We start from the raw sequence: 144,179 nt of genomic DNA, 5'->3' as shown, positions 1-144,179 counted from the left end.
TTTTGTTTATCTTTCTCTCATCTTACTGCTTTGTTCATTCTCCATAACTATATTAAAACTTCTCCATTCTCCTCAAAAGTCTAGTGCCTCCTTTTCCACTCCACTCTGCCTTCACCTTAAAATACGACCTGAACTATCCCCTGAAAAGTGTCTCTCAGTATCTGCACTTTTTTGGCACCAAATATACTCACAACTATTTACTGAACACACTTTTCCCGTTAAAAAAAATTTCCAAGTGCTTACCACAGCTTCTGAAATGGAGCAGATGTTTAATAAGCATATGGTAAGTGGATGAACAGTAAGTTTCAAAAGATAATGAGCTTGGTGAATTGAAACAACAGGACCTTTTTAAATTTGGATTGAGAATAGCACCTCCTCTATAGTCTTAATATTCTTATATAGAATATCAGGTATTTTATTTCTATCATAATTCTCAACTACTCTGTGATGTAGGCAGGTCAAAGATTATGATCTTAGGTGAATGACCGTTCAGAGACTATAGATAGCTTTTCAGAGAGAATTTATCAGCTGGGATTAAAACATAGGTCTTCCTTTTCCTGTTCAATTTTTTTCTGTATACTACATGGCATTATATATGCTTATCATGAAGAACAATGCCTATACTCAGCAAACCCAGAACTGTGTAAAACTGAACATTTATTTAATATTTATAGGTAGCAAATATCTGATTAATGTATATTGTATCCTGGGTTTGTTCAATCTAACAGGTAAGCAAGTAGTGCTCACCTTTAATTGTCAAGGTTCAGTGACTTGGAAATTACTTGTACTGAAGTAGATATCATCCTACTGTCATGGATATCCTATCATGTTCGGTACACTGCTTTTAGTCCCATAATCAGTAGACTTTAAAAGTCTAGGACTAAAGGACTATTCAAGTAGACCTTGAATAATATTTCCTAGTTAGTAACTGTTACCTTGTTTCCTTCTCCATGGTCGTCTCTTTGTTAATAGTCATGGGTTTTCCAAAGTTGGAGATGCATTCCCTGAAAAGAGTGCTTTTTTTTTTCCCCAGTGATTTTAATGTGAACCGTATTCCTCTTCAATACTTGTGTTGTCATAACATCAGGAAAATTAAAATATGATCTTTTACACAAGAAAATATTGTTGTATTTGGCAGCAGCAATATTATAAGAAAAGATGAGATTCAGAGATGCAGAGAACCTGCAGCTTTTTTTACTTTCAAACTTAAGATGTCTCTATCTGTGAAGTAGGGCTAGTAATTACCTATCTAACCTAATTATTGTGCATGTGTAAAAAGGCAATGCATATGAAAGTGATGAAGATACTTAGTTATATGATGCTCATTACTATCTTAAATTTACTAATTCCTGAGGAGTATATTTCTTTATTCTATCTCCAAATAGTTATTTGTATGCATAAACTAATGTTTTATTTCTAAGAATGAAAAGATCTTAAAGTCTAGAAGTTGAGCCAGAAATCATTCAAGAAATGTCTCTTTAATCAGCATCTTTAATTTTTAGAACACACATATAGACACACACACACACATGCACTATTTCAATTTTGTCACATTCTTCTCCTTAACTTGGTCTGTATTCCTAAGTTTGCAGTGTGAAATTTGTTTGATCATTCTAACTGCAGAATTGTGCAAACATAATGCCATTCAGATGAAAGAAAGGAGATGGAGAGGAGAAATGACATTATTTAATCTGTTCTGTGCCATTTAAAATAACCCAAAGAAAATAAGGAAACCAAAAACAAACTAAGAAAAATAAATCTTTACCATAGTCATTTCCCTGTGACTTTACAAGTAGAAAATGTGGACGCTCATCAAGCTTAAGTAAGCAAAGGGCAAGCAGCTATTAAATGGTGGTTTCAGAATTCAGACTAACTCACATCAGACTGAATTCCAGCCCTTTCCTTTGCATGATACATGATAAGTCCTCCAAATCTCCTCTAATTTACTTGGCTTTTACTCACATGCTGAAACATCATCGAGTATTGAATTCCAAATGTGCACAGTAACCCTTCTCCAGCTACTCCCCATTCTTTCTTGTCCTCCACAGGTCTGCAATTTCCTGCCTCCCTTACTTTGAAATCCCATTTATCTTGACTTTCTTGATTAAAAACCATGAACTTTTCTCTTGGTGATAATCTGAGCTGCAGTTTGATGGCATTTCCACTCCCACCTGTGACTCATAGGCTCTCCACGTTCCTACTGGCTATTCTGATCACTTACTAACGATCGAGCCTCAGTAAAGAAAATCAGCCTGATTTCACCATGTAGCTATCTTTTGATTGTTTGAAATCAGTAAACATATCAGATTTCTGTCCAGAACAAAGAATTATCGAGGCAACTAAGTTCTTTATACTGAGCTGTACATAGTTCTTCCTTGAGGGTTAATACCTGCTTTTTGAAAAAGGCCTTTAAATACTTGTCTTGGACATTGGGTTATCTGTACAACCATTTTATTCTATTACATTTCTATTTTTAGTTTAGATGGACTGGATATTTGTTATGGATTCTTATCATTTGCATGCTAGAGAGGCCTTATAAGTGATAAGCATTTCCCACTCCACTTTAGCCTGCAGGAGGCTCGACTGACTTTTTTACATCTCCACTTCACATGGAAGGAGCAAAGGCAATGAAAGGAAAAGGAAAAGAAGATAAGCTGATTAGTGGTGTATTTGCCTGCAGAGAAGCACAGGAAGAACCAGTTACGGGGCCAGATTTTCATGACCTGCCCACATTTAGGCAATAAAGATGCACCCGGACTACCTGTCATGAGACAAATAAAACTACAGAAGCTCAAATGCCTTTATAAATCACATAACATTGATGGAAGGGGAAATATTAGACTCTGGAAGTTATGGTTTACAGATAGGGATCTTACTGTCTAGACACACTCACCAATGTCCTGTGGGCCTTAATTAAAGCCCTTGTTCTGCATTTTTTCTAGTAATTAGATGTTCAGGCTGTTGGATGCTCTTTATTTTCCTGGACCTCTTAAGAGTATTGCAATCCAAGGGTAGGACTACAAATTAATACTAAGAGGTTTAATTAGTAGAACATATTATGTGATACATATTTACACATAGATAAGTTAAATGATAGACTAATCATAACAAAAATTTTAAAAGTAGCATTATTATATGCCAGCCACCTTCCTTAGTTTACTGTCTGCTTTAATCCTCACAAAATTAGATTTAGCAGTACTGCTACAACTGTTACCCAGAGCCAGATCCTGTGTAGAACTTATGATGTGCCACCTGTTGTTCTAAGTACACGCGCGTGTGTGCGCACACACACACACACACACACACACACACGAATGTATGGGCTTGTTTAATTCTCACAGTCCCTCAATGAAACAGGCATTATTATTTTTATCCTCATTACACAGATGAGGAAATAAAGGATCAGAGGCACTAAATAATGTTTATTCCATAGATATGACTTAATTAAATGTCCTCTTGTTGGACATTATGTAAGCACAGGTTATATAAGGATTCATATGAAGGAAGTAGATCTGGAGCATTCAGTCTAATGAGAAATGCAGATTTTTTAACTGATAGCACCAAGAGTTACTACTCATTAGCACGGACTTGCTATAATGAAGAAATATATAAGGGAGTATAATGATATGGTGGTAAAAATCTGACTTCTAGAAAAGGGAGGCTTTTTTCCTGAGCCATTACAGCAGTTAGAACAGCTTCCCAGGCAAAGGCAAAGGGAGGAGAGTGAAGACAGTAAGGGTTCTACCCTGTTGTCCATTGCAGGACATGAAAAGGAGCTCAGTAAATTCAGGTGCTCCAAGTCCAGTATACACAAAAACTTCTAAATGGTTTTACAACAAAATAAAAAGAATGCAAAATATCTTTTTCATACCTCCATTTTTATATAGACAACATGTCAAATGTTAATGGCTTTGGCTCTATTGGGTTAAATAAAAATAGTATTAAAATTAACTTCACCTGTTTATTTTTTCAGTATGGCTACTAGAAAATTTATAATTACACATGGGACTTGCTTTGTGGCTCATACTGTGTACCTAATGAGCAGGATGACATAAGGTTTCAGACCAAAACAAATGCCGGTGGTTGGGAGGACTCATTAGGTGGGAAGCAGTCCAGTGAGGCTGCAGTGGGTTAACTGTGGGGATGTGTCAAGACATGAGGCTGGGAAGAGAGGCAGGTTAAGGGAAGACACCTAGGACTCGGCGTCAGACACTAGGGTATTCTTGCTTCCTCATTCAACCAACAGCCAGGGTTCTCATCACTCCAAAAGCTCTAGGACACAGATGCATGTTACTAGGGTTTGCATTCTCCAAATGAGCTGCTCAGAAAGAATGTGCCAAAAACTGAAAATGGGGGAAATCATTCATCTCTTCCAGTTCTCTGAATGAGCAACTGTTTTTGGCCAAGAATGGAGCACTAAGAAATTAATAAAATTTACTTTCTTACTGATTACTCTACCTTCTCTCCTTTTTCTTTGTTCTTTTTCACCCCTCCTCCATAGTTTACCACCTTTTCTTTTTTCCTGTTTTTCTTATTTTTTTCCTTAGTGGTAATCCTCAGACAAGATCCATTAAGAAGATCTCTGGGGGTCCACTTTCATATCTCTTATACTGAATCCTGTCACTTTCTGAAGGAGCTTATCCTTCCTCAGTGCAATGCATATATTATTCTAGAGCTTACTACATCCTTTGAGTTTAGTCATATTATTATGTTTTTTTCCTGTGATAAACCAGGGAAATTTACTGAAGCAGAAATGACACTAAATGAATGTTACAGTAATTTAGTAATTTACCACAACTAATAAATAAATAAAAAGAGAAAAGGAAACACCAGGGAAATATAAGAAATAAAATCTAAATCTATTGTAACATGTAGGATATTGATCATCTTGTATTTATATAAGCAGCATAGTCTACTTTAAAAGAGAGTGTGTGCACATGGCAGGTGCATGCATTTGTGCTTGTGTGTGTGTGTGTGTGTGTGTGTGTGTCTGTGACCTTCGTATAGGCTGGAGTTGACATGTCAATGTGGAAGCTGTACTTTTCTCTCTCCTTCACAGTAAATAAAGTGGATCTGAAAGTAAACTTCTATTGGAAATCCCCTCTCTGAGTACATGGTAGCGAAAGTGACCTGTGTCGTTTTTATTGATCTGTCTACCGTTTTAATGGAAGCCTAGTTAAAGATCAACTTCCTTCAAAAAAAACTTAACTAGCTAATTTTTATAATAATAGGATTTATTTGCTTTGAATTTCCATAAGATTTATTGTGGGCCTTCTTGTTACTCTCCTGCAAGAGGTATTTTGATGGTCCTTTCACTCACCCTCTCTCTCCTGTTCTCCATTGTTTTGCTTATTAAAAGCAGATTTAATGGCCTTTATTCTACCACACACCCTGAACCTGGCCCTGAGACTGTAAAATTCAGTCTACCCAGAAAGAAAACATGTAGGCATAAGCTTTAATTATCATAGCTACATTGCAGAAGCATGGATGTGTTTTAAGAATGATTAAAAGAAAAGCAGAATCCATGAAAGAGGTAATGTTTAAAATGATTCTTGATAAATAAGTACTTGCCTTTAAACATGATAGAAAGAAATCCCAGGTAGAGAAATTAGAACAACAAAATTTTAGGACAGTGAAAAAAGTCATGTTTTGGAAAACAAAAGTGCTTTGTTATAGCTGGAACATAGGACATAATGATATTAGCATTTTGGAGATGAAGTTGGAGAAATGGGCAGGGGTTCAATTCATGTCACATTAAATAATTTAGGCTTTATCCTGTAGATGGAGATACACTAAAGACATTTCTCAACAAAATGGCATGTAATTAGTTTTGTGTTTGAGAAAGAGAATCCTTGCAGTAATAAAGAGGTTGACTCCTATGTGTGCTATCTTGTGTATTTATATTTAAAATCTCTGAAAGAATGAGACCTTCTGTCTTCGGTTGTTTTCTTCCTGAGGAACCTAGCGTAGTCCTCAGCATATGACAGGAATTTATTCATCTTTATCAGAAAGAAGTGAATATTATTGGAGCATGTTTCTTTGAGTAGAATATGTGCTTTGACACAACACAAACCTAAGTTAATAGCCTGGTTCTACTTCTTACTAGTTATATATCATTATTGAGCCTCAGTTTCCTCATCAATCAGAATGGGAATGAAAATATCAAGCTTAAATATTACTGTGAAATTTGCTTGGTGCGCTGACATTACTCAGTCAGATTTTGTGTTTATACAGTGTTGTGTATGACTACTGTCAGGATTCTTAAATTATTCCTCTCCCAGAGTGTATCTTCAAAACAAACTGAATGAAATGCTGTTAGATTTAGATCACCATAAAAACAAAATAACCAACTACCACTGAAAAGAATTCAATTTAAACTTTATTAATACAATATGTCAGATACAGAAAAGAAAGAAGAGATTTTAGTGCAACCACTTTAAATTTCCAAACAATGCATACTAAGAGTTTAGAGCAAGAATCAAAGCCTAGGTTTGATTACACACTGGGTTTTAAGCACATTCTAACTGACCCTGAACAAAAATCCAAATTCTGTTCTGCTCAGATGGCAGAAAGCAGTATTTCTGTGCTGCCAAAAATATGTGCAGGATGAGAGAAGCACTAAATGACTTATTAAAATTGTTCTTTTAGCATCACCTTTGATGAGGTCTTCAAGATATTTCAAACTAAATGAAAAACTTTCAATGACTTATCATAGTATGCAAAATGAACATAGGATGCTGCAGCTTTGATGGGATGTATTCCCAGTGTGGAATATAAGATTGCAAATTGGATTACTGTGTAGAGACACAAAAGACCAAAAACTGAAACTGCTAACAAACTTTATAATCTGAGCTGGGGAGATAAAAGATTGGGAAGTCTTCCAAATAGTTGAATTTAGCATTGGGCACAGCCCAGTTTCCATCCCATCCTAAGTTCTTCCTTGGGAAAGTACAGTTACTCTTGGGGAAGTCTCCATCAAAATTTTCTCAACACACAGCTCGGGCTAAATCCAGATTTACTGACCCCTGGGGCTGAGTTCTTCTGGTTTGCCAATCCAAATGATGCTTTCTCAAAACGTGTATTGGCTGAATTATTTTAAAAAGGTTTAAATGATATTTTGAAGTTTCTTCTTCTTCTTTTTTTTTAATTAGTTCCCTGTGCCTGGGGGCCAGATGGCAGTGAATGCTGCTGCTGTTAATTTAAATAAATAAAAATAAGAGGTCAGGAAGATTTCCAAATGCTCTGTGTGAAGCAAAGCACAACATGCATCCCTGCTTTTTTTGCTTTCTTCTCTTTTTCTTTAAAAGGTTTAACTTCAATGGAAAATTCTATCATCATACCTCTGATTCATTTACACTTAACCCATCAGAATGTTTTTTAAGTGCTAGTTGATGTCAAAGATGCATTATGAAGATTTGTGCAGGTAGTTTCCAGCCTTTGGTTTTAGAAAGTAAAAAGTTGCACTTACTGTTAAATGGGTCTGAAAAGGTTGATTTTGATGCTACACTTGAACTCCACAAATGATAAGTACATCCAATCTCAGGAAAATATATTTCTCCATGGACATTGTTATAATATGCAGTTTTATGAGGCATAATATCCTCATGAAGACTCTGTCATAAAAGTAAGCGGGTAACAAGTGGGTATTTGAAAAGGGTAAAACTATTGAAACAGTAGAACTGATTCTGGGCATAAAGATAATTGTTGAAAAAATAAGTTGAAAAGATAAGTGTTTAACTTGGATGGTTTCATCATTTGTGGCAGTTAATGCTTATGTATGTCCATGAATTAAGAATCTGCACACATTAGGGTTAGTATGGACAGGAACAGACAGAGACAAGAAAGCTTTGTTTGAAAGGCATGTATTAGGTAGGGTTAATTAATCTACCTATATCAGTCAATACATATTCAGGAATGCCCAAGTAATAAAGAACCCCAAAATCTCATTTATTAGCATTAGTTATGTGGATTAGAAAAGGTTTCTTTTCATTGTGACAATTCAGGGATCCAGGCTGAAAGACATTTTATCTGATGTATCCACCACAGTGGTACAAAGGCAATGATGAATTGTGGCCTCCCTGATATAACACTTCCTCTCTCATTTCCTGGACAAAAAAAAAGCCACATGCCCACATCCCATTTCAAAGAGAAGGGAAAACTCAATCCACCATTAGCCTAGACTGCTAAGAGCCTGGAATGTTTGGTCAGTTCCACTTAGATCTACTGAACTAACCAGAGCATCTGCAATACAAGACCCAAAGAGTGTATGGCACCAAAAATTCTTAGAGGCCACCAAAAATCAAAATCTAGGAAGCTATTTCACATCAAAAAGAGCAGAGCCGAAGTCATTATCATGAGGGTAAAATATGAAACAACTGAAACCAAATTGAGAGGACATTGGTGAATATTGGTGGCTGTCTTGCATGGAAAGGGATCTTCTTTTATCTCTAAAATATTCCTTACTCATTGTATAAAGGTTAATCTGCATGTCTTAAAGATACAAGGTCAAATCTGAGAGACTGCATTACCAATGAACTCCTCTCAGTATTTGTGTCACTCAGTTAATGAACTGAATTTAATTCAGTATATGATTGTGTTTTAATCACTTTAGAAACAACCACAACAGCAGCAACACAACCTTTTCCTTTCTGATCTATATGGGATGGGGCACAGTTGCTAAAACATGACAACAGAAGTCAAGTCCTTTTCTCCTTATATTGAGGTGTTCCCATAAGAACCCCCAGCTTTCCAGATGTAAATTTTCTAAGACTTTCCCTCTTTGAAGAATCTTCTATATCTGGATCCTTCATTCTTCTTTCACACCCATTGAAACCCATTTGTGTTCATCAATAAGTAGAAAGATCCTGGAGCTCAATGTCAAACAACAGGACTTTGAATACCAACTATTCCAGTTTTAACTATGGGTTATCCTAGCACTGTCTTAGTTTTATCATCTACACGATGATGATAATGTTATTTATTTTGCATTGATTTTTAAAGATAAAATACTATCTTAAAAAACATAGCTTACAGTCCAAAAGATAGTAGACATGCATTAAATATTTATTTCCTGGCCAAACTTTAATGGCAATATTATTTTAAAGGAGAAAGAATACCATAGTATTCAAGTAGAATTAGACTACCCTTGTTCAAAATTTGTACAGAAACACAGAAAACCCAAAATAGCCAAAACCATCTTGAGAAAGAACAGAGCTGGAGGAATCATGCTCCCTGGCTTCAGACTATACTACAAAGCTACAGTAATCAAAGCAGTGTGGTACTGGCACAAAAACAGACACATTAGTCAGTGGAACAGAATAGAGAGCACAGAAATAAACTCTCATACTTATGGTCAATTAATCTACAACTAGAAGGCAAGAATGTACAGTGGAGAAGACAGTCTCTTCAATAAGTAATGCAGGGAAAACTGGACAGCTACATGTAAAAGAATAAAATTAGAGCATTCTCTAACACTGTAGCAGAAAATAAACTCAAAATTGACTAAAGACCTAAATCTAAGACCAGATACCATAAAGCTCCTAGAGGAAAACATAGGCAGAACACTTTTGATGTAAACTGTAGCAATTTTTTTTTTTTGGATTTGTCTCCTAAAACAAAGGAAATAAAAGCAAAAATAAACAAATAGGATCTAATTAAACTTAAAAGTTTTTGCACAGCAAAGGAAGCCATCGACAAAAGGAAAAGCCAACCTACTGAATAGGAGAAAATATTTGCAAATGATATGACCGATATGGGGTTAATATTCAACATACACAAGCAGCTCATACATCTTAACCAAAGCAAACAACCCAATTAAAAATGGGCAAGAAGAACTGAATAAACATTTTTCCAAAGAGGAAATGCACATAACCAATAGGCACATGAAAAGATGCTCAACATGACTAGTCATCAGTGAAATGCAAATCCAAACCATAATGAGATATTGCCTCACACATGTCAGAATGGCTATCATCAAAAAGAACACAATTAACAAATGTTGATGAGGGTGTGGAGAAAAGGGAACCCTTGCGCACTGTTGATAGGAATGTAAGTTGATGTAGCCACTGTGGAAAACAATATGGAGATTTCTCAAAAAACTAAAAGTAGAACTACCATATGACCCAGCAATTCCACCCCTGAGTATATACCAAAAAAAAAAAAAGCACTAATTGAAAAATATACATGTACTCCAATGTTGATAGCAACATTATTTATAATTGCCAAGTATGGAAGCAACCTAAGTGTCTATCAACAGATGAATGGCTAAAGAAAATGTGGTGGGATAGTACTCAGCTTAAAAAAGAGTGAAATTTTGCCATTTGCAGCAACATGGATGGCTTGGAGGGCATTATGCTAAGCAAAATAGGTCAGACACAGAAAGACAGATAATGTATGATATCACTTATATGTGGAATCTAAAAAAATGTAGAACAAACTAGTGAATATAACAAAAAAGAAACAAACTCACAGATATAGAGAACTAGTGGTTACCAGTCGGGAGGAGGGAAGGGGAGGGACTATACAGGGACAGGGTACTAAGAGATACAAATTATTAGGTATAAGATAAACTACAAGGATATATTGTGCATCATGGGGAATATAGAAAATATTTTATAATCATAAATGGAGTATAGTCTTTGAAAATTGTGAATCAGTATATTGTACACCTGGAGCTTATATATTACATGTCAACTATACACTGATAAAGAAATAAAATAAAAACCAAATCCTACTGTAGCCACTGGTTAACTTTTGGCAAATCAACATTTTGAGATACATCTTTCCCATCAGTTAAATTGGAATAAAAATAGAAATACCAACCTTATGGTATTGATAAAAAATTAAAAGCGATAATCTATCAAAAATTAGTTTTATGCCTGGCAGACAGTAAGTAAGCAAAACATGTTAGGTATTATTACTGAGTTCAGTGTGTGGAAGTGGTTTATAAGCTATGATATGATGCAAATATTAGTTACAACATCATTATTACTGTCACATTTCTCTTCATGGGAAGAAATCACATTTGCTCTACCAGGCTCCATAGATTATTGATAGTTACTCAGATTAATGTGCCCAAATGATAGTAACTTTGTCATTGATACACTAATTGTTAGAGAATGAAGGAAGCTGTCAGTGGTTTTTGGAAGTGGAAATATTTTTGTTTCTCCGCAAATGAACCAAATAGAACTCAATCTTAAGGAAAAAATTCTGAAGTTGTATGTGGTGGGTTGATTTGGAATATTGTCTTAGTCATTTCTGTTTTGAACAGATTATTACTTAAACCCTCTATATATTTATATATACATATTCTTATCTTTGTTTTCCTGAATTACTCATATGCTTTATTAATATAAATCATGTTTTAACTCAAATGAGTTAATACATCTCCAAAATTATACAATATACCTAATTTAATATCAAATTAAAGAAATAATCTTAAAACAGAAATCTTGAAGACATGCAGAGACAGTTCTCTTTCTCTGTCTCTTGGTCTGCCTGTTCCTCTGTGTCACTTCCTCACACCCAAATATAGACACGTTTTCCCTCTTCACAAAACAGCTGGTCCTATCAGCAATAATCTTAAAAAGCTTAAATATTCCATACATTTTTCTCAAATACAAATAATCTATTATGTTTAAAGAAATTACATTTTAATTTTAAATAATACACATCAATTAAATAAAAAACACTTAAGATAATATACTCAAATATAATATAGGGAGATGCTTGCAGATAAGGATTCTAGCTTAGAAAAGCTTAACACTTCAGTAGGAGAGACAGGCAAGCATACAACTAAGTTTAAAAGAAGTCAGTGCACTCTGCATTCCAGATGGGGTTGGAAGCAAAGTGCCATGTGTGCAGGGTGGGAAGAGTGATTAATTCAGGATGAGGGCACCCGGAAAGGTTCACAAATGCATTCCATCATCATTTGTGTGGTGTGGGTGGAGGAGCACAGAATCATTTAGGTTCTTTATTTTTGACTTCGAACCAGACTCTAAGTAATTTCCAAGGGACTCTCCCCTTGGATCAGTGCTTCCCTCCAAAGAACAACCCCATCCCTACTTCCAACCTTTTAATTGTTTGTGCATCGATTTGCTAAGAAAACATTTGACCAAATGATGAGTGGTTACTCATTTCCTGGCATTTCCTGGGCATTAGGACATTTTCTGTACATCAGGGATTTAAATCAAGGCACAAACCATATTCTTCAAAAGTGGCTGTCTTTTGTTTCTTTGTTTTCCAATCAGACCACTTCTCAGGGCAGTATTTGTTCCATTGTTTCATTAATGTGGACAGAAGTTTTAATGATATAATTAAATACGTCATTCATCAGGAAAAAAGGAAAACAAAATTGTGTGTGTATGTGTATAAACATGTTTTGTACTGTCAGGTTTGTAGGGGAGGTAGATATGCAAATGACTAGACAGATAACCTGCAGCAGAACAAAATAGTAATTGGGCTCAGATAAAAAAGTGACTATCTTTTACTATCTAGGGTGAGATTTTTTTTCCTCTCTTCTTGCCCCTCCTACCCTAGACATGGAGAACACTTTAAGGCTTACTGACCATAGTTTGCAAACAAGCAATGTTCATTCAGAGCCTGTTGTTTAAATAAAACTTGTCATGTCTGTGCTCTTATATTTTTCAACTGCTGGAAAGGCATTTTAATTCAGTTAATCTTCAGAGAATATAAATTTACATGATTATACGGGAGTCCATTGGATGGTATAGTTCCCTTTATTCTTCCTAGTCAGCTGTCTCTTCTGATGTCTTCTTCCCCTGGATCCCCAGAAGTACCTAGGTTCCTTTCCCTCTTCTTCCTCCTGTGTTTCCCCCTTTCTCCCTTTGGGGCCTAGCTTTCTCATCCTACTGCGCATAAGAGGTGGTAAGTTTCATTTCATGACATCGGTGCTTTGATTGGAGTTAGTGGGGCCTTCACCAAGGAGTCTATGACAACCTACTTCACTCCATACTCAGCTTAAGTTCAGCTAATTACTGTACTTAGATGTTATCTTTCCAACCAAGAGTGAAAGTGGAGTGATTCCAAGGGCTGGAGATAGGGAACTTCTGTCCATTTTACCACATTTGCAAGCATTCTGCAAGATATTGGAAAGCCTTGAAAATTACATTTTCAGGAACTGTAATACCCGAGAAAAAGCTTATAATACTAAATTTAAGTAGCAGGACACAAAAATTAGGTACAAAGTAGGACATGAAAAGTCTAGAAATACTGGTCAAAGACCAAATAAAGAAAATAAAAGAAGTGGGAAAAAAAAAGAAGCAATACAAAATACAGATGCTGTCAATAGATGTTTGATGTTATGGTATATGGCAAAAACTATGGGTGCCTTTCTTTTCTACCTTTTCTTTCTTGTCTTACGGTTTGTCTCCTCCCATCTCTCTCTTAGTCATTCGTTAATCACAATGCCTATGTAAGTATAGCATTATTGAAGAAACACAAGTGGTTAGCATTCTTAATTTTATAGGCAAATGCATACACTAATTAATGTTGCATTAAGTATATTCACACTTTCTGGTTTCATCAGATTGATGTGATAACACTACTTGTTTAAAATGTTTCTTAGGTTTTTTTTTTTGGTAACACACACAAAACATACACACTACAACTTAATTTTAAGTGATAAATGTAGAAGAAAGTCAACTTGAATTGTATAAAAATTGCTGAGGTCAAAACATTAGCCAGGTGTTATCAATATAGTGATGACTAATTATTTCTACTTTTGGGAGTAAAAGCAATATGTCAACCTGGAAAGAAAGGAGAATGATGATTTGAGGAGTGATTTAAAATATGATTCAGGTGGTAGAATGCACGAATTCCTTCTGTTTTCTTTCTTAAATTCGTCTCCCTCCAGTGGCACAAAACTCCTGCCTAGAAAGGCTTAAAATCTTTTCTGTAAAGGTAAAAAGGGGAAAAAAGATCCTTCTACAGAACTGTAGTTTCCAAGTTTTCATTTGCACAATGCTTTCCTTCCCCTAGATATTATGTGTTTAGAACAACTGAATTATGATTCTGGCTTCCAGTCAGATCCTGTTGAGTCATAGAAGATAAATTGATGAACAGTGCTAGAGTTAAGGCTCATAATTCAGTTGTCCGAAGTACATTCTGCAAAAGCAGTTTGTATAAGCAATAAAAAATGGGGAAAACTGCCAGGAATGCTCCTTCTTCCATTTTGTTTTGGTTCTTGGAGAGAGTTTTGCCTAGTAAATGTGTTTCACATTCTTAGAATTTATTGCTTTTTGAGTTAAATGTAGAAACTGTCTGGGTTTCCAAATTTGATGGTTTATTATCTACAGAAAATTCAGGTTCCTTAAAAAAAAGAAAAAATGATTCATTCAGTAACATAGCATATCAGACTCAGAATTTGTGCAGGGAACTCTCTCCTGTATATGTCATTCACGCATAACATCTTACATTTATGCAACTCCATACATTGAATATATCTTATATGCAGGATTAAATGAAATGTTTAATGTATGTTTTACTGGATAAACTATAAACTTCAGTATCTGTAGTGTTCACTTTTGTGTCTCACGTGAAGCAGAGGGCCTAGCACATAGTCTAAACACATAATCAATACTCAATTAACATTTGAGTATTAGCCACAATACTTAATAAATAGTATTTATAGAGTTTCTACTATGTACTAGGCACCATGATTGACATAAAGGAATAACAATAGCAGCAAAACAATTAGGTTTTATTGAATTGTTAATATGTCCTGAGATGATGTCAGGTAACTCATGTTCATTTAATTTCCAAAAGAAGTTTAAAAGATTGAGGTCTCACTTTTTACATTTTACAGATAAAGACATTGAAGTTAAGGTAGGTTAAATAATTTTTCTAAATTGCAGAGCTCAGAGGTGGGAGAATTAGAATCTTACACAATGCTGGCTTTGCATGCATCACCTTGTCCAGTCCTCACAGTAGGCACACAGGTATTACTACATACTAATTTCTCAGAAGATAAAAACTGAAACTAACAAAATCAAAGGATAATGCATAGTTGTTTTTTTTTTAATGAAAGAAGTGAAGAAAAAATTGAACCCAATTCTGAATGCCTCCAAGTTTAATGTTCTTCCCCTGAAAGGTAGGTTCTTTGGAGGTTTCAAGAAGAATTTAGAGATTGAATCCTCACTCAAGGAGCTAAGAAGAGGTTAAGATATACTCAAAAATGATACAAAACAGGAAGTGACAAATGCTATGGAAGTAATGTGGACAGATAACAACATCTTAGGGGAGTTTTAAGAAAGGAGATGGAATCATGAAAAGCTTTGCAGAAGAAGTAGCTTTCAGATTTTTTTGAAGCACAGGTGGATCTAGGCATGAAAGGATGTACATAGCAGTAAGCCATGGATGCGAAAGGTTGGGTTGGAGCGTATACTTTGTAAAGGAGAGAGAGGAGAGGTACATTATGTAGTGCCTACGATTTCAGTCATAAATACAGTCTCTCAGAAAGGGTGTTTGTTGAAGAAGCAGTTTATACAGATCTTAGTACATGATGTATAACAAACCAAATGTCTTCAGGTTCCTTCCGTAAATAATTTTAAAAAGATAAGAGAAACTGACAAGGTAATTAAACAACTACTCTGTAGGGGGCTCTGAAATAGGAACAGGGGTGGGGGGCCAGGGGGAGGTTCAGCTTAAAACACTGGAAGAGTAGCTAACCTAGAGGGAACTAATGAGACTGTGATCATTTGGAGACCGAACCTTTGGCCAGAACAAAACAGAAAGCTAAGTGGCCCGTACAAAAATTGAATTTACAACTGGCCTCATTAGTGCTGTGTTCTGGCTAATTGGGCCGTATGTTAATGCACTGGGCAAGCAACAGTGTTGAAAGATAAATGAAAAAGTGTTTCATCTTCCAACTTCACCATCGTGGCTATGCAGAGTACCAGATGGTGGCACGTTATAAATGGAATGAGTCATTCCAGAGGCACATCTGAAATATCAGTAAATATGGGATTCACATAAACAGAAGTTTGTCTACAAATGCCTTCTCTAAACAGAGGTGGAAAAAGGAGTAGCAGTGATTTTGGACAGAACACTGGATTGAGAATCTGGAGATTGAAGGTTTAATACCATTTACCATCTTTGCACCTACTCCTCCGTATCTTTAGAATTCACTTCCCCAGAATTTTGTAAGCCTGACGCCTTCTCAACTTTTGTGTATCATCTCAGGTATAAACCAGATTTCCCCTACAGCTTAAAGTAAATCTTCCTTCATATTCTCAGTCTCATTACTGTGTTGGTTTCCTCCAAATATGTGAACATTTAATTAATATTTATTTACTTGCTTATTATGTCTCACCTACAGTAGAATCTAAGCTCCATGAAGGCAGGGATTTTTTTCTATCTTGTTCACTAGTGTATCCTGGTATGTGGAGATGCTCAATAAATATTTTTGAATAGTGAAATTGTACCTTTGTTACCCTCTCTCTTAAGACAACAGTTTGGTCTGTTATGTTGTTATTTTAATGAGGATAAAAATAGCAACACCGTATGCTATGATAAAGATCCAAATTGTCAAGTTATCTGAAAGCCCTTTAAAATTTGTATAGGATAACAGAACATGAGTTTGTCATTTGTAGCAAAAGAGAACAGTCATGGGAAGAGAAAGCTTAGTGGCCAAAAGGAGATACCAACTGTCTTTTTTGAATAAGTTTGTAAGAGATTGTGTGTCCTTGGCCAATTTGTTTCCAATTCTGTTTCAATTTCTCTCATCTGTGAGGTGCCTCTTAATTGTAGGACACTATGAATTGCTGATGATACAGCAGATTTTAACAACCATTGGTGACTGTATTTAACAGATTGACATTTCCCTATATTCTATTTCTCAGGCCATAATTAAGATGCTAACACAAAAAATGTGTATGTGCGTGCGTGCGTGTGTGTCTTCCTGTGTATTTTTTCACTCATTCAGAACTGCTACAGTAGTCAATATTCAAAAATAAAATGTTAAAAATTTACTGTAGGTCCAGCACAGGGCAGACCTTATGGGTTGATGAAGAGATTTTGTCATTCCAGGGGCATATACGCTAGATAAGAATATAAGTTAAATGTTTGAAATAAAAGTGCATATTGCTCTCCTGCAATAGCTTTATTCTGAAATAATAAGGATTAAATTGTCTAGCATAGGAAAGGAAGGAAAGAGCATATGAGCAAAAAAGTTACTATATTATCTTTTATGTAGTAAACTTGTGAATGAGCCTAGAAAGAGAGAGGCCAAAGCCAGAGAGCAGGAACACATCCCAGTCAAAATACAGGGAAATTGGCCAAAGGTCGCCTTTCTAAATAATATATGAGAGTTACCAAATTCCAAGCATGGAAAATGTGAGAAGCATCATTTATGGGAAAAGCAGGGGTATAAAATGCCAAGAATAAATGGAGGAAAGAAGTAAACTCCCTTTCCTTGGGAGCATATACTCTGCAATAAAAATTTATGTTATGTTTTGTTTATCTTCTGGAAGTCTTCCACTAGAGTTAACATTTGTAGGAGTTTACAGAAGAGCAAACTGTGGCTTGCATAGTTTCACTGGCTTGTCCAAAGTAATCCACACTATTATCATATGAAACAGCTACTTTTGAATCTTAAGGAGATACAGGGAGTTTAGAATATTTGTTTGAAAAGACAGGGTTTATTTACATTCGTAACACTTTTGTAGACTTACAGCATAATGTTTTTGTGTAAACCCTTGCCTGTCTAGAAAGCACACTGCACTGAGTCTGAGGTCTGAAATTTTTAGGGTGCTGAAGTAAATTTGAAAAGAGTCAATTCTGAAAGGAGATTGTAAAACCTTTACCATGGCTAGCCCATGTGGCAGCTTGTTTCACAGGAAAGGCACAGGAAAAACACACTAAAAACCCGACCTTATGCCGTGGGTTCCCAGAGATAAACTGCTATGATTGTGGGGCAAGTTTCTTTCTATTTATCTGGGTCTATATCTCAAAAATCAAAAAGATTTTTGAAAGAAAAACGTGTAATTAGGTACATTTATTTTGCTTTTTCAGCAATAGCAGTTTAACTTTGAAAAATTATAGAACTGATAATAATGATAAAAATTTTTGGTAAAAGGAGTAAAAAGTAAGCTTATAATAAGATTTGTATGCCTTATGATTGATACTGTCTTAGTTTGTTTTATAGACATTCATGCAGCATTGTGTGCTGGAGTTTGTTTGATAAATATGTGTATATCTACTGTAGCAGGCATTGTGCTAAATAGTAAGGATTTAAAGATGCATATGACATCTCTGTCCTCATGGAGTTCATAGTCCAGTGAGTAAGACAGAAGTAAATAATAATTCCAATTTAGTATATTAAACACCACAGTGATTTTGGACAAAGGATGAACCCTTTGGTTGGTGGCTTCACAGAAGATAAACTGTTACTGAACCAAACTTGGGTCTCCTTACCTGTGTGCAGTAAAGCCAATCTGCTGACACCAGGCTGTGGTTAAGGAAAGTGCAGCACTTATTGCAGGGTGCCAAGCAAGGAGTCCTGGTAGCTAGTGCTTAAAAGACCCGAACTCCTGAAGGCTTTCAGGGAACGGTTTTTAAAAATGAGCCAGGGGTAGGGGCAGGGGTTGTGGGGTGTGTGATCAGGTCTGTCTGGGGTCTCTATGCTTGTGGGCAGCATACAGTAAACTTCAACCTGGTGGGAGTTCCAGCATCTGCAGAAGAGCTCAAAGGATATGGTCAGAATAATATCTGCAGCCCTTGAGGAGGGGCCACTGGTCCTTGACTGTTTAATGGCTAAACTACGATTATTTTGTCTTGCTTGGCTGTTTCCTGTTTTCTTTCTGCATTTTCTCGCTTCTCTGATTAAATGCACTCTTTGGAACTCAGGGAAGGCTAGGAGAGTAACGTTCTTCTATAGACAAGAGGCTGGCTGGTGGATGACATTGTGGGGATGGGGTCTGTTCCAGGAAGGCCCCCATAGGGTCCTGCTGGGTTACAATACCATAAAAAGTTTTTCCTGGGTTGAAGTGAACAAAGAGGTAATGAGATGTCATAGCCTTTGCCAAAGCAAAGTGAGGTGGACCACTCATGGAAAGAAAGCAGTTCCATGTGCTTGAAGCTTTTCCCATCTGCTGTAGAGTAAGGAAACCTGATTGAGAAGACATTCAGCTACCAATACTGAAGGGCCACAGATGCCACACCACTGAATTTGAACCATCATCTCATCTGTAATTGGAACCCACAGAGTCACTTCCTTTTAGAGTTAGCCTGGATAATCTAAAGCCCTGTCAAGGATCCAGGGAAAATGTGCTGAAGTAAATGTAATACAGGATTGAATATTTCAGTCAGGAGAAAATAACATGACAGAGTTAAGCAATGTGTGGTTGAACAGAAAGCATTAGCAATGGTTACATATCAGTCTGAATTTTGGGCTTATAAGACAGCAGATATAGATAAATCTGATTTTTATCGCCTATGACATTTTCAAACAATGAAATATGCCTTTTTGAAATTTTTAACATCTGTTCGTACTTGCACTCATGGTGTCAATGGTTTGAAGGAAACTCTTGCATGCCAATGCTCTAGATTTCAGGGAGTCATTCATTGCCTACAGCCTTGAGAAATCTTAGGATTCTAGGATTTTCCCCTTGATGACTGTATGTATACATTTGTATTAATTGTGCCAAAGATGAGACAGATAAATTAGCATTTACTCAACCCTCCAAATCTTCTTTCTTTCTGCTGTTCTTCCTTCATTCCTCTTTCCCTCCCTTCTTTCCTTCCTTCAGTAAACATTTTTTGAGAACCTACCAAGTGACTAATACGGCTGTCACAATCTCTGTCCTCAATGAATTTATATCCTAGGGAAGGTGTGATGGAGTACACATGCTAAACAATATTATAAAATTCATCAAATGATGATAAATAAGTATTATGCATTAATAATATGTACTTTATGGCCATTTCCAATATACAGTGATCAGCTTGTTCTGGGTGCCCCAGACTTTCCTACTTTTAGCCCTGAAAAGTTTCAGGAAAATTGAGTCAGTTGGTCACTACAAGTTCCATGAGCACGTTGCCTTATGAATATTGAGGACCACCTGTGAATAAAGTGGGAGACTTTAAAATGTTCGCAGTTTAAGCCTAAACAGCATTTACTCAGGATACTGTTCTGTCTAAGCTAGCAGTAAGGAAGGTTTGTCAGGTGTGTATCATGTGAGATATCAAAAAGCCTGCTGAGAAATAACTTTCCAGAGGTCAAAAATAATTCAGTCACAACATTATGTTCATGGATAGTAGGATAGGTGTAGATACAAGAGATGAGAGTGTCTGCTGAGACTGATCTGTAGTTTTAACTCTGTACTTCTGGGAAGGAACACCTCCATTACACCTTAGGGAAGCATAGGTGAGGACACTCTGGAGACAGAGGTATTCAGTAAAGTGGCACAGAGGAGGGACAAGGTAAACTTAAGATACATAGAGCAAAAGGACAAACGGTCAGGAAAAAAACAGATCTTGTGATACTATTTTACTGCTATGCTGATATATTCAAGAATGAACTGATTAGAATAATGCAGTCAGTATTTGCTCAGAATTTACTTATCCAGCAATTTTAATGACCAATAAATTAAATTAATTAAATTATTAAAAAAAACAGCATTAAAAGAATTAATTTAGGATACAGAGGATAAGGATGCCCAAATGTGCTAAGCCCTTACTAAATGCTAGGTCTTATGCCACATAATTTGCATAACTTATCTTCTAAATTCTCAACAGGTATAATAAAAGCTGTTTTCCCCATTTTGCAGATCAGGAGACTGAGTGTTAAGAACATGGGTTGACTTGGTCAAAGATCACACAACTAATGAATACCTCTACAGATTTCAGTAGGAAAATTTGGATAGCAGTGGTGCTATGAAAATTGTGCTAATGGATATGAATCAAATACTCTGAAAACATTGAGAAAAGGGTGGTTAATTTTGCATGTGGTCCTCCAGAAAGACTTCATATCTTTAGGCTAGAAAGGCTGCATTTCATCTTTAGAATCCATGGGTCATACTGCCTTCAGGCAACACTTTATTATAGCTCAGGGTAATCATTAATGAAAATAGTAATGATCCTGAGTCAACAAAAATTAATAAGCACTTTTTTATGAATGCAAAAGCTTTAGGATAATTTTATGTAAAATTCTTATGAAAAACCTGAAAAGTGTTCAGCTCATCATGGGCACTAGAGACACACACCAGTTTGAAAGTTTTCCTTTCACCTGCTGAATTTTGACTAAATCATTTTTGCATTCCTGGAATAAATCTTATTTGGTCATGGCAATTTTTTTCCCCTTTGGGGGGTAATTAGGCTTATTTACTTAAGTGGAGGTACTGGGGATTGAACCCAGGACCTTGTGCATGCTAAGCACATGCTCTACCACTGAGCCATACCCTCCTATTCACCTGCTGAATTTTGGAAAGTTTTCAAGGGCAAGCAACCAAAAAAGGAAGAAAGGAGAAATCAGAAGGGAAAAGAAGTACTTACACTCAATAATTCTTAGGAAAGTCTCCATCTAGATGATGAAACAAGTCTTGAACTAGGTGAAAGGAGATCTGGGGTCTGGTTCTGACTTTTTCACCAATGAACTTTGGTCTTTAGTTTATTCCTTTAACCCCTATAGATTTCAGGATACATATATTAATACCTGTTCTCACTTTATAATTCAGGATTTCTTTTTAAGATTCAATGAGAAGACATGTATGTTTGAAAATTAAAAGATTTTATCAGGTGACAAAGTTTGTTATTCAAATAATGAAAATATTAATGTCTAAAAAATAAATGATTAATTGTTTAATTTTTATATTTTAGAACACCATTAGAATTCAGTAAAATATCTTGATTCATTATAATTTAATATTGCTAGCATTCTTTTGGTAGCATTAGAAACTAATAGAGTCCATGGTCTGTCTGCCTGGAATTAAAATTTTAAAACAAACAAAAACTAAACATTATTGTCCCCCTAAAAGATTCCTACTAATTACATATAGTAATTATAACTTAATTATGTATAAAATTATGTACATTTAAAGCATGTTCTGTATGCCAGACACAGGGCTTTGTGCTTTCCAAAAATCATCTCATCTGATTTTGCATTAGCAATATGACTGGTTTAGTATTGGTTCCATTTTATACAAGTGGAAACTAAGACTCAGAGACATACCTGAGATTATATTAAATATATAGGCATCCCTCAGAGACATTGTAGGTTTGGTTCCAGAATGCTGTAACAAAGTGAGTATCTCAATAAAGCAAGTCACACATTTTTTTTTTTTTGGCTTCCCAGTGCATATAAAAGTCGTTTACACTGTACTGTAATTCAGTAAATGTATGATGGCATTATGTCTAAAAATGTACATACCTTCATTAAAAAATACTTTATTACTAAAAATATTAACCATCATCTGAGCCCTCTATTGGTCCATGCTCTAAGATCTATGATTTTTGCATAATAACAAAGATCACTGATCACAGATCACCGTAACAAATATAATAATAATGAAAAAGAGAATTACCAAAATGTGACACAAAGATCCGAAGTGAGCAAATACTGTTGGAAGAAAATGGCACTGACTATTCAATGCCAGGTTGTCATAAAAATTTGTTAAAAAAAAGTGATATCTGTGAAGTGAAATAAAGCAAAGCACAATAAAACAAAATATACTTGTATTGAATGGAACCGAGGTTAAAGTAAGTACATCAGAGGTCCCACAGTACCACTTTTCCTTCACACAAAAATACCTTACCAGTTTATTGCTCAGAGTAGAAGTGAGAAGTGAATGAGGAAACATGGCCCATTTTATAGTCTCTAAGGCAGTGCCAGGTCCTGTGTAGATCAGGCTGGTTATAAGGCCATGTGCAGAAGAAGAATGTGAGATTCCCCAGAGAGCCCACTGCTGTCCATAGGTGAGTCTGGTTTTGTTTTTGTCTTTGGTTTGTTTTGATGTGATTTGTTGTCATCTTAATCTTATAGACATGCTTATTTAGTCTGGAGCTGGAATAAGCTGGGGCTTTCTGGTCGCCTTTTTGTGAATTCTGCTTAAAAGCATTATAGTCTGGACTGTCTTTCATTTTATTATTTCCAATTTGATTGAAATGTTTTGCACCCAGGAATTTGACTTTATATTGCTCTGTCCCACCCCCTAACACCTATTATATAGTTCTATGTAGAACTATGCTATAATGTCTGTTGGTTATTTTTATGACTGTGCAATACTAAAAATAAATGATAAAAAGAAAAAGAAAAAAAATGTGTCAAATTCCTTCCCCTTGAAAATGTTCTTGCCTTGAGGATGATTTGAGGAATCAAGAAGCTACCACATGCCCACTGTCACCCCAAATAGAAGTCAAATCTTCAAAGCCTGCCCAATATTTAAACTCTGGCAGAAATAGTAAACTAATTTTCTTTGGAAGCAGGATTGTGCATGTTTATTTTGTGATTTAATAAAAAGCTGACATAGCGGTCATTAGCTTCCCAGAGTGTGCTCTGTTTAATATGCAAAACACACAGAAATTAACATAGTAATTATGTTAGAACTAACAGGATACAAACATTTTAAATGGATTTAACACATTAAATAATTTCATGTCTTATGTGGCCCTGGTGTCTTTCACAGATGGTCACAACATTTGCTAATTTGTTCAACAGGTAGTGCAAATTAATGTGATTTTCTTTGACTCTTATTCTTTTTTAATGTGGACAGATAGCATTATTTTTACTTGAAATCATAGCTACCCTGCTTAATGGGTTTTTGATTCCTTTAGCAAAGAAGATCTATGTCCTTTTCAAAATGGTGGCTTTCTCTGCATCCGAGTTTGTATGCTGAGGAAAAAGAAAGGAAGTTAGTGAAAATATGTCCATTTGATATCTCAGATAGCACAGATGTTAATGTCAATAATATTGCTCAGCTAGAAATCATTTATTCCTTTGAATAGCAGCCATTTATAAGACACAAACTATTCACAATGTACTCTACTAACTGCTAACAGTACAAGGATGAATATGCATTATGCCTTCAGTCTTTACAGTCTATAGGAATTGCTGAAGTAAGCCTTTACAAAATGATCATTTTTTTCATCTTCTTAATATTCTACCAAAGCAGTGTAAAAATACTCTGCAGGAGTTCAAAGAAATAAAATATAATTATTAACAGTTAAGTAGTAATAGATTTAAGTAAAAGGAATAAGTGCTTCTTGGAGAAATACCTGATTCTACACCTAGGCAGGCAGTATAAAGGATGAGCCGGCAACATCACTATAGACAAAAATCCAGGTTGTCATCAAAGTGTACAGAGTCATACCAAAACTAAAGGACCTAGGACAGACTGAAGAGGTCTTATTGGTCAGAGATAATCTGATCATTGATAGAGATAATAACTATAATGGGTTAAAGTTCATAAACTATAATTTAATCAAAGAGTCATTATTATGGAAGCAAAGCAAAAACCATGTTACTTCTGATCACCATTGGAGAATGCTAAAATTTAGTCTTTCATAAGCTGGTAACAGGAAAAAATCTAGCATTATCTTGACTTTATTCAACATACCCCCTACCCTACATCCCCCTGCATCTCAGACTAACCAAGTAATCAATGAAGGAAACTTTCCCCTAATGAGAGTAGTCCAGCTTTAAAAAAAAAAAAAAAGAAACAAAAACAAGAACAGAAGGATTGGTAGAACTGGAAAGTCACCATTTTGCAACCCTTAATGATTTTGCGGCCATGGACAGTGTTCATGGATGGTTGCCACGATTACTGAAAGAGAGAACTCACAAAAGAACACATATATCCTATGAATTAAAAAAATAATAATAATAATGGCAAATAAAACAAGAAAAATGAAACAACAACAAAAACCCTGATACAAATCCATGATTCTCAACCAAGTACAATTCTGTTGCCAGGAGACATTTGGCAAAGTCTGGAGGCTTTTTTTTTTTTTTTATTGTTACAGTTGGGGAGATCCTAGACAGAGGCCAGGGTTGCTGCCAAACATCCTATGATGCACGAGAAGGCTCCCACAACCAAGAATTACTCAAATGATGTAATAAAAAATGTCAACAGTGCTGAGGTTGAAAAACCCAGACCTAGACCTATTGGTTTACAGAAAACACAGAATACAGAGTATCATGTTCATTGTAAAATGTGAGTGCATTCAGTAAAATCTGGACTGAGAACTCTGTAGGGCAAAAGACCTGGCTCTTCCAAAAAAAAATTGCAAAAAGATAAAGGAAAGAGAAAGAAAAGAGATACACGTACAGAGAGAAAGACAGACAGAGAGAACAGATGATCTATAGATTAGTAAGAAGTAAGATTTAAGAGTCTTATCACCCAATCATAACATATAGCCATAAAACCACACTTAAGAGAATACAGTGTTAGTGGGATAAATTTAGAATCTGTACCACTACTAGATATTTTAAATGCTAAGAAATTATTATTCAATATATGATAATGATCTTAGGAAAGTTTAAACTATATAAATCATTTTATTGTAGAGATGGTGCTGAAATTTTTAAAGATAAAATAATATGCCTGGAATTTGCCTCAAAATAATCCAGAAATGGGAGAAATAAATTGAATGGAAACATACAAGAAACAAGATGATCCATGACTTCATAATTGGTGCTGGATAATGGTTACCTAGGGGGAGCTTTAAACTATGTAGTGTTTGAAATTTCTCTGAGAGTATTTTTTAAGAGTTATCAAAGTTAAAGAGCTTATCCTGCCATTTCTAAAGTAGTACATATGTCAAAAATAACTTACCTATTAATTTATTAACTTATTTATTCATATATTATTTTGATCTGACTTACTAGATGTAAATGCTTTTGATTCAGATTACCCTTGGATTTGAATTCCAGTTCTGCCAGTTAATAGCTGTGCAACATTGGTGATGCTATTTCATTCCTGTCATCATCACTGTACTCATTTCCAAAATGTGACACCAAATTATCTAATGTTAATTATTGTTATATATGGAGATTGTAAGTGAAGAGTGCCTACCACTGTGCTTGGTATAGAATAGGTGTGCAATGAATAGTTGCTGCTGTTGTCACTACAGTTTTTTGGAGAAGGAAACAAGTCAGTGTACTAACTTTAAAGCAATGTTTTGTTAAAACAATTTATCTTCAATGTACCTTTCACTAAGGAGGTAGATTCTGGATTAGTAAAATTGCCCTGTGAATGAACAATGAAAATTAGAAATATATTTTACTTCCATACAGCTACACTTCCTGAATTTCCTTTTAATTTATTCAGTAATTTGGTTTGAGTTGGTGTAGCTGACTATTTATGACTTATGCTGACCTTAAAATCCCTCAACTGTCTTCAGAGTGACTAATTATTGATTTTGTGTAAGGACTGTTTAATTAAATAGATACCAGGAAGAGATAGCATTTCTGTATAGGGAGAAAAATGGCTGAAGGTGATTATTAAATGTTTTCCTTGTGGAATCTTGATAAAGTCGTTGTTAATTTATATTTTCTTCTTTAGGACATGCCTGTCTCCTCATTTGCCTCCTTTTCTGACATTGTCACACCATTGGGATGGTGCCTGTTTATTTGAGATGTCTGACATTTCTCAAAAAGTTGGCTTGGCCCATGTGTACTAATAAAGCTCAATTACTGAAGGATTACTAGTGCATTGGGAAAGGTCATGTATGAGAGAATGACTTGTGTTTTGATATTTTAAACTTATCTAGGTGGTAAAATAAATTAACCTGATCCTTATCTACTGGTATATACTCCCATGGTAAACTCAGACAGTAATCAAAAGTGCAAATTCTTTAATACATATATACTTCAATTATGAGCATTAATGTTTTTATTTCATTGGCAAATTTTTATTGAATGTTTACTAAGTTCCAAACACTGTGCTAGGCTCTAGGAATGTTCTGGTCAATAAAATATGGTCAGTGGCTTCTCTCTTAGATTTCACAGCCAAGTGGAATGTTTGGCAAGCATACACTTGGAGAGCAGGATATATAGGCAATAAGAAGGAAGCAATCTTAGGCACAGTAGTGAAGCAGAGAAAGAGCATACTGAGATTGGTGGTGAAAGGACAGAAGTGCCATAAGAAATAACCCTCAGCTGGTATCTAAGGATTGACACTTGTTAGCCAGGTTAAGGGAAATGAATAGGGATGGGTATGATTCCAGGCATTAGAATTCATATACTCAATGGGAGAGTGTCAAGAGGAAAAATTACACTAGTTCTGATGTACTACTCTTGCCCCTTCAATTTATTACTTGATGAGGCTAAATGGACCTATGTTTTTCACAGTCATACATGATAATGTAAATTAAAAAGAAGACCCAAGTGCTTCCAGGTTGTTCAAATTGTTTTCTATGGATTCATGGGTGTAATAGTCCATTGTAGAGGTATGTGATGGTCTTAAAATTAAAAGATGGGTGTTTAAGACATGACTTTACACTCATGACTTTTTAAAAAAATTGTATCTCTAGGAATCATATAACAGTGAACCTACTAAATTATCTTCTACTTCATAAGATCTTCATTAAAAATTCATTAGGTCAAATGTGATATTGATTAGCACATTTTTTAGAGGTAGATTGGGTGTTTTGAGGGTATTTCTGTGGCAGCTTTATTGAGATATAATTCATGCACCATGAAATTTACTCATTCAAAGTATATGATTCAGTGGATTTTAGTATGTTCACAGAGCTGTACAGTCATGACCACTGGCTGATTCTGGAACATTTCATCACCCAGAAAATTAACCCCACGCATGCCCATTAGTAGTTACCCCCATACTCCTTCCCTCTTTCCCCTAGCAATCACACATAGTTTTGTCTATATGGGTTTGTATATTCTTAATATTTCATAAAATTAAATCATAAATATGTGGTCTTTTATGTCCAGCTTCTTTCACTTAGCAAAATGTTTTTAAGATTCATCCATGTTACATAATGAATCAGTAGTTTATTCCTTTGTATGGCTGAATATTATTTTGTTGTATAGATATACCACATTTTGTTCATCCATTTATCAGTTTATGGACATTCAGATTATTTCCAGTTTTGGTTATTGTACATAATGCTGCCATGAATATTTATGTACAAATGTGCAGATGTGTATTAGTGTATATAACTGGAGGTGAAAGGATAACCCTAGGAGTGGCACTAGACGCATATAACTAGCTAGGTCACATAGTAGCCCTCTCTTTAACCATTTGAGGAGCTGCCTGAGTGTTTTCCAGACTGTCTGAACTGTTTTACAATCCCACCATCAAGGGTGTTCCAATTATTCCACATTCTTGCAACAATTGCGATTGTCTTTTTATTTTAGCCATCCTGTCAGTGTGTGGTAGCACCTCATTTTGGTCTTGGTATGCATTTCCCTAATGACTAATGATGTTTAACAGCTTTTTATATTCTTACTGGCCAATCGTCTACCCTCTTTGGGAACTGTGGTTGTAAAAACAATTATGAATTTAAGTACTGGTTGCAAATTTTGGTCAGCTTACATCTTCACATATTGAATTGGATTGTCATGATAATATTTTTTGTATAAAACGTCAGTTAATGAATATTCTCCATTATCTACCTGAAATTTATGTAAGAATAACAACATAAGTGACAATGTTAAGATAATGATGAGTAAGAACAAAAAATTACTCAGCCAAAATAACAACAGTGAGACATCCTGCTTGTTGAGCACCTACTGTGTATCAAGCATTCTAAGTACCATATCCTGCACATCTTCCAGTCTTCTGGAACCATGTGTTTTAATATTTTTAAACATTTATATGCTATGGGCAATGTTTCAAACACAATGTAAAGAGAAATTATGCTTTAATTATGCTTTATTAAGTTTGGCTGGGATGGCAGTACTGTGTAGTATGGGGAAGGGAAAAAAAAAGTTCTTGGCCCTTAAAATTCTTCTAGCAAAATATGCCCTTAGAAATGTGGGAATTTTAGAAAATAATTAGATAAATATTGGTTCACATTAATCCATGTTCTTGCTAATATGCTTAAGAATGCATTTTACTAAATAAACCGTGGAAAATTCTAACAATGGAATAACAAAGGGTATTAATTACTTTATTCACGTTTTGTACCTAATATGTGCCAAGTATCTATCTGTATTGAGTGCTTGGGCTGTATCAGGGAAAAATTAAAATAATAATATAGACATGTACATATCTACATGATAAGATGCATAAAATAGGTTGTGAATGTAAAGAAAAAATATATAAATATGTATATAATTTTTGATATATAGTTAGATATAAAGTTTATATTGAATGAAGCAAGGTATAGATAACAATGACCTCTCAATGGTAAATCATGGCTGAATTTTTTTCTTTTCTATATTTTCTATTTTTTTAATTACTGAAAATAAATTGTATAAAATATAAGTATAAAAATAGGTTCTAATTTAGATAGATTTAAGTTGGAAGATATCAGTTGCTTCCTTATCTAATAAAATAAAGACCCTATTATTTAGATGACAGTAATAATGTAAACATAAAATATCATATAAAGTAAGTAAAAATTATCTAATACACTTTGTGATAGGCAATGTATTTAAATGTGCACTCACATATGATTATCATTATAACTCTGTAAGGAAAGTTTATTGTCCCAAAGGTACAAAAATTTACTGTAGGGAGTTCTTAACCAAAGTCCCCAAGTTAGATCTTAATGCAAATCCTAGCTTTTCTCCTTCAAAATCTTTTATTAAAACTTTCATTAAACCACATCAGGAATAAACTCTGGGGTCTAGAGTCCATAATCCTTAGAGCACAAACTGTGAAGCACATTTACTGTTGGTTGACCGAAAGTTTTGTAACTTGTGTTCTCCATAATTTAGTAACACGTAGTGTTACAAGGTGAATAGAAGGTCTTGCTAATCAAAACCAGAGGCTTTTCACCTGAGGCCTTTCTTGCCCCTACCTGGGTTCTTCTGAGAATAAAGGCTGTCAAGTACCTGAACTCAGATGAGGTATTTTGCCAGTGTCAAGCCACTGACATACTTTAGACATTGTTTTTCCGAAACCTATGATAAGGTTTGAAAGAAGAGTCTCCATCTGCCCTCGGTTAAATAGAAGGTAAAAAGCAAGAGAGGATTCTACTCTCTACGATGATAAAATCTTAGTGAGACAGTCATGTCTCAAGTCTGAAATACTGTTTTTTATTTGTTTGATTTTTTTGTTGTCACAAAACAGAGTGAGGCATTTATTCAGAGGTCCTCAATTGCCAACTTCTGTGAAATTTCTATTGCCTTCTTCATCCTTGTATTTCTGCACTCAGTTTAGAAATAAAATGGCCTGCTTGGTTTTTCAATGCATTGAAATGGCTGGAAATTGATGAACGCTATACTTTTATTTTCTATCATTCACATGTTTAAAACCCTACCAAAAAAAAAAAAAACCCACCAGTGCTCTGATGTAACTTGTTCCATATGTATATTTCATCATGTGATACACATAATCTGTTTTTCACAACTAATTTATTCCCTTTTTAGATTCAGTATTTTCTCCCCGTTTGTGAATGATAAAAGTATTTACTTTGATCGCATTGCTACAGTTGGAAGAGTTTCCATAAGGAACATCTCCAGGAGGCTCATTATTAATAACTTATGAATGTTTCAGCCTGAGTCTCAGGCTCTCCAATTCCAATGCCATTGTTTTTTTGGTTTTTGGTTTTTGGTTTTTCCTGATTTGGTGGTGAAAGTCAATTACTTCTTAATCTGGATCATTTTTACTTCTTAACGTGGACTCCCTACTTCAATCAAAACATAACCATTCTTTTACACAAGACTCATTCATTCCCCCTTTCATACTACTCAGACTTTCTTTCCTACCATAGCCTTCCCTAGTCCTCTTGGGCCCATCCATACCCTATGCAATTTTCAAAGTTTATTTGAATTCCTTCTCTACAAAGTTACCTTTGATCATAGAGATACCGTCCCTTATGTGATTTCTTAGTTTCATGTTTCTTATATCTTTAATCAGACACAATATTTTCACCATATGATAACCAGAGTGATCTTTTAAAACTGTGAATCATATCAGTTGGCCATTCTTACTTATATCCTTCGACGGCTGCCTACTGCATTGAGGATAAAAGCTGAGCCTCTCATGACAGCCTGAAGGGGACTTTCAAGTCTGCCTTTCCATCTTCAAGGCATTTCATTTCTGCAGCTCTCAGTATATTCCAGCCTCAATTACTCTATCAGTTATCTCTTCCTGCATAAAATTAGCAGCTTAAAATAACAGTCATTATGTCAAAGATTCCAAGGGTTGGGATTCAAGGCAAAGCTTAGCTAAGTGCTCTGCTTCAGGATCTCTCATGAGCCTGCAATCAAGGTTGGCTAAAGCTGGGGTCTCATCTGAAAGTTTGGCCAAGGAAAGATCTGCTTCCAAGATTCCATGGCTGTTGGCAGGATTCAGTTCCTTACAGTCTGTTGGACTAAAGGCCTTAGTTCCTTGCTGGGTGTTGGCCTGTGACCATCCTCAGTTTCTATCTGTTTATTGCCCTCAGTTGATTGCCATGTGGGTGTCCCCATTATGGCCCCTTGTTTCATTAAAGTTAGTGAGGATGAGAGTCAGTAGTGAGAATTGCCAGCAATACAGAAGTTACAATTTGATAGAATATAATCACTGAAGATATATCTCATCCCACTGTCCATATTCTGTACATAAGTAGCAAACCACAGCTCCCACCCATACGCAAAAGGAGAGGCTTACACAAGGGCATAACTACCACAGGGTGGCATCTTTGGGGGCTCTTTGTCCACCGCAATAATCTTGAAAACTCATATGATTTAAGAGTATTCACAAGACTTCTGTTTCAAATGTCCTTTTACTGACTCTGCATAACTGGCTCCTTGTTACTTCTTAGTTCAAATGCCATCTCTTTAGATAGGTTTTGGGGCTTACCATTCCTAAGCATTATTACTGGTGATTATTACTTCTTTCTGAATGAATACATGAAAGGCTACATCCACTTGGTGAAGTACTGCGTTCAGTGGGAAATAGGGTTTGGATATCCATTTTTGTGTAGCCCCGGACAAGTTAATTTCCCACACACTTTGTATTTGTTCTCAGATGATAGTGAAAAGTCCCAAGCAGGCAGCAGCAGTTGCCTTAATTTGTATTTAGAATGGGAAGAAGTCAGGTTAACTCTAACAAGATATAATGGATAGTGCAGGTCATTTGAATTCCCACAAGTTGAAGTATTTAAAATCCAGATTCCTCTGTTGCTAGACTAACATTTGTCTCCAGGACTTAATAATGGTATGACAATGTTGTTCAAGGAATATATACTGTACACAAAGGCAGAAAGAAGGAAGGAAGAAAAGAAGGGAGTAAGGGACAGAGGGAGAGAGGAAAGAAAGAAGAAAGAGAAAGTAGAAGTATGTTTTCTGAGTCTGTTTACTCATTTAATAAATGGATTTATCCACACACACTCTCAGTATATAGAAACAGCGAGCCTAGTAAAGGGAGATATAATAATGATTATATTCTACTAGTTTATAAAGGGTAAAGGTAATATCAGTCCTTCAGAGTGGTAGTCCAATATCCTATATTCATATTCAGAGTGTATCATATTTGTGGAACACAATGTTAAACAAATTAAAACTGTTTTCCTTACTGGGGAAAACCTTTGACATGAACATCATTGATTTCCCAGTGAGGTGGGAGTCACTCTGGGTATTGAAGCTGCATTTTACAAACATTTTTTTATTTGTAAGCCTCCTCCCTCAATGAGAATCTCACAAGGCATTGAGAAACCCCCATTAAAGCACAACACAATAATTGATCTCTATTACAATAAACTTGATCATTAACGCACTCTTTAATATTTTCTATACTTATCGTGTCTCTAAGATTCTGGCCATTTGAAAGCCAAGTATTTTCTATTAGGACTAAACATCAGACTCTCTACTCTGCCCACTGCTACATCAGCAGCAATAAGAAATCTCTTTTCTAATGCTGGTGTCAGATAAGACTCTCCATTTAGGCCAATGTATCTTTCAACAAAGAGAGCTCTAGTTCAAATTGCATGATTTAACTTTTGCTGTACTGGATGTTCTAAAATATGAACTGTGTTATAATGGGATTCTTTTGTATTAGAGTGTTTATTTTTTTGTTTAAATACCACAAATTATTCTCTATCCCTCAGCCCCACTTATTTCAGTGTTTCATGTTTGAATATTTTGCTTATTTGTTACTTCAAGTTCACTTCTTCAATTGTTCTGGTCAAATAACTCACCTCTTTTCATATTCCTCTGGGTTTCCTGCATCTCTCACAATGGCACTTCATCCCAGATACCCTCAAGTAATTGCTTATCTTCAAACAGTATATATTTCTTCAGGCTTCTAATGCATGGGTGGGGCAGGGGAAGATTTCACTCACTTTTAACATGGATGAGAACATTCTTTATTTTGTTTCCTCTTTTTATATATCCATATAAATATCTAGGACGAGGACTAGTCTGGAAAATAGTTATTTAATATGGAATCAGGGTTTATCATTATTTAATCTAACCTCACAATATTTGCATTTATAATAATATTCCTGATATTAAAGAGTTTACTGTATATTATTATTAATCTGATTTCCATCTATTTATTTGAAAGATTTACTAAATAATAGTGCAAATATGATTATTTAAAATGTGCCTTCTCCTGAATGCAGGTTGGTTTCTGCTCTTCCTTCTATTTGGATCGACTATTGTACTTTCTTTTTCTCACATCTGAGCATAATCTCTATTCGTACAGTTTTCAACTTGGTTGTTATTTCTTAAGGAAATCTCTTCATGATCCTGAAGGCTGCATTAAGTGAATGTATTAATTTTCTGCTGCTACACTAACAAATTACCATGAATTTAGTGGCTTAAAATGATACAAAGGATTATCTTTGAGTTCCATAGGTCAAAAGTCTGGCATGGGTCTCATTTGGATAAAAATTGAGGTGTTGGTAGGACTGAGCTTCTTCTGTAGACTCTAAAGGAGGATCCATACCCTTGCCTTTTCCTCCTTCAAGAAACCACCCATATTGTCTCATGACCTCTTACCACTACCTTCAAAGCCATCAATTGAATCCATTTTATGTTGCATCTATCTGACATTTGTCTTTCCCTTCTTCCACTTTTAAGGGTTCATTCCATCAGATTGGGACAACTTGCAAAATCCAGGTTACTCTCCCCATTTTAAGGTCAGCTGTTTAGTAATCTTAATTGCATGTGCAACCTTAATCCCACTTTGCCATGTAATGTGACATATTAACAGGTGGTGAGAATTAGAATATACACCTTATTGGGAGGCGTTTATTCTGCCAGATGTGCTGCCCCTACAGTGAGTTCCCTTTCCAATCTGTGTGCAATGCCATGACAGGATTTATTACAGTCTATTTGAATTATCTGTTTCCTTGTTTATATTCCACACTCTACATATCTAATCTTCACCCCCTGTAGACTGCAAACTTTTAATAGAATAGATGTTAGGCTTTCTGTTTCCCTAGAGAATAGCATAATCCCAGGGAATAGTAGTTCTTGAAAGTAGTTGCTTTTTAATAAGTATTGGTTGCACTTTGACAAATGTCTGCATGTGTGTGTACGTGTGCGTGTGTGCGCGCCTTTGCACGTATTTGAATTTATCCTGAAAGTAATTAAGTTTTAGGTAACTGGAGATTAACAAGTAGAATACCTCTGATTTTATTGGAAGTGACAATGACTTCCAAATATATATCTTCGCTGAATTACTGACCATGCATCCAACTTCTTTATATCTCTATTTGGATTTCAAAATTAGCATGTTAGAAAAAGAACTACCGATTCCTTTCACTCCATAATGTGCTCTTTTTCCATCTGTCTCTGAATCAGGCACTAGTACTGCCATATACCTATAGATCTATTATTGCCATTTCTCTTTTTCTTAACACTATACTTAATTCATTAGAGATACAAAGCCCTACCTTTAAAATAGGTCTTAAATCTGTCAACTTCTCTCCTTTTCTATTTTAATCAACATAAACTACCTTTATTACTTACCAAGTTTACTCAATAACCTTTAATCTGCTCAGGCTGCAATAGTAGAATATGATAGATGGGGTGACTCGGGTGGGGAGAGTATAGCTCAGTGATAGAGTGCATGCTTAGCATGCACGAGGTCCTGGGTTTAATCCCCAATACACTACCTCCATATAAATAAATAAATACGTAATAAATAAATAAATAAATAAATAAATAAATAAATAAACTTAATTGCCTCCCCCTTAAAAACAAACAAACAAAAAACAATAGACTGGGTGGTTAAAACAATAGAAATTAATTTTCTTGCAACTCTGGAGCATGAAAGTCCAGATCAGGATGCTAGTGAGGTTGCTTTCTGATGCACTCTATTCTTGGCTTGCAGATGACTGCCTTCTCACCATGTCCTCACACAGCCTTTCCTATGTGTACAGGCTCCTACTTTCTCTTTCTCTTCTTAAAAGGCCACCTGTCCTATTGAATTAGGGCCCTACCTTTGTGATTCCATTTACATTAATTACCTTCTTAAAGACTCTATCTTAAAATAGAGACAAACTGGAAGTTATGGCTTCAACATATGAGTTTGGGAGGTACAATTCAGTCCATAACAACTTTACACTCCTACAACCCATTTTGCACTAAGTAGATAGTCAATTTTCTTAAGACTTAACTTGCATGATAGCATTCCTCTGATTAAACCCTCTAGGCTTTTTACTAACACTTAAATAAAATAAATTCCCAGTAACTTGTCCTAGTCTGAAAAGTCCGTTTCATCTGACTCCTCTCTAACTCTCTAAACTTATCTTGTACTGCTTTCTCCTTTAAGTACATCCCTAGCTCATTGTTGTCTCAGTGCTTTTGCATTCACTGTTCCCCTTCTCAGAGAGCTCTTTACCTAGATCTTTGGGTTTTTAAGTCTCAGCTCAGATATTACTGCTACAGCCTTTTTCACCAGTTTATATAAAGTAGATACCCTGCAACTAAATAAAGCCATTGGAGCTATGTTTCAGGTGGTGCATAGTCAAATTTGTCTACAAGCTGAAGACTGGGTGATATGATCCCAAGAGTCACTTTGCAACTTTAGAATCAAATGTTTTCATATTGCTACCAAGAAAACAACTATTTATGAATAGATGTTTCTATTCTGCTGAAATACATTCAATCTAAGTAACAGAAGGTAATTAGCAAAGAATCTAATCAGCAGCATTGCTTTAGTGCCCGTCATTAAAACACTTAACTGTTGAACCATTTTTCTTTTCTGCTTTATGAAGATCTCATTTATGTACCATTTCAATGCTATTGTAATTGTGAGTGAGTTTTATGGGGGGATTAAGTTACTGGCCTCAATTTTACAGCACAAACATTACCTGCAGTCTTCTATAACCCAGCCACAGGAGAAAATAGAAAAAAAAAAAGAAGAAGAAAAAATTATCATAAAAATACTGATGCTGAAACTGAACTTTGATGTTCATTGGTTTGATTGATCTGAGGCACTGCATTAAGATTTCAAGCCATGTGTTATAAAATCTACTTTTTATTTCACGGCTCTTCTGTTTTTTTTTCCTTTTTTGAAATTCATTCTTAATAGTTACACACTAGGGAAGATAGGTGCACCTAGAAAGACCGAGTATTTAAAAGACACAAAATGTCAATTTGTAAATATTTGACATTTGGTTGACATCTCATTTCAAGAATAGAGTTGCCCAAACTGCTCTCACTAATTAAAAAAAAAAAGTTAAAAAAAAACCCGAAATGATTCACGTAGCTGGAGGCAATTGCAGTTATCTTTGTAGAGAAAGGTCAGTGTCTTAAGATGAATGAAATTCACTCAATAAGTTATTTATTATCCATTTTTCTTCTAACTATCTTAAATATATGTGCAAATCATGTATTTTAGGAATTGTTCTAGAATGAGTAGGTATACTTTTCTTTCAAAGACTACTGATTTAAATCTACCAAAAAAAGACATTTCTTACGTTTTTAATCATCAAGTAGCATTTAATTTACAAGTTTAACTATTGGTGTTTTTATTTGTCTCTCTATAGTAATAGAATTTTTGTTCTTTCAATATTTTTCCTTTCCATTTCTTTTTTCTCTGTCTCTCTTAGATTAAATGTTGAAGATAAGATATTTCATCAAATATAGGAAATTGTTTATAATTCACATTCTATTTTAGATTTCATCCTCAAATCAGCCCTCATATTAACCTCTTTGATTAGAAATCACTGTTCCTATCTCTTAGTTGAGGAAATCAGAGCTCAGGAGGTTAAGTGACTTATACACAGCACGCAACTATTAAGTTGTAAAACCAGTACAGAAAAGACTTCCTTCCATAGGAACATCCCAAACAACTTGGGGTGAACATAAAATGCTCAGGTGGGATACAGAGCCATGAAAAACAAAATATCTGCCAATGACTGCAGCCCCACATAAAATACATAGCTGCAAGATAACTACACCGTGGAAGGAGAGTGGAGCAAGAGGACAGCTGAGCCAGGGAGGAAAGTCTTGAAGGTGAGAAAAGGCCAGAGTGTGGGTGGCAGGAAAAGCAGCTCCTGAGAGTCAGCAGGTATATTTGGATGAACCAGTATATTCTTTCACTGCTTTGTGTGAACTTAGCTTCTAAGGCTTCAAGATCTTCCCTTGCAAAATCTAAGGGCCAGAGGAGACAAGGGAATTTTACTTGTTTCTTGAGACTTCTCAGAATTCATGAAGTATCATCAATTGAACAGCCCTAACTGGACTTATATATATATATATATATATATACTCAATTAATATATCTACCATCCTCTATCCATAGTCTTACTGTAATGGAAAACACAGGCTGGACTGTTAAAAATTCAGATAGTCAAATGAGATACTGCCTATTGATCAGGAATTTTAATATATTTGTATACACCTTCAAATTTAATTAATTAGTTCACTTATTTATTCATTTAAACACAGATTGTGAGTGCCAGACATGGAAGACATAATAGTTTGAGAAGACAGAAATGACTTTTGCCTTGTAAGCTTTCAGTCTCACTGAGTGAAACATATACTGGTTAAATAGTTAACTCTTTCATGAATAGAAATCTATCATAAATTTTTATGGAAGGGTATGTCATATAGGTACCTGATCAAAAGGATATGCATGCCTAGGTAAACCACTACAGATACCTAGACCCTGGAAATGGTGAATAGGGACAGATGGACTGAGAAGGAAAGCTGAACTCAAGTTTGTGAAGAGATTGGGAAGCCATGCTTAAGAGTTCTGTAAATTCTGCCTCCCAGAGGTGCTGTTTTAGTAGGTAACAGAGATCCAAAATTGTGCACAATACTTCAAAAGTTTTACAACGGGGTGAGGCATTTCTCATTATGGAGGAGAGGAAGATTAAAGCAATTCCATAACACAGAGAGTTACATTACTGAAATGCTAATGAACTTAGCTGGTGAGTAATTCAGTATATAGTCTGAAACATAAGATGGCTAATGTTTGTCCCTCCTAAAAAGATACAGCTTTTTTTTTTATCAGTGAGTCTCTGCATCCACATCCACACACATGTACATACACAGAAATACACAAAAGTGCATGCACCTATTTAATGCACCCTGCCTATTACAATGATTTTATAATTACATATAAAATCAGTAAATGTGTCAAATAAGTAGATAGAAGTTAAGTACTGTATCAAAAGGGATGAGTAAATAGCTTAATCTAAAGTTAATATTAAATATGAAAATCAGAAGAAAAACAAATGAAGATTTAGCTTGTTGATCTGCAAGTAAATACATGTTTAACTTTTAACAGGAGAAAAATATGTTCTCTCATAACGTTCATAATGTGAAAGAAAGTCTAATCTATGAGACTAGGATATCATTCCAAACCCCACTGCTGCCTTCCTTTTGCTTCCCATTCACAAACCTGTCAAGTACTGAATGGAAGAGGAGAATGAATCATAAACACAAAGGTGGTACCTGTTGGAACCAATACCTGATGAGTGCACTGATAATTTCCTTCTTTGCCAATGTTTATAGGGCTGGCAGGGAATGGGCGAGGGAGCCAGGGGTGATGGGGTAGGATGAGACTGTCATTTAAGCTGTGTGTTCAAGGCTTACATGGAATTCTGATAGCTTTTGGATTAGACTAGAGCTTAAAATCAATAATAAATTCCTTATGTTCCAAAAAAAGTATGGCTAAGGTTAACCTGTGAATGTATCCTCACACACCTGAGTATCTACTTCATTTTTGAGTTGTCCCAATTCATTTATTCATCCATCCATCATCCATTCCATAAACATCCATATGATACCTGTTGTATTTTGGAAAACCTGCCAGATACTTTTCTTTAGACATGGAAGTAATTCAGGAAAACAGGTAGTATGATCCTCATCTCGATGATGAAGAAACTAAAGTTCAAATGCTTAATCCTTAAGTGGGTAGCTGGTCAATGCCAGACCCAAAGTTTACTCCCACTCATGTTTGCTCATTTCTTTGTTAATTTGTTCAGCATACACATTGTTGTGGTAACAATCTGATAGATGTTTGGATTCAGTGGAGGTTGGGGAAGTTGTGATCCTTAACCTTGTGGAGATAATCTGGTGCCAAAATCTGTCACCCTTCTCTATTATGTGTTCTCAATAGAGAAAAAAGGCACATACGAAGCATCCGTCGATGGGTGGTACCAATCATATTTCAGTTCATATAACAATCACAATATTCCCTTCAGTATTATCTGCTTAACAATATACTCTGTCTTATAAATAAGAAAGCAAAGATTTGTTTGCAAACAATACTGTCATATGCAGTATAGCAAATATGTAAGTATGTGTAGGACCAAAGTATCTTAAGATTTAGAGCTTGCACAAAGGTCATATAGAAGTCTATGCTTCTTTGCCTTTTTCTGCTGAGTGGAAGTGGGGGTGGTGATGGGAGCTTTACTTCCATGAGAAGTTTATGCCACATAAAGCATAAGGCTCCAGGATTCCTTCTTGATATTAAATTTAGTTGGGGTAGAGTGAAGAGAAAAGATGAGTACTGAAGCAGCCAGAAAAGATAAACATTGTTAAGCCCATACTGACGTTTTTCTTATTCAGAGAGCTTTGAACCACATATATACCTCAGAGAATGAGGTTATATATGAACTTATACCCAACCTCATAATTGGGAAGGGATAAAAGGAAGAAAAAAAGGAACTCAGTATAAATTGTTCTTATAGAAAAAATCCTTCAGGTTAACCTAGATGTCATTTCCTATAACCCATGTCTAGAGAGTTCCTAAAGGAATCATGGTAGCCCCAGGGCTCACAATAACCTGCAATTAATTATTATGAAAATAACAATTTCAGTTGAATAATAATGATGATGATAGTAAGTCATGGTTAAGCCTAAAACACAAGTAAAACACTTAAATATTTTATATTCTTGGACGTTTTAGAGTGTTTTTTTCCCACTTTCAAAAACGTTTATAGAGTGCAGTTCAGATATTGTGAACTGTCCAAAAACTGTACAAAGTATGTAAATGTACAAAAAGATGGAATATTAAAATAGCAAAAAAAAGAAGGAAAAGAAGTTGAAATGGAAACAAAAGTAGGTATGAAAGTGAAAAATATGCAAGTGGTTCCCTCTAAGCTGTCTTTCCTTGATTAATCTTGTGACTGTGATACACTAATCCCATCCCTGAGGACAACCAGCTAGTCATCTTAATAAACTGGGGATAGAAGATTTTAAATGATCAAGGTACCCTTATTTAGGTCTTGTTTAATCTAATAATTCCCCAGGAAATGTCTAAGAACAAGGATCATCAAACACTGGACCTCTTACAATGAGCAAGGCAATGTGTCCATGTGATTTGGGAGAAGGTGAGAGAGATGATTTTTTTTTTCCAGGAACCCACAACCCAGTAAGATAAATGCAAGATACGAAGCAGAATGTTCTAAGTGTATCAATTCAGACATACAAGTGGCAACTTTCAATGAGAGATCAAGAAGGAAACAGGAAATTTTAATTTGAACTAGATAGATCTGAGAATCCTGGTAGAGTAGGCTTTGAAAGATGGAAATGTGGGTGAAGAGAATTCCAGGTTGTGGGGGAAAAAAGCAAACTTAAGGAGCAATGTTAAATTATTGACAAAAGTGCATGGGAACCACAGAACTTGTGGGGTATCCAATAAAATAGGGAAAATGGCATTAGTTTGGAAAAATGTATCTTGGGGTGATAATCATTTAAGAGCTAAAAAAAAAACACTGAAGAATGATAGAACTTTCTTAAAACCTCATGAAGATGACTTGACAAAAATAGGCAGAGTATTTGGAAACAAGAGTGTAGAAGCCAAGAAGTCAATTTAAGAAACTATAGAGAGACTTAGGTAAGACATAGCAAAGGTATTTTCTAAACAGCCAATAAACTAACACACATTCTTTTAAATATACGAAGATTGGTTACAGTGTGTGCTCAGTCATTAGGATGCCATGATGGAAACCCCTAACGTCCTGATTTGGGATCTGTAGTGTGTTAAGTGTGTAGAAATATAGTTCATGTATCACTTGGCACATAACTAGCAGAAACAAAAGCAGACTGACAGGAGTTTAGTTTCCAGAATATACAAACAGCTCCTACAACTTAATAACAAAACAAAACAAAAAAACCACCCCACTGAAAAAATGGACAGAAGACCAAAACAAACATCTCTCCAGTGAAGACATACAAATGGTCAATAAGCACATGAAAAAATGTTCATATAACTAATTATCAGAGAAATGCAAATCAAAGCTACAGTGAGGTATCACCTCACACCAGTCAGAAAGGCCATCATTAAACCACAAAAGATAAATGCTGGAGATGTGGAGAAAAGGGAACCCTCCTAGATTGTTGGTGGGAATGTAGTTTGGTGCAGCCATTATGGAAAACAGTATGGAGATTCCTCTAAAAACTAAAAATAGACTTACTGTGTGATCCAGCAATCCCACTCCTGGGCATATATCTGAAGGAAACTCCCATTCAGAATGATTCATTCAGTCCAATGTTCATAGCAGCACTAAATACAATAGCCAAGACATGGAAACAACCTAAATGTCCATACAGATGACTGGATAAAGTTGTGGGATATTTATACAATGGAATACTACTTAACTATAAAAAAGAATGAAATAATGCCATTTGCGGCAACATGAATGGACCTGGAGATTGTCATTCTAAGTGAAGTAAGCCAGAAAGAGAAAGAAAAATGCCATATGATATCACTCATATGTGGAACGCCCCCCAAAAAAAGGACACAAATGAACTTATTCACAAAACAGAAACAGACTCACAGACATTGAAAATAAACTATGGTTACCAGAGGGGGAAGAGGGTGAGAAGGGATAAATTGGGAGTTCAAGATTTGTAGATACTAACTACTATATATAAAATAGATAAACAAGTTTCTTCTCTATAACATGGGGAACTATAGTCAATATCTTGTAGTAACCTATAGTGGAAAAAAATATGACAATGAATATACGTATGCATATGTATGACTGAAACATTATACTGTACATCAGAAATTGACACAACATTGTAAACCGATTATACTTCAAGAAAAAAAGAAAATGTGGCATCAAAAATACAGTTCAAACTTGGCCATTTTTCTTAATCTCTGCTTTCTACCTCTAAAAGTCTCTCCTGTTAAGTGAACATTTATTTTTCTGTGTAATTGAAGGAAATGTCTTTCATTTCCTGTAGTATGGAATGGTACATACTTATTCATTAATATGACAACAGATGGGAAACACTTATTGAGAGAACTACTCAAGGCAATTTTATCCAGCCCAGAGAAGGGCAGTACCTCTGCTCGCCAGTATTAATTTTCCAGAAAGTAAACGCTGATCATTCCAAAGGGAAGTCAGACCTAGCTATAGGTTGTATGTTTCAATGCTGAGCTTGATTTGTGACTTGAGGAAATGAGTACTCAGTTCCATACTCCAGCTCAGTGTGCACTTACTGCATTCCCTAGCTCACATTGCTGGACCTCAGAAGGTGAGGGATTTTTATACTTCAGAAATAGGGTTAAAAAACATGCTTTAGTGGGTCCTTTCTAATGGAAAAGTCCCATGCATCTATTAAATAGATTTTGGTTTAAAATATTTTGTCACTGCTCATAAGGTATCCCACATTCAGGTATGCTCAATTACTTGTAAATCCTCAAGTGTCCTGTGTGCAGTGCACTCTCATTTTCATAACTGTAGATCATGCTGATCCCAGAGTAGAATGTCCTTTTCCTTCTCCGCTTCCCTTCTTTTAGCCACTTCCCTGGCTAACTTATTTTTCAGTTGACCCTCTTTTCAGTTGTCACTTCTTCTAGAAAAGCTCCTCAAATTTCCAGAATTATGCTATCTCTTAGACTACCAGAATCACTTGATTTTTAAATCAATTTTAGCCCTACATTGTTGTTTTCCTACAAGAATTTGCATACTGGAGGGTATGATGCTGTCATATGCACATGAGGGATTGCTTAAAGAATAGTCAGATAGATGTTAAGTTAATGCTAACAGTATTAGTGAAGAATTGGATGGTTGGGTGGGGAAGGGATGGGAGCAAGCGCGATTCATAGATTTCTGGCGTAAATGATTTGTCTTGGTGATTTAAACCCAGTCCTATCATGTTTCCAAAAGCCGTTTTCCCCCAGTAGAGTCACTGTCTCTCCAAAATCATATATTTATTCAGTTTGCTCCAAATTGAAACCAAATTCATTGTCTAAATTTTGTTAACTTTGTCATTCACTTCTTGTTTTTGGTTTCTAGATTGAAAACACATAAGCATAATTACTTTGCAATTTTGTAGAAGGAATTTAGAGTAGTGTTACTCAATTGTGGCTCCTTCAGAAACACCTGAGAGGTTTTTTGTTTTTGTTTTTGTTTTTGTTTTTAATCCAAATGTCAGGGCTGTACTCCAATCTAGTGGTAGGACCCAGGTATCAATGTTCATTGAACTCATCAGATAATTCTAAAGTGCAGACAAGGTTAAGAACAAGTGCCTCAGAAATACACAAGCAATAGTTTTGATGCTACCTATTAACACAACCCTCCTAGTCATAGGGAATTTACTTATATAAGCCTTGGTTTTCTCATCTGTAAATGAGAATAAAATAACCACTTCACAGAATTGTAGAAATGATTAAATATCATAGTATGTCTGAAAGAGTTTAGCTCACACATAATAGATACAGATCCAGATAGTAAAAATCCATGTACACTCCTTTATTATTTTTTAGGAGTTATGATAACGTCCGCTGCAAAAGTCCAGGAATAAAAAGATATGGGAGTTTCATTGCCTGAATATATCTCTTTTTAAAAATTCTGTGACTGCCTCTTTCTTGAGAAAACATATTTAGGGGTGAGGATAGCAAAAAATGGTAAACCCAGCATCATAGCAGGACAAGAATATTTCAGAAACCTTATCAGAGCAAGGACTGAGCTTTAACTACTTGGTAATTCTATTGGAAAAATGATAATTATGTGTCAAGTTGCACTAATGTTATTGAATTCTCTCCAAAGTATTGGATAATTAAGTTGTCACTATTCAGTCTATAGTGAAAATCATTTGTATTGAAGACTTTTACTAGGAAAAGAATCCCATCTGGAGTTCTAATTGGTCCTCCTTAGGAATTTCAGATATGTCATGGCTGGACTTCCATTTCTTTAGCATTCAGACATACGTCCTGCAGGAAGCAAGGAACCCTTTAAACTGGGCACAGGTATATTCCCAGATTCTTTTTCAACAGAGTCCCCTGGGAGACACTGTCAGTCTTGTACAGATAGCATTTTGGATTGTTCTTCTTTCTCCATAATTGGCTTAATTCCTTTAAAGAGAACATGGAGGTGAGCATACAACCTCTCTGGAGAATGAGTTAGTGACTATGAGAGCATTTACTTCAAGGAAAAAGCAGGAGCAGATGGTACATATTATGTGACCTCAAATGAGCTGTGTGTAAACTAATAGCAGGGCAGCCAAAGATAAAACATTTGCAAATCCATTTTTTCATGTTTCCTTAGGGGATTTCATCTCAATCAATCCAAGGTTTTGTTGTCTTGGGATTTCCTAAAAACTGACAGATTGTATTGTATATATGAACAGAGAAGAAAATACATAAATAAATTATTCTTTAGGATAGAAATAAATGATATTGAAAAGATATGTATGTAGAGATTTTTTTTCCCATAAAGAAGTTTTCAGGGCTTTTTAGAAACGTTAATCTCTTAAAGCTGATTGTGATTCTCCAAACGTGGGCTAAAGATAAATAACATCACTGAAATGTATTTTATTAGTGTATTGTTTTGTCAGTGATTATGTTGTGTGACCACTGCTCCACTGAATTCACCTTGACAAATGCAGGTATAAAAAAATTCTTATTGAACAATCTTACCAATTTTTTTAATTAAAAAAGGTAACTGGGAGACAGTTAGAGATTATAGACAGATAGACAGACAGATAGATAGGTGGGTAGATAGACAGACATATAAAGTCAGAAAGAAACAGAACCAGCATCAGCAGATAAGTCTGAGACAAAGAAATGAATAAAATGATGATTAGCAGGTGAAAAATTTAGAGAATGATATCATCCATGCTGAGATTTTAAGCTCCTTCTTTTATGCTTCTGTAGTTGAAGGTGAGGCTGGGGTTTGGGGATATGGATGTTCTTAAAGGAGACCCACTAGGGCAGACAGCTGTTAAGTTATTAAACAGAAAATAATTCACTACTGCTCTCTAGGTATGAAGATAAGACTTCCTTCCTTCCTTTGAGTGTCTGTGTTTTTGTTACCTTATCTGTGAATTGGAAAGATAGAATCCCTAGTCATACAGGGCGATTGTGACAAAAATGTGATGTTCGAAACTACAATCCCTGCACATAATAAGGATTTAATTTATATTAATTGTAGTTATAGCAACAACCTGCTAAACCTGTCTGTTCCTCAGCCAGTCTCCTGGTGTAAAACCTATAAGCAAGTCTTGGACCTGAAAATATTTGATACAAAGAGCTTTGGTTTTGGACTTGGAACATCTGATCAGAGATTCTATTTCTGGATCACCAAAGCAAAATGTCTTTGAGCAGAGACTTATTTCTAATCATCAATGCCTACAATTCTGATTCCCAGTTCCAATGGGTGTTTAGGGGTGGGGATTTCCCCACCAAGCAAGCAATTCTCTGATACCAACTTGGTGTCCTATAATTCAGTTCTGACACTCTCCCTGGAGATAGTGTCAGATACCACAGGTTAAGGGTTCAGCCCTACAAGACTGACCACTCCCCCACCACGCCCCCCCCTCCACGCACATATACTTCAGATGCCAAACTCAAGCGCAGGTTGTCACCTGTGCTTCTGACCAACTAGCTATAGATCAAGGGTTCTAATACCCAGTTCTGAAGTTGAATTTATTTGCCAGAGCTGCTTGCAGAACTCAGAGAAACATTTTAATTATTAGAATCCAGTTTATTATGAAAAGATATGACTCAGGAACATCTAGATGGAAAAATACATAGGGCAAAGTATGGGGAAAGGGTATGGAGCTTCCGTGCTCTCTGAGCACACCACTCTCCCCCAGTCCCTACCTGTTCACCTACCTTGAACCTCTCTGAACCCCATCCTTTTGGGTTTTTATGGAGGCTCCATTACACAGGTATAATTGGTTAAATGACAAACCATTGGTGATTGAACTCAACCTCCAGCCCCTCTCCCCTTCTCAAAGGTGGGAGGTGGGGAATAGGAATTGGAGGGATGGAGCTGAAAGTTTCAACCCTCTAATCACAGAGTTGATTCTCCTGGCCACCAACCCCCATCTTTAGGTGTATCCCAAAGTCGCCTAACTAGCCTAACAAAAGATAACCTTTATCACTCTCACTGCTTAGGAAATTACAAGGATTTAGGAGCTGTGAGCCAAGAACCATGGAAGAAGACCAAATATTTATCTTTTAGAAATCACAATATCACAATGCCCTTCATGTAACATGGTGTTTAACTCTTTTCCCGATAACTCCCAAGGTTGCCGCCTTGGCATAAGGGGTTGAAAGTCATCCATGATAGAATAAGGAGTCATGTTCCCAGTGATTGAGACACACATGGATCGATCATGTCATATTGCATATGAAAATGCACTGATATGTGCCAAGCACCAAGTGAAAATAGAGCTTACTCTCATTAGATGCAATTTGATAAGGGAAAATTAAGTATAGTAGTTTATCCATTATGCATAAGTTCACAAAATTTCATTAAGAAGTCTGTATGTAGGAAATAAATAATATTTAATAGATGTTTATATATGCATTTAACTTTAGGCTAAGATAAACTCATCAACAAATTCATTCAAGCAGTGCTATTTAGAAACAGGAGGAAGTTTATAGAAAGTGTAGAAATATGAGCATTTCTCACTCTCTGGGAATACTAGCACACCATGGGATGTGTGAGGTTCCTTTATTTTCTGTGCTTGACTCAGAAATACAGTCTTGGCTCAGTAATCTGTAAAATTTTCTCTTTATTTAGTTACTTGGTTCAGTGGGACAGTGCCATTAAATTGCACTTGTTTGCATCCATCAGTACAGGGGGAACAATGTTTGCTCAAGAATCCCAAACTGCCTCTATGAAAGAAAGGAAATCTCCCCATTTCTGCTTCTCTTTTCTTCTCTTGCCTCAGGCATTCAGGACACATCGTACCTTCTTCCTCCTCTAAAAGTTGCCACCACCTACCCTCTCCAGTGGGTTTCTTCCCCCAGAGCCCAGCTTCACTATAGAACTAAAATTTCCCAGAAATCCCTTCTTTACTGTCTCTGGAGGCAAGGGAAGGAGTTCTTTCCATCTGAATTGCTTTTTTGTTCATTGCTATGGGAGCCCATCATTTGGGGAGTTAAGTACCAAATAAACACCCAAAATCCAATCCTAAACAAAACAAAAACTGCAAAAAAAACAAGAAAATCCCCCCAAACCAACAGCATAGGGAATGTACAAACTGGAAAGGCCTTTGCAGTCTTGTTCCATGGTGACTGGTCCCACATTGCTTACTGATAGAATAAACAAAATCAGAGTAAGGCTTTTACCAATACCCACAAAGCGTGCTAATACATGTGCTCTCGCTCTTGCTCTTGCTCTCTCTCTCTCTCTTTCTCATCTGTTCCTTTCAGTACAGGATTTGCTGTATTGGTCCCCTTAAATCACTGTAAATCATAATCACAGGGGGATCTTATAAAATGTGCAATTTGGTGCTATTAAAGAGCTAAGCATTTCTCTGTTTTTCCTTCAGTGTTCCATGAAAAAAAGTTTATTAGCATTAAGTCATGTCCCCATCCCTTCAAAAAGTATATTTGTATTAGCCTCCCACTGATATCATCAACTAGGTTCTTAAAATTCTGAGAAATGCAAAGAATGTGAAAATGCTCAGCTAATTTGGTAATTTACAAAAGACATTTAGAGAATATATATCTCTTCAGAATGTGTATTTAAATGAGAGATAAGACTTTTCCTCTGCCTTCCATCACTTTAGTCTTATTCCCCTCTGACCCTATCTGAGAAAATAAAAGAAAAATTTAATAAGATGATAAAAATAGAATAAGCATAAATACTTTGTTTGTCCCTAGGAGCTGATAGGGTTAGAAAGCAGGTAAGTCAAAAGAGCCTCTTGTGGCCATCAACAAAAAGAGAGATGATTCCTGCAGTTCCACCCATACTATCCTCAGTCATGACTGTTAGGTAATAGAATCATTAAATGTTTTATACTATTTCCTGCACTTGAGATTTTCTAGTATTAGACCCTGTCTATCTGATGCCTCAATCATGGTGGCCCAAAACAATTACAATAGTAATATCAAAGATCACTGATCACAGAGCAACATGACAAATGTAATAATAGTTAAATATTTTGAAATACTGTGAGAATTACCAAAATTTGACACACAGACAAAAAATGAACAAATGCTGTTGGAAAAATGGCACCAATAGACTTGCTTGACATAGGATTGCCGCAAACCTTCAATTTGTAAAAAACGCAATATTTGCAAAGTACAATAAAGTGAAGTTCAATAAAACAAGGTAACCCTTTAATAGGAAGGGATGTAGCCAATTTCTCAGTAATAGGTTACTCTTAATCCCATGTCCTTAGACAAACGTTGTTGTCAAACATATTTTACTGGACAATTTAATTGCTAAATAGAAGTTCATTGTAATTTTCTTCATCTAGTCAATGACAGAGTAATATTTACTCTTCTCACTTACTTAGTTCTCATCAATTTATTGGTGATAATTATCAGTAGTTAACTTGAAAACATGAGGAAAAGTTATGAATAAATTTAACCAAGAATATATAAGACCTCTCCATGAAAAAATACAAAACATAGTTGGAAAAAATTAAGAACATAAAGTAAATGAAGACACGTACTATGTTAATGGATGGGACTTTTAATATTTTTAAAGTGATAATTCTGCACAAAGTGATGTATAGATTCAAAATAATTTCAATCAGAATTTCAACATGTATCTTGTAGAAATTGCTAAGCTGATTCTAAAATTAATATGAAAAATTTAAAAACCTAAAACAACCAATATATTCCTAAAAAGGAAGGAAAGATTTGGATGGTTTATACTAATTTGTAAGACTTAGTATCAGGATTCAGAATATAAAGTGATGAGTTATCAGTGTAAAAATAGGCATATAAAGAGAGTCTAAAATAGACCAATGTATATATAGTCAATTAACTTTTGATGAAAGAGCTAATATAATTCAATGTGAAAAAAAAGATGGTTATTTTAGTAAATAGTGTTGAAAAAAATGGCTACCCTATAGAAAACCAAATGAACCTTTACCCCTACTTCACTTCTGTGCAGGAAAGGGTTAACTCAGCAGCGTTAGAATGTGCCAACCCTGCACATTGCAAAGAAAGGACTGGCCCTAAATCAGATCCTAGGAGATAATGTCTAAGTCCTTGGAATATTCTGCTTTATAAGAGGATCTTTATATACCTGAGGCCTTGGGCCATGCAGATAGTTTATGCCAACACTGTGATTTATGGGGAGCAATGTGGGCTGTGGTGCATCAGTTCAGCCTCTGGAGGGGCTAGAGACCGAATAACTGAAGTTAGTCATGCAGATGCTCCATACCTGTAGGACTGACCCCCAGCAGACTCCCTGTACATCAAGGCTTGGAAAAGCTCTTGGTTGGCAGTGCTTCCTACATGTTAAAACACATCATGGCTGGGAGAATTAAATGCTGTTCCTGTGACTCCAGTGGGAGAGGACAGCTGGAGTTTCCTGCCTGGTCTTTTCTTGACTCTGCACTATGTAAATTTTCCTCTGCTTACTTTAATCTGAATCCTTTAGTTATAGTAGTAATGGGGAGTATAACAGCTTTTTTGGAGTTTTGTGAATCTTTCTAGCAAATCAATGGATATGTAGGTAGACTTGGGGACTCCTATATAACATCATACACAGACAATTAATTAAAATGGATGATGACCTAAACATAAAAATAAAAGCATTATGTTCATTTTTTTATTTTTTTATTTTTTTAGATTCCACATATGAGCGATCTCACATGATATTTTTCTTTCTTTCTGGCTTACTTCACTTAGAATGACATTCTCCAGGAACATCCATGTTGCTGCAAATGGTGTTATGTTGTCATTTTTGTGGCTGAATAGTATTCCATTGTGTAAATACACCACTTCTTCTTTATCCAGTCATCTGTTGATGGACATTTAGGCTGTCTCCATGTCTTGGCTATTGTAAATAGTGTTGCTGTGAACATTGGGGTGCAGGTGTCTTTTCAGGTAGGGTTCCTTCTGAATTCCTGGGTCGTATGGTAAGTCTATTCCTAGTCTTTTGAGGAATCTCCATACTGTTTTCCACAGTGGCTGCACCAAACTGCATTCCCACCAACAGTGTAGGGTTCCCTTTTCTCCACAGCCTCTCTAGCATTTGTCATTTGTGGACTTTGGAATGATGGCTATTCTGACTGATATGAGGTGATACCTCATTGTAGTTTTGATTTGCATTTCCCTGATAATTAGTGATAAATACAAAATAGAAACAGACTCTTAGACATAGAATACAAACCTGTGGTTGCCAAGAGGGTGCTGGGTGGGAAGGGACAGACTGATATTTCAAAATTTGTAGATACTGATAAGCATATGCAAAATAGATAAACAAGATTATACTGTATAGCACAGGGAAATATATACAAGATCTTGTGGTAGCTCACAGCGAAAAAAAATGTGACAATGAATATATGTATGTTCCTGTATAATTGAAAAATTGTGCTCTACACTGGAATTTGACACAACATTGTAAAATGACTATAACTCAATAAAAGTGATAAAAAAGTAAAAGCATTAAACTTAAATAAGAAAACATGAAACATTTTTATAAGCTTGGAGTAGGCAAACAACATAGGACACCCACAAATGCTAACCATAAAAGGAAAACAAAATTAGCAAATTGAACTTCATCAAAAGTTAGAACCTTCTAATTGTGCTGAACACTGGAATTTGACACAACATTGTAAAATGATTATAAATCAATAAAAAATGTTAAAAAAAAAAAAGTTAGAACCTTCTGCTCTTCAAAAGATGCCTGTTAAGAAATCAGGGAATAAAAGCCAACTAATTGGTAGACAATTATTGTCATGTGCCTCTGACAAAAGAATATATTTAGAATATATAAAAAGTACTTTGAACTCAATAATAAAAACTCAGTTTTTTAAAAAGAAAAATATTGAACAGAATCTTTATAAAAATATATAAATGAAGAAAAGTGAAAATATATTTATAGATGAGTTTTAATAGAATTTTAATTCATAATAATAAAAAAATTGGGGAAAATATCCATCCACAAGTGATTTTATAAACAAGCTGTTGTACATTTGTATAGTGAAGCACTACTAAGCAGCAGTGAAAAAAGAGTAATGTATTGATACATATGACAATATGGATGAATCCCAAAAACATCTTTCAATGACCTACAAGCCTCCGAATATTTGTTATTTCTTACTAAAGTCAGTCTACTCTTTCTCACCAAGCTCTAGCCACACTGATACCTTTATTACGTCCAGTCACCATCTCTATCGTTTTAACACAGGATCCTCATTATTCCTTTATAATTCTTAATAAAATTTTTATTTCATTGGTTTGAGTACATACAATGAGAATGACCATATATAACACAGGGACTGGACCATACTGGATTATTAGAAACTCTCTTTAAGAATAGAAATCAAGGTTTTGTCTTCTTGCTCATCCTAGTTCTTCCCCCAGTGAGCTCTGTGCCTTGGAAAGCAGACCATCATAGAAGACATGAATGGACTTCCCAGCACTCTAGCTTCAGATTGCATTGGGGAAAGAACGTGTGTGGCAGGAAATTGAGGCAGAGGGATTTATTCCACTGACTCCCTTCATGCAGTGTCACTGTTGATTGGCTATATCTCTCTATCATGGGCCATCTCTCTTGCCAAGCAATCTTCTTCTTGTAGCTACCATCTTTCCTTTCCTCTCACCCATTCAAGCCTAGGAATAGTTTTACTATTTCACCCACTATTACCAGTCTTAGGACAGTACACAACTTACTTGTTGGTCTCCTTAACCTGACCACAATTTGTAAGTAGTCCATTTATTAAACTCTCCCTCACTGTCCAGTTGAGCCTGTAGCTGACTTATAAAATCTAGATGGTGAATCCAATGGTAATTTAATATTAGAACACAAATTATTGCAATCCGTCAAAAGCTTAGGTCAATAAAAATGAAGCACATGAATAGATACTAAAAATATTTTTAAAATTTGAAACTTATACCTACGAGAAACTGTTAATAGACTAATGATTATATAATTTTTTCCTTGATACAATGAAAATGGATATTAGGAAAAGATGTATGATGCAACATTGTAAACTGACTATACTTCAATAAATATATATATACAATAAAGAAAAAGGTGTAAAAAACAAGTATTAGTAATGGTGAAACATTAATTAGAAACATTCTCATTAATTCTAAGAATAAGTTTGAGAGTGGATAATACCATCACTATTTTGAACTGCATTGTAGAAATGATCTTCAATAATATCAAAAACAATACAAAATAATTGGTATTTATTGAAAGCTGAGTATATTTTCACCTTTTGCCAATTATATGATATTTTACCTGGAAAACCCAACAAAAGCAGCTGCAAAACAAAAACGGAAAATAATCAGTAAGTCCAGTGACAGAGTTGGGAGCAAAATTGGCATAAAATCAACTATATTCTTATACACTCTCAAATAGCTGGTTAAGAATTATAATTAATTCAATTTATAATAGCTATAACTAAAAACATTACCATGCAGTTCCTGGTATAGAACCTTAAATATTTGCCAATAAACACTTGAGAAAATACTTTAGAATATTTAAGACTTTGGCGTGAAGAGGGATGAAGAAGTCCCAGAGCTTAGGGGATAAAAATAAAGTGGAGATGGGATGACTTACTGAAGAATAAAGCACTAGATTTGATCAACAGAGATTTCTCCACAGGATCATGAGTCTTAGAAATTAGAGGCTACTTTTTACGTCATACATTTCCAGGATCTAGTATCTAGTTTGTGATGAGTTAAACTTATGTTTGTTGAATGAATGAGATATATGAATTAGTCATTGAGTGAATGTATGCATGAATGCACAATGAAAGAGTAGCTGATGCAGCAGATGTTCAATTTCCAGTTTAAACTGCCTTTCCCTGAAAATGGAAACTGCGTATAAAATCATTTATTGCATGAACCCCTGAGATTGAACAGCTCTACCAAAAATAGAGAGGACCTACAATGGTTGTTTTACTACCTCTAAATGTCAATGCTTATCAGTGGATTGAAGTCAGGAAGTTCCCAAAAATGTAATGTGCGAGTTTCATATTTAGTAAGACTCTGAAAAAACTCGTTTAAACCCTGTACTCATTCCCAGTTTCTCCTCAGGGTTCCTTTGGGAGACCAGTGGCAGCTGGAAGCCACCGTAGATGTCAGAGTGAGACAGTCAGTTTGAACTGAATGATACTAAAAATAAAGTGAATGGTGGGGCCACGTGAAGGATTAGCCATAAAGGACTCAAGCTTTCCTCAGAATTACAGTTATCTCTGAAAAGCTGTTTGAACTGATACTATAAGTGGGAAGAAATTCTGACAACACATCATAAGGGATTTTCATAGAGAGATTAACTGTATTGGTTCATGAAACTCAGATATGTCCAGTGAGTATAGAAAAGGTTAGAGATTTTAAGTTTTATTGAAAATAAAACTTTTTAAAATATCAGACCCAAGCTTGATGAAAAGTAAGACTTTTAAGAACCAGTATTTAATTATTTATTATTAAGTCACAGGAGAGAGTGAGATTTAACATAAAGGGAGTAAGGGTGATATGTTTCAGAACCAGAAGACCAGGCTGCAAAACTAAGCTCTGGTAATTCATTTAACTATACAAAGCCTCACTTTTTAAAATGTAAATGATGAGAGTAACAGTGCTGTATCAGTTATCATAGAGCAGATCATTTGGACAACTGTAAAAGAATAAACAGATTATAAGTGTTCTCTTTAGGAAATAATGTCTCCAGATGGAGTTTTCCATTGTGTTTTATGTAGCATAACAGTATTGCCAAGAACTATAGATATCAGCTCCTGCCCACCAAGAATTTAACTCTAGTTTGGAAAAGCACAATCCCTTTCTGTAGACCTCCCTCCCTTTGTTCTGTCATCCTTCATTTGAGCGCGCGCATTCTCTCTCTCCCTTTCTCTCGTTTCCCTACTCCCACTTATGTAGTGACTCAGTACTTACTATGTACTCGATCGTGAGCAAGATGAACAAGGAAATTCCTCACCCATTTCCAAACGCTCTCACTAATGCTCACAAGATAACTTAGAAACTTAATTCATCACAGTGCAATTCTGGCATGTTCTTAAGAAAGTGATCACAATTCTTGTATTCCCCCTACCACCCGCTTTTAGATTTCTGGCTTAAATTTTAAGTTCTTATAATGTGTGTATATATCTCATGATTACTTCTGAAAATAGTTGTATCTGTATGTTAAAAGAAAATGAATAGGGCACTGTCTAATAATTTAATAACAAGGATAATACTGTGTTTTTACATACAGACATCTCATTTATGAATCAGTGGTTGGAGAACTGGCCAACTTGAATAGGCTTCATAGACTAGACTTGTATACAATGATCCCTCTCTGAATCCCAGTGCTCTCACTGGCAGCTGTATGACCTTGGGCAATTTATTTAGCCCCTCTGTCTCAGTCTCTTAAAGGAAAAAAAATGAATGTAGTAGAGGTACCTAAACCTAGAGGCTGTTGTTAAAGTTAATTAATTAATGTAAGTAAAAAGCAAGGAATAGTGTTTGACATATAACAAGAGTGATTGGTAATTATATTTATTATTATATATATACAGTTATTAAGTAGTTTTATATATTAATTCTAAAGTATTTATATATATGAGAAAATTAGCATATAACTCTATACATATTTGGTATTGAAATATATTTCATTAAAATAAGCCTTCACTTATTTATTTCCAAAGGATTTCTTTCTGCTAGGTGCAGGCTATGTATCTAGTGTTATTGATACAAATGTAAACAAAAAAATGTGATAAGCATGGGACTGTGACAATGCAGGATTAAATTCTGGGCCCAAACAAGAAAATCAGGCATGCATAAATAAGACTATTCATTCATTCCTAAGTTTTATTTGCACTCTAACTCTTGTTTTTGTACAATGAGAAAGTTCAGAGATTAGGTAGAAAGATGCACTATGAACCATCCAAATGCAGAGAATACCATAAAATAAGGAAATACCTCCAGCTATCTTTTTCATTTTCCAGGATACGTTATTTTGCTATATAATGAGTAGTTTTAAAGGATAAGTGAGATTATATACTAATGTTTTTAGCTCCTTAAAAAAAGATCATTATCAACATTAAATGAATATAAAGCACTTTAGAAGAAATAGAATACAGATGGGTATGGTAGTTACCAAAGTTAATCTGAGTATAGAATATGGCACACATAAACAAGTACAATGATACCTAAAACCCTACCCTTCTTTGCAAATTGCCATGACATGCATAAGACTTTTTCAATGAAGTCCATTGTCCAGGTCTATAAAACCCTCTCAGGAGAAATAATGATTTTCAGTACATTTCTCAAATTGGATAATGTGGGTGTGGGGGTTAACCACGTGTTTTGGAATCATTAAGACTACTTTTTCCAATAATCTAGAGTCTTCATCACAATTACTACTATGACTTTTCTTTTGTCTCTTCAAATTAGCTTTTAGCTGTATTATTTATAAGTAGAAACAAACATTTTTTTCCCTTTGGGGGCCTTTCTTAAATAAAAAGTAAAAACAGTTATCTGTTGGCCACTCCATTTTCAATTTAGGGAATAAAAAGGAATATTTATTGTGAGATGCAAATTCATAAAACATATCTGGTGATACAACTTGACTAAATTTTTTAATGTATTCTCTGCCTTCTAAGTGTCTCTATGGAAAATAAAGCATTGTTTTCTTTATAAGGTTATTTTCTTTGATCACAGTCCTATATTTTATTCTTTGATCAAGTTGTTTTATTTTTTTTTCTATCTGCTTTCATTTATCTAACACCCTGCTGTTTGCTTCACTCTCATTAAATGTTGCTGGTATCTAGAGTGAAATAAGTTTTCTTCACTTTGGTTTATCATGATCTCAAGCTTGGTTTTCTTGTTTTCTTGCTTTATTTTTCCTTTTGCTCTTTGTATACACCAAATTCTATTTTTTGAATAGCAAAATGAAATGAAAGAGAATTTTCAAAGAGGCTCCATGCTCCTAAATGAAACATCTAAGTTAGTGGCCATTCAGTTTGCTGGAAAGAAAACAATAGTACATCAACAATTTTTCAAATGGAATACATAGGGACAAGCTCCACTCCATCACCATTTTGGTTTTTGGTGGTTCGAATTTAGGAAATAAGGAGAGCAATTCAGGGTACTACAAAGAGAAAATGTTGGAAACATATATGGAGATTCAAATCCCTGTACTGCATTAAATTAAGATGTGAATAATCAAAGAAGCCCATTATATACACTGTAATCATTGGAGCAAGTCTGATAAACAAGCTACAAAATCCTAGTTAAAAAACACTCAGAAGCTGAGCATCTAAACATAAAATGATGACACTTCCTAGAAAAGAGGGAATCTATAGCTGTTCCCACCCAGTGGACTGTTGGAAGAAAGAGGACTCAGCCATACGGAATAGTTGGGAGAAAAATGCCAAACTCTTATGAAACTTTCAATGGCTCTATATGTTATGGCTTAACAAATTAGATTCTCTGGAACCCCAGCTGAAGAGCAAGCCTGCAAAGAGCTACCAGTTTTTCCCCATGTCCTTTCACTGAATGCACTATGGTAGCATACAAAGTCTGAGAGAGAAAAAGAGAACTGAAAGAGATTCCTTCTGAGGTATGAAGAGCCTTCATTATGAGGGAAGGCTGCAACCACCTGAATGTTAGAGAAACAGTGAGAGAACTCGAGGAAATCCTTCTGAGAAACACCAACTCTTTGCTAAGGACACTGCAGAATCCCTTCAGAGTCTGGGCAATACATAAGAATGAGATTGTTAGGTACTGAAAGAGAGTGTCAGGATGAAATAACACAGAACTCTCCAGCATTCCGAAAGATAATAAATGGGTTGTCAAAGAAAGAGATTTCCTGTTTCAGAAACCTGGTGGCTACATAGCAGGGCATAAAGGGATGTACAGTCTTCCTGGTGTAAATCCCATGCCCTGCTAAAGGAGAAGTACTGATCCAACTTTCAAAATATTTGAAGCTGGTAGTGAAGTGAATCTAACTAAAACCACCAGAAACTCTACATGTATCTCAAATACAGATCAAATTGAATTAGTTTCCACAATAATAGCCTGAAAAGAAAAAGATTTTAATGGATCATACACTTCTCCTGAAGTTAATTCCTGAGTGTCCTGGTGTATTTTTTTAACAAATTCTATCTGATCTACAGTAAAAAAAGAAAAAAAGTATGTTAAAAAAAAATAAACAAAACAAGGAATTGTGATTCAAATCAAGAGAGTATATAGTCAATGAAAGTAGACATAGAGATAACCAGATAACAGAATTATCACACTGAAATTTCAGAGTAACAATGGCAAGTAAATTAAATGATCCAATAGAAATGATGGACCACATGCATAAACAGATGGGAAAATTGGAGATGGGGACATGAAGGACAATCTTAAAAATAAGATACTAGAAATGAAAAACTCATTTGAGATACTTTAGCATCGTATTAGACACAACAGAGAAAGGAACAGTGTATTAGTTTTCTGTTGCTGTGTAAGACCTATCACAAAGTTAGCTGCCTAAACCAACACATATTTATTATCTCACAGTTTCTGTGAGTCAGAAATCTGAGCACAGCTTAGATGAGTGCTCTGCTTAGGGTCTCACAAAGCTGCAATAAAGATGTCAGAGGCTTACTGTGGAAAAGATCTGCTTTCACACTTCCTCGGGTTGTTCGCATGATTCATTTCTTGGTAGCTGTAGAATTCATGGCAGCTTTTTTCTTCAAAACCAGTGATCAGAAATGAGGAGGGATAGGAGAGAAAGGGAGAGATAGACTCTGGCACAATGGATATTAAAGTCTTATGTAATCATGGACAGATTAGTTAAAAGCAAATCACAGGTCCCACCCATACACGAGAGAAGGGGATTATACAAAGGGGTGAATATAAGGAGAAGGGGCTCACGGGACCACCTTAAAGTCTGTGCATATCTGTTAACTTCAAGATGAAGTGACAGAAAATATCCAATATCAAACACAAAAAGAAAAACCTTTCAAGATTTACAGAACAATGTTAAACTGTTTAGCAAATGTGAAAAGTAAAGCTCCTGAAATAGAGAAGAGAAAACAGAAAACATATCTAAATAGATAATAGCCCAAGCTGATGAAAACTGTCAATGCACAGGGGGAAAAAAAAGCTCATCATCATCATACAAGATCAACATAAAGATAAAGAAGTCCAGTTGCATCATTAATAAATTGCTGAAAACCAAAGTTTAACAAAAAGTCTTAAAATCAGCCACAGGGAGAAAAATAACACATTTCAATCTGGGGAAAAAAATGGTAAGAATGGCAGCTAGCTTCTCATTAGAGGAAAAAATATAGGTCAGAAGACAATGGAAAAACATCTTTATAATACTGAAAGTAAATAAAAATAACCTCATAACCTAAAATCCTGTAGAAAATGAAAATATACTTCACAGCTGAAGGTGAAAGACATTTTCAGAATCACAAAAGCTGAGAGAATTTGTCTTACATTACAAGAAGTAATTAAAGAGCTCCTTTATTCTTCAAGGATATGATATTAGAAGCAAGCCCAGTCTTCAGGAAGAAATGAAGAGCATTCAGAAAGGAGAAAAATGTAATTAAAGATAGACATTTTTTTTTGGTATATGTTTAAACTTATTTTAAATAAGTGTTAATTTCTTTAAAATGAGTGTTTAAAGAAAAAGTGATACCAATATCTTACAAGGCTAATTTATAACATAAGTAGAAATAAAATATATGGCAAACTGCATAAAATGGCAAAAGAAATAGAAGTAAAATTATAATTTGTAAAGTCTTAACATGGTTCATAAAGTAGTGAAATATCTGAAGGGAGAGTGTGGTATGTGAAAGGTGCATACATACTGCAATTTTTAGTACAGCCACTAATGCTTAACAGAGTTTTACCAAAATGCCAATAGTGGAGATAAACTAGAAAGGATATATATGTATATATTTAATTTGATTCACCCAAATGAAGGAAAGAGGGACAGAGAAACAAAGTAAAAATAGGACAAATAAAACCAAATGATAAGATAGAAGACATAATTATGAACATGTCAATAATTACATTAAAAGTAAATGGACTCAAAACACAAATAAGAAGGTGGAAATTTCAGTCACTATAAAAAGTAAAGCCCTATGCTGTGTCATGTTCAGGAGAAAAAAATAATGCAACATTAAAATAACTAATCAAAAGAAACCTGGAGTGACTGTGTTGATACCAGACAAAGTAGGCTTCAATAAAAAGATTATTAAAGAAGGTAACAAAGGGAACTTTATAATGATAAAGGAGGGACTTCATTAAAAGCTGTAACAATCCTAATTATAACAACACCTAATAACATAGCTTCAAAATATGAAACAAAAATTAATAGAAAAAAGGGAGAAATGGCCAAATGAATAAGGAGTGTTAAGAGATTTTTCATAATCTTCTGACTTTCAGTAATTGGTAAGAAAGGTAGGGAAAATATTAGTAAAGTTATAGAAGGTAGAAAAACACTATTTTTAACTTATTCTAATTAATGTTTATAAAAACACTTTCAGTATCTGCTCAGCATTCTTTTTTTTTTTAAGCAGTCATTATTGAAACCAGAATAGACCATATACTGATTCCTAAAGCAAGTATCAACAATTTCAAATAATTGAAATCACAGAATATATTCTCAGACAACCACAGTAATAAAGATAAAAAAAAAGATATCTAGAAAAATCTCAATATTTGAGCAGTAAGCAACATACTAAAACAATTTGTATATCAGTGAAAGAATAGTAAGACAAATTTGAAAATATTTTAACTTGACTGATAATGAAAATTTACCATGTCAAAAATTTTGAGAAAGAAGTAAATGCAGTGCTTTGAGATAATTGTTTTAAAGATATAAATCCTTATAATACAAAAGATGGTTCTAAAACCAATCATCTAAGCTTTCACCTTATGAAGCTACAATAAAAATGGCTAATTAAAATAAAAGGATATAGAAAAATAATAAAAATAAGAATGAAAATCAGTGAAATAGAAAATATACTAATAAGTCAAAATTTATTTTTGAGATTAATTCATATGGTTATTTCCTAACAAAACTGTACAAGAAAATTAAGCAAAACAAATCACCGAAATCAAGAATGAAAAGTGAAAAGGGAGTATAGATGTCAGAGAACTTTCAAAGGTACTAAGGAGATAATAAGAATAAATCTTTTCCCAATAAATTCATTAAAATAAAGGTAATTGACAAAATTTTAAAGGAGGAATTTCCCAAACTAATAAAGATATAATTTTTCTATTCAATAAAAGAAAATTTGTATCAAAAAACTGCCCAAATATAAATTCAAAGTGAATCGTATCAAATAAGAGAAATAATTCCAGAAATGCATATAAAAAGGAAACCATTGACTGATTCTGATAATAAATCTCAAACATCAAAATTAAAGCATGATAGCTTTTCTTTCTTTTTACTTGAAAATTGAAACACCAATAAATGAAATAATGTTTAAAATAATACAGAGAAATCACATACAACCCACAAACCTAGACCAAACCTTTTTTTGCCTCTTTCTTTCTTCTTTTTTTAATTTCTGAAAGGAACCATTTTTCATTGTAATAAATTTTTGTTCCAAGAATGAAAGAATTATCATTAAAATCTGACTCTATTTGTTAGCTACTTGACCTCATACAAATTTCTCAAATGAGCCTCAGTTTTCTCAAGTGAGAGTAACATTCTTTTTTTTTTTTTTTTTGAGATTCTAAAATATATTTCAGCACATTTTTAATTGCCAGGAATCAAAATGCATTTTAATAGCATTTAACAATTAATTTTAGAATTAGAAGAAAGTTGCAAAGATAATGCAGAGTTTCTTTATACTTCACACCCATTTTCTCTTAATGTTAACATATTGCATTACCATGATACATTTGTCAAAATTAAGCAGTCAACATTTGTATGCTATTATTATCTAAACCCTAGACTTGATTTGTATTTAACTAGTTTTTATACTAATTTTCTTTTTATCTTCCTGAATCCGAAATAGGATAACACATTGTAATTGTTCATCATGCTCCTGCAGCATTTTCTCACACTTTCCTTAATTGTCATGACCTTGACAGTTTTGAGAATTAATGGCCAGATATTTTGTCTGCTATCCCTCAATTTGAGTTTAATTATTATTATTTTTTCAAGATAGATGGGAGTTATCCATTTGGGGGAAGAATACTACAAACATGAGTTGTTATTCCTCATCATATTATATCATGATATCAAATTAATATCACTGGTGATTTAAACCTTGATCATTTGGTTAATATAGTGTATATTTACTTGATATTTAGGTTCAGTCCAAATGTGTTTATTTATTTATTCTTTGCTAAAGTTTTTCAGCTTTGGCCATTGAGAACTCTTTTTGGTTTGCTTCTGTCTTATTGGTATGTCCCCATTCTTTTGTTTTTTAGTGTTTTCTTGGTTTTTGGCACTAAAGGATATTCAAAGTTAATTAGGTATTTTTCCTGTCCCAAACTAGAATCAGCCTTTTCTCCAAAGATGTTTGTTCTTTTTTTTTTTTTACATTTTTTATTGATTCATAATCATTTTACAGTGTTGTGTCAAATTCCAGTGTTCAGCACAATTTTTCACTCATTCATGGACATATACACACTCATTGTCACATTTTTTTCTCTGTGAGTTATCATAACATTTTGTGTATATTTCCCTGTGCTATACAGTGTAATCTTGTTTATCTATTCTACAATTTTGAAATCCCATTCTATCCCTTCCCACCCTCTACCCACCCCCCCCCCCCCGGTAACCACAAGTCTGTATTCTCTGTCCATGAGTCTATTTCTGTCCTGTATTTATGCTTTGTTTTTGTTTGTTTTTGTTTTTTAGATTCCACATATGAGCGATCTCATATGGTATTTTTCTTTCTCTTTCTGGCTTACTTCACTTAGAATGACATTCTCTAGGAGCATCCATGTTGCTGCAAATGGCATTATGTTGTCGGTTTTTATGGCTGAGTAGTATTCCATTGTATAAATATACCACCTCTTCTTTATCCAGTCACCTGTTGATGGACATTTAGGTTGTTTCCATGTTTTGGCTATTGTAAATAGTGCTGCTATGAACATTGGGGTGCAGGTGTCATCCTGAAGTAGATTTCCTTCTGGATACAAGCCCAGGAGTGGGATTCCTGGGTCATATGGTAAGTCTATTCCTAGTCTTTTGAGGAATCTCCACACTGTTTTCCATAGTGGCTGCACCAAACTGCATTCCCACCAGCAGTGTAGGAGGGTTCCCCTTTCTCCACAGCCTCTCCAGCATTTGTCATTTTTGGATTTTTGAATGACGGCCATTCTGACTGGTGTGAGGTGATACCTCATTGTAGTTTTGATTTGCATTTCTCTGATAATTAGTGATATTGAACATTTTTTCATGTGCTTTTTGATCATTTGTATGTCTTCCTTGGAGAGTTGCTTGTTTAGGTCTTCTGCCCATTTTTGGATTGGGTTGTTTATTTTTTTCTTATTGAGTCGTATGAGCTGCTTATATATTTTGGAGATCAAGCCTTTGTCGGTTTCACTTGCAAAAATTTTCTCCCATTCCGTAGGTTTTCTTCTTGTTTTATTTCTGGTTTCCTTTGCTCTGCAGAAGCTTGTAAGTTTCATTAGGTCCCATTTGTTTATTCTTGCTTTTATTTCTTCTAGGAGAAAATTTTTGAAATGTATGTCACATAATGTTTTGCCTATGTTTTCCTCTAGGAGGTTTATTGTATCTTGTCTTATGTTTAAGTCTTTAATCCATTTTGAGTTGATTTTTGTATATGGTGTAAGGGTGTGTTCTAGCTTCATTGTTATACATGCTGCTGTCCAGTTTTCCCAACACCATTTGCTGAAGAGACTGTCTTTATTCCATTGTATATTCTTGCCTCCTTTGTCGAAGATCAGTTGACCAAAAGTTTGTGGGTTCATTTCTGGGCTCTCTATTCTGTTCCATTGGTCTATATGTCTGTTTTGGTACCAATACCATGCTGTCTTGATGACTGTAGCTCTGTAGTATTGTCTGAAGTCTGGGAGAGTTATTCCTCCAGCCTCTTTCTTTCTCTTCAGTAATGCTTTAGCAATTCTAGGTCTTTGATGGTTCCATATAAATTTTATTATGATTTGTTCTAGTTCTGTGAAATATGTCCTGGGTAATTGGATAGGGATTGCATTAAATCTGTAGATTGCCTTGGGCAGTGTGACCATTTTAACAATATTGATTCTTCCAATCCAAGAGCATGGAATATCTTTCCATTTTTTAAAGTCTTCTTTAATTTCCTTCATCAATGGTTTATAGTTTTCTGTGTATAATTCTTTCGCCTCCTTGGTTAGATTTATTCCCAGATATTTTATTACTTTGGGTGCTATTTTAAAGGGGATTGTTTCTTTACTTTCTTTTTCTGTTGATTTATCATTAGTGTAAAGAAAGGCAACTGATTTTTGAACATTAATTTTGTAACCTGCTACCTTGCTGAATTCTTCGATCAGCTCTAGTAGCTTTTTTGTGGACCTTTTAGGGTTTTCTATATATAGTAACATGTCGTCAGCATATAATGACACTTTTACCTCTTCTTTTCCAATTTGGATCCCTTTTATTTCTTTCTCTTGCCTGATTGCTGTGGCTAGGACTTCCAGGACTATATTGAATAGGAGTGGTGATAGTGGGCATCCTTGTCTTGTCCCAGATTTTAGTGGGAAGCTTTTGAGTTTTTCACCGTTGAGAACTATGCTGGCTATAGGTTTGTCATATATAGCTTTTATTATGTTGAGATATGTTCCCTCTATACCCACTTTGGCGAGAGTTTTTATCATAAATGGGTGTTGAATTTTATCAAATGCTTTTTCTGCATCGATTGAGATGATCATGTGGTTTTTGTCCTTTCTCTTGTTGATGTGATGTATTACATTGATTGATTTGCGTATGTTGAACCAGCCTTGTGTCCCTGGGATGAACCCCACTTGGTCATGATGTATAATCTTTTTTATGTGTTGTTGGATTGTATTTGCTAAAATTTTGGTGAGGATTTTGGCGTCTATGTTCATCAGTGATATTGACCTATAATTCTCTTTTTTTGTAGTGTCTTTGTCTGGTTTTGGTATCAGGGTGATGGTGGCTTCATAGAATGAGTTTGGGAGTGTTCCCTCCTTTTCAATCGTCTGGAAGAGTTTGAGAAGGACTGGTATGAGTTCTTCTTTGTATGTTTGGTAGAATTCCCCAGTGAAGCCATCCGGTCCTGGACTTTTATTTGTAGGGAGGTTTTTAATTGCTATTTCTATTTCCTTTCTAGTGATCGGATTGTTCAAGTGTTCAGTTTCTTCTTGATTCAGTTTTGGTGGACAGTATGTTTCCAGAAACTTGTCCATCTCCTCTAGGTTATCCAGTTTGGTTCCATATAGTTTTTCATAATATTCTCGTATGATATTCTGTATTTCTATTTTGTTTGTTGTAATTTCTCCATTTTCCTTTCTTATTTTGCTAATTTGTGCTCTCTCTTTTTTCTTCTTTGTGAGTTTGGCCAGAGGTTTGTCGATTTTATTTACTTTTTCAAAAAACCAGCTTTTGGTTTGGTTGATTTTTTCTATGGTCTTGTTAATCTCTATTGTAGTTAATTCCTCTCTGATCTTTATTATTTCCTTCCTTCTGCTGCTTTTTGGGGCTTTTTGTTCTTCTTTTTCTAATTGATCCAGGTGGTGGGTTAACTTGTTTATTTGAGATTGTTCTTCTTTTTTGAGGAAGGCCTGTTTCGCTATAAACTTCCCTCTTAGCACTGCCTTTGCTGTGTCCCATAGGTTTTGAGTGGTTGTGCTTTCATTATCATTTGTCTCAAGGTATTTTTTAATTTCAGCTTTAATTTCCTCATTGATCCATTGTTTTTTCAATAACATATTGTTTAATCTCCATGCTTTTCTTTTTTTCTCCTTTGTTTCTCTGTTGTTGATTTCCAGTTTCATGGCATTGTGGTCAGTAAAGATGCTTGAGATAATTTCTATCTTCTTAAATTTGTTGAGGTTTCTTTTGTGTCCAAGTACATGATCGATCCTGGAAAATGTTCCATGTGCACTTGAAAAGAATGTATATTCTATTTTTTGGGGGTGTAGTGCTCTGAAAATATCCACCAAATCTAGTTTTTCTATTGTAGTATTTAATTTCTCTGTTGCCTTGTTTATTTTCTGTCTGGAAGATCTGTCTAGTGATGTTAATGCAGTGTTAAAATCTCCAACTATGATTGTATTCCCATCAATATCGCCCTTTATCTCTGTTAGTAATTCTTGTATGTACTTAGGTGCTCCTATATTGGGTGCATATATATTAACGAGTGTAATGTCTTCATGTTGTATCACTCCTTTAATCATTATAAAATGTCCCTCTTTATCTTTCTTTATGGCCTTTGTTTTAAAGTCTATTTTGTCTGAAATCAGTACTGCAACACCTGCTTTTTTGGCTTTTCCATTTGCATGGAATATCCTTTTCCATCCTTTCACTCTCAATCTATATGTGTCCTTCTCCCTAAAGTGGGTCTCTTGTATGCAGCATATTGAAGGTTCTTGCTTTATTATCCACTCTGCCACTCTATGTCTTTTGACTGGAGCATTTAGTCCATTAACATTTACAGTAATTAATGATAGATGTGTGTTTATTGCCATTTTGAACTTATCTTTGCAGTTGAATTGGTATATCCTCTTTGTTCCTTTCTTCTTCCTTTTGTGGTTTGGTAATTTTCCTTTGTATTATCATGGATTTTATTTAATTTTTGTGACTCCCTTGTAAATTTTTGACTTGTGGTTACCCTTTTTTGTAAATCTATTAACCTATACCCGTTTTTAATAAACTGATAATAACATGATCTCAAACCCATCCTACTGTTAAAAAAATTTTAAAAAAGAAAGAAAAAAAATTCTATATTTCCCTGCCTCCCTCTCCCACTCTCAGTGATTTGTATGTCTTCTTTTATAATTTCGTGTTTTCTTTATTTGTAATTCATGAGTTATCACCTTTCCAGTTGTACATTTCTCATTTCTGTAGCATCCTGCTGCTTCTCTACTTAGAATAGTCCTTTCAATGTTTCTTTTAGCATGGGTTTAGTGTTGCTAAACTCCTGCAGCTTTTTTTTGTCTGTGAAACTCTTTATTTCTCCTTCTATCCTAAAGGATAGCCTTGCTGGATAAAGTATCCTAGGCTGCATCTTTTTTTCATTCAGGGCTTTGAATATATCTTGCCACTCCCTTCTGGCCTGTAGTGTTTGTGTAGAGAAATCAGCTGAGAGCCTTATGGGGGTTCCCTTGTAGTTCACTCTTTGCTTTTCTCTTGCTGCCTTTAGAATCATTTCTTTATCCTTGACTCTGGCCATCTTGATTATGATATGTCTTGGTGTGGGTCTATTTGGGTTCTTCCTGTTTGGGACCCTCTGAGATTCCTGTACTTGTATATCTGATTCCTTCTTTAAGTTTGGGAAATTTTCAGTCATGATTTCTTCAAAAACCTTTTCAATCCCCTGTGATCCTTCTTCCCCTTCTGGGACCCCTATTATGCGAAGATTGGGATGCTTTATATTATCCCATAGGTCCCTTATGCTATTATCATTATTTTTTATTTGCTTATCTTGTAGTTCTTCTGAATGGGTGCTTTCTGTTGCCCTGTTTTCTATATCACTAATTCGTTCCTCTGCATTAACTAGTCGGCTTTGCACAGCTGTTAGATCATTCCTCATCTCTGTCAATGAGTTTCCCCATTTTGCTTGGCTCTTCTTTATAGCTTCAATTTCATTTTTGACATATTTTATTTCTCTAAGCATTATCTCTTTTAATTCGTTCAGCAATTTGATCACTCCTTTTTTGAAATCTTGATCTAATAGGCTATCGATGTCTATTTCATTGAGCTTTCTTTCAGGGGATTCCTCTTGTTCTTTTAATTGGGAAAGGTTTCTCTGCTTCTTCATCTTGCTCATACCTCTCTGGCACTGTGGTTTATGGAGTATCAGTTGTCTATTTTGGATTTTAAGGATTTTATCTATCTAATGCCTATTTAGGAATAGAACTTAGGAAAAAAAAAGAAAAAAGAAAAAAAAGAAAAAAATAAGAGAGAGAGAGAAAGATTTTTAAAAGAAGGGAGAAAGAGGGTTTGATAACAATGTATAATGAATAATAGAAGAGCGGGTTGAAGCAGAGTATTAATCGGGTGGAGACGTCCTTTTAAAACCTTTAAAAAAAAAAAAGGGGGCTGGGGAGATGAATATATGTGTTTGAAGCCTGTGTCTAATCAATAACAGGACATCAAAACCCAAGAGAAATAGAAATGAATTAAGAAGTAAAAATTAATAAGAGAGTAATTGAAAATAGAACAGGTAAAAAGATTAAAAAAAAAACAAAACAAAAACCCCAAAAAACAAAAACAACAACAAAAAAAGGGGGGTTGTCGGTGTTCTCCTGGAGTGTGTGTGCTTTTAATGTGATGTCCTCCTGTCTTCGTCCTGTTTTGGAAGCTCAGCTTGTTTTCATAGGCCCTCCGTTGGCGCCCTCTTCTGTGCTGCTCCCAGCACCTGTCGGCAAGCAGATCGCGCCTCCTCCTCACACGGGGTCACATGCAGCTCTCCTCTGCTGCGGGCGGGCGGGTCACTGCCCCTCCGGATGCCGCAGTCAGATGTTGCAGACTGGCCAGGCAGGAGGGTGGGTCGTGCCCCTTCCCAGCACCTCGGTCAGGGGTTGTGTTCCTGCCCGACAGGCGGGGGGCCGCTCTCCCCCTGCCTGCGCCGCCGGTATCTCCGCTGCTCTGTGCGGCTGCGCGCTCTGCGCCTGAGCTCTGCCCTGGCCAGCGCTCCGCCCTGGTCGCGCTCCGCCCTCGTTGCGCTTAGCGGGTGGGCTCGGGGAAGACCCAGGGGCAGCCTCTCCCTGCTCCGAGCCAAGACCCAGCTGCTTGTTTGTCTTTGTGGAGCAAGTTCTCTGAGGGACCAGAATGGAAGGATCCTATCTGCCCAGGGCTGTAGGCCCGTCTCAGTCTGGCCCTTGAGGCTGCTAAGCCCTTCTGTGCGGACGCAGGTTTCGCCTCTGCCCCCGCCTGGGTGCTCAGCCCCGGAGAATATGGCGGCTCTGCCTGGGCCCCGCCCCTCTTCCCCTGAAAAGTTTCCGCGTGTTTTCAGAGATGGGGGTATGCACCCTTCCCCCGAGAGCACATCAACCTTGCTGTTTTATGGAGGGCCCAGGTTGTTCTGTCCTGTACACCCACAGCCCCGGCGCCCAGCCCCTTGCAGTCCCCTGGAGCTGCCTCCGTGCAGCCGCCCCCGTCCTCCGCCCAGCTTGTGCAGCCTGGCCCTGCGCGCCACTGCCGGCCCGCGTCTCAGGCTGGGTGTCGGGGGGACGCTCTGTGCCCGTTTAACTTAGTTCTGTCAGACAAGGGCTGCTCTGTACAGATCCGAGCCTCGGAGGCTCCCCCTCCGTCCCGCTGGCCTCTCAGTTGGAGAGGGGATACCCAGCGAGCAAGCGCCAGTCCTCCTTTGCCGCTCCCTCCCCGCGGGACCCGTCCCGCACTGCTTTGCCTTTTGTTCTTTCTTTTTTCCTTTTCTCCTACCAGATTTTGGGCATCTTTATCTTTTGAAGAGGGCGATGATCTGTTGGAGTTCCGCAGGTGCTCTGGTTGGCTGAGTGGGTCTGTAGATGTGGGTCTTGGTGTATTTGTGGGAGAGGGTGACTTACAAGCGTCCTTCTACTCCGCCATCTTGCCTGGAAGTCAGATGTTTGTTCTTTTTATTGGAGAACAGCACTTAGAAACCAAGGTGTTAGGTGTACTTGCAGCGTATGGGGTATCACTCTAGGTCCTAGCAGGATCCTTTTAGTGGACTTTCTCAGAGCTAAAATATATAGGTATGCACACTATCCCAAATATATATACATACTGCTGTCTGTCTGTCTGTCTACCCTTCTATCAGCTACCTATCATATTTCTATTTATCTATAATCTATCAATCCTAAACAAGAGCTTATACTGTCTCCAGTTTTAATCCAGTAACATAAGGATTCATTCTACCTCCCCCCTGTCATAATTATAACTTCCCTTTCCAACAGTGAGCAACTGTGTTCCACCATTCACCATTTGTTAACTTGTGTGTCAAACCCCAGTACACATGTAATACAGCATACAATTGTTGATTCATGCCCCCATGAAAAACAGATTTGCCAACTAGAGTGCCAGGTTTATGTACAATTCCTTTTCTGTAAGTTGTTGTATGAAAACTTATGTTCACACAAAATCCTGTTTGCCAATTTTTATAGCAACTTTACTTATAACCCCTTAAATCTGGAAACAACCAAAATATTCTTCAATAGGTGAATGGCAAAACAAGCTGCTGTATCCTTGCAATAGAATACTATTGAGCAATAAAAAGGACTGAACCATTGATTTGTATAACTACCTGGGTGAGTCTGAAATGTATTTTACTAAAGGAAAGAAACCAAGCCCAAAGGGTGATATGTTGTTATGATTACACTCATGTAACATTCTGGGAAAGGCAAACAGAAGAGATTTTTGGTTGCCAGATGTTCAGGTTGGGCTAGAGAGGGTTGTTGTTAAGGAAGAAGATGAATAGGGTACTTTTTAAGATGAAGGAACTATTATGTATGACATTGAGGTGGTGAGTTTGTGCATTTGATTAAATCCATAGAACAATACATCACAAAGAGTAAACTTTAATTTATGCAGATTAAATAAAAATAATCAACAGGATGTCAGGGGTCCTAAAATTGAATGAAGACTTTGAGGTCCGTGTCCCTCCCAAAAAAGAAAAGAAAAAAAAAACCTGCATTACAAATTATATTAGTCTGCCTGGGCTGCCATAACAAAACAGACTACATGCCTTAAACAATAGAATTTTATTTCTCACAGTTCTGGAGGCTGGGAAGACGAAGATCAAGGTACCCAGCTAATTTGGTTTCTGGTAAAAATTCTCTTCCTAGCTTGCAGAGGGCCCTCTTCTTGTATCCTCAAGCAACCTTCCCTCAGTGCATGTGCACTGAAAAATCTTGTTCTACCTCTTATAAATCCACTAAACCTGTCAGATTCGGGCTCCCTCTCTTATGACTTCATTTAACCTTAATTCCCTCTTAAAAACCTTAATTCTGAATACATTCATATTGCTAGGATGGGGAGTGGGTTAAGCCTTCAGCATATGAATTGGAGGGGGATACAGTTCAGTCCATAGCATGAATGTATGATTTACTCTTATTGAGCGGTTTAGGGGAAAAAAGAAGCTGACCTAAGTAACTTTGTAAAATGTTTTTGATGTTTTGACTGGAAGCTATATGTGTAAAGTTAAAATTAATTTTATAATTGATGCATAAATTTAACATGTTGTGTTGTTTCATTTTCTACACTCAGCTCTAATAAGAGTTGTTATTAATTTGATGGTGCATCTTAAAATTTATGGCATTTTGTATCTTACAGGAATTAATTTTATAATGTCTTTAAAGCTTGTAGTACATCTTCAAACACAGAATTGGCACTTAATTAATGGTAGCTGTTACACTTATTAAACTTTTACCTAGTTAAATTAACAGTGAATATACAGTATTTTTTCTCTGCCTTTGACATAATATTAGAATATTTCTGTTTCATAAGGGTCATAACAGTAATAGTAATTCTTAAATTACCTGTTCACTTTCTGTAGAATAGATGTCCCATTTACTTATTCCTCTATTTTCAGACATTCAGATTACATCTGGTTTTATACTTTGTTGCAATATGCTTATGGTTGCATAAAGCTATTTTTGAGGTTTTAATCTTAAAACTGAGACATTAAAAACATACAGTGAAGACCAAGCTGATTTTGGAATAGTTCTTAAAAGGTATCTGAATTTGTAAATAAAGCCAGGTGTGGAGAATTAAACTTGGAACTATCCTAATTAATAATTCCCATGGTCTTTTACAGCAGAATTCTTAACCTTTTTTTTTCCCCCTCAGTGTTGCCATGGTTTAATCAATCTCTCTCTCACTTCATTAGCCAGTTAATATATGAATATTATTTTTTAATTTTTAAAACAGCTTAATTGAGGTATGATTTGTGTATTGTGCAATTCCCCCACTTGAAAAGTGCAATTCAGTGATTTTTAGTATAGCCACATATATGTGCAAGCATCACCACAGTAAGAGTTCTTTAAATCATATGGATCTATGTCTTTTGTGAGATATATGATATGTGGATATTTTCTCCATTCTGTGGGTTGTCTTTTCATTTTCTGATGGTGTCCTTTGAATCACAATAGTTTTTAATTTCAACGAAGTCCACTTATCAATTCCTCCTTTTATTCCTTGTGATCTTGGTGCCATATCTAAGAATCTTATGCCAAATCCAAGGTCATTAAGATTTTTCCCATATGTGGAATCTAAAAAACAAAAACAAAAACAAAAAAAACAAAGCATAAATACAAAACAGAAATAGACTCATAGACATAGAATACAAACTTGTGGTTGCCAAGGGGGCAGAGGGTGGGAAGGGATAGATGGGATTTCAAAATAGTAGAATAGATAAACAAGATTATACTGTATAGCACAGGGAAATATACACAAGATCTTATGGTAGCTCACAGAGAAAAAAATGTGACAATGAGTATATATATGTTCATGTATAATTGAAAAATTGTGCTCTACACTGGAATTTGATACAGCATTGTAAAATGATTATAAATCGATAAAAAATGTTAAAAAAAAGAAAAAGAAAATTAAAAAAAAAGATTTTTCCCTATGTTTTCTTCTAAGAGTTTTATAGACTTAAGGGATTTGATAGGTTGATGTGCTACATTTCACTGAGTAAAATAACCTGAAATACTTATAACTGATGGACTTAGAGGAATCAACCGTGGTCTGAATTGGACCTCAGTGTCTTAAATTGTAGTGCTCTTTAGTGAAATTAGGATTGTGATTCTCAATAATCAGACCAGACCTAAGAATCCATTTAAAACTTATTTCTTGGAAATACAGTGATTAACAATTTATTGTGTGGGTCTAAGACACATCTCTAGAATGTACGTGTGTGATATTTCTAGCCTTATAGATTTTCAGACTTTTAAAACATACTTGTATATGATGCATATAGATTCAGTGTCTTACCTTTATTTAATTATATAATTTCCAGTCCTCAATATTTCTTTAAATGCACCATTTTGCAGAAATCATATGAGTTTCTGGCAACCAAATGATTCATCCAGAAGATAAAACAAACTGATTTATGCCTGATGAAAGGGTCCAGGTGTATAATACAATAAAAATAATTTATTGAAAAAACTTTATGACTTTAAAACAATCTTCTGTTAAGATATACCATCCACTTTCCTTCCAAATAATTATCTAAAAAAATAAAATAAAACAACTCCTGGAATAAGAAACTTGGACAGCATGCCGGGGATTCTAGGTAGATGCTACTATTACAACCAGTTAATTAAACAGTAAGTAATTCTTAATCACAGAAATGGTTCACAGAAGTATCGTTCCAATGATGTACTAGCCTTGCATGGGCCAAAGATATATTGCTTGAAATTACTTTAAAAAGAAGGCAACTGTCAGGAAACAATTTTAGAATTCTGTACTATTCACTTTTGTTTAAAATGATGCTGCAACTTACACTCATTTTGGTAATGGAAGTACCAACTAAAATCTTAATAACGTGCTCAGGACAACAGTGTATCCTCATGATTATGTTTCACCCATCATATGGAATAATGCAGAATCCAAGAATTGAGATCAGACATTGCTATAAGCCAACTTGGTTATAGCAGACCAATGCTTTTCATCTCTATCTATGCCATTGTTTTTCAAATAGGCAGTTTTTTTTTTCCTTGAGGGAGGAAAGCTTAGCGATTGAAGTGATGTCCATTGAATATTGATATCTTATATATTTTAAAAAGCCAACTATCCATCTAGTTATGTGATCTTCCCATCTTTCCTATTCACACTCAGTATGTTGCTCATACTTGAAGTACAACATTACTTTGAATGATGGCGTGTCATCGTTAATTAAACTGAGTTTCTAGACCTGAATTTTATGTTTTATCCTTAAGCCTCTGGTTTAAAACAGAAAGAAAAAAGAAAAAGGAGAGAGGAACAGAGAGACAGAAAGAAAGAGAAAGAAAGAAAGAAATTCTGGAGAGTCAGGAAACCAGAATTGAAAATGAGCAAAAGAATGAGAGTTAATTATGACTGTTGAGTGGATTTCACCTCTGGAACCGGTGCACACTGTGATGAAGACTGTACTGTAGTGCCTAGGAAGATGTGTATCAGACACAGTTTCTCCTCAGAGACCTTCCTTGCCAGGTCTCCACAACCACTAACCATCCCCCCAAAAAAACCTAGGTAAGAAATGCTCCCTCTATTTTTAACTCACTTGGTACACTTCTCCCTTTATTTGACTTGAACATGCAGGAGGCTGTGCACCGGGCTGTGAGTCAGAGGCAGGGTCTCCGTCTTGTTGACCAATATATCTTCCATTTTTAGCACAGAGAGTGTGACAAATATGTGTTGAATGATGACTGTTGGATAAATATTGTATGTGAGATGTGTGCAGAGGTCAGTGCAGTGTAACAGGGAATGTTCGCAGGGACGTTTTTCAATGGAAGATAGCCTACTGCAGGAGGTTAATTATATGTGTAAGTGATCATGAAGGCATTCCCATTTGAATCTAATGTTTATGCCTGCAAAGCAGTTAAAACAAACAAAAGAAATGATTCAAATCAGTGAATATTAAAACATCACCTCCTCATCCCAACCCCTCTCTAACTTCTTGAATTTAGTAGCTTGATGCTCTACTTTCAAGTCCCCATCTTTCTCAGGCCCTGATTTAGGCAGAGATCCCACCATCCAAAGGCACTTACAGTTCAGTCACGTAACTTTATATCTGGTCCCTGCATGTTACTTACATGGAATCATATTAATATATTCATCCTTAAAATATTGTTAATGGAATAATAGGGAAAATCACTTTTAATAAAGTAAGCATTACTGCAATATGTGTTATTTTCAGATGATTGTCATTAAATTTTAATTGAGTATATACATGAAATAATGTATATACATGAGATATATGTACATATATGTTTAATTGATATATATGCAAAACATTATTAATTTAATTTGAAGGAAACTATCACGTTGCATGTCAAATCACTATTATTAAATCCTAGATAATCTGTGACAATGATATTATTAAACATGAAGAGATATATAATTTGCAATACAATCTCAACTGATCTCCCTAAATGCCATCTGTTAAAGAATGGTAGTGTCTTATTCATTCACCTATACAATATCTCTAATTCTCATCTGCACTAAATTAACTATGAGATGAGACCATCCATGATCACTTGAACCTGTCTTAAAAATTTGTTCTAGGAAAGTTGTTGGCCCTGGATTGATAGATTTGACTCTCATTCTGTTCATAAAACTCCATTGCTGTACAGTATTGGATTAAACTAAGCTCTGATTTGTGTTTTGAAACTTCCAGAGTTCCACTGTGAATGTTCTACTGACTTAATCTCTCCTCCCAGAAAAAGACCACTAAATCTATCTGTTATGTTCCAAATTTCAAATGCAAAACGTATTAAAGTTAAATATTAAAGTTGCCTGTAAAATATTACAACTTATAAGATTCATTGATGGATATGCTTGAACATGCTTGAAGGTGTGCAGTAGACGGGTAGACAACAGTGATGTTTTTAAAATAATTCTATTTAAGAGAACCATTTCAATTTGCAGACTTCATTTTTGTTGCCTGTTTGTATGGAATCCCAGTCACCAGTATCTGCTTGAAGAAAACCTTCTTCTAGAAGTCACTGCTGGAAATCATTAGATGCATTTTCATGGTTAAAACAGTTCCCTATTTAAATGGCCATCCTCTTCATTAAGAGAAGTTTTCCACATGTAGGGTCTATGTCATAAGCCCTGTGTTAAGCCTTGCTTTGCAAACTACTCTTAGGCAGTGCATTGAGGGACTGTAAATGATTCCCTGAGAACTGGCTAGCATTCTTGTCTGAATACACTCTTCTCCTGCAACGTAAAAATTAGGTATAAAATATAGATAGACACTGCTCATGCTGATGATCATAATTAATATTTTAATACTAGAAAGACAGAAAGAAAGAGAGTCTTCTATAAAGACTAACTCATCCTTACAAGTTACAATCATAAATATACATACACACATTACATATATCATACATATATATTGTTACATATTCTGAATTCTAAGAATAACAAATATAGTCTTGTAGAAGTTTATTAAGCTTCTACTGTGTGCCAAGTAGTGAGTACAGCCAACATTATTTGGTGAAAAGAGCACTGTCAGGAGACAGATGATCTTGATTAAATTGCCTGTTTTACTGTTTTACAAAATTTTAGTTCTTGAAGAAGTTCTTTTAGTTTGTATTTGTACTTCAGTTGTCCTCCTATGTGAAATGGAGTGGGAGGGGCAGTAAGCCCTGCCTCAAGGGGTTTCACACAAGGATTAAATGAAATGTTATCTGTAAAATACTTGGCAGAGTAAGTGGAACATTATAAGAACTCAACAAATGTAAGTTTACTCCACTCATGAGTTATAGGGACATCAATAGAATATATAAGACATGGCTTCTGGCTAAGAGAAATATACTATCTGCTGATACAAAAGTCAAGGGAGAATCATAGGAGAAACTGAAAAACTATCCAGAGGGGGAAAAAAGAATCTTATTTCATTGTCAACCGAGTAGTAAATGTTCAAATTAAAGGGAAGGAGAAACAGCTCTAGAATAGTTTGAGGCAGCCCACTGGACAAGGGGGTTAGTAAATGGATAGTGTCTGAGTAGGTAAAAAATCACAACTGAAGTCATACACAGGCAAATTGGGTCTCATTTTTTTTTAGTCATGATCTTTCCATCACTTTTACCTACTGAAAACTAAAAGCCACAACTTCTTTTCGTAAATGAGGCTGAAGAGGTTTGTTTCACTTGACTGTTCATATTTGAGAAGTCTTTGCCAAACATCATACTCATGGCCCTGTCTATTAAAGAAAAAAAAGACTCAGTAGGAAGAGGCCAGTGGAGACTGCATACTGATTAATAACTGTGCTTATAATCTCAGATTACCCCAGGAATCTGGTCCTCCCTCAGTCACACCTGTTTGGTGACTTTAGACAAGGACCGCTCCCTCTTTAAGCCTCAGTTCTGTTATCCATAGAATGAGGCAGTTGCAACTCAGAATCTCTGAATCCCTTCCAGCTCAGGTACACTTTCAGTGCAAGCTCAACTCTTCTATTGCCAGAAAGTCTTAGGTGTCCAGTGAGCTGTGAAAAGGAAACCTATTAGGGACCGGAACATGGAAGCAAGTGTGAGATAATTAGATGAGCAAGCACAGCGGGGAGGAGTTGAGAGGAAACACCAGTCGCCAGAAAACTGGGATTTAAAACCATGAAATTGCTTCCAAATGAAGAAAAAATAAACACTTATTTTCAGGATGGCTTTTAGGATAATGAGAAAAGCTTGGTTCCTCTCTGTTTGGTGGTCAACACTGAACAAGGAACCAGCAAACAAGATGCATGCATCTCTAAGTTCACCATTAAAACACGTACTTACTACGTCTTTCCAGGATCCTTCCTCCCAAGACATTTTCTCCTTGTTCGTAGATTAGTTTGGCTAAATTTAATGTATTTGGCTTCTGGAGAGTGAGTTGGAAGTTGCTTTCACTATGAGAGGAAAGAGAACTCCATCATCTCTTTCCCAATCCCCCACCCTCCTAGGAACAGCCTTGAGACTATTCCAAAAATTGCTCAAAATACTAATAACATTCTTGTGAAGTTTACTCAGTAACCACAGGTAATTATCCCCCAATTATAAAAGGACCGAAGCTTTATGGGCTATTCAAATGCTAATCTCTTAACTCTCCTCCTTCAACCATCCTATAAAACTTACAAATTACAATTGTTTTGCCTACACAATACATACAACTAATTGTCGAGAAAACGGTAAAATTCACTTAATGATTAAATATTTTGTTAAGGTTTTAGTGGCAGCGTGGTGGTTTTGCAGTTGCTAGGAGATGAACTTACAGCTTGAGTCCTTATGCTTTCTTTTTTATTTCAATATAAATAGATATTAGTGTTTCATATCAAGTCCAAGACTTAACTCCCATTTGTTTTCAATAATTATCAAAATAATTCTGTTTTCCTTTCATTTTTCTAATAAACCCCTCAACATTTATGAAGTCATCAGGAAAAATAATTTTTTTTCCTATTCTGATTTCCTTAACTAGAGTGTGTACATTTTGCATTCTGCTTTTAGGTTACAGACACTAAAGTTGGAATTCCTCATCTTCAGCTCCACGTTAGCTACTATAAAGTATTCACCCTGGATTTGTTCTCCACCTGCTTTTTTTTGAGTTGAGGTAGGTTTAGCTCAGCAGTACAGCAGCTTAAAGAACAAAGGAGTCAATCATGTTTCTCTCACATAATTGTTCTGAGAGAAAGAGGCTGATTTGGTGCTTAGTTGTACTCCTCACAATCATTTTTGTGTAGTGGCTGGTGGAGCAGGACAGGGTAGCAGTCTTTGCTCCTGGAGACAGGGGGAGGTTAGAAGTTATAGGGGGAATTGAGATCAGATTGGCTTATCAGATACCAGGGAAACCAGCAGAGGGGCACACCCCTCATTGCCCCATTTGATAAGAACAGTTGTTAGCTGGGGCCTGGGGCAAGTCTGGAGGATGTCAGTCTTGTGAGTAGGGTATAGGTGAAGCAGGCATTGGCCAAGCAGGAGCTGGACAGAGAGCTAGGGAACAGCCATCTTGAGATGCCTGACCATACACATACCTAAACATGCCTATATAAATTGCTGGTGTATAAAAGCATTAAATATATGATAACACATAATGTTTTATTAGTATTACTGTTTCAAGAACCAAATTTAATGTACATAACCTTTGCTTAAATATTTCCAATTGTAGGGAATAATAGTGGAAAACATGAACTCTTGAGTCACATTTCCTGACTTCAGATTCTGACCCTTCTTTGTAAAGCTCATTAGACAAGGCAACTTGTCTTTCTACACCTCATTTTATCATGCATAAAATGGGGATACTAATAGCCCTTACCATATAGTATTGCTATGTTAATAAGTATAAAGCTCACATAATTGTCCTTATCACTAAGATCTATAATGTATTTTTATAATACGTATGTTATCCTTTTTTCCTGTGTCAGTTTATTTGAAGGTTAAAGGTCACAATCCTGGCTGCACATTTAATCACCTGGAATGTTTTCCAAATTACCAATACTCTGCCTCTACCCCTAGAACACTGTTGTCTCATAAAAAACACTGCAAAGAAAATATGTAATTTAAAATTTTTTCCTAGCCACCTTAGGAGAAAAAAAGGAATAAAGAAGCAGGTAAAATTAATTTTAATAAATATTTTATTTAACCCAGTATGTTTTAAGTATCATTTCAACATGCAATCCAGATAAAATTATTGATATATTTCACATTCTTTTGCATTGTTGAAGACAGATTATTCACCAGACAGTTGCCAAAGGTGGCAAGACAGGTATTATTGAAGACTTTTGCAGTAGGAGAGAGAGACTGACTTCAACTCCAAACATAACGAAGACAACTGAGAATTTATAGCCAAGAAGAAGAATGAGGAGGTCATAAATGGAAAACTACTAAGAGAAGACGTCAAGGAGAGTGGGAGTCCCACTAATCTGGCCTAACAGAATTCTTGCTTAAGACTAGCCAAGGACTTAGACATCAAGGTTGAGAAACTAAATCAGCTACCAAGAGTGGGAGGATTCTCAACAAACTAACCTTGCAGGATTTTTACTAAAACTGGATTTGTGAGGCCAAGGATGGGGTTCAAGGATGAAGCCTACTTGAAAAGAGGGATCAGAGTGTGAAGGAAAAACCGGCCTGGTCTGACAAGATAACTCACAAGTCTAGGAATGTGGAGAGGCTGGGCTGGTCTAACAAGATAACTCACAAATCTAAGTATTGGAATACTGATCTGAGTTCTGCTAGACTAATTTGTAAATCTAGGTTAATTAGTGTTGGTTTGCTATTTATGTGTTTTTGCTAGCCAGCTGGATTTTCAAAGATACATATCTGGCTTTGGAATGTTGGTTTGCTGCCTCCCCGCCTCCACTTTTGTGATGATGATACTGCTAAAGCTGTTCCATGCCTATTGGCCAAATACCCCAAGCTTGTACTTTACCCTATAAAACCTCATGTGCACATCTTGAAGGTGCTCAGAGCTTCGGAGCAGAAGCCCCTCTGAGCCCGCCGGCGTAATACATCTGTGTACTCCAACCCTCCGAATGGTGCTTGTTTCTTGACTGGCCTGTCGTCTCCGTAACAAGAGGAGTCTGTCTAAAATCTGGTCAAGGAGAAAGTCTGTCAGTAAGTTTGTGTTAGTATTTGAAAATACTAACTAATAGTATTTGAAAATTCAGTGTGTATTTTTCACTCACAACTCATCTCTCTCAGACTAGCCACCTTTCAGGGATGCTGAGTAGCATCATGTAGGTGTGTCTGCTGTATCGGACAATGCAGCCCTGGAAACTCCGATTCAGTGCATCTCAGGTAATTCCCGGACATCCCTATATATATACCTGTGTGTGTGTGTGTGTATATATATATATTTTTTTAACTCCTGAAGCAATACAGTTGTGCAGTCAGTTTGAGAACAAGGATGTAAGAGCTTGTTTGTTCTATGGTGCATCTGTTATTGTTTCTTTTATGAACTTCCGTAGCAAGGATGTCTTAGACATCATTGGCTTTCTGTCATGTTTAAAACCTTCCTAGACTATTCAATCACGTGTAAATTATATAAGAAAGATTTATTTTGAGGAAAGGACAGAGGTCATTTTAGGAAGCCAGCATCCTCTAAACTTTTTGAGCTCTTTATTGCTTGAGTTTCTTGTTGATATTTAAAATCAAGCATATGTTTCCAGAAAATAAAGTAAAACTGTGACTTTGAGAAAAAAGACAACTTAGAATAAATCCACTGTTAGAGATAAAAACCAAACTCATAACTATATTTTACATATTTAAAATATTCTTTTGGATAAATCTTCATAGAAAGCTGATTCTAAACTCAGGCATGTGATGCACAATCCATGAACTGCACTTCGAATATTATTGCTTTTTAGTCTTTCAAAGCTTCCCCTAATTATTCCAGGGTAAATTTGACTATGTAATGATGACCTCTGGAAAGCTGCCTTTTTGCCTTCAGACTGGAGTTGAATTTCCCAATCACCAGAACAAAGGCTGCCTTATAAAGGGGCTAGTCCTGGACTTAAAGAAAAAAAAAAATCACAAGAAAATGTAACTGAACACAATAGCCATTAGTATTCCACAGGGAGGATTTGTGTTTTGTGTTTGAGACAGTTCACATTGAATTGAAGGTCTTAGCACTCCTTTGAGGCCTCTCAGGCCCCTATGGTGACTCTTGAAAAGGCTTTCATTTCTTCAATATATATAAATTGCGAAGGGTGAAGTCCATATGATTTAAAGCTAACATCTCCTTAAGAGCTCAGAGGAGACAAAGGTTTTACTAAATGAAATAGTAGAGGAAATTGAAGTTCCAACATTTCAATATAGTATGATTGTGAAGATAGAAAATAATATTTAGTGAAATTTAAAGTTCCGGCTCAGAGTGTATCACTCTTAATCTATATCTGTCCCTTTCATTTAATTTATCTGACATGTTTCGTTCCTCTCAAGGGAATTCTCAAACACGATCTATTGGATAAAGAATTATTAGTGAGATGGCCTTGGGGGTCACTTCTTATAATATGTTAATCAGACTTAGATGGGAGTACATTTTAAAAGAGCACATGAAGGAAGTTGTATCTAATACACATGCACCTTCACCAAAGCTTTACATTGTCATATGACATAATATAATCATTTATAGTGATATACTTCATTTTATTGTTTTGAATTTCCGCTAAAATATTAGAATCACTTTTCTTTGTAAAGATTTAAGCTACAGGATTGATAGATAGATCCCAGCTGTGAATTACTCTCATTTGAAGACGCCATTGCATTTAACATTCAGTGGATAAATGGTTAAAATGGGGTTTCTTTAGGCTCAGTGAGATACTAATGCTGATGTATCACCTATACTTAGTTGTCACAAGTCTGAGTTGCCCTGTATCATTAACTGGAAATCCTAAGCTAGCGGCAATGTGTTAGAGTTACTGTGTTGTGTGTTGTTGGAGAGTGATAGAAGCCCTTCATTTCCAGCAGAAGGAAAAAAAAGAAAAGTAAAAGAAAAAAAGAAAAGAAAGAAAGAAAAGGAAGATTTTCTGTAGATTTGCCCTCCTTATCTATCAAATGTACTGCAAATAAATGCAAGCACTTCCATGAAATAGGAGGGGAAAGTGCAGAATAGAATCTTCAGTGATGTTTGGAAAACTGTAAGTTTTATAAATATATCCTGTTGAACTCAGTGCTTTGATTTTTAACCCACATCTAATACATGCGGAGATGCTAACCTGGTTTCAGTATTACTGATTTACTTGTTCTTTTGTTGTCGGCAAGAAGTTCTTATCTTGTCGCAGAAAGAATTCAGAAACAAGACATGGAGGTCAAGAAAGCAAAGCAAGAATTTATTAAGGGATAGACAGTTTGCTCTCAAGGAAAGAGCGGGCAGACCCAGATAGATAGTTTGCCCTGAGTTTCCTTGGCAAGCTCTTTATATGGGTGTAAAAACAAATGGGCAGAATATTCATTGCCGGGGAGGTTTGGGGTTGTCTTTCCTGACCTTTCAAAGTGCGGTGGAGGAATTTTTTTACCTTATTTAGTCTTGATTGGGAAGTTGGATGAGGTCATAATGATCAAAAGGTTACTTTCAGATGGTGGGGATTCCTGTCTTTTACCACCCTTCTGCCTCCAGGACACTTGTCAACCCAGAAGGTATGTATTTTTTAATCATTCCAGAGGATCCTGTTTTTCTTGGTTTGTCCAAGGACCCCCATTGTTCACAAGATGTATGATTTTCTGCCATTTGGCCCATGCTCCCTTTCTTTGCTCACATCAAGTAGCTACCTGCCTGCTCTTAACACTTTCATTCTTTCAAGAAATATTTCACATATATGTAGGGGTGGAAAAATTTTCCTTCTACCCTTCTAGGTTCTTCGGCTGGTCTAATAATTAAATTGGCATAAGACAGGTTAACAGAAGAAAAACAAACTTAATTTTGTATGTATAGGAGCCCCATAGAAATATGGGACTTAAAGGCAGTCAGGCAACTGAGAACTGTCTGCCATTTAGAGCAGGAATGGGGTAGGGGCCTGAGGCTTCAAAAAGGAGGGTAGTTCACAATATGATGTGAAGAGCAGATGTTTGGTGGTTAGATGTTTGCTGTGCCATGTAGGTGAGTCTTTCAGATAAAAAGTTATCTCTGGCAGTCACTCTCTTTTGGAACCTAGTCCTCTATCTAAATTATTGTAGGAGTTAAAGGAGAGATAAAGGTTTTTCTTATGTCTGCTGGGTCTTGATTGCCTCCAGCTCAAAACAATCCACATGTTAAAGTGGCATATTTGGTGGCGGGGGGTGGTGGGGTGGCACATATTTGTGTATTCTGTTCCCCTTCCTATACCTATGAGTCAGTGTCAGGCCTGAGTTCAGGGGATTGAACCAAAAGCCCACCAGATTAAGCTCCTATCTTCCTAGAGCTTACAGCCTAGAGGAGAAAAAAGCACAAATAAATATGCAATTACAAAGTACTAAATAAAAGGAAAGCATCTGGGGCTATAAGTATAGATGATAAAAGGGCCTGCTTTACCCTGGGGAAATCAGGGAAGTCTTCTTGGAGACAGTGACATTTAAGATGAGCCCAGAAGGTAGAGTAGTAACTTTCAAACACCTACTTATCAGGTGGTGTTTTTCAAGGCCCAGAGTTTAAAGCTAAGACCTAAAAATCCACTAGAGGAATAGACATCTGTACAACCACAGTGTTGAAAATCCTCCCTAAAAATATTGTCATATCTGTGTCCCTCTGGAACCTAGTTCACATCATGTCCCTTGTCCAAGTCATTTTATGGCTTAATATTATCTAATACTTTCTATATATTCACATAGAAGTCTCATTTATTTCCAGAGTCCTTGATAACTTGACTGGTGTGGACAACATCTGAAAGCTAGTATAGGAAATTAAATGGTGCATAGAAGCATATGTATTATTATTATTATTTTACTGAAACACACATTAGATTTTCCTAAGGAAAAAAAAAAAAAAAGAAAGGAAAACCTTTAGTAAAATGCAACTGCCTATCAGGGAGTTTTCCAAAGGACCTCTTGAAAATATTAAATAAACTGACATACTGAACTTGCAATCCCTGAGCCAAGTCTGCTAAATATTAGATATTAAAATCCATGTGTGAAAGATAGAACCAAGGGACTCATTTTTTTTTTTAGCCTAAATGTGCTGTTCTAATAACATTGTCCATGAGATATGTCACTGCTACTGAGAAGGAAGACCCAGAGTTCTGTGAAAACTGAACACATGGTTTACAACATTTTAAAATAACATTCATTTGAAAAAAATACTGATAGTCTAAATGTTTACAAAAATAATCTTATGATTTCCATTAGTGGGTCATGAAATAGATATGAGAGAGCTGTATATTTTATTTTTAAAAAAAATTCAAATAAAGTAGAATTTATTTTTAAAGTAATATATTCATTGATCTAGAATGGACTTTATTTTAGAGATCATCTCTTATATAGTCTGACCTCCCCATTTTATACACAAGCACTTGACTCAGGCAGGTTTTTGGGCATGCCCCCAGATTATTCCAGAGGTTAGTAACAGAATCAGGAAAAGAGTCCTGGTCTCCTGACTGTCAGCCCGATGTTATTTCCAACCCGCAGCACTGGCTGCCTTCTCTTTATGACTTGGTCCGTGTTCCACAGGGGAGACCATTGAAGGAGGAAGGGTGAATTAAATGCTGAGCTACCTGTGCATTTTCAACACTGCAAAATGAAGCAGCACTGACTCTCCCTAAGTGAAACACGGAATAAGTATTCACATTACAGAAACAGAAAAATAAAGATCTGGTAACTTCTTTAAGAAGCTACTAAAATACTCAAAAATATTGACCATAGTCTCTCCCCTTAGTAGTCTGTGGAAGTTGACAGGACACTCAGACAATTTAGATAAACATCAGTGTTCTAGAGTATTGCAGATCTGTATTGCAGAGCATTTTCACAGCAGGGGGTTCAGTATCGCTGGAATTTAACATATAATTGGATGAATTTGTTTAAAGTGCCGAAGGCAGGCCTATCTTGCATATCAAAGAAGAAAGAGAAAGAAAAGGAGCTCTGCCAAGGCTGAGTTCTGGTAAATGGTAGATCCGAGCAAAACATCCCTAGTTTGCCCAGATCTTACGTGACCTTGTGGAATAAGCATTTGCTTTACTGACCACAGTGCCAAAGACCAAGCCTTTGTCTTTTTGTCTGCCTTTCTCTCCCTCCTTGTCCCTTGTCTCTCTCCCTGACTTAGATGTTGCTGATTTTTGGTTTTCACTTTTATATTTTGTATAGAGTCTTCTTGCTGACACTCACCTCTCCTTCCACCTTCGTCTATACAGGTACACATATAAGTGTCTGACTTCACCTTTTCCACGAAGCCTCTGCCTTTCCTCCATCTACAGCTACTCCCAGGATCTGACTCATTTCTTTTTTTCCAGTTCTCACTCTCATAACTCAATCAGAAGGCAGTCTAAACCAGTGAAGAGTGTGTGTCCTAGAATTAGGTGATCTGCTCTGAGCACCAACTGTAGCTACAGTGGTTGTTCCTGAGCAAGTGGTTTTAGTCATAAAAAGCTAGGTTTACTCACCAGTGAAATGCACATTTTGAATGGGGTTACGCCAGCATGAAAAATGACAGTAAATATCAGCTATTTTAAATTATTTTTAATCCTGGTGTAATCCCAGTCATTATCTAATTACTTACTCCTCTTTGCTTTTTGCATTATAGATAGAACTCAGATCTAGCCAATCTTCACACAAATCTGCCCTTAGCTGAGACCTGAAAATAAAGTCATCATCTTTGTATCTTAGGTTTATGGAAAATCTTTGAATAATGTTGGCTGGAAAAAAAAAAAGAATGACTGTAATACAGACTTCCTCAGGTTGTCAACATTTCTTCAGGTTGCAGTGCCATTAATGGGGACACTCAGACAACCACTCTAAGTCAGAAGTCGTGACCTCAGATGGTCACATTATATGTAAAGGGAAAGGAGGCATATGAAATTCTTTATAAGGAGGTGTTTTTTTCTTACACTCAAGAAAAGGCACTCCCCTCTCTGCAGTTAATTTATGGAATTAATAGTTGAAATAAAGCCTCTGAACTCAAATTGAGCTATAGGATGTGTGGTATAAAGTAGAAAGGCCAATTATAAAGCTTCTAAATCAAATTAGCTGTATATGTGAAGCATTTGTTTTGCCTTTTTGTGGTCTTTTAAATTTTGTTTTGTTTTGTTGCTAGCAATGGAAACCATAGTTGAGTCAAGAAAAAAGAAAAAGAAACTAAGGGAAGGGAAAGAAAAGACAAGCATAGAAAAAAGAAAAATAAAATAAATTTGACATAAGTTTATGGAAAAGTTCAAAAAGTCAAAGAAAAGCTGAAGGACCACAGCTGGAAAAGGACAGGAGCCAGGAGTCAGGACAGCTTGGGGGTTTACTGTAAGGACATCAGGGGTAGTCTTACTATGGGCCACCTGTGATGAAGCAGCTTCAACACGTGTGTTGCTTTTTCTGCTCAAGACTCACATATCCTGGAGGATGAATCAGATTTTCCAGTCATGCGTCATATGCACAAATTTAACCAAGGAAGATCTAGACATTTGGCTTGCCTTTCCAACCAGGACCTTAAGCAAATTGGGAAGAGAGGCAATTCTCCAAGGCAGAATAGAGCGGCTGACACTAGAAGACAAATGTATCCTAGACTAGCCAACTAAACAAATCAGCACAATGGTTTTCATGTGGGGGTCTGAACATTCTGGGAAGTTTTATCAGTTTCAGTAATTTTACTGGAGTAGCCAGTGAAATATGACACTGGCAAGGAAATCTACAAAATGATTGTTTCAGTGTGGGAGCTTGTAAATCCCATCACGCAATGACACTGTAGCTAATCTGTGCATATCACCACGTTATCTTCAAAATCCATATGCTAATTTAGGTTGTAGTATTAACATCCAATGGGTAAGAAATACGTCCAAAATTTCCTGAATACTTATGATGATGAGCTGCAAGAAACCACCCCCTTGGCATGTCACAGCAATTGTTCAGAGGTCTATACCAGCTGACCGACCCACCGCCCTGACCCTAGTCTTACTTACATTCTCTTTACTTCAGGTTTAGATAACGTTTTTCTTCTTGGCTGATTTAAGCAGCTTGCGCAACACGATTCAATTATTGCACTGACTCAACACTGAGACACTTATAATATTGGGACTAAAATCACAATATTAATCTTCAGTTTAACATACTTAATCATGAGTCATAAAATGACCCCATATTTCATTTTTATACGACTTATCAAGGTATATGGAGCTCAGTTACACGTCATCTTCCTTATGTTTTGTTTGGGGATTTTATTTATATAGACTTATTTTCCTTTTCTTCTCCAGAATATAGTTGCTAGAGATCACAATGTGTACAAAATTGAGGGGAAAATTCTGATATTTAACATATTCTGTTATAATGCCATAACTCACTGGGTAGAATAGTAGGAACACACAAATGATTATTTGGGGACCTAGTCAGACTGTGGATAGAACAGTGACTTTTCCTTCTACAAAGACACATACATGCACACACACACTCACACACACACATCAGTCAATGAAATGGAGCAGACAGAACTCTCAGTTTATATTTTCAGACACTCAAACTCATTCTTATATTTTAGTCATGCAAATTTAAACTTTATGACTGAGAATTTTTTTCCCTGTGTGTAAGTTCAATATAATTAAAACTTCCCTAACTACATTAAAGTAAAAGGTGAGGACTCAGTGACCTCACTCACAGCAAAAGAAACATATACACTGTAAAGTTCTAGACATGTTATTAGTTTTAGTACCAATGGGCTTTTGGCATTTTGTAAATAAATTTCTCTAGCCAAAGGGTATAGGACTTTACTTGAATACACTGTTAAGGTTTCAAACACAAAGATTTCATAGGGGAATGATTTTTCCAAAAGTGCACTGTATCATTCCTTTCTCCAATTTAACTCCTACTCAATCCTCAAGGTTCAGCTAAAATCCAACTTACTGTATGAAATCTTATCTAACCCCTTCATCTTAAACTGATGACAATTTTATGACAGTGCAGCTACAGGCAGGGATCGTCTGTGATTTCAACAATTTTCAACATGTAGAGAGAGAGCATGGAGAAATTCAAGACCAGAAAGAATGGAAATCTGAAAAAATAGCCCTGTTTGAGAGACTAGACTAACCTGTCAGTCAGGAAAGGAGTGCCCACAATTTAAATCCTAGTGGAATATTGTTCAGGGAAATGATGGTGCTGAGAATACTGCATGAGCGTTTCCTAGCAATAGCCAGATTATCAGGATTTGTCAGAACAGTGCTCATAATTCCAAAAGACATGCCCTTATGGAAGGGAAGTGAATCGATTGACAGAATCATGGATGCTAAATTACGGTTTAGCCAGATTCAAATCTATTTACTCTTCTTGTGAAGTTGTGGTGGCTTAACCTCTCTTAGCATTATTAACTTTATTTGTAAAATGGGGATAAAGTCTACTTAAATATGACTTACAATTAAATGGAACAATCATGAGTGTATAACATATGTACAAAAATAGAATTATAATAATACTGATTCCATCTATTCTGTGTACACTACAGAGATAGAGTACTGGCTGGCAGCAAAGGGTGCAACTCTAGGTATAGAGGACAAAAATGCAAGGTGCAAGTGAAAAAACAGAGCCCCAGACTAAGTGATGGGTTACAAGGGGTTGTTATTAAATTCTTATTTTACTCAACTTTGCAAATATTTAGGTCTTGTCTACTCATGACTGCAAACTTAGGCACCCTCTCTAAAACCATCTTTCCCAGTTATCAACCTCCTGTGGTTTTTGATTGTTTTTGCTTTTGTTTTTGTGTTTTATGAGTTGCTGCTTATATAGCAAATGTCTTTGGCACCTACCTGCAGTTTACCAAACATTGTGCTAAGTGTTATTGAAAATTCAAAAGAAGAAATATACTCTGCTCTCAGACAACTTTTATTCTTGAAGACAAGAATGATGCACATCAACTAACAGAAAAGAGTATCAAAACACAAATGAGAAATATATTATTTAACCTGAGGGTTAATGAATTTTTAATGAATTTAATGAATTTCTAATATAAGCTAGGTAGTATCAAAATAAGCAAATATTCATGCTATAGATGGTATTGTAAATTGGTTGAGCTCTTGAAATAGTGACTCAGGATAAATAATGCTCAATGATTAACTGTTATTTCAATAAATTAATATATGCATAAATTATTTTGGAAAGCATTGGGAAGTTACATATCAAGAAAATCTCAAACATTATTTATATATTTTGGTTAGTGATGAGAAAAAAGGATACACACAAATGCGCACACACACACACATATATAAAACATTCTTATTTATCATATGAAATGTATTAAAGTTGTATGTCCATTAATGGCTATATTATATATTCACTGATCAAATCATTATTAAAATGTTAGCATGGGAATTATATGTTTGAAGCAGTTGGGAATACTAGATGTAAAATTTACATCTCTTATTTTTTTCCTTGGATTTGATACTCTGTTTCTGCTTTTGTTTGAATTTTATCCTGATGCATATTTTTATGTAATAGCCAGAAATTCTTTATGAAATGTATAGACATAAATATAGACAAAGAATTAAAATACAGAGTCACTTTCTGTAGAAGCTGTTTATATATCTAGCTTTTCATTTATTATAACTATTTCTCTCTATTTTCTCTTGGAGCATATAAATTATATATATTTTATATTAATGATTATGCAGATAATATTCTTATCAGCTTTGTGCTAGTTGATAAAGGAGCAGGCTGTATCTTACATGTGATATAATTAAAAATCAGAGAGAAATTAAGTATCTCTCTCAAGGTTCCCAGCAGAACTCAACCCTTTGTCTGCAACCAAACTCTCTTTAAACTGCAGTTTCATGCAAAGATACAAAAGTGTAGATTTTGTTTGTGGCAGAAAACATGGGTTTTGTGCAAGATAAATTTTTCAATTCATGAAGGGGAACAATGAATTCATTAATTGATTTGCATTCTAAGGCATTCAGTATTTTCTTCTGAAGATGCCTTACCCAGTGTTGTGATATAGGAGGTTCAAGTGTTTATTAATAATCATGAAATGAATAATCCCTTACATTAGTACAGTGCTTTACAGATTACAAGGAACTCTAACATCTTTGATTTCATTTAATTCTTTCAAACACCTTGTAAAGGAGGCAGGATGAATTTAATTATCCTTTATTTTATCTGGAAGCAAATTGAAATTCACTGTGGGTGAGCTAATGCTGAAAATTTCACCAAAACTGAAGGGGTTGATGCTTAATTTTGGACTCTGAATTCCAGAACAGTAACCTTTTTTCATTTTCTACTACAAGAACATTTCTTAATCTATAAACCTTTATCAAAGGAAAAACAAATTATGGCCTACCATTATTTTCATATGATTAAAATATGCGTGCACATAAACTGATTATAAACGCCTTAAATTTTTATGTAAAATTACAAAATCAAAAATCACATATAAAATGTTAAAACAATAAAGAGACCCACATGCGTCCAATAAAGTTTAAAAAAATTATCATTTGCAGAAACTAAATTATTGCTCAACATGTCCAAATAGCACCAACTGCTAAGGTCAAGGTTCTTTTGAATTTGCATAGCATAAATTACTGTGTGTGACACGTCAAGACTTAGTGCTTCTTGAAATTTTCTCTGTTGAAATTTCTGAAGAAAGTTCGTTTGGCTCAGCTGTCTGTACTATGGTTCCAGCCTTACTTGGCATAACTGCATCACTAATGCATTAAGTTGACTTCTGTTCTTTGTGCATTAGCCAAACAGTACTGTTAGTTTGAATGTGATCATAAATCCAAATGCAAATATAGGCACTGAACTCCAGAGACAGCCCTCAGTTACAGTGTTCATTCACAGGACTCAGGGTTTGTTTATAGAGTTCATCTGATTACAATCGAAGTGAGTAAAACAAATAAAGACAACTTACAGCAAACCTGTTTGCCTCGGAGAACATTAGCAGACAGCTTCAGAGATTAATGAATATTTTTAGGTATGTTTTACTCTAATGTATAACATTTCCTTAGTGTGGAAAAACATTCAGTAAGTATTTTCTTCTATCAAGCATCATAGTATGTGCCTAAGTTCTCAAAACACCTCAGTAAAAGAGGTATTATCTGAACTTTAGTAGTAGATGGAATGAAGTTCGGTGACAGTAACGTGCTCAAGACTGCAATAAAAAAGCAAATGCTGGAATTGGGATGGTGAACAAAATCTATTTGTACGCTGACGTAGCGTTTCACAGCAAGACTCCCCAAAATATATCACTTTTGCAAGAGGATTATTTCAGCTAATGGCAACAGCAACCCTGTATGCTCAAGAGAAACTACTGCCCCTTCCTCAGCTATCTAAAAGACTTTAGATTGAGGATTTGTCCAGAAAAATTATTACCAGAGATACATTTTATCTCAGTGGCCTCATCTACCTAGCAGGGCAAACGTGTAATTACCAAATATCTGCTCTTCTTATCATTTTGTGAATGACGTCCCTGTCCTTGGTAGTCCCGGGCCCCTGGCCCACTCCTTAGCTCCAAATGTTGTACAGACCTCATTTTACCTTTCTGTCTCTGAACCTTATGGGTATATGGGGTCTCTGACCCTTTCATGGGTAGAGTACATATGAAATTAAATTTTATTTTCTCTTGTTGATTGGTCTCACGTCAATTTAATTCTTGCACCAGCCAGAAGAACCTAGAAGGGTAGAGGGAAGTTTTCTTCCTCCCCAACAGTGACTCTCTTTCACACATGCTGGTCTTGGTCAGGGAATAATCTGTTCACTTACTAAGAACAATCTTGATTTTAGCCAACATCTGACAAAACATTCTGATCATATGGGGGGAAAACGCAGAGAAGAAATATTGATTCCTTGCTAGTGTAGCACTATTTGGTAAATTATAGAGTTATGTAGACCTCAAGGCAAATAGAGTATGAGACATGGGCTTCAAATAAAGTCAAGATTAGTATTTGTGAATGTTTGGGGACTATTTTCTTTGAAACACTTAAGTTTTGTTTTTAATTTTGCTTGCTGAAATGTTTGTTTCTATATTGAAGGAGAAGGCAGTATCCGGCAAATGTTGAAAAAGTGTGCCTTGTAGGTTTGTCAGAAATCTGTAGGTGTTAACAACATAAAACTTCTAAATTCAATGTAATAAATATGCCAATACATTTACACACTTAGATGGAGAGATCAATAAATATTTCTTTATCCCTTTTCCAACAATCAAGTGTCCTGGCCTTATTTATCTTGCTTATGGATAACTTTTTATAAGCCCAAGCTGTTAGCATCTTTCATACACATTTCAGCCTTTTCCCTCCAAACTGCGGCAAGAGGGCAATTTGGAGGGTCTCTTTTTCCCCTCAAATTGTATTGCAAATGCATTTACTCTAAGACTGTCTTCCTGTTTACTCAGTTTTCCAGGTCCCAACTTCAACTTCTCCTTTGCTAATTATTCCCAAGTAAATGGTGTATCATTTTCCCTTAATGATATCAAAGATCTTTCCATATAAGTGGACATTTGGGGTTAATGTAGCTTACATGTTGGGAAGTGATGATTTTATAGATAGAAGGACATTCAATTGTTGGGTTGCAGATTTGAAATACCATTAGTAATAATTTGTTAATGTATGTATTTTTGCAGTTGATTGTGAAATTAATAAAGCCAGGTACTATGCCTATGGTGTTCAAAGCATAGTGTTTGAAACATACTTGTGTTCTGTAAATTTTATTTTGATAGGAAAAAATGGCTGTTTTTTTATTCATTTGTTCAGGCGATTCATCAGTATGTCATTTCTGTTTTTAAGATCTTTCAATTGATAATTCAGTCTGAACTTCAGTATTTCACTTTGAAACACCACAGGGAAGTTTATTCTATTTTTGGATAACTATGGCAGTAAGAGTATTATTTTTTATTAAGCCAAACCTGGCATGTAGCTTATGCTGATTAGTAGTATTTCTAACATTGAGTAATATATCCAACATCATATCATGTTGGAGCTTTATTCTGTATAATGACCTTAGAAATACCTAAGGTGAGAAAATTTTACTACCTTTTTGTCTCTTTTCCAGGGTGAAGATTCATGGGTTTCTGATTTTTGCTTCATTTACAGTTGTTATCATTTTAATGTGTATATGCTTTTCCTTAGTTATATTTCTCTTTAAAAGTAATTCACAGAAGTAGCCTCTGCCTATGAGCTAAAATCTCTTTGGTTATCATAAAGAAGAATGGAGCCCCCTGTCTAGCCTTGTGGGAATTATATTATTTTTGTGAATTCAGTATTTGCTCTACCTTTTATTCTTTTCTGTAACAACAGTAAGATCTCGCTCCTTACAGTGCAATAACTATCTCCCTCAGCCAGATGTACATACCTGTTTTTTTAATATGTAATTCTTAATATATAATTTTAAATATAATATAGGTACTAACATTTATCCCTTTTGCCTTTTTATCTCATCATCTCCTTTATTATATATTACCCTGGTGATATAGCAAATGAAAAGTAGGTATTTCTGTCTTTACTTCTTGATTTGTATAGTCCATCTTCAGGTATGAGTTCTTGAATTCTGATATTTGTTTTCATTAGTTAAATTTTATATACTGTCTAAATCTGACTATGCCTAAAGCATGAAAATTATTTGAGTGATTGAAGTTATAGTATTATCTTACATACTTTATTCAAATGGCAGGTTTATTTCTTTCAAGTTATACATGGATGTCAGATACTTTATATCTACAAGCCTCAGAATATAAAAGTGGCACCAGGAAATATTATACCATTAGACAGTATCCAAATTACATTGAACCCCAAATGGATAATCTTCATATTAAATGTCTAATTATGGGGCCTAGAGTATAATGAGAAGGAATTTAAGTTATCGGCAGCTGCTTCCTTCAGTATTCACTGAGTCACAGAGAAGAAAAACAGACATAACAGAGAAAATTAATGATGAGCCAACATTACATTGACATATTGATGCCTGTATTAGATCTGTATCTATCTTTATCACATATTCAGAAAGCGTGAGAGTTAGAGTGAAGGCTAGAGAGAAAGAAATTAAAATTTTGTCTTACGACTTTTTTTTTCTCTTACAGTTTAACCTGATGTAAAGTAGAAACATTATAGCCTTGGAATTAGAGAAAGCCTAGTGTTAATTTTGTCTTTGGGTGGCATACTTCCATGGCCTTACTTAAATATTTTTATGAGATTCTATTTGTCCTTAATTAAATTGAAAAGCAGGGCATTAGAGACTAATGCTATCAGAAGTATATATATATATTTATTACCCTTGATACAGTGTCTGAGACATTATAAATACTTTCTCCCTTCATCTGGTGCTGCTCTGTCTTTTTCCACATCAGACAGTGACAGTGACAGTCTTCTCTGGGTATTCATCTCCTGTGCCCTTTCCTGAACCAAACTGGATACAAGTGAAGCAAATGATAATCAAATCATAGAATATATTTAACCTTAAAATAAGTTTAGCTTCCAAATCCAAGAAACAGTCACCCTACTATGAATCAATGGAGATGGTCATAACCGTGATCTCAGATGTCCCTTGGATATTTTCTTGAGATTATCCCTGCTTTCCAGCTGTCCCCTCCTGTCTTCAACATCAAGTAGAACTGGCTCACTAAATGTGGCTCTTACCTCTGTCAATTCTTTAAAGCCTGATTAGTATAAAAATTGAAGCCACTAATGCATCCTCATTCTAGGCTTACAAATCTTGCTCACCATGGGCAGACTTCCACATCATCATTTATCATTGTTTGTGGTGTTTCATAATAGCTATCCAGTGTTATCATATTGTAGTCTCTGTCATATCAGATTTAATCATAAGTGAGACATTTGAGCTCATTAGCCTTGGGTCAAATCTTGACTCAATCTCTGGATCCACTTAGCACTCTGCAGATATAAGAGGCTTTTTATAGGGGAGAAGAATTTGCCACCTTAAAATGTGTCTCTTTGGAATATTATTTTAAGATGGTTATTTTCTAAGAAATAGCAGACATGGGGAAAACTCTGTAAACACAAGTAGGAATTGCCCTTTCATAAGAAACACTTACATTTTTAAGGGAACTCTCCATTTGTAAGACTGTCTCCCTGTCTGTATCTGGAAGAGGAGGATGACCAATCTCTACAAACTCATCAGTGGGGAGGGCAATGCCTCTACTCTGCATCACAATCACACTTGTTTACTGTGATTTTCCTGGCCACCTCCCATAACTGACTCTTCCCATTATCAACATCCTCTTTTGTCTTTGGCTGATGATAGCGTTTAAGGTGAGGGCTTTGACCCTTTCAGCAAGTTACTCAGTTTTTCTGGGTCTCTCCCTTGTTTGTATACATGTTATTAAACTTTGTCTGATTTTCTCCTGTTAATCTGTCTCATGCCAATTTCATTCTTAGACCAGCCAGAAGAATCTAGAGAGGCAGAGAACAATTTCTTCCTTCCCAACAGTTTCAGTGAGTGATAGCTATTACTATTAGTATTGGTAATCATTTTTTCTAAATTCCTATTATATCTGAAGTTAGATTTAATGATAATGCGGGAAAGGAAAAATAATTTTCCCTCTATTATTCTAGATTCTCAGCTGAGACCCTATAATAAAAAGACAGATTAATAGAAGAAGAACAAACAGAAGTGTGACAACGTGTACTTCCTGGATATATGGGAGATACCTAGGAAAATGGAGTAGCTGTTTGAAATGGCCCAAGTCAATACCATCGCCACTTAAAGACAAAAGAGGTTGGGGTTGGGAAGACAGTTATGGGAGGTTTTCAGGCAAAACACTGTAAGGGAGGGTATGGCTGTTACGCAGATTTGTCTTTGAATTCTTCATTCATAAATTTCTAGAGATTTAGTCATCTTTCTTTTCCTGGTGCAGAGAGAGAGACACACCTACAAATGGACGTCTCTCCTATAATGTAAATGTCTCTTACAAAAAGGTGACTTCTACTTGGTTTTCAAACTTCTCCTGTGTCTGCTCTTTCTTAAAAATAATCAACCTAAAATAATCTTGATGCCAAAGAGGCATATTGGGGATGACAAATTCTGCTCCTCTTTAATGCTTTACCTTTACAATCTTTCCAAAATTATTTTAGTCTATATCCCAGGTGCTGAGTAGAACCTGAGAATATAATGAAAAACAAGTCCCTGCATTCTTGACAGTTTACATTCTAAGTAATACGTATACGAGTCAGTGTAAAAATCACTTAAGACAAGTATGGTGCAGTGAAAGTGTGTTGTTCGAGGAGACTATATACAAGAATCAGGCATAAAATGAGGATTTGGGGAAGACTGGTCTAAGAAAGCAGTATTTTATTGGGTGTCCGAAAGATGAGGAGGAGTTAAATAGGCAAAGGTGGGATGGAGAGTACCAGTATGTTGGAGAAAGATGTTAGATAACACTTCTGAGGCAGCTGAGAGATGTTAGGCAGAACTAAAAGATATGGATGAGTGGGTTGGTGAAACTGAAATGCTAGGAGTACTGAGAGATAATGAAAGGATTAATAGCCCATGATAAGAACTTGATCTAAAGAGCAGTGGAAAGACAGTGAATGGTTCTGTGCATGGGAGTGGAATACTGGGATTTGAATTTTAAGTAGATAATTGATAGGGAAGGTAGACTATGGTGGGGGAATAGAAATGTAGGGAGGTGAGTTAGATGGATAATGCAGATATCCAGGAAAGAATCTTATGTTGGACTAAAATGGGGACAGGAGAAATGGAAAAAGTAAATACAAATTTAGATCAAGTATATTTTAGAGAACTAAAAAAAGACCCCTTTGGGGTAATAATTATACCTGTAAGCCCCAAAGAGCTGATACTATGTGTAAATTTACCAATCTGGTGATTATTAGAAATAATATTTGGATTTTTTTTTTCTGAATTGGCCCCTAGACCTTGAAAACCCTTGAAGCCCTTGAAAACCCCTAGAAACTTTGAAAATCATTTAGAGTCTGCAGGATCGTAAACATAAAATTTTGTGGCCTGAGTCACATAAATAAGTTAGTGCTGTCTCTAGTTGGTGAGTCAGGCGTGCCACATGTCAGGTTCTGTCAACAGCAAGAAAGACTGTCACTTCCTCCCTCACTGCTCAAACAAGCTTAATTTAAATGGAGTTTTAAAAGCACAAAGATAAGTTACCTTGACTGCAAACTATAATTGAATTGTTCCTATAATTGATTAAGACAATGGAAAACAAAACAGAAATGACTACAGAATTTAATAAGCATTTCTGGATGAAGTGGAAGAAGTTTATTTTTCACCCCTTCCCAATTGATAATATATTACAACCTCTCCCCAAAACAATCATAACTGCTGACATATAACAATTGTTTGCTCTATACCAGCTGCTGGAGTCATGTCCTTACACACGTTATGTTAATTTAATGCTCACACCAATCCAGTCAAGTAATTTTTCAAACCTGCTTTTTATTTTCAGATGGAAGAGAAAGAAGTTAAGTGATTTGCCTAGGGTCGAAAAGTTTGTTAGAGATAAAGCCAGTATTTATAAGGGCTAACCCTAAAGTCCCTGTTTTCACACTTGTGGAATACTGTTTTCTACTATGTGGCTCTGGAGTTTTTGGTAACTGTCCACTTGGAAGTGAGCAGTTTTGATGAGGGGGCATGAACTATGTATTTGTGGCATTCATTCATTCAATAGGAACTCTTATTACTCTTATGTTATTTTCTGGAAACTTAGTAACGAGTATGGCAGACATAAAGTCTGTCATCCTACAACTTTCCAACAAGTAGGAAAGATAGAAAATTGAAGGATTGATAATAGAATATAATAAAAGGTGATCAAGATGAAAGGACAAAGTGCCCTAGAAATTTATAGCAGACCAAATATCCTAGGTATTTGGGGAGAAATAAACAAGTAAAATTTTTAGACACTGAAAGGATAACCAAGCAAGAGTCAAGCAAAGATGAGGCAGGCAAAAAGGAGAGCATTTGCAAAGGCTTTCAGCTGAGAGGAAACAGGTCATGTTTTAGATAACAGATGAGTACACTGTGGCTGGAGAGCCAAGGGGAGAGAAAAACATAACATTACTTGATCAGTAAACTAATTTAATACCAGGGAAGACGATGTAAGTCACATTAAGAAGATTAGACTTTATCCTCAGCATCATAGAAAGCCATTGAAGAGGGAATCATATGATTAGAAATTTAAGGCTCAGACTGTGGATAGATAGCATGCCCAGTGGATGGGGTTAAGGCAGCACAGAAACGAGAGTGAGCTAGCTAATCAGATACATGATTGTAGAAGGATGGAGTTGACAAGAGTATAGTGATCTGAACCAAGAGAGTAATTAGGCTGGAGAGAATGAGCATTTGAAAGATATTTAGCAGGAGATATAGTGGAGTATATATGGGCTGAGGGAAAGAGCCCCAGATCTCTGCACTGGGTAAATCATTGCATGGTAGAGCTGTGCCCTAGGACAAAACATGGCAAAGATGGAAGAAATCATTACTAATTGATTTTTGGATGAGTTAAATTTAAAGTAATAACACTATGCTCAATGGGCATATAATCTCTGATGAGCATTGGAGAAATAAGTCTGGAGGGGATGTGCCTGTTTTCTATCAGAAATGGGAGACACTGATAAAACAGGTTACAAGTCAAGATTAAGACAAGCACTGTGGGAGTTAACCAGATGTCTTACAACCAGAAAGAATTATGGTTCTGGTTTCCTATAGAGAAAACCGATGTCAAGAATATTAGCCTTTTGGAGAAAGTATAGGGTGGCCTTAGTTACTAAGAGGAATGATACAAAATCGGAAGGGAAATAATAGCATATTTGGCAGAAATCTAATTCTATGGTTTGATCCAACATGTGGAGAAGAAAAGGAGAATCATACTGTGGGGATTACAGGGTTAACTTTGGGCAACCCACGATGATTTGACCAAGAAGGATGCTTGGCAAACAGTTTGATAGGGATCTGAGCAGTTGCTTATTTGTTTACTACATGTCAAATGTGAGGAAGAAATATACTATTCTTTGGATAGGGAGTTTATTAATCCTTTGAATATGAGTATTAGTAAACATACTAATCCTATCAGTATGATTTATAATTCTAGAAATTACTAAATGGCTCAGGTATCAGATTGAGTGCTTAGAGGAATTTTAGATTGGAGAAGGCTGGTTATGGCAGAGGGGACGTCTTTATCCAGGAACTTGCCTTTATGGGTTATTGTGTGCTAGTAACTTCGATTGTCTTGTGAAATACTAACAAATGAGAAAATAGATGCCCTAAGATGTCAAGTAACTTGGTCTAAATGATACTGCTCACAGAACTAGTAGTGGGCTTAGGTGGAGAACAAAGGCTGGCAATAGTTGTAGCCTACCTTCCAGGACAGATTGGGGAACACATTTGCTTGGAAAGTTTCTCCTCCCCACCACTAGGGTAGGCTCCTTTGAAAACTTAGGCTGTATTCCATACAGCCAAATATCCTTTTATATGAAAGGAGGATTGCCAAAAACCTGATACATATGTTTATAAGCTATATCTTTCCAAATCATATTTTTAGTCTCATTCTATGTGTTTTGTGAATGATTGCCCTCTGCCATCTTTATCCAGGTTGGGGTATTAACAATAATAAATAAAAGAAAAAAAATGTCCCTGTATAAAAAGAGTAAGAATTCTTACTAAACTAATGAAGACTAATTTTTATGGAAAACCTTTTATTTGTCAAGCAAAGTCCTGGCTGATAGACAAAACTTATATTTTACTATTTGACAGATGAGGATATTGAAGTTCAGAGATAATTGATTACATTCATTTTTAAATATTAAGTGTTTTATTTATTTATACATACCATAGAAAAAGAAAAAAATAAGAAAACCCCATCCATTTGGAGGTTATATTTGGGGTGCCTCACCTAAGTGTGTGGCTGAGTGGCAGATCCTAACTTCACTTGGACGAGTGTGGCTGGAGGAGTTTGTGTGGCTGCTAGATAGAGATTTCATACTTGCTCACCCATTATCCATGTGCGTTTTCTAACTTCCCATGCAGTTGAGTTGGGGCTATGTAACCAGTTCTTGTTTATGCACTATAAGCAGACATAGTGCAAATCATTTTGGGACAGAGACCCTTTGGAAGAAGCATAGCTCTGTATTTCTTTTCTTCCTCTGTCTCAGCAACTTTGGAAGCTCTCCATTACAGAACACATAACTAAAAGATGGAGGTAGCCTCGATTCCTCAGTGAACAATTTTAGGAGAGTGACAGGAGAACATATCCCCATTCTGGAAAAATAAAAAGCTGTGCAATTGTGCAATTAAATTTTGCACTCTTAATCCACAGATATTTGAGGATTCTTTGTTATACAGAGTAATCTATCCTATCTTGACAAAAACTACAAGCTACAGAGCAGCTCAGCTTGGGGTACTGCAGGAGGACACAGTGAGTGCCAGTGCAGAGAGAAATGCAGACAGGGTCTCAGACAGGATGGACAGAGAAAAGTTACAGCTGTTTCAAATAAGAGCCTCAAGTTCAAAGTTACAGAGTTAGGCAATGGGAATGCTAAATATCACACTTATGTGGATATTTCAATGCAATAAATTCCTTGGGGAGTGTTCTCAGTATATACATTGATGAAGAAATAAATAGCAAATAATTGAATAGAGGGATGTGTCACACTGCAAGGCAGTCACAGCATTTTTCTGCCATTTTTAACAGGGTACTCCGGAGCTGCAGTAGATTTTCAGAGATGTCTTGAATCAGGGCAAAGGGGCCAGGTCTTTAGACCCTACATGGACCAATAAATTGATGCAAGATGCCCTCTGGAAGGGAACATGACTTTGGTCAAGGAAGCTCGTTTCATCTGGTGTCACATCCCCAAAAAAGAACTAGCTAAGAGTTGTCAGCCCATCAGCACTCTCCTTTTTGTAGCTTCAAGAATTTTTCCACTTCAGGTTTGCTGGGGGGTGGGGGGATTCTGTGAAGGAGCATGGGATCTAACACAATAGGCATTAATGTGAGGTCAGTAGGCTTCTCACATAGGCAGCTCTGTATAGTTGAGCAAGCTGAGATGCACAGATGCTCAATAAACCTGTAGTTTTTGTTGTTGTTGTTGTTGGTTTGTATGTTTGCTTTTTAAAATATAAATGGAACATTTAGCTGTTATAATGCCCCCGTGACCATCTAGTGGCTTATTATAGGTGGAGACTTCCTTACTCAGTATAGTCAATCATTTCAAAACCATATTGACTTTTTATTTAATTCTACCATATAGTTAAACACGAGCTTCTACATGTGACTTTTTGGTGTGTTAGAGAAAGTAGGCTCAGCATGTTTTCCTTAATGAACCTTTCTCTTCAGTTCCTCATTCTAACTGCTGACACAGATCACGATCCCTCCCTTCTCCCATCTCCTTAGGATAATAAATCTCTCTTTCTCTTTGAGAAAAGTATTAATATTTAATTGGAAAAACTCTTAAAATGTTAGGAAAATATTAAACCAAGCACTGAATAATGCCCAGGAGAGTAGGCAGCTTGATTTGTGCAATGAAGTTTAGTTGTTCATTTGCATTTTTTTCTAATAACAGTGACCTACTAAGTGGATCTTTTTCATGTTCCTTTTTAAAAGTAAAGTTCTATTGAGTAAGAAAATAAGTCACAAAAGAGGATGTCAGTTTACATTTCTGTTCCAAAGTACTCTTTGAAACTGTGCTTATTTGAACACATTAAATTTGTTCCAAAAGTATTCAGGTCATGCATAATTAAATATGTAGCTTTTAGCAATTTTAGTTCTTCCAAGATATGTTGTATACTACATAATTCGTACTTTTGAGTGAATATTACTGTTTTATGCTTCCAGATGTCTCTGTAATTTGCTATTCAAAGGTTAATGCTATGCAAGTAGTGAAGGTCAAGATTTAGTGGAAATTTAAATGATAAAATGTACGTGTTTCAACACATACTATGGTGAAAAATTTTGGCAAAAATGGATTCAGAGGATAGTCCAAGATTAAAGAGGAGTAAGGGCTATTTTAACAGAAGAAATTTAATGCATTTTTATTGATTCTGAATTATTTATCTTCTAGGTTATAAGTGACAGGAAAGAGCATAAGTCTGGAGGTCAGTCAGTATCCATGAACAGCAGATTTTTTTCACATACACCCAAAGAATATGCCCATGTTTCATCAGGGATTTTGGTGTATGTGGTGGTGATTTTTTTTTAACCTATAAAAATCCCATAATAGGATGTGCAATACAAAAAAAAAAACTTTTTACATTAGTAATAGTAACAACAATGACAACAGCTAACACTTTGTGCCTCCTATGTTCAGGCAATGCTTTCAGTGTGTTCATATATTTGTATTCCTTTCATCCTCACACACACACAGAAACAAACAAACAAACAAAAACCCGATTTTTGTTTTATTCTCATGTCACAGATGAAGAATCTCAGGTGTGGACAGGATCCATAAGTTGCGTCAGGTCACATGCCTAGTCAGAGGCATTGTGGGTTTTTAAGTTAGTCACATTGACTTCAAAACCTGGCATCATCAAAAAAATGTGATATACCTCTGCTTAGAATATGGATTTACATATTTTATGTGTATACATTTTATTTCTCGTAAAGAATGATCTTCAGTTTAGGACAACTTACTGGTTTATTGTTTTCTGCCTCCAAGCACAGCATAGCAACCTCATTTTTTTATGACCTTTTGTCTCTGATACAATCTTGATAGTCAGCAGAGGCCCATAAGGATCATGGGAAGCAGAGTGGGTACTAGAGGTCTACTGACAGAATGTGAGGTATTCTGGCAGATAATTCCACATGATACTAGTAATTTGCGATTTTAGTTTTCATGTTCCCATGATAAGGAAACGATTTTTGAAAGTATCTCCAAAAATGAATAGAGCTTTCTTTATGGCATCACAAAAAAATGTAGTTTTCTTAAAGTACCAGCATTCTCAAGATCTTTTTTATCTCTTATTTTGGAAGTACACTGAGACTTAGCAAAGGAAGGTGAAGATAATGTGAGGACGGGACAATGTGGATTACACTCACCCCTTTGCCACTACCTAATACAAAGATCTACACCAGTGGGAATGTCCATGAAATCAGGTGGTGCAGGGCAATAAAACCAACTGTATTTTAAAGTTGACAGACAGAGAAGGACATGGGCATGTGTTCATATATGCACACACACCCTCAATGAGTTTACTTTAATAAAGTAGAAAAAGATACCATTGCATGAATTCATGATCAGATAGAAAATATTCACATGCTTTCAAAAACTTTGGAAACAATATTGTTTGACTTCTGAAAGCTAAAATACATCACAATCAGATGTAATCAAAAGGTTTTTTCACCCTGGGAAAAATATGGATTTATTATAAAGGAGTTCAGAGGAAATTCACAATATCCATAAAGCAACCTCTACCTCATTAACTCTTGACTTCCAACCATTGTTTGAGAATCAAATCAATCAGAGATCATAGTGACCTGTGATTTGGAACTCCTGACCATCAGTATGAAATCACTTGTTGAAGAAATGTGTCCTCAGTACCACATCTACTAGGGCTTACTGGACCTAAGATATTCAATGCAATCTGTTCTCTGTGAAGCTGATACTTACCTGATGTTTATTTCCTACGGCTCATACACATGTTTTCTGACTTTAGAGAGGAGTTTGCCTTCAGTTAGGTTGATAACACTAGTTATATGGATTCTTTTTATTTCTCTTTTATGACTATTTTTCTTTTAAAAAGAGTTTACATGCTTTACCCACTCTAACACTTAACTAAAACAACATCCTAAGTCATAATTCAGAAAATGTTTTTTAAAAAGTTTAAGTCTTACTTGATTTGGGAGAAAAAATATCTAAATCATCAAAGCTTCTGCCTACCCTCACCTCACTTCACTGCCTTTCCTCTGCCAGCCAAGTGGCTCTAAGAACTCTTATTTATATCTGTGGAAGGAACAAAAGTGGAAATGGGTACAGCAGCCAGTAACTTCCCAAAAACAATTTGATATGTATTTACCGGAATAGAATAGAAAGAAATGTATCTAGGAAGATGAAAGAGAGTAGTTGGATGAGCACACACTCAGCATGCACTAGGATTTTGCAGATGAATGGAAATTTTGCAAAAGCAGGTAGAGTTGGAGGTGTGACTGGTTGGTGGTAAAAAGATTAAGGACATCCCTCTTGGTTCATGTATTGGACTTGCAGAGCTGGATGAATGGAGAGAATTTTTGAGGACGTTAATTTTGCCTCATAAAGGAGATCCCCTCTGCATTTTCTGAGGGGAACATTGAGTATTCATATTCTTTTTTTAGCTTCCCCAGAATTGTCAAGAAGTGTGCTTATTTAAGTACAGACTTTGAGTTTGTGGAACAGTAAGCCAATCATTACTGTATCTTTACTTGGCTTATTATCTTTGGGCACTAGAGTCATGGATGCAATAGTCAGCTAGATTTATATCTATTTCAGTATTTTTGTACCTATGCATCTAAAAAGTGTCTCATAGTTTGTTTCTGTGTTAATAAATATTATATGTACAGGAAGGGGGTGGTATAAAAGATGGGGTGCGGGGGAGGGAAGGAGGAAGGAAGGAAAGAAAAGAAAACTTGAACAACTTTCTTTGATGTAACAGTTCTCAGAGCTTTTCCTATGTTCTTCAATATTGCAAATCTCTAAGATGAAAATAAAGTATGCAGCACATCTCAAAGATAATTATCAGTTATCATAGCAGTGTGTGTGTGTGTGTGTGTGTGTGTAAAGTGTCACACATGAAACTAGCATTATCAGAAACATACTTGGGAAATTGTGCTTTACTGGTGTTAAACTTCAGGATGTCCTAAATCAGGAAGCACTTTTGGGGGGGGGGGGCGGGGGGAAGACCAGATTCACAGCTCAAATACAAACTATGTTTGGTCAACTAAAAAGTAAACTTGAAAAGTGTATATGTCTGTACATACACATACACAGAAGAGCAATTGCAAATAATGTATCACGCAGGTCTTATATCAGCTTTCAGCAATTGCTTGAAGAATTCTATGAAATTCATAGCAAGCATGGCTGACATTGTTCTCTCATGGTCTGTGTTACTTCCTTTAGTCATTGAAGTCAGTAGTATGCACACATTTCTTAAGTCTTCCAAAGCCAATCTCTAGAGGAAATGAACTTTACAAGCATGTTTCCCTCTGTTTTCACCTGAATCTGGTTTTTATTCCAAGTACAGAAGACGGTCAGTCTTTCCCCTCATTTCTAAATTTCAGACTTTAAAAGCAAAGGTTTCTTCTACTGTTTCATTAGCTTTGTTTGCTTTTGTCTGAATTTACAAAAACCTTTGCTATAGTGTCACATCCAGTGAAAACTAAAGCCTTTCTTCTACCTTTTTCATCCAGGAACATCTCCTCTTCTTCTGTTCTGAAAAATGTAGGCTGCTGCTTTCATCTCAGCACTGTAGGAAACAGTTTTGCTCTAAGTCTGGCCATTTGAAAGAATGGAATTCTTTTCTATGTTTTGTCAAGAGATAAGATCAGTTTCCTACCAAGTGTGCAGTTTGACAGAAGCTCCTTCATTGCACAGTTATGGACTGCATATCCTTATGCAGTGTCTTCTTCCAGCTAATTCAGGCCTTTCTTAAAGAGCACACAGCTATTCTTGTGTTGACTCATTAAATTAAGTATCTGCAATTAAGTTATACAGTTATCAAGTTTGGATATGCCATATTTAAATGATTTCTAAATTGGTGGTGGGTGGAAAGGCAGGGTTGTGTTTGCAAAAGCCGAATAAAATGAAACATAAATCCTTTAGGTGCTTAAAACAAAATATAAATGTGATGCAGATTAAAAGTTACAATAATGCAGACAGCAAAGATAGATCAAAGTTTGAAATCCAAAGAAACTACTCCCTTGTCTCTCTCTCTCTCTTTCTCAAGTAATACAAATTCTTATTATAGAAATTATTGTCTTATTCTCTTTTAATTTACTCTTATGGCAGAGAGAATTTGGTTCTCAGAAATTTGAAGTCAGGAGGGAAGTCACAGCTATACTTTTCAGTAAATACCCAAAGTATCTATTCTACAAGAAGATACTATCTTCAATATAAAATTTTTGAACGAATGAATGAATGCATCAGTGAGTGGATCACTTGGGGGAAAGATCATATAAGAGCATGTTTTAAATTAAATTTAAATAAGCCTACATACAAGCTGAATTTAAGATCAAAGACTGGAGGGATTTAAGACCCATAAACCCCAACAAGAAAAGGCAGAACTAGTTGAAGCAGTTTAAGAATTCATAGAGAAATGAACTTTAATTTGTCTTTGAAAATTCTGCCCCACATATAGCCAAGTAAACTACTAAACCAACCCTCAGCACTTAATAACTATAAACTGAACAAAAATAGCCAACAAATGACAGTACTTGGGAGCAAAAATCATACAGGCATATTTCACAGGGTGCTCAGCACTTGAAGTATCACGTAACTGGGAGGGAGTTTTCTTTTTCAATGAGATTTAGCCCAGGGACAGACTGAACTCAGTCCTACATGGGAGGGCTAAAAGAGAAAACCACCTGCCCTTCTGGCTTGAAAAACCAGAGAATAGAGTCCTGAGCAACCATAACAGCTGAAATCAGGGGAAGGGAATCCATGGAAGGAGCAAGTCACAGGTGGGGGGACAAATTTTGTGTGTAAACTACTCCAACCAAATATCTGGCTGATCTCTGCAGCTTGCATGTGAGAGGTAATTCTAAGCAGCACAGCTAAAGATGAAGGGACTGACTTAATGTTTGACATGACCCCCAAGTGGGTTTGCAGTTCTAATACAACCAAATTAATTACCTATTAAAACAAACAAGCAAGTCTTTAAGCCATTTTGAGTCTGTGTGTATGGTGTGAGGGAGTGTTTTAATTTCATTGATTTACATGCAGCTGTCCGATTTTCCCAGGACCACTTGGTGAAGAGACTATCTCCACTGTATATTCTTGCCTTCTTTGCCAAAAATTAATTGACACAACATTATAATCTGACTGTGCTTCAATAATTTTTTTTTTAATTTTAAAAGAAAAAAAAAAAACAAGCAAAACAAAACACACAACCCTCTTTGGAGGAATATGATAGAACCCAGAGTCTTCACAACATAACATTCAAAACTGCAAAGCCTATGTTGACCAATTTTGGACCAACTTATTTTTGATGCAAAGATCACCCCCAAATTAATCAAAGACCTAAATATAAGAGATAAGATTTTAGGTTTCTTATAAGAAAATGTAAGTATAAATCTTTATGACATGGGAGTACATAATGATTTCTTCAATGTGACACCAAAGCAAAAGCAACAAAAGAAAAAAAATTGATAACTTGAATTTCACCAAAATTGAACACTTTTGTGCTTCAAAGAACACTGTTAAAAAGGTAAAAAGACAACACACATTTACAGAGCTAAACAGTCTTAGCATATGATCCAATAATCCCACTCTTAGGTATTTATTCAAATAAGTTGAATACTTATGTACATACAAATACCTGCATTTGAATATTTATAGTGGCTTTATTATAACTGCCAAAATTTGAAAGTATTCAAGATTATTCAGTAGGTGAATGGATTAAAAACACTGTGATACATCAGTACAACAGAATATTTGAAATTCAGAGATAAAAAGAATCGTCAAGACATTTAAAGACATGGGGGAGCCTTAACAGATATTACTTAGAGAAGGAATCCAGTTTGAAAAAGATGCATGTCATATGATTCTAATAATATGAGAGTCTAAGAAAAGCAAAGCTATAGAGACAGTAAAAAGATAGTGGTTGCCAGTAGTTTAGAGGTGGAGGAAAGGGAGAGGGATGAATATATGGAGCAGAGGGAATATTTAGGGAACTTAAACTATTTAGGGTGATACTGTAATGCTGTAATGATGGATACCATGGCATCATGGATTTGTCAAAACCCACAGAGTCGCACAATGGAAAGTGAACCCTAATGTGAGTTATGTACTGTAGGTAAAAATAATGATCCAATGATGGTTCATCAATTGTAACAAATATAATCCTTGATGTTACTAATACAGGAAACGGTGTTCAGTAGAGGAATGGGTATACGGGAACTCTTCCTGCTCATTTTTACTGTCAACTCAAACCTGCTCTAAAAAATAAAATCTATTCTTTTCTAAGTAAAGGAATAGACAAACATGTATCATCTAACACTAAAAGTAAAACTAAAAATAAAAGACAGCTCACAGAATAAGGGAAAATATTTTCAAATCATATACAAGATAAGGGACTTTTATCCAGGATTTATAATGATGCTTACCATTTAACACTAAAAGAATAAATACTCAATTAAAAACAGATAAAAAGATCTGTCTGAATAGACATTTCTCCTCAGTAGATATACAAGTAGCCAATAAATACATGAAAAGATGTTCAACACCATTAGACATTAGGGAAATGCAAATCAAAACTTTGAGATAACACTTTGCATTCACTGATCCACTTAGATGGCAATAATAATACACATGGATAATAGTAAGTTTTGCTGAGGATGTGAAGAAACTGAAACAGATATTTCTGCTGGGGATGTAAAATGATAGAGCCATTTTGGAAAATAGTATGACAATTTTCAAAAGTTAAACATAGAGTTACAATCTGACCCAGCATTTCCATATATATCTCTCTCTCTCCAGGGGACTTGAAAGAAAAAAAAAACAAAAAACAAAACAGGTCCATGCCATGCAAAACTTTTATGTCGATGCTCATAGCAGTATTACTCATAATACCCAAAAAAGTAGAAACAAATCAAATTGATGAATAGTTAAACAAAATGTAGTTTATGCAACAATGAAATATTATTAAGCTATAAAAAGAAATACAGTAAAGATACATGCTACAATATATATAAACCTTGAAAATGGTATGCTAAATGAAAGAAGCCTGACACAAAAGAATACATATTTTATAGCCATTTCTATTCAGCGTTGTGTAAGATGGCCTTAATGATTGAAATAAAGCTGGAGAATAAATTTAATGATATAAAAATGTTTTTAAAAAAGTAAAATTGTTTCTGTTTGCTTTTGATATGATGGCTTATATAGACTATGTTAAGAAATTCACAAAATTAGAATTCATAATTAAATTTAGCAAGGTCCAGAATTACAACTTAATGTATAAAATGAATGTATTTTTATATCATGGCAGCAATTGGAAAATATGATTAAAAATAAATATCTCTACTTAAAGCATCATTAAAGTTAGGAAGAAATTTAACGAACATATGGAGCTCTCTAAACCAAGAAAAAGTGATGAGTGAAAATAAAGAAAGTCAAAATAAATGGGGAGATACACCAGGGTCATGGATTGGAAAACATAATATTGTTAATATGTCCACCTTTTCCAATTGATTTATAGATTCAGTGACACTCTGATCATAATCTCAATAGAGTTTTTTGAAAAATTTGTAAAAATTTGCAAGCATATTTTAAAATTTATTTGCAGGAATAAAGGGCATGGTATAATCTAAGCAGACTTGAAGAGGAGGACCAAAGTTAGAGAAATTATATTATATGACTTTAGGATTTGCTATAAAACAAATGTAATCTCGGAACTGTAATTTTAGCATAGGGACCAATAAATAGTTGAGACATAATGAGTAAAAAAAATCCCAGAGACAGTCCCAACCTTATACTGTTACTTACATTTTTACCAAGTGCATAAAATAATCCAGTGGGTAAAGATAGATCCTGGATCAAATGAATGTTCATGTGGGAAAAAAGTGAACCTTGACTCCTAACCTCATATCATACACAAGCTTCATTTGAAGAGGATCATAGACCTCAACATAAAAACTAAACCTATAAAGCTTTTGAAAAAAAAAAAAATCCAGGAGACCATATCCATGGATTTTTTAGTCAAGTTTCTTTTAAAGAATACAGAGTAATTATTATAAATGAAAAAATGAAAAGTTCAGTTTCATCATAAAAGGAACATATGCATATTAAAATATAACATTAAGAAAAATAGGTAAGTCACAAGCGAGAAATATCCCCAATTTATATTTTTGGAAAGGGACAAAGGACTGGGATGCAAACCATTATAAAGAACTATAATTCAATAATAAAAATACAGTTGAATAAAGAGTAAGGAAATACTTGAACAAATGCACGAATAAAGAAGATATACAGATGGCCAATAAGTATATTTAAAAAGACAGTAGCATTAGTTATCTGGAAAGTGAAAAGTAACATCATAATGATTTAGCACTGTGCATCCACTAAAATGGCTAAAATTAAACAGACTGATTGCTGCTAAAAGTTGGCAGAAATGTGGTATGCCTAGAACTCTCATACATTGTTGATGGAAATGTTCATTGAGGCAGCCACTTTTGAAGACTGTTTGGCAATTTTTTTTTAATCAATATTAAGCACATACCTCATCAGGTAAAGGCAATTCCATTTCAAGGTATTCACCCAAGAGAAATAAAAGTATTGGTTACAAAAAAGGGTATACAAAAATGTGTGTAGCAACTTTATCCATATTAGCCCTAAATGAAATACTACCTAAGTATCTATCAGTAAAAGAATTCATTTTTTAAAAATGTTACATTAATACAGTGAAATACTGTCATTGATCAAAGGGAACACATTTCTGATCCACACAACAACATGGATGAATCTTAAAATATAATATAAATATAAAATATAATATAAATATAAAATATAATATAAATATAAAATATAATGCTGACTGGAAGCAGACTTAGGCAGAGTTTATGATATGATTCTATTTGTATGAAGTTCTAGGTCATGGAGAAATAAATCTGTGAGGGAAGAAAATCAGAATGCCTGCTATTCCTGGAGGTTTATAGCAGAAAGAGAGAATGTTCTTGATAAGGCATATGCATTTGTCAAAGCTCAGCAAATGTTCATTTAAATTTTCAGTTTTGTAAAGTTTGCCTCAGAAGAAAAAAATACTGTCAATAAATACCACACACTAGTCAATAATATGAATTCTGAAATATTTAAGTATGCTATTGTAAAAATTTACACTGAACTGCTTTATTTGATGGATAAATAAAGCAATCTATAAATGGACAGAAATATTAATAGTGTTATTAGAAATGCAGTATAGTAGCAGTTGTAGAATCCAGCTGATAAGTGTATGTGTGTTCTCCGTAAAATTATTTCATGTATTTTGATGCTACATTTCACTTTTTAAAATCATCTCAGTAGGGATAATTTGTGATATATCATTTATTTATATTGGATTTTTTTAAAGTATCTTTCTTAGGGGAACATTTAAAACTTTGTGCTAATTTCCACTATCTAGTATTAGGAGAAACCAAATTTATTATAGTCTACATGTAGACCCAGAACACTATTATTTACCTTCAATTTGGGAAAAAAACAACCTACTCTTGTTTCCAAGACATGAGCCAAATCTGTCACGTGTAAGTATGACCAAGCTTTGTACGATGCCATTTGGAATAAACATCCCTAACAACAAAACAATATGCAAAAAGTACAGAACTTTAGAAACTGAAATGACAGGAGAAGTAGAAATGGCTATTGGAAGCCACTAAATTCATATTAACTTGTTAACTCGAGTTAAATTTTGGGTAGAGACCCCTCAGTCCAGTCTCCTTCCTCTTTCCCCATTGTGGCTTCTAAAGTATTCACCCTAATTACTAAGGGCTCCCTACATCACATATAGAAATTAGATATCTATTTTTATTTCCTTGTATTTTAAAAAGAATGCCAAGGCACAGAGAAGTTATGTGACTCACTATGTTCACAGAATACAGTTCTTTAATTGCCAATTGTACTTTCAATTAAAATAATAATTCAGGCTAATATGGTAACATAAAAACAGTTGCTTATGTGATTAAATTCTCCACTTCTTTCTTGCAATTATTGATAGACTAGAAAATGTGCGTTAGCTTTTCTTTTTTTGTTACCAAATAACTCATTATTTTGAATAAATTAATGTAGAAGATATTAAAGCAAATGAAAATGAAAATATCTCCTTTCTAGTGTTGGACCTGTGAAACACAATTTCTGATGAATTTGCTTAGATAATGTGCCAGTTTACCAGTGTGCATTTTAATAATAATATTTTCAAAAAAATTTTTAATGCTTAACTTTTCAGTCACCATGTGTACTATTCCTCAAGGGTTTTACTATAAAAAGGGAATGATCTCAATTGTATATATTTAAGATGTACATCATGATACTTTGATATTCATACACATAGTGAAATGGTTACAGTTAAGCTAATTAACATAGCATCTCCTCACACCATTTCCATTTTTTTGTGTGTGTGTGATGGATGAAAGCAGATGAAATCTACTCTCAGCAAATTTCCAGCATTCAGTAGAGTGTTACTAACTATAATCATCATGCTGTACATTGGATGATTATTCATCCTGCATAACTGTAACTTTGTTTCCTTTGACAAGCATCTTCCCATGTCCCCTACCTCTTCGCCCCAGTAACTACCATTCTACTCTCTGCTTCTACGTATTTGACTTTTTTACATTCCACACAGAAGTGAGATAATACATTTTGTTTTCTTTCTGTGCCTAACATATTTCACATAGCATAATGTCCTCTGGGTTCATCCATGTTCTCAAAAATGGCAGGATCTCTTTCTTTTTTTAGGTTAAGTAGTATTCCACAGTTTCTTTATTCATTTGTTGATAGATATTTACACTGTTTCTATAACTTGGCTATTGTGAATAATACCACAGTGAACATTGGAATGCAGATACCTCTTTCAGGTACTGATTTCACTTCCTTTGAATATAAACCAGAAGACTGATTCCTGGTCGTTAGTCTTAGTTTTTTCAGGAACCTCTCTATTGTTTTCCATAATGGCTGTACCAGTTTACATTTACACCAACAGAGTATAGGTTGTTTTTTTTTTTCTCCACAAGCTAAAACTTATCTTTTTTTTTTTTTTTTATAATAGCCATCCAAATAGCTGTAAGGTGATATCTCATTGTGGTTCTGATTTGCAGTCCCCTCTGATGATTAGTGATATGAGTATTTTTTCATATACCTGTTGGCCATTTGTATGTCTTCTTTGGAAAAATGTCTATTCAGGTCTTTGCCTATTTTTAAATGAGCTTGTTTGGGGTGTTTTTGTTTGTTCGTTTGTTTGCTACTGAGTTGTTAGAGTTCCTTATGTAGTTTGGATATTAACTCTTATCAGAGATATGGTTTACAAATATTTTCTCCCAATTCATTTGTTGCTTTTTCATTTTGTTGAAGGTTTCCTTTGCTGTGCAGAAGCTTTTTACTTTGATATAATCTCACTTGTTTATTTTTGCTTTGTTTCCTGGCCTTTGGTGTCATATCCAAAAAAAAATCACTGACAAAGCCAATGCCAAGGAGTTTTTATTCTATGTTTTCTTCTAGTATTTTTTTATGGTTTCAGGTCTTACGTTTAAGTTTTTCATCTATTTTATTTATTTATTTATTTTTTGTGCATGGTTTAAGATAATGGACACACTCATCTCTTGTCTTCTCCCTATGAATGACTACTAACATGTAAAAGTGCTGGTTTCCTATTTGCATTTTAACCATTGCTGGCATTTAATAAGCACAAAGACTTGGAATTTCAGCTGTTGAATGGAGACCTAGGAACATAAGCGTTAATTTGCAGAGTCAAAAAACACTATATAAATAAAAGCCCATTTCCACCTGTGTGACTAGGTTATCTGCCTTCATCCTTCTGAATTAGGGGAAAATGTTGGCAGTTATGTACGATGAAGCAACATTTTGGTCCTTCTGTTCTTTTACTATAATTATTTGAGTTTCGCCTTTGAAACTTGAAAGAAATTAACATAATGCATGGAAACAAATCACTATGATCAGTCTCTAGTTAATTTTCTTTCTTTTTTTTTGTACTTAGAAAAACACAGATCCTTGCTCTAGCATATATTCACCACAAATTTTAAGAAACTATCCAAGAGAGTAACTTGAAAGTAGAGTGCTCTCTATGGTTGTAAACAAGTGTCCTCAAGTTCCAGCATGCATCCGAAACACCTAATCGTTTGTTAAAAGACAGATTCCTGTGTCCAGCTACCAGAACTTCTGATTCGTATGTCTAGGGTGGGAGCCTAAGATGGCATTTTCAGCAAGTTCTCAGGGGATGCTAATGTGGTCTAGGGACTGCACTTTGAGAATGATTGCTTTTCCCTAATCATGCTGTAAGTCACATCAAATCATTATATTCTCTTAAAGAGAATTTTAAAAAATTAGTGAAGTTGGAGATTATAGAACATTATTTCTTATCTATGTAGTTACACTAGCATAACCAGTAGAGCATAATGTGTACACTATGTGAATTAATAAGTATGTAGCACATTTATGAAGATTTTATTTGATATTTCAATCCAAACACATTTGACAGTAATATGATTTAATAATTTCCCCTGTTAATGTGTTTCTAATTTTTAAAACATATGATTTTAACAATCTACATGCCAGTTTTTTCTTCCCTTTTCTTCTTTCTTTCCTCCCTTTCTCTTTCTACTTTCTTCCTTCCTATTGCATTAAGCAGCTAAATCATTTACATGCTTATGGAAACATGCCACGTTTCTATTTGCCTAGGAATGGTGAAAACATCATAAATTCTGTTTTGAAGCAGGTTTTTATAAGGGTAATCTTATGTAATGCCTTTCTTACCAATTCACTCTGCTTATGATTTGATGGTGGAACAGCACAGACATATGAGGGGGTAAGAAATGTAGAGATGTATCCCTCCCACCCCTTTGACTCTGCATTGTGAGTCTATAATTTATCTTCTTTTGGAGCTGTGAGAGCAGGGGCTGGTAAAGCTTGGTAGGCAGTTTAATTTTCGATTGTCACCTTCTTGTGAAAGTTCACAAGAAATAATTTGTAGCTTAAGTCTGTCTTTCTTTCTTTCTTTCTTTCTTTCTTTCTTTCTTTCTTTCTTTCTTTCTTTCTTTCTTTCTTTCTTTCTTTCTTTCTTTCTTTCTTTCTTTCTTTTGAAAAGGCCTGGGATTTAAAAAAAATAGTATTGATGATGTTTCTGCAAAAATGAACACTTTTCTGTAACTCTGAATATTAGTTTTATCATCTGTGAAAACGGGTGGGGAGTGGATTAAGTAACCTACCAGTTTCTTGTGTAAAAGATTTTTCAGTACCTTCATCCTTTAGGCATGCTGATGGTATATAAGATTTTGGGAACCTCATTTAATAAACATGTTGAGGACCCCACTGAACATGGCTGCACATATTTCTTCCAGTTACATGCTTGCTTCCTTCACATGCTTGTTTGGCAGCTCCTTGTCTTCATGATGGCTGTCTAGCAAACAAAGGTGTATGATTTTTCTTCCTCAAAAGTGGGATATATATATATATATATTTTTCCCTCCCTAGGTATTTGTGGAAAACAGTGTTATTACTCCTGCACCACAATGTAGATGTGTTTGAAATAATGAAGAATGCAACTTTAGAATTCTGACACAGTATGTTCTTATCTTGGCAAGGAACTTGTATTCTCGGTTCTCCTCAATTCAGTTCAGCCATGGCTATGCTGCTTTTAATTTGACTGTGCTTTCTATATTTTCTTTTGAAAATCTACAGTTAAAAAAACTGCATACACATTGGAACTAAAATTTTTAACATGGTATGTGAAAACAATTCATTAGCGTGACCATTGGTATTTAGTTAGAATTCTTTTATATATGTTTCTGATATTTATTAGAATGTATTCATGGTGGCATCTGATTCTTGCATGTTTACACACTGATTTATTTTCCTTGTTATTTTCTGCTCTTTAAAAATAAGAGTCACTTTCTTCTGCTTCCAACTTCACAAATCCCTGATGAGGTCAGTGCTTTCTAAACTAGAAGGCAATTTTATCCACTCCAAATGAACAATTAGCATAAATTCATCTTTCTTGCATAGGATGAATTCTCCATTTAGAGCACCACGGTTTATTTTAACATCTTCTATACACTTCAGTAGCTTGAAGAATTCTGCATTCTATTATCCCAAAATGATTTTTGGCTTTCGAATTGCTGATCTTAATAAGATGGGCTTTCTTCGTCTCCTGTATTACCATATCATACCGAATGAAATAAGGATCAGCCAATCAAATTCCTGGATGACTGACCTTTATTAACTGGTAATTCAGAAACATGATTTCAGAAGGTTCTATCTTATAACACACACACACACACACACACAAATTATATAAGTAAGATTGTTTTTCATTGACCAAGGAATAAAAAGGTTCTCTGGAGTCCAGTCAGAATTAAGCCTCAAAATATGATAGAATGATAGAGAAACAATGTGTACTCTTTCGGAAGATGACATTAATTGAGCAACTTTAATTATGTGGCTCTCTGTCTATTGTATCTACTTTATTATCCTTGGACAAAGCTGATGTATGTTTTAAAAATGTGATTTAATATCTATTTTACTGACTCTATTAAGTCTTTTGCAAGGAAATACATTTCCCTCTAAATATATTTCTTTCAGGAAACAATATACCATGCAATCATTCTTCATCAAGTATTTTTAAAATGTATTGTGTACAAGTTGTTGTGTGGGGGTGTAGGGAATACAGCCTAAACCTTTTACCAGTCACCTTCTCTTTATGAGGGACTGATTTAGGCCATGTTAAAACAGAGACCAAGTTTGTACTCTAAAAAATACAAAGTTTAGGATGAGAAATAAATTGTTATAGCGTGCTTTGAATGGGGAGACAGAGGTAATCCTTGTTTGCAGTGGCGGATAATTCCCAATCTCCTCTTGTTTCCATCTCCTCTTGTTCCCAGTCATCATAACACTGCTGTGCACCCTTGTTCTTCCCCACTTAGAGTCTGAGGTGGATAGTTTTTAAGGCTAGAACCTTCCTAGTTGTAGTCAGTTAAAATCACAAGTCATTTTGATTAGTTTGCTTTGAAGATTTTATTTTAAATTACCACAAAGACCAGAAATAAATAAAATAGCAAACATGGGGAAATTATTAATGTTTTGTGACTTTTGCATTATTTATTGTCTTAGGTATGTATCAAAAAATAGGAATATTATTCTGGCACTTTTTTTTTCCACTGACAATCATTCTTTAGGACAGGTAAAATACCATTATAAATAAATAAAATGTATCAGTTAGGATTCTAGCAGAAAAGAAAAGTTCACACAGACCAGAAAATTGAAGAAAGGTTTATGAAAGTTCATTTAAACTGATGTGGCAGGGACTTCTGCTTCCAAGAAGATGGAGGTTGATATTCATTCCCCTTTTCCTCTTGCTAAGGGTAAATAATAACTCTGTACATTACATATAAAATAAACATAAGAAGCCTCCAAAAGATGAAAGAAGAAGACACACTAGCTACAGACCTTGGGACTCAAGGAATGATAACAGCAATGAGTTTCTTCGGTTTTCTTCTTGCTCGTATATCCTGGACATGGAGTAGAAAAAGCCAGCAAGCCAGAAATGCCAGTGGGCACAGAATTTGTAAAAGCTGCTGAAACAACCTGTTCTTCTAGTCAAAGGGCCAGGAAAAAGGTACCTTAGCAAAACAGAAAACATTTAGGCAATAAATGCTCTGCTTCAACCAAGGAATATCTGTGGCCCACCCCAATCCACACCAAAAGGTTCCCAATGGGGAAATTAGATTTCCACCGTCACCAGACTGTAATGAGACACTGTAACCACACTGCCAGGGTCACAAATGACTATAATTTTTCTTATTTTGTGTATTTTCCTTTCAAAATGTTTATCAGGGTATGTTTTATTCATATGAGACTTCTGTCGTACCATATAAATCAACGAGAATTAGAGCTGTATTTTAGGCTCTTATCAGCCCAATTTCACTTTGGTAAATGGTGTTCATAGTAGAGGAAGGGTTGGCTATTTCAAGAACTTTTAGATGTTAGAGAATGTTTATGGAAATTTGGGGTAAAAGACCCTTCAACCAGTTAAGCCTAAAAAGGGGCAAATGGAATGAAGTCAGAGTTATGTGGATTTGAGTCTGGTGGGCTTGAAAAACATGATGCATATTGATTGCTCCTTTGTATATTTATAGAGCCTATCAGTTTATTCATTAACTTACTCAACCATTAACTAAGCATGCAAATGGGCAAACACTCCTCTGGGCCTTAGGGGAAAGCTACTTTATTGAGCTTACATTGTCATGACAGAGGATAGCATTAAACTCATGTCTAATATAGTGGTAAACACGGAAGACAAAGTGAGAAAAGGGTCTAGACAGGATAATAAAGGTAATTCAAGAGGACTATTTTAGATTGGCTGCCAAGGGACAGCTCCTTGGGGAAAGTGGCATTTCACTGGATATCTGATCAAAAGAAGGGAGGTTAATTTACCAAGATACCTGTCAGGGAAATGTTCCAGACATAAATAGCAAGTGCAAAGGCCCTAAGGCCAACATGAGCTTTGCATTTCAGAATTGGAAATCCAATGAGTGTGCCTAGGGCTGAATAGAAGAGCAGGAGCGTTTCAGGGGCAGGAGTCGGAATGGTAGTTAGGAACTATACTATACTTGACTTGGTAGGCTATGTAGGGAATTTTAATTCTGAGTGTGATAAGAACCCACTAGAGGTTTCTGAGCAGGTAAGGGACATTTTTGGATTCGCATGCAGGGTTTCACTCCAGCTACTGTATGGAAGACATAATGTAGAGTGGCAAGGGTGGAACCAGTAAAACCAGTTAGGGTATTCAGTAGTCAAAGCAAGACACTATGATGGCTTAGACCACGATGCAGCTTTGAAGGTTGTAGGAAGACATCCTCTTCTGTATGTGGTTTGCAGCATGAATCCACAAGAGTTTCTGACTGATTAGATGTTGATGTGAGGAAAAAAGAATAATCATATGTAGGTTTTGGCCTCAGCAATAGAAAGAAAGGCAGTACCTTTAGTCACTCCGCTGAAAGCCACATTTTTGTATATGCACCACACAGGGTGTGATCATCCTTCCTGAAGATCAAAATAATATGATTATGGAAGGGGTGCAATTTGTATTCCTGAATTCCTTTGTTGCATAAGAGCAATAATCTATACATTATAAAAAGTAGCTTAAGTTTGTCAGTATGGGGCATCATTTTTTATACTCTTTTGAAGTTTAGGTTGATGCCAAAAGTAAGACACTTAAGAAACCCTATTTTAAATTCCATAGTGCAAGAGTTCACAGTAGTATTTTAAGACCTTAAAAAATAAAAAAGCAGTTCCGAAATCTATTATCTTTTAGACTGCCTAATAATTATGACTGTGACTCATACAAATCAACCTTTCAAGTATCTTGTCATAAAATAAAGGACAAGTCACAGAGTGTCTTAACAAGAAGTTAGTAAAGAGAATAAATGCATAATAGTGCAGCTTTCATTTGGCTTAAGTTTAAAGCCCTCCAATCTTATCATTAAAGTTAATTTCTGATAACATGTCCTAAAACTACTCTTTCAAATTAATCTTCACCTTATAGTTCATATTAAACTCTGAAAATCTTTTTTATGAAGTGTATGAAATGGTTATGGGTCTACAGTAGTCCCATCCCTGGTTTTCATTCAGAAATCAGAGAGGTGGGATGAGGTGATTTACATATGGCCGTATAATTATCCTGGCACAGAGATTCAGAAAAGACAGGTCCAAACTCAGTGTAAAATGACAAAGAAACTGAAGGGAATGACACACCATGTAGCTTTTAATAATCACTTCATCGTCAATTAGTGTCATGAATAAATTACCTTCTTAAGTAAGAAATTATAGACAGCCACACATAGCCGACCAAATCTGGCAGTAGATATCTTCTGCAAGAAAAGTAGAAATACTGTATTTAAATAGCTTTGATTTTAAGGACTTTCATAAAAACAGGATTAAAAAAAAAAAAGACAGACAAGTATAAAAACATCCATCTGGCATGCATAATGCCACACCTTCCAAGACACCTGGTGTTAGCCCCAGGGAAACACCTCTACCATTCATTGGTCACATTCTGAAGTCTTTGTAGAAAAATTATTTTTCATACTAAATGTGTTTGATTGCAATAGCTGGACAGAAGGATGGAAGGTCAGAAGATATAGAGAGTTTTTATTTGTCTCAGATTGTATTTTGGGGGCCTCTTCTCATTACCTTTCAAACTTCTTTTCATTTTTTACTTTTGCAAAATGGGAGTAATCACAAGAAGTAGGTAGTTTGTCTTAAGGCAACAACAAGATAATGAATATTTAGACATTTAGAATACCGAAATCATAATGCCTTTATGCCAGATTTATAGGCATTTACAGTTTTGAATGCTATAGCACTGTGTACAGCTCAGCACAGATTGTGCTGAGGACTGTCTATAGTCTTGGTTTCGTTCAGGCATCTCTTCTACGGGATATTACGAGTTCACTGTGAAATAGTGATCTCTCCTTTCATGCAATGCAAAGCCATATACTTTTTATTGTTGTTGTTGGAAAGGCTCCTCATGGTTGCACTGCATGTCTTCCTTTTTATACTTTGTCTCCTTCATGATGTCCCTGCAAGTCGTCACTGTAACTTCCTTGAGTCCTTACCAGTCTGGTGATGGGAAAAGAGCACTGACCCAGGAGGCAGAAGTGGTTCTTCTACTTATAAAGGTCCTAAAGTCAGAATCTCTTCTTTATTAAACATGCTTGTCTGTAGAAGTGACCTCAAAATATTCCTCGAGCCCTAAGATTCTACTATTTTGAGGTGCTACATTTCATATTTTATCTTTTGTTGTCTAGAGCTCTTTATACATGCATAGTTACTAGCAGAAAAATGGTTTATTTCAGTATATCACTTGGTGGACTGTTGTGCAGCCATCAAAACATTAAGAACAAATCCACATAAAAATATCAGAATTAATGTTAAGTAAGACATGCAAAAGCATGTACCATGATACAACTATTTTTACATAGGCCTGCTTATGGACAAAATCAGAAGAGATTATGCAATTATGAATATGGGTATTATAGGAAAGAAGGATACTATTTCTCCACATTTTAAATAGGATTTTCTATAATGTGTGTGTGTGTGTTTGTGTGTGTATGTGTAATAGCTTTTTAAACAGACAATAGCATATACAGATCTTTATATTGAGGCAAAATAATCACCCTGCTGCTTTCACATCCCTCTCTTCACTCCCCCACCCAGAGAGAATCTAGTTAATTTCTCAGGTCAGCCCTCCAGTAATTTGAAGATAAATTTTGTAATGGTCTATATTTTTTCATCTAAGTCAAATACCGAGTTTCTTTGGTTATTCCTCCTAGGACATGGTCTTTCAACCTGGGCAATTTCATTTTGTTTAGTACCCTTTTAAAAGTTAGCACACAAAAGTGAACATAGCATTCCTGTGGTAGACTGAAAAATATGTTACTATCATTACCTTCGTTCTGATGAGTATGCAGTTTCTATTACTATACCTGAAGATTAATTAGCTTTTGAACTAGCCACATCACATGGTTGACTAGCACTGGATTAGCCTTACATCTTTATATATGCATTGCTTCTCTGCTTTTATTCCCCTCTCACGTTTTATTTTATTAAAATAATTCTCTTGGGTATAATTTGAGAACCATACATATATTTCTAATTTAGCTTCACAATGGAGTTAGTAGTTTACTTTATGTCGCTCACAAATATAACTTCAATGTAAAATAAAATGACTTTAAGGCACTAAAACAGAGCTTATCAAACTTTAGGGAACATATGCATCAACTAAGTGACTTTTTAAAAAATACAGGTTTTTAGGCCCCAATCCAAGAAGTTCTTATCAGTCTGATACAAGTGGAGCCCTGTGACTTGCTTCTGAAGACACTCCCAAGGTGATTCTGAAGCAGGTGATCCAGGAAACTACTCAGAAACTCTAACCCATTTTCTGAGCTGTGCCCTGTCACTAATGACATTAACTGCTGATACAGTTCTTTGGCTTTCACCAGATACCATGCCAGCTCGATATTGTGGAAGAACTTTCAGGTCCTAGACAATGGGGTGAATCTGGCTCACTCAATTTCTACTTCATCCCTGAGCACAGAAAGGTTAGAGAAGGTGATGGCATCAAGCACTAAGGCTTTGCTAACTGTCTGTAGGAGCACACGCATCTCCCAATTCATCCATTTGTATTTGTACGTTCATTTAACGCTTGTTGACTGCTTATTATGTGTGAGGTACTGTGCTAGGATAGAATAGAGGATGACCTCTTCTCAGTAATAAACAAACAAAAAACAAAACCAACAACCAAGCTAACTAAATCACAGCTACTCGCCAGTCATTCTTAGACTTCATCCTGTCAAGGGAATAGCAGTGACCCCCTTCAATGTTCCTGTGCAATGATTACCTATTGTGAGCTCACCCCTGCTCTCTCCCAGTCCCGATCTATATATTATTTCTTTGCTGGCTCTGTCCTTTCTTGCATCCTCCTTTATCTAAGCCTGCCTTTTTGGGGCTTTGCCTATTATTGTTTAAGGTCCTTCATATATTCAAACAATGATCTGTTCAGCCAGTTATCCCCATTATAGGGTTGAGAAACCTTAGGTGAGGAGAAAGTAGATTCTTTGACCAAAATTGCATAGAGAGAGGAAGAAGGGGGTTAGAATGTAGGTTCTGACTTCTATCCTAGTCTATTTCAGTTTCCTCATACTGCTTTTGAAACTACATGGTCCCTGACACATTTTCATTTGACACATGCTCATGTGGAAAAGGATGCATATAGATATGCCCCTGACAATACTAGGCAGTTTAATGCTAGGACTTATTCCAAGTGAATATCGATGGCTCAGTTCAATATAAAATGCATTGCTTTTAAGACCCACAGAATGAAAGATAGGTGATAAGAATCCAGAGAATTCAGAGTGGATCACACAGAAATAAATAAATGTATCGTATCTCTACTGGATGTAACCCGTGAGTTACTCTCAAACCTAACCCTTCGTGCTCATTAAATTTCAGCCACAGTAGCTTCCCTTCTGTTCGGAGAACATGAACTGTGCTCTTTTTTTAACTCAATATTTTTGAGAGTCCATTGCTCTCTTTCTGAAAAACTCTGGACCCAGTTCTCCAGATGCCTCCTTGCTGTCCTTCAGGTCCCCACACAAATGTCACCTTGTCACTGGAATCTTCTCTACTTTACTAAATGACACCTCTTTCCCAATTGCCTGGTATTGATGATTCCTTTGTGTTATCTTTTTCATAGCACTTTTGAACATCTGAAATAATCATCTTTGTTTATTATTTGTCTCCTCTACAGATATATTGATTGAGCCAGGACAATTTTTTAAAATTTTAAAAATTTTAAATTTTAAAATTAAAAATTTTAAAAGTTATATTTGCAAGTATAATCCTAGAAAAAAACAGAATCTGCTATACAGTAAGCGTACAATAAATATGCAGATGAATGAAATAATGAATGTTAAGGTGTTATACATGGGGGACAAAAACTATGTTCAGAAACAGAAGAAGGATCACTGTGTCTATTCTGAGAATCTGCGTATACTTCATGGAGGAAGTTCTGAGGGTTTTCATAGAGTAAGCGGTGGAGAGTAATTTTCAAATCCCCCATTGTCCATTTGCTTAGTTTTAGAATAGGAAAACAAGATAAAAGATAACCAAGGCTGACTGTATTTCAAGAATATTCCTCCAAATAGGTGCCTACCAGATATTTCAGGTATGTTGAAATTTGTCCATTGTTACACATGGTAGCACTTCTCAAATCTACTAAACATGACTGTGAAAGTCATTAACAGTTGTTATCATCCTTTCTAACAGCTATTTGTCATTGCTTCCTCCATTGGTTCCAACCATCTACAGCAGCTAGAAATGATAAATGATAGAAGGAAATCTAGCCACATTTTCTCTTTCATTTTCTGAGAGTCAAGCAGTAAAATTAGAGTCTTGAACACAAGACTTTATTTTTTATTTTCTTCTTTTTTCTTTTCTTCCTTTTTTTTAACTTTCTTTGCTCTTTTTTATTATTATTATTGTTTTTCTCTACATTGTCCCTGAATTTTTTTTTTTATTTGCAACAAGCATCAAGGTTTCTATAACTTGGCTTGAGCTTTGTGATATTTTAAGCTTTGGAATGTAATGCAGTGCAGAGCACAGAATATAAAACTAGTTAATGATATTATGGCTTGCTCATTGACTAGATAATTTATTTTTATGACTTTATTCCAGGGAAATATTCTGTCATGAAAACATTCAGCTTTCAATAGTGAGATATACGAGATATACCTCCCTATTTGTTTGTTTGTTTGTTTGTTTTTTCATACGGTCTAATAACTTTTTCCACATTTAGAAAATCAGTGCATTATCCTTTGGAAAATTCTGCACAGAGCCCTGGGGTGTTTGTTGAATTTATTAGGTTAAGTGTCAAGGAAAGAGTATATTGAATGTCTACACATATGGCTCTTTGCTGCTTAAATGACACAGAGGTGATTGGAAACAATACAGACTGTCCAGTTCTATAATCCTGCTTTCAAATTTGAATTTAATCACCCATTTGACATGTGACCTTGGGTTATTTTTAATCTCTGTGAAGCCACAATTTCTCCATCTCATGCTGGTGAAAATACTTCATACGATTATTGGGAGGATGAAAACAGATAATCATTACATGGGCTAAAAACATTTTTTTTCTGGAAAGGGTGATGTGGATGGTTTAGGTTGTGATTAATAAAAACACATACACATAAACACACTGGAATACACACATTTACATAAGTGCGCACACACAACAAATGTAATTCTGTTAACAATAAGAATTTTAAATATTATTCAACTGGTACTTAATTTTCTTAACCATACTTTTATTAGTCTTCTTCTTTTTCATGATTAACTTGTCCTATCATGTAACAGTCAGGGGTCTAGTGCATCTATTTTTAAAAGAAAGATGGTCAGTATTCTTCTGCAGAGACTTGAGACATGGATAACTTAATGTGGATTTCAAATGGAAGGTTCCAAAGTCAAGAAATTATTTGCTTTGGGGAAAGGTTGCTGTTGTAAATAGAGACTAGAACTATTTAAGGCATATATATACTTCATATATATATATATATACACTTCATATATATATGAATTTAAAAACTGTTGGATTTAAACACTTTTATTTATAACTTTTTTAATTAAAAATGTTTCTGATCTGTGTCCTGAGATGGTAGAATCATGCAAAGTGAAATTCTTAAGCAGATAAAAAATTGTTTCAAATAGAAGTTTAATAGCAACTGACATTGTTCTTTGGATGTAAAATTCTGAAAGTGAAGGTCAACAAATAAAACCCTATGACATTGTTCTGCTAGGCATAAGGCTGCTTGCTGTCTATGGATGCTGTGAATGAAAGGTTAGGTGGAGATGAATACACTGAGACTCCTATTTGATAGTCAGTGGAGGACAGAGATCCACGGAAATAAGAAGAATAAAATCAACATTCTTATTAGAAAGTCACGCAAGCAACCTAAATGTCCATCGACAGATGACTAGATAAAATGGAATACTACTCAGCCATAAAAAATAAAATAATGTCATTTGCAGCAACATGGATGGACCTAGAGATCATCATTCTAAGTGAAATAAGCCAGAAAGAGAAAGGAAAATACCATATGGTATCACGTTTATGTTGAATTAAAAAAAAAAAAGACAAACATACTAATTTACAAAACAGAAACAAACTCACAGAGGTAGAAAACAAACTTATGGTTAACGGGGGAGAAGCAGATGGGAAGGGATAAATTGGGAGCTCAAGATTTGCAGATACTAATAATATATATATATAATAGATAAACAACAAGTTCATACTGTAGAGCACAGGGAACTATATTCAGTATCTTGTAGTAACTTATAGTGAAGAAGAATATGAAAATGGATATATGTATGTTCATGTATATGAATTATATTGTACATCAGAATTTGACACATTATAAACTGATTGTGATTCAATGAATATATAGAGAAAAATTTTAAAGTTTAATTAAAAAACTTTTAAAAATAAGGAAAAGCTAGGCTTGACTTAGAGGTTTTCATTCTCACCAAACCAAAAGAAAGGAGATAAAGATATAGAAAAAGGAGAAAATTTATTCTGATTGATTATCAGGCTCACTTGAGATCACATTCCAAAGATAAAATCACTTTAAAGCTACGGCCTTCCTTTTCTAAGAAATTTTGCTGTTACACTGGCCATTTTGTAGGACTCTTTATTCTCATTGTATTTTATAAGTCATTATAAGTCTAGTACAATGTTATAAGCTGAAAGTCTTTTATTATTTTAATGACATAATAAATAATACATTTCATTTAACCACCACTAAATATTTTTGTGTAATAATTATTTTGATATTAAAAAATTTTTTCTTTGTAGCCTTTCCAGGCTCAGATATCTTATAAAGGTGCTCAAACTTTCTAACGTGAATCAAATATAGGCAGAAAAGTTGTGATAAGCAGCTGTAAAAAAGTCTCCATTGTAAAAGATGATACTGAGTTTAAAAAAGAAAAATAGTTAGCCATTTGGGGAAGTCATATGCAGTTGAATTTAAGCATTCCATGAGGAGCTGAAGTTGTGTTTCAAATCTTTTTCACTCCTTATAGTCTCACTTCAACATTCATTCATTCAAAATATGTTGTTATGATCCATTTCTTCATGGAGTTTATAGTCTAGAAGGGACTATAGACTTTAAACAGAAATTTTAAAAATATAATTATCTAGTTTTGATGTTGATGAATGAAAAAAAAATAGTACAGGTGATATTAGAAAATAACCCAGACAGGAAATCGTGTTCATCCTAAGAAGGACATTACAGGCGAACTTGGAACTATAGATAGGTGTTGCTCAAGAATTGTGTGTGTAGGGAGGGGCGGAGGGAAGTATTTCCAGTCAGAATGCACTGTATGCCTTAAAACCTTATTCCTGGAAAAATAATCATTGTTATAGCAGGCTATCTAAAGGAAGACTTAAATAACTGTTGCCCAGAAAAAGGCAGAAATGAATCTCAAAGGATTTTGTAAGTAATGGTGAGGAATTTGGACTTTATTTGAAATTCATTGGGAAGTCATTGAATAATATTAAAAAGGAGAGTGATATAATCAGAACTGAGTTTAATAAATTCTATTAATGATCACTTGACAGTCATTTCCCCTTCTCTGTTTTCATTTCCTGGTCTATAAAATGAGGACATATGGTCATTTTTAATAGTCTTTTTTATAGTCTATTATCCTATAGATTCTTCTCTGGCTACACACAATAAATCAACCTATCATGGCACTGGGAATCTTATGAGTCATGGAGGAAACGTGACATTTAAATTTCATTCCAATCTGTCCATTAGCACAAAGCCGTGGAAAGAACACAGGGCAGGAATCACGCTTCCCACTCATTCTGGCTTGTGGGAATTTGGAAGTTACTCGGCTTGCAAAGCCTTTCTATTTTCATTTGTTAAGTGAAAGGATAATAATACCTCATGGGTAAACTTCTCCATATATGAAGTGATTTTTATTAATAACTTAACTCATTCCCTTCTCTGAGACATTTGAAAATGTGGTTTGTCTCAGTTGGAACATTTTCCCTTTTTAATTCACCTTCCTGCACATGATGACCATTTGTCTCTGTTTGTTTGTTTCCAAACTAGACAACACTGGGCTTTCTAAAAATAACCAGATGTCACATACATACAGCAATATTCCCAAGCTTTTCCTATTAGTATAATGGCATTTGGCATCATTCATAAGCTCGTGAAGCATAGCATAGGAGAGTACCACATATTCATTTAGATTTAAAAAATTAAAAATAGCAATAACATTTCATAAAGAAAGAGTTAGTAGTTGCCTAACTTAATTAAGATGAGCTTAACTGGGCTCACCTCTTGAGCCGTGCCCAGTCTTGTGTGTAGAGCCTGAGACCATATGTGAAATTCTGGAAGGCTTCCCAGTGACTCTCTCTGATTTGAGCTTCAGTGAAACCCATAGGGCCACGTTTGTGTCCTGTTGACATGTTAGGATGAACAGCTAGGCCTCGGATGTAAGCACCACCTCTTTTTGCTCCCATTCAAATAGGTATATGACATCAATCCCTTTGTTTTGATGAAAAATCAGAGGCTAAAAGAGATTCCTTCCACAGCTGTTGTGCTATATATTTTTTTCCTTCCAGTTTTCCATGGCGATGGTTTGTTTTCTGTTTATGACTTAGAGCTGCAAGGATGTGCCTGCTTTTACTTAAAGATGTACCTTACTCTTCAAGGTAAAGAGTAAATACCAGGCATAGTGAATAGTAATCACTTGTCCCAAGAAACAATGTAAGGGAAATATCAGGACCATAACATGAATAAATACGATGTATATGCTATATAACATATGAAATATTATATATATGTGTGTGTGTGTGTGTGTATATATATATATATATATATATATATATATGGAGTATGGTGCAGAAGGTGAGAGTGAGTGATAGTACTAATTTCTCATCATACATTATCAAAGAGAAAAACAGTCAAAAGCCAACCTGTCTCTGGATGTCTGTTCTAGGTTCACGGAGGTAACCATGGCACTTTCTAAAAATCTTCTAATAATTAATAAATGCCACAATGTTTCCACTGGCAGGAGGTCAGCCTTCTATGTTGAAATTCCCTAGTTCCTGTATACATTCTCTGGGAAGGCCTACAAAATTATTTGCAAGAATGTTGTCTACCTCCAATATATTGTTTTAAAGAGATAGTGAGATGAAATGGAAAGATTATGGGTTGAGACTGGAGAGACAAATTTGAGAGCTAGGAGTGCTATGTACCCATGTGAATGCCTCTTGCCCTCTTTGAGCCTCATTGGTGTTGTCAGTAAATGTGGAAGATTCAGTAAATGCCCTCAAAGATCTCTTCCATATTTGGAAATCCACTTTCCTTTCATTTATAAAAACCTCAACAAACATACAGTCAGAGGGAAATAGAAGAAATTTAATTCAGATAAATGTTCTCACGGATTGCATTTGCAGTTTGTTCTAGACAAATTTTAAATTGGAATCCTTACACTTCAGCTCCCATGATGTTCCAGAGGAAGCAATAAAGGTAGTTTCCGTAGACAGTATCAGGAATAGGGAGTTTTCCACGGTTTCATCATCTTTTCTCACAAGTTATTATTGAGATTTTTGGAAGAAGAAATAAACCATTAAAAATACATAGAATAAAATATAAATTTCACCCTACAATATTGTATATTCTAGGGGCTAAAATAAAAACTATCTAATAAAAATAAAAGTCCAGATAGAAGAAATAACAAGAATAAATTCACCTGCATGAGCATCCATGTGGTTTCTTATGAGTTATCACAAGATCTCCTGCATATGCTGGGCCTTAAAATAAATAAACAAAGTAACAGATAACAATATATATCTGTATAAATATACATATTATATATATGTGTGTGTGTATGTGTGTAAATATATATACACATACACAGAGAGATTCAAACTGTTTCTCTGGTGAACAATGAAGGCTTGGGCTGGAAGTGCACCATGTAGATACTGTCTTTCTTACAAGTAATATAAAAGAAGTTCTTTTAATAAATATACCCTCTCCTATGTGAATGCTTTCCTAACCTTCCTCATCAAATAGAGTAATTATTCTCACTTTTCTCACACTTTCACCCTCAGGTCTTTTTACTATTGGTTTATCATTGTGCAGTTCAGTTTATTTGTGTCTGTGCCAGCTCCTTATCATGGCTGGGTTGCGCCGTGGGTTCAGTTTCAATATCTCTTTTAGTTTTTGTTGGTGGTGGTGATGGTGGTGCCACCACCCAGCAGAATTCCTGGCATATATGGGTATCCATTAATGCTTGTAGAACCAATTAAAATTAATTACACCAAATTGGACTACCTAAAGCAAGCTTATTTTAGAGAATATTATCATATAATTTGGTTTCACCAAGCCTGGGTATATATATATATATATTAGGGTCATCTAGTAAATTGTTAGAAATGTAAATTCCTGAGCCATCTCAGGTTCTGATTCAGTAAGAAGGAAGCCAGGAATCTGTAATTTGAACAAATCCTTCTAATTTTTATTCAGCTTTCCTGGCTGCAGCCACATGGATGGAATTTGGGCAAAGTGATGTATACTACATGCTTTGAGGACACAGAGTATGGCGTGAATTCTCAGGCACAGCCATTCCCAGTCTTTTTGAAACATCTACTTATCCTCAGTGAAGCCCAGTTAAGTTTTTACCTTTAGTGGTGTAATATATACTATCTACTTCCCAAGTGTTTTATAAGAACTTGATGATAATGCATAGAGTACCTGTCACATAGTAGAGGTTCAGAATGTTGTAGCAATGTTTGTGTTAGCCCTACAGGCCACCCCAATGCTAACCTCAGGAGGAACTCTTCAATGCTGATTCATTTTCTTCTTTGTCAAAGTCACATGGTGGGACCACTTCATTAGAATTTTAAATGGCAGGAACAAGAGAATAATATGTCTTCTCTTCCTTCTCTTCTGGCTGGACATATATTTAAGTAGGATTTTTCCATCTTCTTTGGAAAACCTCTGCTCAGGAAGGCCGAGTGGTACATGGGATAGATTTTGTGAAAAAGGTTAAACTGGCCTAATTCTGTCCCAGGCATTAGTATAGAAGAGCACAAGTCATCCTGAAACATTAGGTACTAGGTGCTATGTACAGATACTAGATACTAGGAAAGAAGATGAGCAATCAAACATTTTTGTCTTGAGGGGTTTATGGCCACAAGGTCACATCTTGTAATATGATAATATAAGAAAATATTAAGTATTGCAAACTTGAGAATGCAGACTTGAGTACTGCAAACTTTAGAATCAACCATTTGGAAATTAAAGATGCATCATTTCATTTGTTCAAAAATATTTATTCAATGCAATTAATATGTTACACATTGTACCAAGTACTAAGAAGGAAAGGAGACGTATAAGGGTCGGTTCATAGCCTCTGGTAACTCAACAGTTTGAGGTAAGACCATCTTATAAAGACATCTATAGCATAATTTTTTTTAATGTTCTTAAAAGATTGTAGCAGAGGGAGCACAAGTAGACATGGAAGTTGAAGACTGTCACATCTAGCCTAATAGTCAATGACCATGATTTCTGACCTAAGACCCATGAGGCAGATAGAAGCTAGCAAGTTGAAAGGAGTGCATGAGAAATGTAAATTGGTGCTGTCACTATGGACGACAATATGGAGCTTTCTTTAAAAAACTAAAAATAGAGTTACTATGTTATTCAGCAGTCCCACTCCTGGGCATATATCTGGAGAAAACTCTAATACAAAAAGATATATGCACCCCACCGTTCATAGCAGCACTACTTACAAAGCTGACACATGGAAGCAACCTCAATGTCCATCAACAGATGAATGGATAAAGAATATGTGGGGGGTGTGTGTGTGTGTGTGTGTGTGTGTGTGTGTGTATGTGTGTATGTTGGAATACTACTCAGCCATACAAAAGAATAAAATAATGCCATTTGCAGCAACATGGATATAGACCTAGAGATTATCATATGAAGTGAAGTAAGTCAGAAAGAGAAAGACAAATATCATATGATATCACTTACATGTGGAGTATAAAATATGATAAAAATGAATTTATTTACAGAACAGAAACAGACTTCCAGCCATAGAAAACAAACTTATGGTTACCAAAGGGGAAAAGGGGTTGGGGGCGGAATAAATTAGGAGTTTGGGATTAGCAGATATAAACTATTGTTTATAAAATAGGTAAACAACAAGATCATATTGTGTAGCACAGGGAGCTATATTCAACATCTTGTAATGAACTATAATGGAAAAGAATATATATATTATTTTTCATATTCTTTTCCATCATACTGAGTCACTTTACTGTACACCAGAAGCTAACATAACATTGTAAATCAACTCTACCACAATAAAAATAAATACATAAAATAAAAAGTCTTTCCCTGCTTCTGGGTCAAAGAGAATAAAAATAAGGAAAAGAGAAATTTAAGACCTTAATAATTATGATAAATAGGGAAAGGATTGTTCTTCCTTGGGGTTATTGGGAATTTGTACCAGTGATACTACCTTGTATCTAATCTTTCTAGAGGAAACAAAGCTGTGTGAGCTCAGGCATGCCATGTAAAGTCTCTGACTCCTGTAAGATGAGATGCTAACAAAATTCTCACAGTGCTGTCATGAGGAGGAAATAAAACAATTTGTGCAAATAGTTACATATCACTATCTCAAATTATCTAGCATAGAGTTTTCCAAATTATCTAGCATAGGCTTTGAGTATTGGAAAGCAACTCCATTGCAAAAGTGAACAGTATTAGTATTATTTCAGATGATGACAAACTTGTTCAATCTCTCTGAAAAGTGATAAAATTTATTGAGAAAATGCAAATCAAATCACTCTTCATCTTTTGGGGCACATAAACCAAACTGATTTAGAATTGCCAAAATATAATCAAGTTAAAGAAAACAGTGGTTTCTTAAATGTAAATAGGAAGGGTGTTTGCTCTTTGTTGACACTTTGCCAGTCATCCCTGAGCAGGGACGTAGTTCTTTAAGTTAAAGAAAAGATGTAGATTCTCAAGAGATATTAATGCTCTTGCAGAAGAAAGTGTTTGAGGAAATTAAAACAAATACAATAGTATCACCACTTTATAGGGAGTGTCCTGCAGGGGGAAAAAAAAAACAGATAGGGGACTCGAGAGAAACTGTCATCTTAGAATCTGTATTTAATGCCTATTTTTGTAGGCAATTAAAGATGAGGAATTAAAAATGTTGGATGGTTCATTAAAGATGAAGAAGACATGGCTCTGACTCCAAAGATTCTAATGAAGATGACAAAATTGGAAATATATCACTAATTAGCAATTCTGTGAGGTCTACAGAAGAGTCATTTCCAAAGAACAGTGTAGGGAGGGCACTGTTCATTCCTCCTGTAAGAAAGGAAGTAACAGAAAGACGACTTTACAAAGGGGGCAACAATTTGATCTTGAAGAATGAAAAAAAATTCAATGTGTCTGCATAGGATTGAGGAAAAATGACATTCCAAGAAGAGAGAGTAGTGTATGCAAAAGCAAAAGTATTGTGAGTAATTCAAATGTATGAGTGAAGTGCAGATTGGGTGCAGAATTGCCTGGAGAGGCAAGCAAACATATACTCTCCAAGGACCTTGCAGATGATGCCATGGAGAGCCATTCAAGATGTCCATACACTTGCCTCTTTAACTTTTTATTTTTATTTATATGTGTATAAGCAAGTAATATATGGTTATCAAGTGCTTTTACGTGTAATGTCCAATTTGATTCTCATATCATTATGAAGTAGACATGGCTTAGAGTTTTGCAGGTTAGAAAAGAGATATCCAGAGAACAAAATTACTTGTCCCTCCAATAAGTGACAGATCTATTAATACTTGGGTACATTAATACACAGTTTTAGTGGTAGTGAGGATCGTCTCATTTCCTAGATGCAAGTGAAAATAAAAAGTAAAATGAGATATATCAAAAATTAAGTAGAGTTTCATAAAATCTAAGGCAAAGTCAAGCCAAAATGTTGGACATCCAGAACAACTGGATGATGATCTTGAATGCCACTAGATCAATCCCTGTCTCTGTTTCTATCTTTATGCCACATTTTTTGTTCTCTACAGATATTTTTCTTTCCTGCAGATTTTTCCTTGGATATGTTTTTTTTTTCTCCTCTCTGCAGTTTCACATGCTGGGAAATATGACCACTGACAAATTCTGGTTTTATATCTATAGCTTGCCTATAAGAAGACAGTTGACCCAGTGACTGACCCAGCATTTTCTTTGGTCTCGTGTTTAAAAAATGTCCTTTGGCGAGGGGCCCAGCTCTGGATGAATCGAGTCAGATCTGGTGTGGTGTGGTGAGGTTATGCGGCACTCACATGTGGATGAGGGGAAGAACCTACAATCCCAGAGGGGTCCCCAAAAGAGCCGGTTTTACTTTTTAAAGCTAGAGTATGTTAAATAAAAAGTGGAGAAATGTTCTCATTAATGCCATGTCATAACTTTGAACTGCAGGAGTGTTCTGTAAGTATTTCTGTTTCCTAGCTAAGCCACAGTTACCTATTTCAGTCTGTAAGATATCTAGCCATCATTTCCCTCCCTAGGAAACTTCTAAGATTAGTGTGATATGATAGGTAAAGTAGTTTTCAGCCAGCCAAAAAGACTGGTTCCATATATAGCTTAGTCATTAATTTGGCAGTTTAACTACATCACATCCTTTCACCTATCTGAGCCCACAGTTTCCATATCAGTAAAATAAGTAAAATAATGCCAACTTTGCAAGGATGCCTGGATAAGTGGAGTTGGCAAAGCAATTGACAAAAAAACAGTCTCCCTGTAAAATGAAAAGAGTAATATTACCAACAAAAGAAATGGTTCAATTACATGTAAGGTCCATAAATGCAGCTATGTGGTTTACCTTAGTTACCATTGTATTTTCAGAGCCTGATACATAGTCAAGGACCAATAAATATTTATTAGGAAAACAGTGTTAAAATAATTGAATAATTAATTAAAGGAATAAGTAAAGAGTTGGGTATAATTGATTAAATGAGGAAATTGAAAAATATGTAATTATCAAAATACCAGCATTTTTCTACTGAAGTTAAGTCTATAAAAAATTATGTCAAGCCCTATCAAACGAGTTAAATTAAAACTTTAAGCAGATTTCAAAACCATTGGTAGTGCTAAAGTATATTGAATATTGGTAATAGATGGAGATCTTTAGATTTTAAAATGTGGAAAATCAAAGTTTATGTTTTCTATATAATTACAGGGAACTAAATTGTATAAAACTTGTGGGAAGTCTAAAGGGATCAACCCACCAACAAAAAGACCTTTAATCTTGACGTCTGGCTAATACAAACGTGCTTGGCCTCCTATTGACAAAACACTTTATTTTAATCAGGCTTTTACTAAAACATAGGTGAAGCTGCCATTCAGGAGAAAGAGAGATAATGCAAACAGCTCTATACTGTCTGTACAAGGTCATTCCATCTTTTGTAAATCAAAGCCCTTCCAATAATGTTAGGACACACACAAAAAAATCTTACACTGATTTTTTAGGGTTGAGGATTGTAATCACCAAAATCAGTAAATGTTGTTGAAATCAGAATTGATAATGTGTTTATCTAAAGTATTGGACTTTCCTGATTACAACTTTGACATTTTCTCCTTTTACCATATTTCATATTATTTATTTGTTTAGCATCAATTTCTCTGTTTTCAATATACAGTTGTCCTTCAGTATTTAGGGAGATCAGTTTTAGGATCCCTGTGGGTACTACCAAAATCCACAGGTGTTCAAGCCTCTTATATAAAATGTAGTAGTTGCGTATATCCTATGCTCACTCTCCTGTATACTTTAAATCATCTCTAGGTTACTTACAATAATACCTAATACAATGTAAATGCTATGTAAATAGTTATCATGGATGAAAAATTCAATTTTTGCTTTATGGAACTTGCTGAAATTTTTTTAAAAAATATTTTCCATCCATAGTTGGTTGAATTTGCAGCTAGGGAACATGGGAATGTAGGGAGTGGACTGTTCAGTGCTCTCCCTCTGCCTTCTCTGGGTGCTCTTTGGTTGCCTGTCGTTTGGAGGCTGTATACTATGAAATTACATGTCTAAGACAGCACATATCTTTTTTTTGGAATAATCCATCTTCACAGTTATGTTAGGGAATGTGCTATTTCCTACCTGTAAATCCTGCTGGAGCAGTTCTCACCAAGAGCGATTTGTGTCGTGAAAACCTGCTAAAGAGATTAATGGGACACCCTTCACCAGAGAGCTGTGTCCAGGCTAATTATGTGCGCCAGACCCTGAGTTCTGGGAAGAATGCCATTCAGGAGTCGTGATGCCCACTCTCACTTCTGGCCTTCCCTGTGGCCTTAGCTGTGGGCGATTCCAGCCACCTGCACTCATTAGTGCTAATTTAACAAATTTCCGGGGCTCCAGAGCTCTTCAGTGTGTCTCAAGTTCACTGTGTAGGGTGCCTCAGACACTTAAACATAGAGTTGTGGATCCACAGCCCTACCTAACTGGACTAGCTTGATTTTTCTCACCTTGTACAATTGTAATTCATGTAGAATTTTATTTGAACAAAGAATTGGTCAACTTTGATATTTTCAGGCTTTTAAACTATAATATCCCACAGTGATCTTTGTTATAAGTTAAATATTGAATGGAAATTAGGATCTACTGTAGGTTCAAAGCTTTCATCTTGCTACTGACTTTTGGGAGTGGTGTATTGAAGATACTGAATTTTTAGTGTAATAAGTCAGCCATCAAACCTAGAAAGAGGAGGGACTTGTATTTGTCGACACTAATACTTAGCTGAAAGCCTCGTTTTTATCTCTAAGCAAAGATTCGATTTGTCCAATATCAGATACTACAATATTAGATAATATTAGGAATCATTTAGCGAATTGTGACACTATAAAAATTGTGCTTCTTTATATAATTGTAAATAGGCAATCCTGTTGCCGTTAACACAAACACAGAGTAAGTATACCACTTACTTGAAATGATGTCTTTAATATCATTGTTCAGAACTTTCCAGAAATTTATTAGGCCAGGATGGGCAAAATGAAGAAGAGAAAGGAGAGATGTCCCTGATTCCACCCCACAAAAATGCACAGTCAACACCTTGTGCCCTGAGTGAAGAAAGGGAAGTCTCGTTGGAGCACAAACATTGTACCAGGTAGCATTCACATGCACCACTTAACACCAGTGACTAATGGAAGTAGATGTCTGACACCCCAGCTTTCTAGTTCTTTGGGTTGGATAACTGAGGCACATTCTCTGCTGTCTCCCAGGTTTTTCCGATGGGATCGGGCCCCAGTTACCTGTAATAGTAACCTGTTCCTATCTGCTCCCTTAATCAATTTCCTTCCTTCCCCAATGTCATTTCCCTGCCCTATGATGCTTCCTATGATCACTTCCCAAATTAACTTGCACTTTAATACTTATCCCAGAGCTCTGCTTCTGAAGCACTTTCAATTTAAGACACTCAATTGCTAATTCATGCATTTGGGTTTCGAATCTAGATTCTAGTAACTCTAAAGTCCATGATTTGTCAACTGAGCAACATTGTTGTTTGTATGTGGGGAATGTAGTCTTTTATAGTGTTTATGTATTTTTTAGACAGGTGGGATTTCCCCCAAAATTGTGACTTTAATTTTAAATTTGTTTTCACAAATTAACACGTTTTTACATAGTGTTAGGAATGAATACACACATGAGCTTATTAAAAACAATTGAATGTGACAGTAATCACACACGGACTGTGCATTGCTGTGTCTTGCAATAAGAGAAGGGAAAGGTCTCTGTGACCACCTGGAGCGTCAGAGAGATTATCACCCTGCAGCCATGACTTCCATCTTTGGAGCCTGATTATACCAACTTCTCCATGAGCTGGGCCTTGTGGACAGACTGAGCTACCTTGTGGGGCAACTTATCACGGGAAACCCAGGGAGTTTGTAGCTGTCCAGCTATAAGGCCCAGACTGTCCTTTCCTCAGGGAGTTTGATTTGAACCAAGAGCAGCTACAGACATAAAGCTTAAGGAATAAATCCAGTTATAATAATTACAAACCATAGTAATGCACAGAAATATTTTCTTAAACCAGGGAAATCACTTCACCATGTGGGATTTTTAAGTTGCTTTAAAGTAGTTGCTTTTCCATGTTAAAAGTAGTATAACTATGCTGAAAATTTTTACACTAGTAGAGAAAGTATAATACATGATCCCTTTACTCCTTCAAATAAAATTAAAATAAAATGCATTTATTTACTTTAAAGTAAAATAAAAGACTAGCGTCAGCCTTCAGTTTTATTTGTGGATTAATTTAAAATTCAGATCAACACATTTTATATTAGATCAACCAAAAAAAACCCTGCTTATATTATATGAGTTTTTTTATTCCTTTGATTTTTAATTAACATTAATTTTATGTTTTTTTTATTGTTGTTGTATGACTTGTTGGAACATCCTGAAAATTTTTCACTGACTCCAGCCCCTATAATTGGACACGTAGGTTATAAACATTTTAGTTAACTGAGGAAAGGCTAAACAAAAACTCTTCTTTTCTTCCTGCTTCTACTTGCTGTTTCCTATCTATAAATCGTCATGCTCCTGACAACTTGGGATTCAGATGTGGGCTCAACACATATCTCATTGGATAATGGTGGGTAGTGTGTAAAACTGTCCACAGTCCACAACTCTTAGGTTCCTGTCTCATCCATCCTAGATGATCTGTTTCTATTGCTGCTCCCTTAGTTCAGGCCCTCCCAGCCTTCCTTCGAATGTCATTGTTAATTCTGCAGTTTCCTCTTTTTCATCGTTGGTATTGAACCCAACATAGGTAGAAAATATAAAAGAACGTGAATTTTTGAGTCAAGTCCTCTCAGCCAGGATTGACCCCCCCTCCCAAGCTCTGTTTTGTCTGAGCTGTATGATATTGAGAAGTGGCTTGACTGCTGATATCTTCAGTTTTCCCACTCTATAAATTGGGGGCAGTGGTACTAATTAGCAAGATTTTGTGAGGATTCATGATGACATACAGTGAGTGCTCAGCACCGGGGCCTTATGAAGCAAATGCTTACAAAAGAATAAATATTCCTATGAATGAAGTCTTCTCTCCTTTGAGATAAAGTTGCTGTTTGAAGGAGGGGAATATTTTTATCATAGTAACTCCAGTACGAATTCAAAGGTCTTTCTTGTCCAACATAAGGAAGAGGGAATTTCAGACTGTACTGTACCTCTCTGACCAATCATATGGTCTTTTCTGCTGAGCATGTAAAAGTGACAAGTAGTTTTTTCAGTGTCATAATTGAAAAGAAAAAAAATGGGCATGTAAGAACCAGCAAAAACAATGCATTTTGGAGAATTCCTATAGCAAGAGAAGGTGAAGACTTATTTAACTCTGTACATAAATTCTTATCAAAATATCTGAATACAACCCATCTGATCAATAAGAACGGGGGCCAAAACTCTGAAATAGTGGTTTTCTTCTCTGATTTCAACTTCATCTTCTATAGTCCTTGTATGAAATTGGATGAATTACAGCAGCTGAAAAGATGAAGTGGCTGTTTTTGTAAGAAAGACTGATGACAAAAATTGGCCTGGACAAAAATATCAGTTATAATCACCAGCCAACTGGTAAGGGGGAGGAAGTGCTATTCATCCCTAATTCCAACTGTTAATTACCTAAAAATATATACATTTCTTACTTATATTTTTGGCATATTGTGATTTAATCAAAACATGGTCTGTCATAAGTTTAAGAAAAGCATATTCAATTTATAGGGCATCATTTAACAGTATAATATTCCTGATGATTCAGTGCAATAAAATATAAAAGAGTAACAAGGGAATAGACAATATTTAGCATTGTTAATATACTAATATCCTAAATTAGGTGCCAGATGACAGACTGCTGTACTTATTCTTAACCTATTTTACAATTTGCATGATGAAATCTGAGCTGGTTGACAGAGGCATTCTGTAGGGTTAAGTAGAGATGGTAATTACAGGTGCATGGAAGTAATATCTAAGATCCTCAGGTGGAAAATAAACTCACTTCTGGAATCATGATGAGGAATGTGCTTATGCAAAGAACATTTGCACGTGTGTTAAATTATCAGTTATAACACCTACTTTTTGTTATTTATAAGGTGTAGGTCAGGGCAGCTTTTTTACCTTGAGTCTCAGTTTCTTGTCTGTGAAGTAGAGTCATAAAAAATAATAAAGTTGAAATAATATTAACATTATTAATGTTTCAAATGATTAGAATTAATCAAGTGCTTCCTATGTTCCAAGAAAGACTCAGATGGCAAACAGGTTAAACCTCATGTTGTTTACTTATACTTAAATGTAAGTGTATTTAAATGTTGGTATATTAAGCATAAACTTATTATACATAAATTACAGTGTATTCAAGGTATGTTCTATTATTGTCTGCCTCTGTAGAAGAGGGACACCAAAGCACAGTGAGATAAAGAAACTTGCTCAGTCTCATGCAGCCATCAGTGATGGGGTCTGTATGTTAACACAGGAAGTGAGACATAGAATCCTGCCATCTTAACCATTGCATCATACACCCCATTCAACAGGGAATATATTCAGAAGATGGAACTGCAATTGTAACTGCAGTTGATACTACCTAGGAAAATGATAAACATTGTTACTGAAGTTGGCCAGAGTCCAGTCTATCACAGGAATACAGATTTTTTTAAAACATAAAATCACTTTACATGTTTGGGAAAGATTTCATTAAGAAGAAAATTTTGAGCTGGCTCTTGGAAAGTGCACAAATTTAGAAGGTGAAGAGAGACAGTGTCTTAGTCAATCTGGGTTGCTGCAACAAAGTTTCATTGGTTGGGTGGCTTGTAAATAACAGAACTTTACTTATTATCATTGTGAAGGCTGGGAAGTGCAAGGTCAAGGTGCGGGCAGATTCAGTGTCTAATGAGATCTGCTTCCTGGTTCATAGATAGCCTTCTTGCTGTGTCCTCACATGGTGGAAGGGGTAAGAAATCTCTCTGGCATCTCTTTTGTAAGGGCACTAATCCTCTTCATGAGGACTCCACCCTCATGACCTGATCACTCCCAAAGACCCCACCTGGAGGGTTAGAATTTCCCATTGGGGGTTAGAATTTCAACACATGAGTTTTGGAGGGATACAGCCATTCAGTCCATAACAGACAAGTATGGAGGAGGAGGGGAAGTAGAAAACTTTTCTTTATTTAATTAAAGGGAGCAATTGTTTTCATACAAAGTCAGGAAAATACTCACATGAGTAGAAATTGGAGAAGCTCACTCTAGCAGATTCTAGAGCATCATGTTGGGCTTGCAGAAGAGGAGGCTGTATGAGAATTTGACACCAGGGGATGAATCATAACAATCAGAATCCCTGGCACTTTACCATTTTCAAATCCAATGGCCAGTGAACTTTTTAAATGGCAAATGGGAAAAAAAAAGTGAAGAGATTATGGCACCCACTTACATTTTTTAGAATTATGTGGTTTTCATAATGTTGAAAGTCAGACTAGAGGAAAGATTTCTGTTGGCAAGGGGAGCCAGCCAGTGATATGATTTCTACTTCCATTTGGCTCCCCTATGCAGCCCGATTTTCTATCAGTGGGAATCTGTTGTTTTTAAGATCTCCCAATGACAGCATTTCTTCTAGATTTCCCCGGCTTTGCACAGTTTAGAGAAATATTCCAGAACACTGAGTTCTGTGCTCATTATAAAACTGTCAAAAGTGATTTTGTTTTGACCTAAGGTGTGGGCAGCTGCAGAAAAACACATTGTCAGCTGGTACAAAAAAAGATGTCCTAATGGAAGGAGCTGTACAAGAATGGAGATTGATGGTCCTAGAGGTAGTGAGCTCCCTGAGAGCAAAGGACTGCATAGGAAAGTACAGATGGGACACAGGGAGCTGTGATAATTCAAATGTTAGAGTATGTGAGAATCATCTGAGGACTTTGTTAAAAATTCAGGTTCTAGTACTGAATCGCAGAGATTTTGTAAGTCTGGGTGGATCCCAGAAATAATTGAACAGGGCTCAGGTATTTTTGATTGAGATAAGCCCTTGACCCACTTTTAAGAAACAATAACCTTGATTTTTCTCCTTATTCTTTTAATATTAAATCTTAGTAACTCACTGGAATAAGCTTTTTGGATCCTGGGCAATGTATTTGGAACCTGATAGCAGTGAGCGGTGGCACCATGAGGTATGCTGGTAATGGTGGTGATGGTTTTTGAATAGAACCTACACAGTGTTTTCTTCTTTGCTTGGAACTATTTTAAGCATCAGTCTAAAAAGTGTGACCTATGGTTAGATTATGAAATTTTAAAGGGACTCTTTCCTTCCAAAACAGGAAATTTTAAAAGAAGAATTGTGTTAACATGACCCTGGCAGCATGAAAAATTAATCAGACCTTCAAGAAGTTGACCTTTGCTTCACACTTGGAATATATGAAAGATGACAGAGACCTTGGGTGTGCAGTCAGGTCTTTGACTGGGCTCCCATTCTGCCATCAGAAGCTTCCTGGAGTTGTTATTACCCTGCAGTATCGCTCCTTTCGAATCGAGAGAAAAGACTCAGAACAAAAATGATAGGCACTCTGACTTGGGTATGGACACAGCATTTGGGGAGAATAATAGAAAAATGAGTATAGCTATTGAAGTTGGTAAGAGTCCATTCGAACTGAGTGAAATTGATCAGCCTTGGAATCACTAAATGCCAGTTACCTACCGCTGTCTCTGGACACTTTTCCCTTGCCATTGAATGTGCTATCACTTGTAGTGGAGTGTCCCCTTTTAGTTTTCAAACTCAAGCTCATTAGCAGTCTCACCTGGGAAACCTTTGCTGTGTGCAGTCAGAGTTTAGCAGTAGAAATTGCATATTATTTTATGGCCAGCAGAACTGTGTTTGGATTTCAGCTGGGTTGTGGTCACTTATAAGCAACATGACCCTGTGAGAATTAGGTAAATTCTCTAAGATTCAGATGATTTGTCTGTGAAATGGGAATAATAAAACTGTTCTTATAATGTGAACTTAATTAAAATATCATCCAAAATATGAGAATCTCTACGTTTTTCAGTGCAAGGATATAAGGAATTCTGCGAATAAAGCGTACCTTGTATTTTTCCCCAATGCTCAAGTGATTAGTAATTTTAATTCTTTGGTTAATTTGACGAATATTTGTTGAGTGCTTACATTGAATCCATACTTCCAGGTAGATTCGTCTAGATACTTCCTAGAAGAATCCAGAAAGAGGGTTCACTTTTAAAGAGACATACACAGCCCTTACTCTCTTGAAGCTTATATTTTAGTGATTGAGAGGTATAACAAATAAGAATACACATAAGAAAGATGTCAGAGGAATCTATTATTGTCATCTGTTGATTAGTTCATTTCTTCTTTTTTTAATTTTAGAAGAGAGTTGTATTGAGGCAGAGCTGCAGTCCCAGCTGCATGCTTCTGATCCACCCATCCATGCCTGATTCCTTCACAACCCCAGTCCTGACTTCAACTCCAGTACTGATATCTAACAGCTTTGAGGGCTCTTCTTGGCTTTTGGTAGTCAACAGACTTTTGTTTCACTCCTGGGGATAGCTGTTTGCAAAGAGAGGAGGCACCACACTGAATCACAAGTGGAGAGAAAACAATGTGCTTGTTGTTACAGATAGTTGCTCTGAAGTTCCAAAGGGCTGAAAAAACAAAGTAAAGCAAAACAAACAACCCGATCAAAACTGGGCAGAAGACTTAAATAGACATTTCTCCAAAGAAAACTTACAGATGGCCAACAGGCACATGAAAACATGCTCAGTATAGCTGATTATTAGAGAAATACAAATCAAAATACAATGAGGAATCCCTTCACACCAGTCAGAATCGCCATCATTAAAAAGTCCACAAATAATAAATAATGGAGAGGGTTTGGTGGAAAGGGACCCCTCCTACACTGTTGGTGGGAATGTAGTCTGGTATAGCTGTTGTGGAAAACAGTATGGAGATTCCTTAAAAAACTAAAAATAGAATTACCATATGGTCCAGCAATCTCATTCCTGGCCACACATCCAGAGGGAACTCTAATGTGGAAAGATTCATGCACCCCAATGTTCATAGCAGCACTACATACAACAGCCAAGACATGGAAACAACCTAAATGTCCATCAACAGATGAATGACTAAGAAGCTGTGGTCACACACAATGGATTAGTACTCAGGTATAAAAAAGTGAAATAATACCATTTGCAGCAACATGGATAGATCTAAATATTAGCATATTAGGTGAAATAAGTCAGACAAAGACAAATAGTATATGGTATCACATATATGGAATCATGATACAAATTCTGTTTACAAACCAAAAATAGACTCTTGGACGTAGAAAATAAACTATGGTTACCAAAGAGGAAGGGCAGGAGAGGGATAAATTAGGAGTTTGGGATTAATAGATACACACTACTGTATATAAAATAGATAAAC

The 144,179-nt window shown here is 35.5% G+C and overlaps 2 long non-coding RNA genes and 1 other non-coding gene across 3 annotated transcripts; 1 reads left to right on the top strand and 2 right to left on the bottom strand.

Moving 5' to 3' along the window:
* Window positions 1–21,348: 21,348 nt before the first annotated feature.
* On the bottom strand, window positions 21,349–21,421 carry TRNAA-AGC (transfer RNA alanine (anticodon AGC)). The gene has a single exon. It is a non-coding gene; the product is annotated as a tRNA-Ala (tRNA).
* Window positions 21,422–71,868: 50,447 nt separating this feature from the next.
* On the bottom strand, window positions 71,869–88,432 carry LOC140698143 (uncharacterized). Its single transcript, XR_012075673.1, has 5 exons — window positions 88,345–88,432; window positions 80,089–80,250; window positions 77,462–77,575; window positions 72,979–73,215; window positions 71,869–72,254 (listed from the first exon to the last, which is right to left on the bottom strand). It is a non-coding gene; the product is annotated as an uncharacterized lncRNA (long non-coding RNA).
* Window positions 80,124–142,743, top strand: LOC140698144 (uncharacterized). The gene is made up of 4 exons (XR_012075674.1): window positions 80,124–80,273; window positions 80,361–80,456; window positions 141,839–141,915; window positions 142,063–142,743. It is a non-coding gene; the product is annotated as an uncharacterized lncRNA (long non-coding RNA).
* Window positions 142,744–144,179: the final 1,436 nt, after the last annotated feature.

The sequence above is a fragment of the Vicugna pacos genome, chromosome 9 (genome assembly GCF_048564905.1).
Source record: "Vicugna pacos chromosome 9, VicPac4, whole genome shotgun sequence".
NCBI classification, from domain to species: Eukaryota; Metazoa; Chordata; class Mammalia; order Artiodactyla; family Camelidae; genus Vicugna; species Vicugna pacos.
This window is presented reverse-complemented; position numbering and strand designations above follow the sequence as displayed.